The sequence below is a fragment of the Hakea prostrata genome, chromosome 3 (genome assembly GCF_041222555.1).
Source record: "Hakea prostrata isolate BN-2017 chromosome 3, UWA_Hpros_2, whole genome shotgun sequence".
Taxonomy (NCBI): Eukaryota; Viridiplantae; Streptophyta; class Magnoliopsida; order Proteales; family Proteaceae; genus Hakea; species Hakea prostrata.
Genome location: NC_142602.1, coordinates 26,771,471 through 26,893,366, shown reverse-complemented (window position 1 = coordinate 26,893,366; position 121,896 = coordinate 26,771,471). Strand labels below are relative to the sequence as shown.

Below are 121,896 nucleotides of genomic sequence, written 5' to 3'. Positions count from 1 at the left end.
ATTGTTGAAGAGTGAGCTAGAACACTAAAAATTTATTAGTGAGAAATGATGGTGACACGTGTCTCAACATCATATCAAATAGTTGAAATTTATTTATAAATTACATCAAAGAGTTGGTTGATGTGACATGTAATTGAATTTAATCATTTGATGTGACGTTAAAACACATCTTACACATTTACAAGAATTTACTGCTAAAAAAGGACCTGATATTGGTTTAAAAGTTAAAACTTAAAACCACTGAACTAGCTCCCTGTTGTGTTTCGCTTCTATTCGTAGAAGATTCTAAAGCGACTGGAGAGTGGAGATCATGGCGCCGTCTCTATCTTCCTATCCCGTACCATGCGACGCGATGGTAACCGTCATTTTAGTTTCCGCGTGGCCAAACAGCGGATTCCAACCAATTTTCTGATTTGACTTTCTGAAATCTTTCGTGTCCGTCGGACCCGGAAAGCTAAAAGCCTGAAAGCAACCTTCGTCCTTCGTTTTCCAGCTTCGCTTCACTCCATATAACTTACTAAGGGCTCCTTTGGTGCGTGCTTTATTTTCCCACTCGTTTCTTTCTCTCTCTCACTCTCTCACTCTCTCTCACAGTTGCTTACCTTTTGGCGGTTTTAGCTTTTTCGTTTTGGAACATTCGCTTAACATTCACTGACAACACGAGGTAAGATCTGCATTTCTTTTCAGAATTCTCTTATTCAATCTTTCTTCTTCGATATCTGCTCTCACTTCCCGATTCCGATTCTTTTTTCCCGCGATTTCTAGCTGTTTCCGATTTTCATGTTCTTCTTTTTATTTTTGAGTTCTTTTTGTTTTTCTCACGTTTAACTAGTTCTTGTAGCTTAGAATTTTCAGTGTGTCGCTGTCTGTTTTGATTTTGGTTTTCTAAGCATTTCGTTTAGTCTGATTGTTTTCTAGGATTTTTTAAACATGGAAGTTCAATATTCTTTTCCTCCTCCTGTCTTATATTTCTGAATTTATTTTGAGTTTGTATTGTCGATGCTGTTGCATTTCTTTGATAGCATGGACATGCAAGGATGAGTGGAATAGGAACTAATATACGGATTGATGTTACTTGAGGTATGAGAGAGATTTCGCGGTTGCATCATAAAGTGGGCAGCGGCGTATACACTAAAATAATCGCAAAAAAGTAAAGGTAACTGCCGAAAATTTACTTACTTTTGTGCTTATAATGGATGAACTCAATTGTGGTGGTTACAGGTACTTAAATGGAATTAGCTTGCATTCCTCCTTATTCTGTTATTGGTTTACAGTTTTAACTGTAGTAGATTACTAGGTATCATAATAACCAGTGCCATTTGAACTTACTGATGTATATATTGCATTGTCACCATTTGCCTTTGTATATTAATTTTTAAAATTATTAGTTACGAAATTGTGCTTCTATTTTCTTTGTGGTTCTTCAGAGTGCCGACAATTTAATGAAATGTACGGAAATTGGGAACGAAGCTTTGTGTCAGATATGATGCTAAATTCTGGGGAAGAGATTTCCATGATTCCAACTGAAAAAGCAAACACGTTGATGCACGAACCTGTTCAGGTATGAGGTGCCGTAAATAAACTGAGGCTAGAATATGTTTGTCTTCCTGTTTCTTGAGTTCATTTACTCCCAAAATGTGAAGGCATCATGCAGGCTATTTTTGGTTTTAGTCTTAGACTGACACTAATGCGGGGGAAACCCTAGGTTAGGGAACCTACAAAGTTGGCTACTAGACTCATAGGGGAGGCACCTATTCTTGGCAAGTAGTCTGAAAAAGGAAAAAGAAGAAGAAGACGAATAAGTACGGGCAGCAACTGTAATCTGATTAAGCATGCAAATAAAAGACAATTAATGCAGCGGAAGATCAATAAGTCCTATCTAATGAACATAACTAAACAAGAATAAACATGGAAACAAGGGAATGGGGATCTTGGCACCGTAACCCTAAATTGAATGCAAGAATATCAATAGCAATTGAGTGTTGTCTTGGTCAATATCAGATTTTTAACAATAAGCTCAGCAATTAACAATGCAAAGTAAACCTTGGAGTTTTTGTTTTAGAGAAACTACTGCAAAAGGAAGAAATATAGAACGAGAAATACTTAATGGGAGACTCAATAAAGTTACCTGTTGGCTCTGGCTGCAAAACAGGGGTTAGAAAATACCAAGGAACAAAAATAAAAGAAATAATATTTTTTTGGGGTAATGATAAGGAGATTCCTTGGAATGAATGTTTTAGGTACCTAGGTTCAATCATAAGTAAAAGAGGTGATTTAGAGGATGATGTTTCCCAAAGAATTAAAATAGGGTGGATGAAGTGGAGAGGTGCGTCCGGGGTCTTGTGTGATCGGTGTATTCCATTAAAGCTTAAAGGAAAATTTTATAGGATCGTAGTTCGACCAGCTATGATGTACGGTATAGAGTGTTGGGCTGTTAAAAAGAATCTTATAGATAAATTGAGTGTGGCAGAAATGAGGATGCTAAAATGGATGAGTGACAAAAATAGGATGGATAAGATAAGGAATGATCATATTAGAGTTGATTTGGGAGTAGCTCCCATAAGTGATAAGCTTCAAGAAAGTCGTTTGAGGTGGCATGACCATGTTCAACGAAGACCTATAAATGCCCTTGTACAGAAAAGTGATATAATCTAGATTGAAGGAACTAGAAGAGCTAGGGGTAGACCTAAGATAACCTTAAGAGAAGTGGCGAGAAAGGATATGCATAGCATAAGCGTAGTATCTAGCATGGCCTCGAACAGAACTGATTGGAAGGCAAGAATCCATGTAGCCGACCCCATTTAGTTGGGACAAGGCTTATTGTTGTTGTTGTTGTTGATTAAATACAAGAATTGACAGCAGGACTAAGAGAGGGAAGTAGAAGAAGGCTGTCATACATGGAAGTGTGAAGAGAGAAGAAGAAGAAAAAAGAGAATAAATAAAAAAAGAACAAGAAAAAAAGAAAATAAATAAAGAAAGAACATAGCAGAAATATTTGCCGGATAGAATAGAAGAAGAGGAAAAGGAAAAAAATCGAATTGAGAAGAAGATGGAAAGGAGAAAGAAGCAGTAAAGAAAATGGACAGCATAAAGGAGAAGGAACTTGTTCCGCAAGAGAGAGAGAGAAGAGAAGAGAAGAGAAGAAGAAACTTACCAGGTGAAAGAGATACTGAGTTCACCCCACAAGAAGGTTTTGCGCAAGAGAGAGAAATCATTTTTCATTCATTCATTCATTCAATACCTCAATTAATTCTCATACAAGGCTTTAAATAAAAAAGAATTAGTCCCTGCCAACCCTACAACTGAATGCCCAAGAAAACCCCAAGATAACTCTGTACCCAACTTTAACATTTAAGGACAAAATTGGAAACCCTAAATAAATTTGAAAACTTTAACTCAAACCTGCAATCCAAAATTGGGCAAAAAATAATGTAGGCCCAGCCCACAAGGACTCAAAGCATAACAAAATTAAAAAAAAATAAAAAATCAATAGCTAACTAATACCCAACTCACTAGTACTCAAGAAAATAAAATAACAAGCTGCCTATGAGCAATGCTCTTCATTGAACCATAGGACCCTAGCAATTTTGAATAGCCTCCGAACTTGTTGTCCATCTACATAGACGCTGTCGTGGGGATGATCTCTACGCCGGCATTGCTAGTAGACTCGGAATTGTTGATTGATGTCCTCATCAACTCTCGCCGACTTTGAAGAATTAATCTCAGGTGGATTAGCGCTCTGGTGGTATTCAAGCATGTCTGGGTCAAGTCGTTGTAGGTCCTCCATGGTGATCCAAGTGCTATCAATCTCAGGCTGTCCACGCCACTTAACTAATAATTCTTTATAACCTCCCTCTTCTGTAGCTGTAACTCTCTCATTAAGGATCTCCTTAACTACTTCAGCTCTATTGTGAAACTTAGGTATAGGTGGTACTGAAGGGGTCTTACCAGCAAGGTCACCAAGGATGAAGGGGAGGGTGTCAAGGTCATCTGGATAAAAAGATGGAGTGGTAGGATTGCCATGGAAGGGGACAAGGTTCTCCACATTGAAAATATTACTGATCCCCATGTTAGCGGGCACATCAAGGACATAGGCATTAGATCATATCCTCTTAAGAATCTAGAATGGTCCTGCACTACGAGCATGTAGCTTGCTCACTTTTCCTTTAGTGAAACGTTATGGTCTTGATCCTAACCATCACCACACCTTCTTCTTCAAATTCTTGTAGTCGTTGATGCACATCAGCTTTGGACTTATATTGATTATTACTCAGTGTTATTTGTTGTCTTATACTTGCATGTAAATTATATATGTGCTGCACAAAAGACTCTACTGATGGGGGAAGTCCTTGATCTGGACATAGCTGGAATAAGGTATATAAGAGCCTTGGGCTGGTATCGTAGACAAACCTCAAAAGTTGATAGAGCAATGGTTTGGTTCTTGGAACTATTATAGGCAAAATCGGCTTGGATAAGGACCTTGTCCCAACTAGTAAAGTACTCCCCTACTAGACAACGAAACAAATTCCCTAGACTTTTATTAACAACCTCGGTTTGACCATCGGTCTAGGGGTGAAATGCAGAAGAGAAACGGAGTTTGGTTCCCATCATTCTCCATAGAGTTTGCCAAAGTGATTGGTGAACTTAACATCCTTGTCGGACACTATTGCATTAGGTAACCCATGGTACTTGACAACCTCGTGGAAGAAGAGTTTTGCAACAACTAACACATCGTAGGTTTTAGAACAAGGAATGAAATGAGCCATCTTCAAGAAGCAATCTACTACCACAAATATAGAATCATGTTGTCTCGAAGTCCTAGGAAGGCCAAGCACAAAGTCCATACTAAGGTCTTGCCACGGAGCATGTGGCATAGGCAAGGGAGTGTACAACCCTGTTTTCTGTCTCTGTTGCTTAGCGGTCTGACTTGTCTTACACTGACTCACTACTCTAGCAACATCTCTTTGGAGTCGTGGCTAGTAAAATCAGTCCTCTACTAGGCTAATAGTCCTATTTGGACCAAAATGACCAGCAACTCCCCAAACATGCAATTCCTAGGTTAGGAAATCTCTAAGTGAGATCCTGAGAATGCAAAATTTGGTTCCTTTAAAAAGGAAACCAACTCTTAGTAGGTAATTTAAGCTGCTAATAGGAGGATCTTCACTTAGGGAAGAGAATACCTCACTAGAATTACGATAAGTGGGTATTGGCCCTTGATTTGCTTAAATTCTATAACCTCAATGCTTATTGTTTGAAGTAGTGTGTTGACCCGACTTGTAGCATTTGTGCGGCGGAGGTACGTATTGACTGGGCTCAGTGCGTTGGCAGCAGTATTTTCAACGCCAGGTTGATGTTTGAGAACAAAAGGTGTACTATTGTAGAAATTCAACCCACTTGGCATGCCTTTGATTTAACTTCTTTTGTGCACTTAAGTATTTCAGCGCTTGGTGAGTAGAGTATAACACAAATTCTTGCTATAATAGATAATGGCGCCAATAGCGCAAGGCCTGGACAACTTTATAGATTTCCTTGTCATAAGTGGAATAGCGTTGCTTGGCTTCATAAAGCTTCTCGCTAAAGTATGCAATATGATGTCTTTCTTGACTAAGGACACCACCTATCCCAATGCCAAATGCCTCACAATTGACTTTGAGGACCTTAGAGAAATCTAGGAGGTGTAGGACTGGAGCCTCCATCATCAACTTCTTAATCTCTTTAAGAGTCTTCTCATCACTTTTAGTCTATTGAAACTCTATTTTTTATGCAATTCGTGATAGGAGACATAGTTGTACTAATCTAGTAGATGAACCTACTATAAAAGGTAGCTAAGCCATGGAAGCTTCGCACCTCATAGATGTTAGTCGGTTCTGGCCACTCAACATGGCTCACACTTTCTCAGGGTCAGTAGATACTCCCTGTGCTGACATGATAAATCCTAAGAAAATGACTTGACCACTCATGAGTGTGCACTTTTTGAGATTTGGCGTACAACTTTTCTCATTGAAGCATTTGGAAAACTTGACACAAGTGATCTAAGTGGGAAGTCGGGGTTTACTGTAGATGAGGATGTCATCAAAGTAAACCACTAAAAATTTGCTATTGAATGGTTGTAGCACTTGATTCATTACTTTTATAAGCGTGCTAGGTGCGTTGGTTAAGCCAAAAGGCATAATTAAGCATTCATAGAGGCCATCCTTTGTCTTAAAGGCCGTCTTCCATTCATCCCCAGGTTTAATCCTAATCTGGTGGTATCCGCTCTTAAGATCAATCTTAGAAAAGATTGATGAACCAACCATCGTATAGCATGTCATGAAGCCGAGGTATGGGAATACTATACTTAATGGTAATCTTATTAATGGCTCCACTATCTACACACATACGCCAAGTACCATCCTTCTTGAGTAGTCTTGAGTAGGGCAGATACTGCACAAGGGCTAAGACTCTCCCTAATGATTCCTTTTAAAGCAATTCATCTACTTGCCGCTTCAATTCAGCATGTTCTTTGTGATTCATGCAATATTGGGTAAGGTTAACAATTAGGAATTGGGGACTAAGTCAATTACGTGCTGGACATCATGTATAGGTGGTAATTCATCTAGTATTTCCTCGGGAAACAACTGCCTAAACTCCTCTACGAAGGGTTGCACCACTCTTAGAACCTCAACAAATTTATCGGATGTGTGATACGTATCTGGGTTACTTTGTAAGGCAACTAGCGCATAAACAACTCCTGATTCTTTGCACTCAACTTCAAATTGTTGCTGATTTAGTATGCCAAGTGTTTTATAGCAAGTTTTTTTGTGGTACTACCCTTGTACTCTACAAGCTTAATCTTTTTTGGGGCGCTAGGGTGTTAATTGGATATTTTTCCCTTTATATTCAAAGATACAAATGTTAGAACTCTCATAGGTGGTGACATCCCTATCATATAACCATGGTCTCCCTAGAATGATGTGCGCAACATCCATCTCTAAGATGTCACACAACACTCTATCCTTATAACCATGGAACATTTTATCGCCGAAAATTCGGTGATATCGGTAAGGGGCGAACCGAAAAGGGCCCCGAAACCGATATTTGCGATATTTAGCGATATATCCCGAAATATCGCGATATATAAAAAATATCGATATTTTATTATTATTATTATTTTTTTAATTTTTATGCTATTCTTGCAATTTTTAGGCGATTTCTCTTGCGATTCTACACCAAAATACTTAGAATCAATGGACAATCTTACCAATTCTATCCCAATGATTCAAGACTCAAAAGGTAATGTGCTAAATGTAATTAGGAGGATAATCTACATAGAATAATTCAAATTAGGAAGACATTTTATATAAGATCTTTAAAATTAATGAGCAATCTTACTAATTATATTCTAGTGATTTAGTCCTCAAAAGTCAACATACCAAATGTGATCAGGGAAGAGTATATACGTGAATAATTTATGGAAACAATTTGAATTATGAAGGGATTTTGTAATAGAATCTTCAGAGTGAACGGATAATCATTCCAATTATGTCCGAATGATTCAGGCCTTAGAAGGTAACATGTTAAATGTGGATAAGCAGGAGAATTTAAATGGAAGAATTTATAGGAAATAATTCAAATTTACTATATATCAGCACCAAATTAGGATAGGCATCAAATTTGTGTTTAAAATGACCAAAAATACATTCAAAATCGAGGTCAAAATTTGGCAAATCTTAGGGGCCATTTCGCCCGGTTTGCTGCCTAGCGAACCGGGCGAGATGAACAAAATTTCATTCCTTGCTTATAACCAGCAAAATTTAGGGGAACTAAGCATCTAAGAGTAACAAGGGTAGTAGATTGATCTACCCAAGCAACCTTGTATGGTTTGGGGTGAGCCTTTGGTTTGAGCCCCATTTTTTGTTAACAACACTCTGGGCTACTACATTTATGTGGCTTCCATTATCTATGGCAACCCGACAATTCTTACCTTGGTGGTAGGTATAGGTAATAAAAATATTGGTTCATCGCTAGTCATCAGTATCTATGGGTTGTGATACCATACAATGCACAACTCCAAGCCTAGACCCATCTATAATTCTATATTATCAAGCTTCTAATCAGATATGTTCTCATCTGGTCTATGGTTCTCATACTTAGACTCCTGATCATCATCTTGGGCTGAGTCCTTATGGTCTTGCCCTCCAATATAAAGGTTTCTAGTGGTGCATTCCCTAGCAACATATCTAAATCCTTGGCATTTGAAACATTGGAGCTGACTTGTATTCATGGAGAGAGCTCCCAAAATGCCACCCTTGTCAATTGTATGCTATAGGTTAATAGGGGGACTTTGGAAATTGGTAGTGTTAGTGTTAGGGGTAGACCTTCGGAAACTAGATTTCTCGGGCTGAAAGCTCTTCTTTTGAGGAAAAGTTACATCTCAAGTTCTAGAGCAATCTTAGAGGCTTGAGGGACATCTCACACTAAGTGGGGTGCAAGTCGTGACCGTTTTTCTGAGTTAAGTCTAGTAATAAACCTAGAAAGTGTTTGCTCTAACATCCTCACGGACGACTTCTAATCTTAAGCTCATTGAATTTGGCCATGTACTTGGTCACAATTAATTTCCCTTGCGTTAGGGTGTTCATTTCATTCAACAAGTTCAGCGTCTTAGCCCAAGTGGTCATTGGTTTAAGTCCTAGATTGTTCTCTTGGTACTCTAATTCTGTCCAAAAGTCTTGAGCAGCTCCAGTAAGCTTAATCTTAGCAAACCTAAAGTGAATCTCTTCAGATATATCATAAAAATCAAAGTACTTGTCCCCTTGCCTAATTTGGTGTAGTAAGACTTTGGCATTTATTTTACCATCATAAGATGGGGCCTCTACTTTGACTACTGTCCTAATGTTGAACACTCTATCATCGGTGTAAAGACCATCATTATACTCATAAGTTGCATGGAGCATAGGTCCAAGGTGTCCACGTGCTCCACAACCTCTACCTCTACCTCTACTTCGCCATGACCCCGGAAATTATCCCCAATTCTATCAAGATCCTTGAAACGGTGGTCAAAGTTTTGGAGGTCCACTTGGTAGTTTTTAGTCCTAGGTCCGTTGGCTTGAGCATTGTGTCCTTGTTGCTCTTGCTGTCCTTCTAAAGCTGTAAGTCTTGTTGCTAGGGACTGGACATTACGCTCTATGGCCTAAATGGTGGTGGACTGGTGGATTGGACTACCTATTTTGCCCTTTGGTTATTTAACTCCTCGTGGGTTGCTTTAATGACCTTCAAAATCTCTCAATTTTGATGGAGCAGTTGGGTCAATTGGGCACTCGATGAACCAGTCATATTGGAATACTCTTTTCCACTTCGAGTTACCATGCATGGACTGACCTAAAGACACCTAACCTAAAAACTAGGGGTGTAAATGGATAACCGAAATCTGCTTCCGAATTTGCATCCGCATTCGTCTAGGGGTATCTGAATCCGTCCGATTACTAATAGGATGCGGATATGGTATACCCCTTTCTTACCGATTATTATCCGTCCGAGAAAATTAACCGATTAAGTTACTTATTTAGATTTATTTTTCTTATTTTATAATTTTTTTACCTGTGATATGTGACTATTTTTCTAGATTTTCTACCAAAATAGCTACCGAAGTCGCTGAATTTTAAATTTCAAACCTAGTCCTCAAAGATAAAATGGTAAATATGTAAACAGATAGTCGAAAACTTGTATTCAATCAATATTCATTCTCATTTAGAAAAATCTACTTAAGAAAATAAATATCCGATTATCATCCGAATCCGACTGAATCCGTCCGAAAATCGATAGGATATTATCCGAATCTATCTGAATATAATAGGATGTGGATATGGTATTATCACTATCCGATCCGAATCTGGTCCGTTTACCCCCTACTAAAAACCAGCAATACTACAACTGAAACCTAAAGTCCAACAATGTTGACACTCTAAACCATGCTTTGATACCAAATTTGATGCAGCAGAAACCCTTGGCTAGCAAACCTGCAAAGTTGGCTACTAGACTTATAGGGAGGCACCTATTCTTGGCAGGAAGTCAAAAAGAAGAAGAAGAAGAAGAAGAAGAAGAAGAAGAATTGGCAGCAACTGTAATCCGATTAAGCATGCAGATAAAAGACAATTAATGTAGAGGAAGAACAATAAGTCCTAACCAATGAAACAACTAAGAAAAATAAACTGGGAAACAAGGGATGGGGATCTTGGCACCGTAACCCTAAATTGGATGCAAGAATATCAAGACTCAAGAGACCTAAAGAAAAGAGCGCTCTTCTAGTCAATATCAGATTTCTAACAGTAAGTTCAGCAATTAACAAGGCAAAGCAAACCTTGGAATTTTTGTTTTAGAGAAACTACTGCAAAAGGAATAAATATAAAATGAGAAATACTTAATGAGAGACTTAATAAAGTTACCTGTTGGCTCTGGCTGCAAAACAGGGTTAGATAATACCAAGGAACAAAAATAAAAGAAAGAAAGAATTTCTGGGTGATGATTAAACACAAGAATGAACAGCAGGACTAAGAGAGGGGAAGTACAACAAGGCTGCCGTACAGGGAAGTGTGAAGAGAGAAGAAGAAGAAAAAGAAAAGAAAAGAAAGAAAAGAACACAGCAGAAATATCTGCCTGACAGAATAGAAGAAGAGGGAAAGGTAATAAAAAAAATAAAAAATAAAAAATAAAAAAGAAGAAGAAGAAGAAGAACTGAGAAGAAGATGGAAAGGAGAAAGAAGCATTAAAGAAACTGGACAGAATAAAGGAGAAGAAACTTGTTCCTCAAGAGAGAGAGAGAGAAGAGAAGAGAAGAAGAAACTTACTAGGTGAGAGAGATATTGAGTTCACTCCACAAGAAGGTTTTGTGCAAGAGAGAGAGATTGTTTTTCATTCATTCATTCAATTCCTCTATCGATTCTCATACAAGGCTTTAAATAAAAAATAATTAATCCCTCCCAACCCTACAACTGAATTCCCAAGAAAAACTCTGAATGACTCTCTACCCAACTCTAACATTTAAGGGCAAAATTGGACACCCCAATTAAAATAGAAAATTTTAATCCAAAACCACAATAACCCAAATTGGGCCAAAAATAATCCAGGCCCATCCCACAAGGAGTCAAAGCATAACAAAATAATAAAAAAAATTTGATAGCAAACTAATACCCAGCCCACTAGGACTCACGAAAATAAAATAACAAACTGCCTATGAGCAGTGCTCCTCTTCAAACCATAGGACCCTAGCAATCCGATAGCCTCCGAACTCGTCGTCCATCCACATAGATGCTGTTGGGGGATGATCTCTACACCGGCATCATTGGTAGACTTGGAACTACCAACTGATGTCCTCATTAGACGCTTTCTGTAATCATTTTAATGTGTATTTGGAAGCTACCTCATTTGCTTTGCAGCATTACCAAAAGCCTCATGTAATTGGATTTTTTTTTCATTTTTATTGTCTGTACTAACAGATATTTTTCTTGATTCCCTAATAGCATTATTGTTGGTGTTCTATTGTTAAGTGTTCCTGTTAAGTTCTGGCCATTATGCTGGGCCACAGTAACATATCTTCATTTCTTCATAGAAAAGTGCTTTTACAGTTGGCAAAAATGAGGCCGGTGTGCATCACTGACACAACAAGATCATAAAATACTTTGGCAATAGCCCCATGGACCAAATAGTCCTATAATATCAGAAAAGAGCCCAATCACTGTTTATTATCTCCCAAACAATATTCTTGGTATCACAACACCTTGTTTTTCCTAATCATCTCCTCATTACCTAACTAGTGCTGTGCAAGTAATCTTTTAAAAAAATAAGAATAAGCATCAGGCTTGTGCTGTGCAATAGGACCTGAAAAACATCAAAAGAAACATCTGGGCGAGAAAAGAGGCAGTCATTGACTCGTCGTCCAGCAGCCTGTATCTTTACTAAGTGATAAACTGCTCACTAGAAAGTTAGAATACAGACTAACCGACATAATGCCTCTTCCCAAGAGCTTTGCTGGGACTCTAGTGGGATTTAAGAATCAATCAATGTTTTTTTTCCTTTTTTCTGCTCTTTGATTTCTTTTACATTGCAAAAATGGAGAGCTGCTTCATAGATTTAACCACTAGACCAGGATTAATCTAATTGGATTTAACTAGAGCTGACTACTTAACTCTAAATTACATTGCCATCAAGGGGTTGTTATCCCCAGAAAATACTAGTGGTCTCACAACCCCTTGTTTGCCAATAATCTGCCACATGAATGGTGGTATTTTGATTCCATTTGGCTGAAATCACTGTTTTCTATTTTTCTGCTTTGCAGAACCCCTCAAAAAGGAGATGAGCTGCCCCATACTTTAACAACCATAGTTGGTTCATCAAACCTCACTATGGCCTGTATAGGACCTGGGAAAGTATCCATTTGAGATCTTCCTGATAGTCCAAACACATCATTTGCTTTCTCAAGGCACATCAATTATATATGACTTCAAACATTGGCTTTGGAACTTAAAGTGCAGTTTTGTGGGGCTGATGGCAATTCAAGAGGAGGGTGGATTAGGTAGTGCTGAATAAGAAAACCCAACCAACCGACAAATGCAAAGGAGTAAACAAAGATAGACAGATACAAAACTATATTGTGTGCTTGTGCTGATTTAGAACGTTTTGGAAGCTGTTCATTGGCATTTCTTGTTTGTGTGGTGCTTTGGCTTATGAAGAGTTTTTGAAGCTTTGTCTTCCAATTGGTGCTTTGAGTTATAGCTACTTGATACCCATTATCTTCACTTGCCTCCTTACTTTGTGTGGGACATAGTTGTCAAAGCTAAAAGGCGACCAAAGCAATTGGGGCTCTGCCTAGGTAACAAGGCGGCAAAGCGGCGTTTAGGTGGCAATAAGGCGACCAAAGCAGTTGGGTCAAAAATTTTCAATATAACTACTTTTCAATACAACTACTTTCTATAATAAGCTAAACAAATATTCAATAGTTACATTCATCCAAAAAAAATAAGCATTCAAGAATCATAATTATGAAAAATTATTGAAAAAGAACACAAATATAAGTTCATCTCATCGAACCATGGTTGTCAAAGCGTTTGCCTAGGCATTTACTGATTCATTGATTCTTGATGTTGAGTATGGCTTATGCTTCACATTCTATTGCCGATGGGCACAGAGGTTCCTTTGCAGATTGGTCGTCAATTAAGCGGTTTAAAAAAAAAAGCGGCTGAAAAACTGCTTTGCCGCCTAGGCAAACACTTTGACAACTATGGTGTGAAAAGTCTCATGGTGAGGTTTTTGTAATTGCATTTAACATGCCAAAGGTAAGCCCCCTTAAGTATAGGGTAATTCTAATTATAGCTATGAATTGTCTGCCATTGTATGACCACATGTAGTCAAAAGGATTAATATAAAGTCAGTATCTAATTGATGACTGCTGTAGCAGACTCTTCCTGATCCCTGTCAATTAATTGTACACAAAAAACTCCAAGGTCTCAAGAAAATTTGTTATAAAGGTAAATATATGTAATGAGAACGTATTTTAAAAATGTTTTATTTTCTGAACAGAATGTTTTTCTTATTTGTGTATCATGTACTGAATTATGAATCCATACTGAATTGGTTGTCTTCCCATGATTCTCTTTAAGATCAAGCATGCTTCTTCAATTTTTCTTGAAGTGGTAAGCTTGCTTTTGGATGTTGTTGATTGTGGCTTTATGCCACGTTGTTGATAACATGGTTGAGGTGCTAATGGCTACTCCCCTTGCTAATGATGGATGTATATATTGTACACGAACTTTGTACACGAACTTTCATTTCTATACTTACATCTTGCTTTGTCTAGGTTGAGGGAGATGGATCCTTTCTTCCCGTGTCGGAAGATGATGTAATAGAAGTTGAGCATTTATTTGGAGAGCCAAAGAACGAAAAGGTTCTGGCAGATAATATTTTAAGCTTCAATTCAGATGGTCCAGATGTTGGCCATGATCATATGCAAACTGAAAATGGTAATAACCTCATTGTTGTCATTTCGGCATAGAACTGCACAGTCAATTTTGAGAATGGTTCTTGCCATAGTTATTTGTGTTAGAGAATCACATCTAAACTTCTTTTTATTGTGATCCTTGTAAATGCTAAAAAATATAGCTCCAGGAAGAAAAATCTAGGGAGTTTGAGTTCACAAAGTACGCTTCCCAATTGGTAAGCACCCCATGGGGCTCCTTTTGGCTTTTGCCTTATATATTGGCTCATGAATATGACAAAAGTAATAGTTTGCATGCCTCTGTAATGAGTTGCTTTCCTGTCAAATTTATCTCCTATTAAAATATTTCCAAACAAAGGTTTCCAAATTTGTGGCAGTGGGTTTTACTGATTCTTTTCTCCGTCTAGCATCTGGAGAGAATCATATCATATTCACATAAAGAAAAAAATATATGTAGAAAGGCAAATGAGGCTATTGACTCGAGGATCACTGACTGGGAGCTTATATTTTGTTATATGTGTCAAAAGCAAAGAGAGGGATGTAGGACAGCCGATGAATGCATATATCCTAGTAGTGGATCAATAATTCAGGAATTTCTCTGTGGAGGCTTGGAGCCAGCAAATAGATTGTAGGTTGAGCTGCCATGACAAGAAAAGAAAATTTGCAAAATTGGTGACCAGACTGTTTGATGCCATTTAAAAGTGGGCAGATGACTAGGGCATGACATGTCTAAATCTGTTCTTAGTCTGAAGGTTTTCTTCCTCTGATTATTTGCTGGATCCCAGGTGCACATGCTGGCTGCCAACCTCTAGTTGAAGCCTTGACCGGTAAGCTTACTCTGTCGGCTTTCAGTTGGCACCTCGTGTGTTATTAAAATAGAAAATCTTAAAAAAGTTTCTCTTTGTCCTTGTTTTCTCTGCTTTTCCCCTTCTTGTTGTTTGGTAGTTGTTTTACTAGATTGCCATCCTTATGATGGCCTTGGCACTGTTCCAGGATGTTGGGACATTAGATGATAGCCCCAACCATTTAAGGCACTTCTCCTTTCTTAAAATCACTTGACTTCAGTTTTTTCTGCCCTTTTACTTCGTGTGGTTGGACTCGTATCTCAAGGAGTCGTGGCCTTTGCCTTGTGGTATGCTAGTTCTCTCATGGTTAGGGCTCCACAAATGGTAAATGACTAAAAGTGTATTAGGGTCATGGCAAGGGTAATTTGGAAAGTGATGTTTGATAAAACCGGTGCCTTCAGTCATATTTAAAAATTAGTATTCATGTATTAAATGCCTGTAGGATGCTGGTTTGAGAAGAAAAAACCAGAACTTCCTTCTATTTCTCCCTCAGACAGCCATAGAATCTTTTGATGCTGGTGGTGGACATGGTGTTCACCTGGGCAGCTTGATGGAATGGTGCTGGTGCAGAGAGGAGACCCCTTTTGGCAGGGGAGTTTAATAATCTCTATGATGGTTATCATGGTTTTCTTCTTGATTTGAGGGGCTTTTACCTTCTTGGCAATGGGAGAGTCTGTGTGTTCACAAAGCACACACAGACACACACATACATATACATATACGTGTACGTATATGTATATTTACAAGAAGGTAATTAAGGAAATATTAAAGAATATACAAATGCTAATCTACATGCATGCAATGTAAAAAGGCATAGAGAGGCCTAGGAGATGATAGAGGCACGATTGTAGGCATGCCATCTCAAATCCTTCCTTTATGAAATTAAGTTAAAAAGGAGAAAAATAGATCATTTGATCTCACATTTTTACTTTGCTTGGGTTCTATTTCGGGTTCCCGAAAAGATTAAAAGAACTTAAGAAGAAAGAAATAAGGCACTTATCATTAAAGAAACTTGCTTTATTATATCAAAGAGAAGTACAAAGAGAACACTAGTACAATAAAAGAGCACCATTGAAGAGACTTCTTTAAGAGAGCAAAGATGAGAGAAGAGTTCACGTAAGGGTGCCTTCTTTACAATAGTCATGCTTATTTATAGGCAAATGGTAACACTAATGCCTTATTACACTTGTCATTTTTACAACCAAAGTAAAGACAAAGGACTAAAGGACATTTTTTAGGGGACTATAATGTTCTTAGCTTTTAATAATATTTACATTCTTGTTCTTTGAGGTGTCACTTCAATTATTTAAGGAGATGATTCCATGCAACACCCTCTACACATGTAGTTGTATGATTTGCTAAGGATCGTAGATTTGGTATTTCTTCAAGAACCGCCCTGTGGCATTCCACGTACTAGTGTTCTCTTTGTAACTTCTCTTTGATATAATAAAGCAAGTTTTATAACCGATGTTCAGGCTTAGCTGGTTTTATACTAGTCTGGCCTAGTTTACCCAATATTTTACATGCTTGGCATTAGCATGGATCCTGTTGTAACCCAGATCAATGGTTAAGGACAAGTATGAGATTTTACATGGTTGTCCTATGAACCATGTGGTCCTTTATGGATTGGGCCAAAATCCTTGTGGTTTTGTTAAGGTTCACAAAAACCATTCCCTAAGTTTAACGTCATTTGGGTGTGAGACGGATGGTAAGGGAATCACCCTATGATGAGAATCTACATATCAAGGAGACTTTTCTCTTTGTTCCAATATATAAAATATTGGGTAAATTAGATCAGGCTAGTATAAAATCGGCTAACCTTGAACACGGGTTATAAAACATAGTGTTTATCACACTTGAGCATGCTAAGGATAAAAATATGCCAGGCAAAAACCCTGCTTGTAAAATATAGGTTAATCTCTTAAACCAAACCAATGTGGAAAACAATAGTTTCATACTACGTGGAATGCCACGGGGCGGTTCTTGAAAAAATATCAAATCTAAGGTCCTCAGCATATCATACAACTACACATGTAGAGGGTGTTGCATGAAATCATCTTCTTAAATAATTGAAGTGACACCTAAAAGGACAAGAATGTAAATATTATTAAAGGCTAAGGACATTATAGTCCCCTAAAAAAATGTCCTTTAGTCCTTTGTCTTTACTTTGATTGTAAAAATGCCATGTGTAATTAGGCATAGTGTTACCATTTGCTTATAAATAGGTATATGATTATTGTAAAGAAGGCACCCCTACGTGAACTCTTCTCTTATCTTTGCTCTCTTAAAGAAGTCTCTCCAATGGTGCTCTTCTATTGTACTAGTGTTCTCTTTGTAACTTCTCTTTGATATAATAAAGCAAGTTTTTTCTTTAATGGTAAGTGCCTTATTTCTTTCTTCTTAAGTTCTTTTAATCTTTTGGGGAATCCAAAAGGGAACCCAAGCAAAGTAAAGATGTGAGATCAAATGGCCTGTTTTTCTCTTTTTTATCTCAATTTCATAGAGGAATGATTTGAGATGGCATGCCTACAGTCATGCCTCTACCATCTCCTAGGCTCCTCTATACTTTTTTGCATTGCATGCATGTAGATTAACATTTGTATATTTTTTAATCTTTCCTTAATTACCTTATTATAAATTTCTTGTATATATATAGGGTGGGGGATGGGGGTTGGTTCTTTTCTTATCAATGTTGGGGGCATGATGCTGGTCTGTTTTGGCCACTTTTGATTATCAATCTGCTTTCTGAGTGGTTCATCCATTTTTCTTTGGAATTGGGGCAGGGAAGGGTGATGAAGAATTACGAGAGCTGAATATTGTGTCTGATGGTTTTCCTTTTACAAGGAGAGACAGTTATAAGATGGTCTTTCACATCCATAGCAATTGGAATGTCTGTCATTCCGATGTTCATTAGTGGATGTCTTGCAGATAGGCTGATACTGCTGTTTTCAGTTCGTCTGCTGAATTTATCAGCATTGAAGGATGACAGTGCTTGGGTCACATCAACCATTTTCTGTTTTAAAATCACCTGAAACATCACAGAGAGTAGGTGTCATGAAGAAAGTAGATCTCTGAAATCAAGATTTGGGGCAGAAGCCTTGAAAGTGCTTAGTCTTGAGGTGTTTTGTTTGATGGACATTGCAATGTTGCTAGAAACTACTCAACGTATTGGTAGGAAAAGATAATAATTGCACTGCCTAATTATGTGCTCTGATTTTGGTCTCAAGGAGTGGTCTCTGTTACAAGTTACCCTCTTAAGGATGTTACCCCATGTATAGAGCTTGATTTATCAGTTGCCTTAATTACTGCTCTCTACTGCAAAAACCTCAGTCTGTGCAAGTCTGAGGTGTTGCAACCAATGTTGCCTGCCCAGGAAAGGTTTGCATGTGGTGGCTTTGTTGGCAGGAATAAGGGGATTCATCCCTCTTACTGCATCATACATCTGCAGGTAGCAACAAAGGAAAGCTGTTTCATGTTCTTCCTATTCCCCCCCCCCCCCCCATCCCAACCCCTCAAAAGAAAAAAAAAAAAAAACCTAAGGGGGAAAAAATTCTCCTCCTGGTTAGTTGTCAAATATTTGAGAGCTTATGTTTTTGACAACTAGATAACTGCCCAAGGCATGGAAATATTTTTGACCATAATGCCTTGTTCAAACTAAGATTCCTCTGTCCAATGGATGTTCCATAAGCACCATAATTATGATATACATATACAAGACAAGATGTTACAAAGAAAATGTGCTGCTTGATTGTTCACTTTTAGGAACTAGGATTGTACATGTAGGCACGGTGTCATGGTAGAAGATCTAGCTCTCGAGCGAGATCTTGCCACCTTGAAAAACTGAAATCTCGACCATCTCAGTGAGATCTCGGTCGATATATGTGATTTTTTGGTGTCGACTCGGTGGCCCATCTTGGTGGGTTTTAGGGTCCCAATTGGGTTGAAATTTGGTATGTAGCCTATTTAAGGCCTTTTGGACACATTGGTGGCTTTGGATTTGTCAGAAAACAACTCTAAGTATGATTTCTAAGTCATTAAATCATAAATTCATAAGGCAAGTAGAGAATGATTGGTCTTCCTTCGATGTTGTAGATGTGTTAAGAGTAGTTGCAAGTGAAAATCCAGCTGAAATCTGCAAAAAAAGGCGAAAATTGAGATTTCAGCCAGATATGGCGAGATCTCGAGCAAGATATCCCGATTCTCTGCTCTCGATCTCCATCTCGTCTCACTTTTTTGAAAAAGCGAGATATCTCGTGAGATCTCCCACCATGCGCAATGTTGCATATCAAGATTTAGGGGTTCCAATCAGCTGGTTGATCCCCATGTATCCTACCCATGTATCTTTTGAAACCCTTGGAGACCTTGCCCTTGAAGAAGAGAATAGTTAGAAGTGTTCATGTATATTGAATTATGATTGTGTTATTATTGTTTCTTCCTGTCACTTGCTTTGCATGTGTTGTCGCTTTACACTGACATGGCTACCTAGGTTATTTCCTGTTTGAAAGAAATAGGCAAAAAGTGGTTCATTTGTTTGAAGACTAATCTTTTGATTCTTTTCACATCTGGGACTTTTTTTTAGCTTTCTTTCTGTCTTTGTACTTGATCACTTTAATGTATCTTCTTTTCCATGGGTTTACTTGGTTAGGTACACTGGATTCTAATACTACTCGAGAAGTAAAGGAGGAATCAAATTTTGAAGTATGTAGTTTTGTATGCTATTAATGAATTGAACCCGTCATTTTTTTCAGTGATTATTCAGTTAGTCATTTTTGTGTTTATTTCCAGTGTCTAATTTATTTTCTGTACTTGTCTATGAAAAATGTGTTCATATTAAAAGAAGTGGTTAAATTATTAAGCACAGGAATTATTCTTATGGGAGAGGGGTGGGTGTGGTAGTGCCCCATGTCCCCCCCCCCCCCCCCCTTCTTCTTCTCTCCTTATTGAAACGACTCCCTGCCCCCTCAACAGGAGGAAGAGGAAGCCACATGAGGTGCTACCATATCTTATACCACTAGAATATCCAGTCTCCCATTTACTCCTTTTCTTTTTTTTCTTTTTTTTTCTGATTTCTTCAGTTTAATTGGACCAATACATCTCATACCAACCTGAGCAAACTCTAACTCAACTATTGGAGGTTGGAACTATGTTCCAGTTGATTTTTTCTACTAATGTTTTTCCCTTGCCAGTTAATCCAAGTTACATTCTGGGTTGTCCTTTGATTCATGCCCATTGATCATGGCCAAATGCCATTATCAACTTTCTTTTTGTCTTGTCTCTATTGGTTGCTATTCGTAGGTATGGCAACTGAATATCTTTGTCTTCCTAATTCGCTCCAAGTAATAGATGAAATCATGTTATCTTTTTTGGTTTTATCAATTTATGTTTTCTAATAATATCCGAATCCCCAAAATAATTCATTAAAAAATGTTAGGTTTCTGCCAACAAAATGTTCATAACAAACATCAACGTGGGGTTTGTCTGGTGTTAATGCTTGACTTTGAGGGGTTCTGTGCACATTCAGGTGTTACATATTATCTTGAAGATCTTGTTTCATGATTAATTTACTTATCTGTTACTATTCTCTGTTTTCATCTTCCATTATTTGGGATGCCAGAGGACTTAATTCCTGTTGAAACTAGATTTCTCATCTAGATTTTTTTTTTTTATAATAATTTGTTTGCTAGTTTAAAATAATGATATAATTGCATAAGGTTACTGTGTGTATGGATGGGTCGGTGCAAGAGTTTCCCAAACCATTCTTGTGTGTTGCTGGCTTTTCTTCGATTACTGACATCATGACAAGATTATCTTTGTAGTTTCTTGAAGGAGTGCTGAATGGAGCTGATGGAGAAGGGGATCTTTATATAGGAGATGGTTTGTCTACCATTTGTGGTGATTATATATTGAGTAAGCTTTCTTCTGGTTACTTTGTGAAGTTGGAAAACAGTTCTTATCAAATTTCATCTAAAAACCTTGTCTTTACTATGTTTTTTGGTGTCCAGATGCTGATTTTGCTGAAGAAGTTTCTGAATTGGATATCGGTTCATGGGGAGAATCTTGTCTAGTAGACGCTGGGTTGCAAAGGCACTCCTCTGGGTTAAGAGGAAGAAGTACCCAAATTCATGAGTTATCAGAATTGTCGACACCAACCTTCTCAGTTCCTGAACCTTCGTCTGATCCAAATTCTATGTCAATTGGCAAGATGAACATTTATAAACTCCACAAAACATTTAGTAGTACATTTGGATGTGAGACATCTGTTTCAGACAAGGAGTGGCTTAAGCATCGTTTCTCACGAGGTTTAAAGAAGATTGTTGAGTTTGAGAATGGTTCAAACTTACTGGAACGTGGAGTTGGAAAAAATCAGGATGAAGGTGATATGTTCAGTTTGTGTAACAATTCTTCTGGACGAATTCAACAGTGCTCCATGATTGCTCAGGGAACTAAGGTCAGGTCACTAGGCAGAGGTGTGGAAAGGGAAAAATTTTATACTGGGGTTGAATTGGTGACGAATTCTCACCAGTCTGGCAAGGTTGGAGCTGATCTGTTGGATTTGGGAGATAGAGAAGGCTTGCATCTAAGACGGAAGAGATTGCGCAAGCCTACACGTAGGTATATTGAAGAGTCATCAGCCTTGAAAGCCAGATATTACACAGGAAAACTGGAAACTCCAACAATTAGTTCAAAGAATAAGGTTTTGCATAAGTCTCATGGTCAGCATCATCGGACAGGATTTGGTGCAACGTCTTTGCTTTGTAGGCAGGACTGTCTTAATGGATCTGCTATTCAGGGGCCATTTGGTCTTCATGTCCACAAAGGGCGCTTGAAGAGAAGTAAATCCATTGCGGTGAGAACAACTTCATTTTTGCCCATTAACAACATTGAACCTTCGAACTGCACCATTCCTCCCAACACCCCCCCCCCCCCCCCCAAAAAAAAAAAAAAAAAAAAAAAAAAAAAAAAAAAGAAAAGAAAAGAAAAGAAAAGAAAAAAAGAAAGAATGAAAAATAGAGTGGCTTCATAGTTCCGTTGCATTGGAGCACTTTGTAAGCCCTTAAACTACTTGATGGGCTTGTTAGTTACCTGAAACATTCTGAAATGCATTTGAACTCTGGGATTTAATCCTGCCGGAGTTCTAGTGCAGTTAATTTACCTGCTTGTAACTTGTTTATTTTGATATTGGTGTTTGTGGCCTTAAAATTTCTTGCTCAAAGGAGCTTATATTATCTTTTAACCCTCCCATAGCTTATATTATTGTTTAACCCTCCCATTTTGTTTGAACTATCAAATTTTATTCTGCTGTTTCATTAATCATAAATATATAAATAATAGTATTCTTCTTAGGGTTATGACTCTGAAAATAACAAGGAAGACAAAGATCCTGATAGAAATTCTCATACTGAACTGTCGGCTGAATCGCAAGATGAGATGTCAGACGAGTGTGTCACAACAAATAAAACCGGGAAAAGCGGGTTCAGGCGAAAACATCACAGGTTGTGGACTCTTTCTGAAGTAATGAAGTTGATTGATGGTGTTTCTCAATATGGAGTTGGAAGGTGGACTGAAATAAAGAGGCTTTTGTTCTCAGCATCTGCTTATCGAACATCTGTTGATCTGAAGGTAAACCAATATGCTTCATTTGAAAACTGCTCTGTTTCCTGAAGGAAAATTGTTCACTCTTTACACACTTCCAGGACAAATGGCGAAATCTGTTAAGGGCTAGCGGTGCGCAGTTGCATGGCAATAGAGAGGTTAGCCTTTTGATTGGTTTTTTGTCCCTCTGTAAATTTCCTTCCAAGTCTATGGTAACTAGCTTTCATGTTAATTATGAATGGAGCTTGCTGGTTATAATTATCTTTTGAGGTTCCACTTGCTTGTTTTTGATTCTTTGTTTGGAAAATGATAACATAGCAGTTATTAATGGGTGTTATTGGGCTTTCTGATGATGCTTATTAGTTTTAGAGGGATTATATGCGTTTAAGTAAATGTATTCTGGGCAAGAGTGGTTAAGATATATACTATCATGTGTATAGTTAATAATATAATCACAAGAACAACCCCAAGCCACTACTGGCTTGCTCAGTTATGGTGAATTTCATTCCTACCAGACACCACTTTTGACCTTGATACTTTTATTGCTTGAAGTCTGGCTTAGACATTAAAGGTTTTCATGCACGTGTACCATTTTTTGGTGGGCCTTGCTCTTAGCTATTCATTTGAGTAGGAATTTGCTTAGCTGATGGTTTGTATGATATCCCAGTGATAGTGTGACATGTGGAAGAGATTAGCACAATCCTCTCAGTTAAGCTGAAAATGGAAGGCATATGCAAGTTCTAAGTGATCATGGTCAACACCAAAACAAGCGTAGTGTCAAAAAAATCATTCAGGTGGATGAGTTAACCAGATTTTGGTGATTTGAATGGCATTTTAAGTAGACTGTCTTATCAACGAGACACCTGTTTAACAATCCAAATACTGCTTAAAGCTGCTAAGACAGTCCTGAAATCACCTCTGAATGAAATTTTAGGCTGCTGGCACCAAGAACTTGAACAACCCAAGCCTGAGCAAGAGCAAGCTAATGATGATGAATTCTATCCCCTCTCTCTCTCTCTCTCTCTCTCCCTCTCTCTCTCTCCCTACCTCCCTCCTTGGGAAATGGCACCTTTATATTAGGGTGTGGGACTATTACATATAGCACTTGGGAGAGTTGAACCCATGATTTCTTCACTAAGAGATGTTGGTCATTGCCTTTGCTGGTAAAATGGTGACATTGATGATTCTGTGGCACTGGCTGGGAACATCTAAAAAATAAAATAAGTCAAGTTACTCTGCTTTAGTGGTTTCTATTGAATTCTATAATTTACTTTGTGTTAAGACCACTGGGAGTTTCGGTCAGCCTAGGAAGGCTAACACATGAGGACCAATTCTTGTAGAGAATACTTCCAAATCTAAAATAAAATACATGTGATGGTGTTGAAAATGAATAATGGGTAGTTGAATAGGTTGAGCCTAAAGTCGCAGTGGTTGCCAATCATTGAAGTCCTCACTTTGCATAGACAATAAGATGCTCAAAGTAGCATGCAAGTAGCAGGTCAACCAGTTAAAAATCTTTGAAGTGGTAAACATTCGGTTTGCAAGCTGAGTGACTAATTGAATTTTTTCCTCATTTGAGTTGTACACTTGCACCATGAACAGTGAGCACTTGGAAGTGTCATTGTTGTGATTTATATAAAATTTAAGAAGCTTAATGGTCGGTCGTTAGATGTATCACAGTTGCATACTCAATGTTTTGTTAGGTTTGAATATTAGTGTTGCATGCCATCTACCTCGGTAGGTAATGTCCTGTTTTTTTTTTAATTTTACCATAAAAGGAAAAACATTACTTAAAAGCATTGACGTATGGGAGTTTGTGGTTCCATACATATAAGACTATTGTAGATCTACCTGAGCTAGACTATCATAATTCTCCTGGAGCATGGTGGACTGAAATATAGAGTAGTTAACATGTTTTGTTGCCTCCCGCAACCACAACGAAAATATTAAGGAGGCTAATAGGCCAAGGTTTCTTTGGTTTAAGAAAAAAGGTCAAAATATTAGGCTTATTACACCAATTCTCCTTGATTTTTAATACCAGATATCTCGAATTGTCCAGTCCTTTTTGAATTGCCACCAGATTTGCCTCAGCTTCATCTGTAGTCGGTTGTCTTCCATAATTAAGATACTAGATATGTCCCATGCTTCATCTTGTATTGCCTAACCGTTTGTTATATATCCCTACACAAAGCAATATTGGATAATTAGTTAATATACCTGGGATTAGAAATCAAGGAAGTATCTTGTACACTGAAGCAAATACTATATATGCACTTCGGGTTTTCAATAAAGCTAAGATAAGACATAACATGATATGTTTACCCCGTCTGATTCTTTCATGAAATGACAATGCTTGTTAGGGTTTTCAGTCACATATTTATCTTTTTATTTAGCGTTCCTCGATATAGAAAGTGCTTTAGAAAATTGGTATGCAGGTTGAACAGGGACGGAAAAATGCATCGCAGCCCATACCACAATCTGTATTACAACGGGTAAGCGAACTGGCTATCATCTATCCATACCCGAGGCAGCGCAAGTCAAAGCTCTTATGTTCAACTCCCATTACAGCTAAGCCTGAGAGCTGCACCCCTGTTTGTCGCAGTGGAAGAAATGTACTCAGGAAAGGTCTTAATTGAAATTAGATGGGCAAAGAGACCACCTTTGAAGAGCCTCAAAGGTCCAATTTGTACAATACTTTCACAACATAATGGAATAGAGGTTGTTAATCTGCTTGGGCCTTCACTTACCTCTGTACATACTTCTCCCCTAACCTCAGAAAACCATTCATACTGTACTGTGGTATGTAGGAGAGTCGGCCAAAAAACAAAAAAAAAGGTATGTATGAGAACTGATGGTATTTTTCTTCACTAGATATTGTAGATATTGAAGCACTTATTTGGGCACTTATCAGGATTATCTTATTGTGTTCATTTTCCTTTTTTTGCGGAAAATATTGCTGAATTGAATCAAATGCGTCAGAACAGCAGGATCCCTTATTTTGAAAACCATCGTTGCAGAAGATTTCACAACTTTTGGATTGATAGCAAATCAGTTGGGTTGGCCATTCATACTCAGACCCGAGCTATTTGGTCTTTAGATCAAATATATCCTCTTCTTTTTTGTGTGTGATATAGGTACATTTTCCTGACAATCAAAACAGAGAAGATCACAGGCCACCATGGTTCTACAATTGGATGCTCAAACCGGCTCACAGAAGCAGTACTGAAGTAAAACTCATGTAGAATAAAAAAAACAGTTAAGACTCTTGTTGCAGATAGAAGTTTGTCATTGTCTATTCGGCAGATCCCTTTCCAGCCAAATCTTCAAGAGTTAGATTCAGGGTATCCACATTTCCTTTCTTGACTTCTTCACCCCGAGCAGCCAACAGGTCCTCGATGCTTCCTGGTTCTCCAAACCATCCAAGCCGGTCAGCAATCAGGTGTAGATTGTTACACCCTCCGCAACGCGCCACCACCACACCCTTCTCATATGATTCTCGACAAACCGTTTTCACAGACCTGGTTTCGCAGACCTTGCAGGTAAATATCATGGCTAGGTCGTGTCTCGTCGATGATTTCAAGTCGGACAAAGCTGTGTACTTCACAGAAGAAGCATCACTGTTACAATTGTTTGAACGGGGTTCGCCATTGTCTTCCTCGTCGTTTGCTCTAATAGTAAGCTCCGTCTCTGTGTGAACTCTTCTTCCCAACATCACCTGTGTATGTGTCCCATCGTTCAGCACAGCAGTCGATGAGGGAAGACGCTGCAATGAGGGTCCTGCAAGTAACAATGGGAAAATTGATTCAGAGAATGGAAGGAATAAAAAGGACTTCAACATCTCGAAAATTATTTTGGACCCCAGACGGAGATTTTTCTTCATCGTTTAATCGATTTGAAATCTTTTGCATATTTGTTCTGAATTAGGGTTTGTTATTACATCGGGTAGTTACAAATTAAGAACTGAAATTCGACGTGCACAGAACGAAAGGAAGAGAGAGAGAGAGAATTACCTTTAGCGAGAGGTATGTGCGATTGTTTTGGGTTAAAGACGGAGAAGATTCGCCTCTGTAACAGCCGAGTGGCCATGGAAGTCGATGTTTCTCTTTTCCAGCAGTTGCACAGAAGAAATGATGAACGAGTTTCTATTTCTCATTTCGTTTAAAATTCGTGAGGGTCATTGGTTTTTGTTCTACCGTACATTCCTCCGGTGGCTAGGGCAAACGTAAGTACGAGTGCTTTGGTCATTTTTCATTTTAGCGCTTTTTTTTTTTTTTTTTTTGTTGGTATAATCATTTTATCCTTTTTGGAAACATTCCTTTGGTCATTTTTCATTTTAGTCTTTGTTTTTGTTTTTTATTTTTTGTTTTTGGGTGGTATAATCATTTTATCCTTTGTGGAAACATAAACATCAAATGTTTACCCTGAATTATGCTCTTGATTTTTTTTTTCTTGGGTAAACAATTATGCTCCGATTTTATGCTCCTAGTTGTGGGATCTTAAATTGAGTAATTCAGGGGCTGCATTAATTTGAGTGGGCAACTAAAAGTTAAGTTGTTTACTCATAAAAAAAAGAAAAATTCAAACTTAACTACTGATATAAACAAGTTAAACTTTAAAAAGATAAGAATACCCTTAAACAAAAAATTTTATGCCAATTTCTCTTCATCTTCCTGCGTTGTTATAGCTTCATGATTTCTATTGTAGCATGAACATACTTTTTTGTTTTCTTGTCTTTTGATCTTCCCTTCATGATTTCTATTGTAGCATGAACATGTTGTTCCTAAGTTCCTAACACAAGTGATGTTTTTTTCTCTTTCACTTAAATAAAAATTAGAGTAAATTATAGATTGTATGCTTTAATATGGCTTAAATTCTAAATTGCACTATTTAGTGTCATAAATTACGGATTGCATACTCTCAAAATGATAAGTCACATACTTCTAACATTCCACTCAAAATTCTGTTAAGTCGTTAATAAAATGACTATATTATTCTCATTAGAGTCAAATGACATAATTATCCCCATTTAAACCCTCCTAAACCCTAACTCTTGGGTGGGCACAGATTTTTACCTCATCTCACCGATAATTGTCCCAACTCTGAACCTTTTCCCTTCTACCTTTGTTCATGTCTAAAAACATTTGTTTTAACCTCAGCATATTTAAAAATTGTAAAAGAGTCAATTTATTTCATTCGCTCCTTGTATATTATATCTTAACTATAATACAATTAATTTCATTTATAATAAAAAATAGATACTTGAGAGAGAAAACTAGGAATAATGTGAAAAAAGTTCTAGCTAATGAGGTAACCTATGATGTCCTCATTCTATAGAAGGTTTGACTCTTGGCGCGTGGAATAGTTCGCCTTCCATTATTTAGTACATTCTTCTTTCTTTTCTTTGATGGCGTTTTCACGCCAGCCTAACTATTAAAAGACATCAGCTGAACACTTCTTTAATATACCCAGTCCTCTAATTTATCATTTCAATTATTACAAATTTTTATTAATTAAGCTTTGTTTCTACTTTAAAATATGAAGAAAAAAATCAGAAAGTTCACAAAGATAATTCAAAATGTCAACCTCAGCGTTGCTGTAAGCCTGTAACCACACCTACTATTTACAAAACTATCGTAATTTGTAGTACCTACTTGCAATTTTGCAAATCTGCAATCTGTATGAAGGTAATCAATGACGTAGAAAAAAAAAAAAAAATCAACAGAAGTAGAGAATTTTATCCACCGGGGGCATTTATGTAACTTCAATACAAGATTGGGATCTAGGTTCGGATCTGGATCTAATCTATCACCGAGGCCCCAGCGAGACGGTGATGCCGGCCGGTAAACCAGTCATGGAGTTAGACCACCGCTCCGATTTCAGATAGAGCTTCGAAATCTTCCCTGCCACCTCACGCATGTTAGGTCTCCTACCTGGATCCACGTCAACACAATCTAGAGCTACACGTGTCATCTTCTCGGCTATCTCGACCGGAAAAGAATCCTTCAACCTCCGGTCCACCCATTTCCTCAACCACCCGGTCCGACCACATGCGTCTTCTTCATCTTTACCAGTAGTAGTAGTTTTCTTCTCCCCCATCGCTTCTCTCGCCGTTTCGATCAGCGAGATTCTTCTGTAATCCTTCCTTTCCGAATCCAAGCTGTACTTGTAGGGTTCTTCGCCGGATAATAGTTCCAAGAGCACAACTCCGAAAGCAAATACGTCGGATTTCTTAGTTCCGACACCGGTAGCCAGAAATTCCGGCGACATGTAACCTCTTGTCCCTTCGAATCTGATGCTCCGGTTGTCTGCTATCTCGATTTTTCCGAAATTTTCTTCCTGTTCCTGTATTTGATGAAGATAATCAGGGATCTCTCCGCAGAGTTCTGCTGTGCCGTAGTGACATATCTTCGCATGGATCGAGGGTTGATCCGTGATGATTATGCCGGAACTCCTGACGTGGTTGTGGACGAAATTTTGGTTACATCCGAACGAGTTGTGGATGTAATCGAGCCCCTGAGCGATGTCTATCGCAACCTGCATTCGCGACATCCAATTGGAGAGAACCGTGAAGTTTGGATTTTTAGAGTTTCGCAAGCAATCCTCGAGGCTGGCCCCGGTTACGTATTCGTAGACGAGGTAGATGTGATCGCCGGAGATGGAGGCGCCGAGCAATTTGATCAAGCTAGCGTGGTGGCTCCTGCAGATCAAGGAGAGCCGTTCCCGGAGCATGGAAGCTTCCATGGAGCGTCGCAACCTGCGCTGGAAGACGATGGCGTCCTTGCCATGGAGGGAGCAACGCCAAGCAGCCGTCGAAGAGGAGAAGCGCTTGGCCAGGAGGTTGTTCGTAGCAGCACAGATTTCAGAGAAATTATAGATGTTGGGGTTATCAGGCAAGGATTCACGGATGCTGGAAAGAGATGTTTTGCTGGAAAGTGAAGATCTGGATGAAGCCCTGTTGATGGAATCGGTGCTGCCTAAATTGCTGCTTTTGCTCTTGCTCCTGCCGATAGATTGGTCGGCGCTTGAAGTTGAAGGAGATATGGGATAATCCTGTAACCGTGACATGGAGGAGGAACATTTGGAAAGTCGTGTACTTCTAGAACTGCGAGGGGTCGTGGGCTCTGCTGGTGCTGCTGCATCAGTCGTCTTTGAACATCTACCCATACAGAAAACAGAGGAACAGAGAGAATTCAATTTGAATTTGAAGGAGGTGGAATTGGGTTTTGGGTTTGGAGAAACGTTGCTAGCGGAGTTTGTTGGTGAATTTGGCATAGGAGTGCAGTTGCTTTGCTAAACCCAGATTGAGATTGAACAAACGGAGCAAAATGGCTTGTGCCAGAGTGATTATTCCGGCGATGGGCAATAGCAGAGATGGGTTAGCTCGCATGGATCGATTGCTCTGGCGATGAGCTATATGCCTAAATAGCAGAGTTGAGTCCGATTACGAATACTGATTTGCTCTGCTCGCTGAGGGAGATGAAGAAAGGCATTTGGGTTTGGGTTTGACATCGCTGGCTCGAATTAAATAATCAAGTTTGGCGCGTTTCACAATCCTAACCGTACCAGCGTGGCCATTAACCCTTTCGGTCTTGTTCTGATCGGTTCAGCGAGATTCACAGCCGTCGGATCATGCATTGTCGACTGCTATGTTTTTGAAATGTCAACTTCAAAATTTCGACTAAGATTTGGATCCAACGGTCCATTTCTTCTTGCTGAACAGTTCAGCACAATTAGTCTTTAGTGCAAGTACATTATTTACCTTTATTTTATTTATGAGATTTTATGTATTTATTTATTTATTTTTGGATAAAAATATGGGTTTCATTTAATGGGGCAGGTTGTCTTCACAAGGACACAATCTTATCAAAAGAAGAAGGTAAAAAAAAATTTCAGAGAAGTTTGACTTAATTGGCAAAAGATTGATGTTTTATAGTATAAAATCTAAGAGTGGAGTGGTCAAATTTCCTTAAAGTTTAGGTGCTCTTAACCTCCTGTAATATGATTGTTTCCAAAATCATGTAGCTTTTGCATCAGAAAAGAAGAATACTGAAATAACTACTTGACCTTCGACCCAATAAAATAAAATAAAATAACCACTTGACTCTTTGAAATACAATTATTTTAAGTTTTATACGTATGAGAATTTATTATTATTATTATTATTATTATTCTTTATTATTCTTGAATAACTACTTTTTACGTATAAGGACCATTAGAGGAGACAAACACAAAGGAATGATACATCATACATGTGAGATTTTTGTCTTTCACAATGTTATGTGGTCACTCATAGCTCTATGATGTATGGGTGTAGTTGGCGTAGTCTTTAAAATTTTAAAAAAATGTTCTCTAAAAATTGTTATTATTATTATTGGTGGGAAGAAGTTCATGGAGTTTTATCTTAGGGTTTTAGTAAATTAAGCAATAAAAAACAAAGGGGGCAATAGTCAAGGTCCGACGTGGGACTTCTAAGACCCGTGTCGGTGCTCAACGACACACCCCGGCGATAGTACAGTCGATATATCGATCGACTTTTGACCAACAATTATCGAGAGAGAGAGAGGGGGAGGCTTATGGTGAAAATCACCGTTTTTCAGTTTTCTCCTCCTCTGTTCTTGTACTTCTTTTCTTCCACTCTTCTCTGTTCTTCTCTTCTCTTTGCTCTCTAATGGGCTTTTCTTCAAATGAATATGAAGGAATAAGCCATTTAAGTTCTTGATCTATGGCCGCACCGGCTGGATTTGAGGTTTGCTAGGTAATATGTGATGCTCAAGGTATCAGGTTCTGCTGAAAGATTTGAAATCGGGAATCATTTTCAGGTGTGAGGGTGAATCCCGTGAAGGAGAAGGAGAAGCCCAAGCTAGCACTTGACGCCCTACTGAGAGCGGTGCCGCTGCTGACGACTCCACCTTCAGCTGTGCACTCCTCTTCTTCGGTTCTTCTTCCTCAAGTGTGCCTGCTTGTGGTGGTGGTGGTGGTTGTTTCTGCTACCACCACTACTGTTCTTCGGTGATACAGCTGAGAATCAGCTTGACAGTACATTGTACACCCTGCTCCACGGCATGAGTCACACATGCGAGTCCAGCCACCGTTGCTGCCGCTGCCTCTACCGGTGATTCCACCTTCTTCCTTTAACATTTGGATTTGCTCTTCTCTCTCTCTCTCTGCACTACTGATGCTTGGGATTTTAAGAGTGGAAGCGAGGAGAGAGGGGGTAACTGTAAGCATATGAAGAGAGGAAGCTTGCCGATGCTGCTACCGGCGACATTATCAGAAAAAATCGATAGTCGGCGATATTTCGCCGAGAAATCAGCGATATTTCGCCGACTTAGTGTATAAGTCGTGTCGCTGGAGGGTGTTGTGTCGCCCCCCAGCGACACCTCGACATATCGCCGACACGAGGAACCATGGCAATAGTTACTTCATAAAAAACAACGTTCAATTAATAATTATGTTATAGTACAAGGGGGCATCACATCACTACTTATCCCTAAATAGTAACAAATCTCAAGGTTATTCTAGGTTATTGAAAGAAAAATAGAAAAATGCCATAACTGAGCTTAACAAGGGAAAGGGAATTAGTAATTTTAAACAAAATTTAAAGTTAGATTAATAATTTTAAAAATACAAGAGGATAAAGTAATAATTAAGCTATATTACTGAAATCATCAATAATTATCTCTTACCATTATTATTATTGCTTTTTGTAACTTGAGGTGTTCGGATTTGCTTACATACACCTCCACTAATACTTAGGAGGGTGTTTATACATAAGAGACAAACCCAACCGCTACTTGAGAGATTTAACCTTATGAGGTTGGCCAACTAAACCCATTCCTGAGGATTCAATAGCAAGGGATGCTACACCTTAGGGGTGTCAATGGTGCGGTTTGGGGCGGTTTCGGGTTGAAAAACACTAGTCCAAACACGGCCCATTAGCAAAATAACGGTTCCAGACTGGTTTCGATTTGTGTGGTCTGGGTTTGGGCTAACTAACGGTTTAGATTCGGGTTGACTATGGTTTATGGTGTGTAAAAAAAAGAAAAAAAACAAGAAGAAAAAATTGAGCATCCTACAACAAAAGCGAAAATTATGGAAAACAAAGTTGCTATTGGTCGATTTCCATTAAAAAAAACCCACCCATTCTATAGAAATCAAGAACCTAGATATTAAGTAGTAAAATGACTATTTGATATTTGAATTCATGCTTAATTTTTTTAATTGTCTATACCAACTACCTAATGGTAATATAATGATTCAAATACTATTTAATGTAAAATTACAAAACGGGTTATAATTGTATAGTATGCTACATTACTAAAGTAATATACTACATTATTATTATTATTATTATTATTGTATAGTATGCTACATTACTAAAGTCGATAACTACCTGCACCCCCGAAAATCCAGGGGAGAACCCTACAATCAGATGGTCATTCGCAAAGATCACAAACTCATCTCACGGTTGAGAGTTGGAGGTAAAGTCTATATAAACAAGTGACTCACTCACACCAGAGATATCTAAATCTTTTCCTTAATACTCGTATTCATTTTTACGTTCTGCATCTAGCCAGAGCTTTGTGATCAATTCAATGACTGACTTAAGTTTCGGAGGTGGCCTCTCGACCCCCACGGTCGGACCACGCCTAACCATCTTTTGCAAGTTATCTTCATAGATCCGGAGGCTTGACAATTTCTGGACGCATCACATATTCAATACATTTTGAATTTGGACGAATACCAACTTCCCATTACTGAATATGTATAGAAAATGATGCCATTCAAACTTGTTAATGCATGTTATTTCTATTTTTCATTTGACAAAAATTGGAGTCTAAGACACTCCATGACTTTATGGGATTCTTGGAAACTCCATTAGTTGCTCTTTATCCTCCTTGATTGTATTTTGAATCCAATAATAGCCTGGTAAGTTCATTTTTTTTTAACATAAAGAAATCACCATTTGATTACCACCACCACCCCCCCCCCCCCCCCCCCCAAAAAAAAAAATATATTACTATTTAATTTTTTTTCATCCATAATTATATGGTTCTTACAATGGCATTATACATCCTCTCTAACTTTTGTTTTATTTTATAAAGTTGAGATTCATCCGAATCAGCTTACGTATATCTTGATTATATTCTTAAGATCATATTTTATATATACCATCAAGAAAATTGAATCCATTATCTTTTTATTAAGAGGTATTAATCATTACCAATTGAGTAAATCTTTGATGAACATTCTCCTTCATCTTTTGTCATCTTGAATTTAATACGTATACATGGTTACGTAATTAGTGAATATAGGCCATGTATGGTGTTGCATTCTCATAATAGATTATGAGACAAGAATTCATCCTAAATTGGTAAGTTCATTTTTTTAACATAAAGAAATTAATCACCATTTGCTTGCCGCCTCCACCGACTCCAAAAAAAAATATCACTATTTAATTATATGGTCCTTGCAATGGCATTATACATTTTCTCTAATTTTTGTTTTGTTGTTTTGGAGTTGAGATTCATCCGAATGAGCTTACGTGTATCTTGAATATATTCTTAAGATCGTTTTTATATATTTTGTATATACTATCAAGAAAATTGAACCCATAATCTATTTACTAAGAGGTTATTAGTCATTACCAATTGAGTAACTCTTTGATGAACATTCTTCTTGATCTTGTGTCGTCTTGAATTTAGTATGCATGCATGCTTACATAATTAGTGAGTATAGATTATGGGTCGATAATTCATCTTGATCTTCTAAGTTTTCTTGTTTTAAAAATCTATTCTGAAAACCTAAACAAAATGCAAGCCTAAATTACAAAATAAGTGAATTTCAAAATACAATTCTTCAATAATCAAAACCTAAACAAAATGCAAGAGGGAATCATTTAGAATTCAATTCTTCATTAATCAAAACCTAAACAACATCCATTGATCAAAATTCAATTCTTCATTAAATTACATGAACACGAGGGAATCATTTAGAATAAAATAAAACTTTAGAAGATCTTTCATATTCATGGTGTGTCATTTGGTTGAAATTATGCACCAAGTATAGGTTTTCAATATCTCCAACCGTTAGAATGGTCATTTCATCCACATAGTGGGCATATGTAAAATGATTCCTATAACCATCAAGTTTGTCAAATATTTGATTAAAAATATGTAATCTACTAACTTGAATAATATATTACAACTTGAAGTTAGGCGATGCTTGCAGTCGAAGCATTCATTATTTCAAGCAATTTAGAATCACTAATGGAGGATGACAAAGTAGATGATCTCATTGAAAAATAAAATGCAAGCTAAATAGGGATATGGTGTATTAGTTTAATATCCATAAATATTAAAAATATGTAATCTACTAACTTGCACCGTCAAGTATAATCTCTCTTTAATTTTCCAGGAGTTCGGATTGTCTCCTTTGACGGCTGTTGACATGAATTATAGAAAGACCCACAAAGTTAAGGTGATAAAATTTTATTATTTTTTATCTGTGAATCTAGGGGTGTCAATTGATACCCCAAACCGCACCGGCGCGTTATAGCCCGAACCGAACCTTAATGGGCCGTAATTGGGTTGAGGGTTGTGGAGCCCGCACCAACCCGAAACTGAATCACAACCCGTTTTATAATTTTACATTAAATAGTATTTGAATCATGGTAAATAGTTGGTATAGACAATTAAAAAAATTTAACATTAATTCAAAGATCAAATACTCATTTAATTACTACTTAATATTTAGGTTGTTAGATTTCTACAATAGCAACTTTGCTTGCCATATAATTTTCGGTGTTGTTGTAAGATGCTTAATTGTTTCTTCTTGTTCTTTTTCTTATATACCATAAACCGTTAGTCAACCCAAATTTAAACCGTTAGTTAGTCCGAACCCAAACCGCACCAAACCGAAAATGGCCCGAAACAGTTATTTTTCTAATGGCCGGTGTTTGTGCTAGGTGTTTTTTAACTCGAAACCTTTAGGCCCAGCTCGAAACCATCTCAAACTGCACAGTTGACACCTCTATCAGTGAATCTTATATAATTTGTGATTGTAATACCGTGAATGCTATGCTCTCCATCTCCATCGGGGGAGGGAGATTATGCAGACGATCAAAAGCAAAGTCGACCCATTTTAAATTCGAAAATTGAGTTGGTCTAAAGAATACTAGCCCCACCCGACAAATTAAAAGTCCACCTAGACGAAAGATTGAAATAGTTATTCTGGATTCTGGTCAAAGTTGGGATGTAATCACTGTAAAGGTGAGCGTTGAAAACTTTAAATCTGATTTGACAAGCGAGACCAATTTGTTTCAGAAAACAAAACAAGAGTGCTTTGCTTTGACTTGGTCTGGGGTTGATAAAGATAAACAACCATAGAGCGGCTGGTGCTTTGCTTTGCTTTGTCGTTCACATTAAAAGAATTGGAAATCAGTGAGAGTTGACTCGATCGCAATGTCGGCAACCAACCACCCACATCATTTAAGCAAGTTGTCAAATTGACGTATCTTCACTGTCAGGCACGAGCACAGTATTATCTCTAACAGATACGAGTGTATAGTCCAAGTTGGCTAATTCCATAGAATAGTTCACTAGTTTAGACGATTATACCAGATCGAGTTGTTCAGTGCTATAGGGAAGGTATCTGAACCTAGAACTACATGATTAAGTAGACGATTTTGCATTGGGCTAAGTATCTCCTTGCCATGTGTCAATTCTCATATCAATGATCGTAGTGAGAAAGTGTGGCCCTAATACCCAGTCATGGTCGATGAATGGACTGATATTCCTATACTTCAGTTATGATGCCCGTTTTGGTCGGAACCATTGGGGTCTGTGTGAGACTTTCCCAGAGGAGGCTGGTGGTATCCTATAATGTGAGTTTACCTAGTTAAGAGTCCGACATGGTTAGAGTTATAGGTGCATCATTGCATAGCTTTGCATTACATTTTCATTCATCTTTCATGGTTAAGTATGTGGCATATGTTGTTGATGATTTTGCTGAGTTTCGTGGAACTCATCTCTTGTAAAAAAAATTTGTTTTTAGTTTGTGTTACAGGTTAAGATGCCTAGGCACTTCAAGCTTACGAGACGCTGGTGACCGATGCAAACAAGATACCCAAATTACTTTGGTGACAATGTACAAAATATCGTCTGTACATGTCTTGACTATTTATATGACACTCAACCCTCCGCTTACAAAGATAAAAATCTTTAGAGAAACTAAAACATTCAAATTGATTATTTATTAATTGATTTAAGAACTTTTAGATGATATAAAAATCCTCAATTTTGACATACTTTTCTAATTTTAATGCTTGTTGGAAGATTCCTTTGTGAATGATTGATATCATAGAGTAAATCTAATCTTATAATTGTGGATCACTCCTTTGGATAATTCAGCGGGTCCAATACTGGCCAGGTGAATGTGACATCTCGAGTGGTAGGTTAGAAAGGGCTAATAATTAAAACCTAAATCACCGAGAGTATACAAAACCAAATCACAATCTTTTTTTCTTTTTCTTTTTTTTTTTGTAAAAAAAAAGGGGATGCAGTGGCAGGGACGTCCTAGCGCCCCCCCACTACGCAACGTTCGGACTTTTTAGTGCGACCTATGCAAGCATTAGCCATGTGCATTACCAACGCAAGCACTGGCCCTGTTAGCGGAGCCCCACCGGAGGCCTAATATAGTCTACAGGAGCCGGTATGACTCATGCCCAGGCCAAAGAGCACATAGTTGTTCAATGCAAAAAACAGAGGAGTAGAGGGGATTCGAACCTGGAACATAAGGTTTACCAAACCACTTGGGAGTGAGCTTGTGACCACTAGACCACCATCCCGGTGGTCAAATCACAATCTTAAAGAGGCTGAGAGGCAAGAGTTAAAGCATCAGAGATCTTCTTGATCTTCAAGAAATAGTGAGACATTGGATCTGAGCCCTTCTTGATGGTGTGCAATTGCATTGGTAGTTGCATGATTTGAGCATGGGAAGAAGAAGCATAGGTTAAAGCCAAAGTCTTCCAAACCTCTACCGAGGTCTGCATACCGACGACCTGTGTGAACGGCGATCAAAGAGGAGAGCAACCAACTCAGAACAACCTGATCTTGCCTCTGCCATTTGAGATAGGCTGGATTTGCAACAGGCGAAGAGGATGTTGAATCCAAAAATGGCTCAGGACTCAGATTAGAGAGAGCCATCAACAAAACACATGTAGCCAGTGCGTCCAAGGGCGGACCTACTAAGGGGCCGGGGGGCCATCCCCCCCCCCCGGATTTTTAGAATTTCTTCATAATTGCCTGTATTTTCTCATTTTTTATGTTAATTTTCTTTATTTTTTCTGTTTTTTCTCTTCTTACATGTGAAATTTCACTATTCCCCCCCCCCCCCAATATTGAGAATAAATTTTAAAGGTAAAATAATGGGTATAAATGTCATCTCTATCTAAAAACTAACCTCAATCCCTATTTATTCTCTCCTCTTATCTCTCTCACATTTTTTCTTCCTATTTAATTCCCCCCCCCCCATATTGAGAATAAATTTTAAAAGTAAAATAATGGGTATAAATGTCATCTCTATCTAAAAAGTAAAATAATGGGTATAAATGTCATCTCTATCTAAAAACTAACCTCAATCCCTATTTATTCTCCCCTCTTATTTCTCTCACATTTTTTCTTCCTATTTATTCTCTCATCTTTCTATAACGTGGGTTAAAGGAAATTTTTGAAAAAAAACCTTATTAGATATTTAAAATGTCATTTTTAATTAGAAACTCCTCAATCTCTATTTATTCTCTCATATTTCATATCTCTTCTCTCCTCTTTTTTTTTCCTATTTATTATCTTCAGTTTATTTTTGCATATTTATTCTTATCTTTCTATAAACGTGTGTTAAGGAAATTTTGGAAAAAAATCTTCTCCACAATTGGATACTCTTTCTCTTTTTCAATTTATTTATTGTTTATATTTTTCTCATTTTTTAAATATTTTTTGATTTTATATTCTTTATTTCTTTTGCAATTTTGTTATTTGATTTTATATTATGAATAAAATGTCTATAATTAGTAAATTAACTAACTAGTATTAGTTTGCATCTCTTACCTTAAAAAAAAAATGGTTTGCATTTGACTTTTTAGGGTTGAAATCATGTGTAATTTTTTTTTGTGCTGATGCTTTAATTTACCTATTTTTTTGTCAAATATGTGTGGGCCCCACAAAATATATGTGGATCTATTCTTTAATATAGTAATATAATTCATAAGTGATACCCCAATGGGTCTTATAAGGGCCCACACAACATATGTGGCGACAAAATATTGGTGCTTCCCTAATCCGAACTTCTATTCTTCGGCTCCCCATATTGAATCCTGGTTCCGCCACTGATTGCGTCGAAGAATTGGAAGAAACTAGGATCGCCAAATGAGGTAGTTCTTATAAAAAAGTTTTAACATCAAGAAACGATGAATTGTTAGAAAGAGGAAGGAGATGATTCAGTTGCAGAGGGCGATGGATGCGCAAATGAGGTTGAATTAGACGCCATGACGAGTCACAAGAGCAGAGGTTGCAGAGAACAGAGAACAGAGATTTGGGAAAAATCAAGATCTGGGGTTCAAGAATCGTGAAAAGCAAGATTTCTCAAGAAAACCGGAATAGAAAATAACCAACTAGAGAAAGTACCACAGGGACTGATTGAAGGCTAGTGATTCCATGTTATGAGTTAATGAATCTGTAGCCATTATGAAAAAGGTTGTAGAACATGATCTTCCACGCCTTCCCATTCTTCTTATTCTCTTCTAACCACTGATCAAAATCCTTCTTGTTGTCCCTCTCTCTTGCGTTGGTGCTCAACAGTATCCCCCATCCAAGGGTTAAAGTATCCCACAATACTATAACGATACTAGCCGATATGTATCGGTGAAGAAAAACCCTAAAAACATCAATGGAGATTTTAGTAAATCTAGCCATGAACTAAAAAAGTCATGGAAGAAGAGGATGTAGAAGTAAAAGAAAAAATAAAGAGAGAGAAAATACTCAAATGATCAAAGAAGAAAGAAAAAAAGAAAAAGAATTTGAAGTCCATTAATTAAAAGAGAAAATAATCAACTTTATAAATTGAGAGAAGAAATAAATACTTACAATTATATTTTTGAAATGTTTAAAAGAGAAAATAGTCAACTCCCATAAATTAAGTGAGAGAAGAAATAAATATTTACAATTATATTTGATAAAATCATCAATGTTTAAATTTCTAAGTCTCCTAGAGTCTCTTCATGAGACAACCGTATCTATAAATGCAGGAAAGAAAGGCATTTATTTTTTGCATAATAAGGTATGTTGAAATAATATATATATATTTTATTCATATACCTTTGATCATGATAAATACTTCCAAGGCATGAATTAGAATTCATTTCTTATTTGAAGTAGTTTCCTTCATTGGTATGACAGCCTTCAAACTTGTGTTCTTGTAAATTAATTATTCATGATCTTAAAATGGTTCAAAACCAAGACTAAGACACGTATTAAATGGATCTTACAATTGCACAATTCTGGTCAGTAGGAAATTGTAGTCTACATTTCTCTGTCAAACACGAATAAATGTAGAAAGGCCACGTGAATTGGCATGTCTTACTTGATTATGTTTGTTTGACCCAAAATGCTAAATTGTTTTCTATCCTTCCATATCTATCAAACCAGCCATTGCACAATAGGTTGAGCTACAGAACTAGCATCCGAATATATAACGAATTCCATATTCTCAATAAAACTAAAAACAAGAAATTGTGGTCATTCCAACCCAAAATAGGAACAAAAAGAAAGGTATTATGTTGAATTCCATCGAGAAGTTGAGACCATTAAACACGTATGTTTGGAAGCCAAAAGGTAAGTTGGCCCACTATGAAAAAGACAAACCAATTGAATTCAAATAAAGGAACGGAAAATTGGGATTTCAAAGACATCAATGGAGAAGGAGACCACGTCACTGTAATGTAACATTACATTTAATAAAACCGTAGCAACAATCACCCCAATCTTATAATGTGCTAACTAAGCAGATTCCAATAACGCAAATTAAAAGACGGTGAGCTTCAGATGGTATACAAACATTACAACCCAAAAAATAAGGCAACGAACCACGTGCATATGAACGTTTTATTTTCCTAGTAGTGATAAATGAGAGATTATATACATAATATATGGTCTCTAATCCCTAATAAGGTCGACCAAGAATTAAACTCAGTTGGTTCCAAACTTTTCTTTGACTTTAAAATTATCATTTTCCCCATGGGATGTAGAGGACTAGAGGCGAAGGAAAATATAAAAAAAAGTTTTTTTTTTCCTTTTCATTTTGCCCCCTGAAGTTGGGCCCAAACTCTTCCCTTCACCCATTCTTTCATTTGAACGAATCATGTGATTCTTGACCTGTAATTTCTGTTCTTTTAGGCTTTATCTCTTGTGAGTTAATCTGTATTTCAATGTTGATCTATTGAATTGAAGATGCTTTTCTGCTAATCTTGAAAAGAACTACTAAATTTTTGTCTCTGGATGGGTTGATACGGGGAGATTTCTACTCGACTAGCTTAAGCCTGGTCTGGGGCTGATTGTGACTATCAGTCGGGACTGTTGCCGACTGGTAGAATCAAGGCTCTACATACGCAGGACTTATTTGGCAACAACACTCAAAATGGAAGGTCAACTCAGGTATGATTGTGTGGGACCAACAACTGGGGAGCACAATCTCAGGAGATGACAATAGCCCTCATCGGGAAAACTTACCAAATACAAAAAAGGTAGTACACACAATATAAATGCAAGGACTCACCCTTCCGGTAAGCATCCAATACATTCTGAACATAGTCTTGTATAGCTCTTGCACGAGATCTTAACATGTTCACTGTCTAACTTAGTCATCGGTTCTGCCCGGCACACGAGCTGGTCTGCGTCTAACTTTTCTTACAGGACTCATCGTCTCGAGATCCAGAGGAGGCTTAGTTGGAATCAGAAATATAACTGTGACGCATCATGGGTATTTCAGTATCTCGTTTGAAATATTGCTATGACTTACTCGCTTGTCTTTTGCTGTTCCTTGTGGTTTAGGCCACTGAGAGGAGGAGGTCTCGTCCTACAGATCCTGAAAACGTTCAACTCCAAAGCCCTCTACCTGTTTCACGCGACCAGAATACATTTTTCAGAACTCCCAAACCAAGAACTGCAATAAAGCCCACTACACCTTTCAGCAGTCGTTTATCAAAGGTTGTACAAGACTTGGTTAAGAACAATCCTACAAAGTCTGGTTTTATTACTTTACAGAAGAAGCTTCTCAATTCCATCGAACAGGTTGAGAAGGTTGTGTTGGAGGAGTTCAGGAAAATCGACAAGTTGTGCACTAAGAATTGATAAATTGTTGGTTCTTGTCTCTTCATTGATATACATGCAACATTTTAAGAGTTTCTCTTTTCCTCTTTAAGAATTTGTGTTTCCTTTTCTTCTTCGTCCTAACCTGAAAGTCTTCATATACACAAAAACATAATGGCCGGTAGTAAACGTGTTCGGAAAAAAAAGAAAGTAAATGTGTCTGAAAGAACAATTCAGGTGAATGGTTTGCTTCCGGGGGAAGTAGAAGCTAATGATAGTGGTTTTGAACACGATGAGCTTTGCGATAATCTAATATTACAAATTTTGGTCCAGATGGTTTCCTCATCCCCCAGCTCTTTGCAGGTCTTGCAACCATCAGATTAACATACGTAAACCATCCAATTTTTTTCTTCTCTGTTCTCCCAGCTCTCTACTTTCTCAATGAATGAACAAAATGATTAAATATTCTCCATTGATGTTTCATGTTTCAGGAACAACAGGTTCAGGTCAGCAGCTAATGATGAATGGGTTCTTGTCACATTTACCTCACTTATCCAAATAGTTGGAGGTTCCCTCTTGAATATTCAAATTTTCTCCAAACTTGCTTGAGAGCTCAAAACCTTCATGCCTATTATCTTCAAGGCTTGGTACGTAATCCATCTTTTTTCCTTCAAAATTTAGAGTAACACTTCTTTTTTTCCCGGATTTTTTGGTATTAATGTCATATAATTTTATTTATAGGTTCAATATTTCAACACCAATAATATGGAATTGGGTCATGAGCTGTTAAAGAAAGCCGTGGACGAAGGTCACCAAGATGCAACTTACGCATTTGGCCTGATTCAATTCAATGACAACTCTACTGAGGTCCAAGGCATAAAGCTTCTTAATAAATTGAACGACACTGATGTGTGCTGGGAAAGGGTGAATGAAGGATGTTCTTCCACAGATGTTTCTAAACACGATTCTGCACTGTAAAGCATCTCCTTGCCCAGACCTTAATTGTAGAAATGATGGACACCTGGGAGGGAGGAACAACCCACGAGGTGGTCGTTATGGAATGATAAATGTGATAAAAGCAACTTCTATTCTCCAACTTGTGAGTGGATTGTTTCCTCAACGTTACTGAGTTGAGATAGATAAAGAAAAAGCCTGAAATAAGCAAAAGCCAAACTAAATGAGGAGGCCATTATCCCTTAACAGTAAATAAAAATTTATCCCAGAAGGTTATGTCCGATAATTAGAGCTTGCTGTGTCGATGTGAAACATTTTTTTTGCTGTTTGTTGTCCCAAAATGGTTGTCAATAATGAGATTCCTTCTCATAGGAGTTAAAAACTATTAGTCCGGTCTATAAATTTTCGGGGGTTACAGCACCAATTGAGTCACACTTGCCCCCTTCAGCAGAAAGAATGGCCTTAATCCAGAGTCTAAGATATCATTGTTTTTCTCTATTTAACCCTCAACAACCCCCATGTAGGCCCTGGAACTGAGGTATACATCAATCCCCCAGTCACTTGTTTAAATTTCTTTCTTTTTCCCCTCCCCAATTGCAACCACTGGATGGTGCCAATCTACTCCCTTAACCTTAAACTCCAAACAATCAAACAGCACAGGAACCCCCCTTATCTCACCCAGTACTCAAAATTAACCCACAAAGTCATGCGTCATCCGAGGCCGAAAATGACTGATTAGCTGGTGTTCCTGTATGTGCTGTACATGTTGCTCGTTCTCGGCACTATGTCTGAGACCTAAAGTGAGTGATGCAGCTCCCATTCCCCCAATATCTAGCCTGTTCTGGTTGTAAGGCATAAAACCCATTAAGCCACCACCAACATCAACTGGGAACTGATTCTCCATTCTCAAACGCTTTCCCTGACTACATTCTCGGGAGCCATTATTATCCTCATTAATCATGGATACCACTCCTGAGCACTTGTATCCCTTCTCAGAAATTGCATCCTTTACCATAAACTTGTCAAGAGAATGATCTCTCATCGGCTCACAGTTATCTCTTTTGGCAGGCTCAGCATCTTTATTGCTGGATTTTGTATCAGTTTCAACAGAACCTTTGGTTTCAAGCATGTGTATCTCCTCAACCATAGGTTTCCACACACGTACCCGAGCATTGATGAACCAGTTTGATACCTGCAGAATACAATTAATTTGCTGGTATCAGTTATCACTAATGATTGAACATCAAAGATCAATTGATTCACTACGGTGTAAAAATATTTTAACATATAAGATAGACTATTAACAGTCAATCTCATGCATAGCATAGCAATGGGGCTCACAGATTTATTTCTAAATGCAAAGTCTGCAACTGACAAATCCTGAAGTTCTGGCTCATGTTTACAACTAAAAACTATGACTCAATGCATTAATTAAGACTTGCCACATCATGTTAATGTCAGGTCTGTCTAGTACACAGAAGTTTCTAACTAATAGAACAATAACAATATAATGGCTGATGCCATTCCTAACCATGTCTAGCTATTGCAATATCAAAATGCAACAGCTAACAATAATTTTCAAGGTTCTGCATAAAAGATTTGGGATATAGCATACTAACGTAAATTGTAACATTATCCACCAAAAAAGAGAAGTAAATTATAGCATCCATGGACAACACCGAATAATTCCAGATACATTTTTATTTTTCAAATTCAGTACGAATTGTAATTTAAGAAAAATAAATAAATTTGTCAAAAAGTGGATTTTCAGGTACTAACCATAATGTTTTATGATCCATTGTCTTTTTGCTTTTTATTGAAGTTTTAACACCCCCCCCCCCCCAAAAAAAAAAATCATTTTGGATGAAACATTCATGAAAGTAAAGAAACAATGAAATTTATATCCAATTTGAATAAAACAAATTTAATTTTTTTGGGGGTGTGTGTGTTGGTAGAACCAATTTGAATTCATGCCAACTTTTTTTAGAACTTCACTGACTATTATAACAACTGTTACTTGCTATCGAAAGGCCCCACCTGGTTTCGAGTAAGACCAGTTTGAGAGGCTAGCATGTCCTTGTCTGTGTCTGTTGGATACCTAAAAAAAATTAAAAACTCATTACATTCAATAGGGAAGCCTGAAACAATCAAAGAGGGAAGAAGAATGCACACACAAAGACGAGCGAGAACTCACGGATGAAGAAAATGTTCAAAAAGCCATGCTCTAAGAACAGCAACTGAATGTTCCGGGAGGCCCCTCTGCGGTCTCCAGATGTGCTGTTGGGGTTCAAGGATGCCTAGACTGTCCCCACCTGACTTGTGCTTAAGGATGCTCCTGTAGCTGAACCTTAGGTTTGGCACCATTGTTTCACCTTTACTACTGCCAGTGGTAAGTGATGACGAATCCTCCCCGATGGGCCTATTTATATGTTGAAGATGTTCGGAGATCATATTCTTCATGTTACGGAAGTGCTTTGAAACAGTTTTCAAAGCCAAGGAGGTGTATGGGGTGGCACCACTGAGACCAGCTACTGATTCAAATGATGACACCACCATTTGGATCTGTTGGTGGCACTGCTTAAACCTTCTCCAAACCTTTAAAAACAGTAAGATAAAACCATCATTGAGTCAATAGTTTATGATCTGTGTACATAACCCAAGTTGAAGATCAGAGAACATGATATAAATGCAAGTTCTAAAGAATAATCCCAAATAAGTAATTGCCTTTTTGGTCTCTCATCATTCCAGGTATCAAATGGATGTGGACTAGAATCTAGGGACTAATTTTCCAAGACAATAATAAAAGGAAGGTTTCTCCCTAGTATGCCACAAATCCTTTGGCCTATTCATTCTAGGTAATCAAATGGATCTGGACTTAGAAACAAAGATGGGAATGACTTTCCCAGATAATAATGCAGAAGAGGTATCTCCTAGCAATCCAAACAACCAATTATCTTTTTGGCTTCTTTGGAGGTCAGGGGGATACTTTCACTAGCTTGTTAGTGATTTTCAGGGGACGTTAGCAAATTCATATGCAAATGTATTATTTCAATTTCAAGTTTTCAACCTCTACCAATCATCTAATAAGTATAACACCTATAAAAATAAAACAGAATTTGTGGAATTTACTTCAACCAGTCAGTTGGAAAATAGTGAATATTTATTAGAAAATCTTAATATGACACTAAACAAAAACACAATGACAACCACCAGGTAACTACCAAAAGAAATACTCTGACATTTGGGCCACCAAAGCAGACAAGCATGGCAGCAAAAAAAACTCAAGATGATGGACATATTTTTACTCAGAATTGATCTTGTGATGCATCAGGTTGGTTGTGATCTATCAGTTCTTATGCATAGCATCTATCAGCTCTTAAAGCCTATGCATATTTGTGCTACACCTTACCTTTTGAGGGACTCCTTTATGTAGTGCACAGAGACACACACATACACATGAAGGGATGAATGCATTTACGCCTATGACAAGCATCTAAGAGGAAGTAATTGACTACTCCCTTTGCTCCCTATGGTGGCACAGCATTATGCACAAATCTGTGCTTTGAAGTCTTAAGTCAGTTGGAAAAATTTCTAGCATGTAGCTACATTACGAGTCTGCCACAACCCTTCAAAATAAAGCACTAAACCTGTAAAGCATGATCTTGTAGACTAGAAGACACCTCAAATAGAGCAACAACGGCTGCCAATAACAGATTAACATATAGACTTCCCAAGCTACAGAAAAGATGCTGCATAAAGCTTTTATCAGTAATTCAGTATGCGAACTTTGGAAATAAAATGTCACAGTCAAACCATCAAACAGAGGATTAGTGAGCTTTTGTGTTTCCAAATGCAAGGAGTAAATATTGTGGTTGTCAATATCTGGTCCATCCTTCAGAACCATATAACATGCCAGATCTGATGAAATAAGATGAACTGAGAAAGTACTTACTGAAAACATAATTATCTTGAATAAATATATTTTTTTCTGTATTTGCTGATCACCTGTAGAGGACAAAGAAGACATCTGAATTCCTTCTTAAAACAATTTCTGACCTCTAGTGGACCTTTCAGTTGGATTCAAACTTAGATGAAGTTCCGACCATCTTTCAGAGGGAAGAAAAAGAAAAAAGGAACTGATCTCTTAGGATCCCCCCCCCCCAAAATAAAAAAATGAATGAATAAATAAATAATCTGCTTCCCATGTTAGCATCCGGACATCGAGGAACCTGCCTGACTGCCATCATATTATGCTTGTGGCATGATATCAACGGTTTCTCGTAGTGTCATTATCCATTATTGTGCAGTGGCAATGACCATGGTTGTTGTAGAGGATAAGATCACGAGCAATTCAAATTTCGAATTGCTCAACCATACTTCCAAAATAATAGGAAGTGGTTACTCAGCTGTAGAGTATAAGATACCGAGCACACTTCTTGAAAGAAAAGAAAAAATTGGGTTACGCGGCTGCCATTCCAAGACAATATGAATCGCGAACTCTAAGATCACATGCATCTGATCAGGGAACGAAATGGCGAAAGTTCGCCTGAAATGGACGGTGGAGTTCGTGGATTTCAAGTTTTCAACCCATCTTTGCAACTCCCTCTCCTCATTCCTCTTCCCTTCTTGGTTTACAGGAACTCTCATGAACCTCTTGTTTCCTATTTTTTCTTATTTCTTGGTCGACTTGTGACGTTGATTTTCATCCGAACAGAAACCGAAAGGTTAGATATCACCGGAGGGTTTAGTGTTGCAATGAGGAGTGGAAATGGCCTACAGGCGTGCCTGGTCCAACGAGGAGGACGAAGGAGAGGAGAAATCTTCAACAAGCAGCTTCAAATCTTGCTCAATTCGTAAAAAATTCTTAGCGAACGTTGCCGGAGAGATCTCCAATCCAAATTAGATTCCGGGATTCTCGATCACTGCAACTCTTTTGGTCGGAGTTCCGATTGTTCAGGTTTGCCTCTGTTGTGTTCTTTGACTTAGTAGGTCACTAGGTCGAGCTTTGTGGAGGACGGTGGTTCCCAAATACAGAGAAGAGCAGCGGAATATCGTCGATATTGTCCTGTATTTTGCCGAATCGCCGGAATATTGTTGATTTTCCAGCGATATTCCGGCGACATATTGTAAAGTCCACTTCGGTGGTGGGTTTCAGTTCGCCCACCACTGAGATGGGCGAAATTGGGCAAATTTCACGAACTGTTGTTCCATGCATTTGATATCTGTTGGACCCTTTTAAATTTTGAAATACTATTGTAACCATCAACAATAAATAAACAAACCATCGTTTGAAACGGTGTGGTAGATTTCTCTCTCTCAAATGAATTTTAACTTGGCATCAGTTTCTAAGCCTTTGACCACGTCCACGATCCTTAGGGCCTCCCCTTGTCACAAAGATGAGTTTGCCTGCTTCCTCCAGCTCCTACACTGCCGAAATCTCCTCATTGATCTTTCCCAACAACATTGTCTCCGTCCTACCTATGAAGCTAGATCGAAGCAACTGCCTCCTTTGGAAATTTCAATTTCTCCCACTGCTACATGCTCATGAACTTTACGGATATGTTGATGGAACCAATCCACCTCCTCCTCCTATGACCATCACTGCTTCCCCAACAACAACATCCACACCAACCCTAGTTCCTAATCCTGCATATTATACATGGCGCAAGCAAGACCAGCCGATCCTATCGTGGTCATCTCCTCCCTCTCTAAAAGTGTCCTCTCTCAAAGTGTTGGACTCTCCACATCACAAGCAGCTTGGAGCTCTCCTGAGCGCATATATGCATCCCAATCTCAAGCCCGAATTATGCAATTGAAATATTAGTTACTGCAAATACTAAAAGGCCATTCTACTATGGCCGAATATATCTAGAAAATCAAAAGCATTGTTGATAATCTAGTTGTTGCCGCTCAACCGGACCCGATGCTTATATCATCCTCATGGTATTGACCAACTTCACATTGGAAACAGAGCACATTTGACTATAAAAAATCTTGGGAATGCATTTTGATGAGCACATTTATGTGTGAAATCTTAGGGCATAAAGCATGCATTTTATACACTTAGAGTGGAGTTACCTTGGGTTTTATGTTGTTTTTGCAGATTTTAAGACTTTTCAAGATTTAAGCAAATATTTGGAGTTTTGGGCTTGAATCATGCTATTTTACACGTCAAGAAGTTCATCCAAATTCTCAAATGCAAAAATGGGTCCGATCTGAAGCATGATGGGCTAGAGATGTGTGATTATGGGCCAACTCCGAAATATTGAAGAGATAAAGAATGCAAATCTGATCTACGGCTGAGATTTTAAATCATATCTACAGAGATATTATTGAGAGAGTCCAAATGGAAAAGAGTCCTTGCATACCTCAATATCTTATTTCCTATCTTGGATTTAATTAAAGAAAGAAAAAGAGGAAAAAGAATTACATTCAAAAAGTAAAAGAGGAAAAATCCCGTTTTTGAATGCCTCTGTCCAGTTTCGATCAAACCCTTCATCGAACGGTCATCCGATGTCCGATCGTGCTGATTTTTGGAGGAGAGCTTCACGACTACTTAAACCTCAAATCCAACGGTGGAATTATGCATCTGATCTCTCTAAGTCGGCGCGATTACTACGTCAAAACCCTGAGTTTTATTCAAATTCAGCCGTGCTTCATATCTCATGTAAACTCTATAAAAGGAGATCATATTCCATCAAAGGAGAACATGTTCTAGAGCTTAGTAGAAGCATTCTTTCTTCTCTCTTCAGTTTATTTAGATTTTCTCTAGTTTCTTTGCTTGCATTAGTGAGATTTAAATTTCTAGATTCAATGTTTAGGTTTAATCTTTTTATGTAATGCAATTCAAGTTCAAGCTTCTTTAAGTTCAAGTTTCAGTTTTTTTTAGATTCGTTTTTCTCTGGGTCTAGCAATTACAGATTTAGATCATTCTAGATCTAGATCTGGTTGTTAGGGGTTGTTGAGATTCGAATCGTTTGTTCAATTCGCAAGTAAGTAACCTTCTTTATTAATCTTCTCTCCTCCCTCCATTCCCGCTTCTATCTACCCCTCCATATTCTTAATTTAGGATTTACTTTCAGCATTATTTATTGTTCTCCCTTCCCCTGGATCCTTGATCGAGAGATGCCTCCTTGGTTAGCCCCATGCTTGTGCCTCATTCATCATGCCTCGAACCACAAACGGGGGAAGCCGGGGCCGGGGGGGGGGGGTCTTTGGTTAAGACTTACTTTTCCTTTATTGCTTTGTTATTTACTTTCTGCCTATTCATTCATCATCTCGAACCACATAACCGGAGCAAGCCTACAGTCGTGCCTCTGCTTCTGGTGACGGGTGGTGTTGCATCTGCATTTTAGCTATTTCCTTTTCTTTTTATTGCTTTGTTTATTGCTTGCATTTTTGTTCGCATTTTTTTTGCTGTCTTTTATTTATGCATTGATTGTGTTTAATTTATTTTTCGATTCAATTCGATTGCATTAGACATATAGATTAGGATCGTTTAGTTTAGTTAATTAGTTAACAAAAATTGAATCATTCCACTCTCGCATTACTATTAAGAAGTTCAATTCTAAGTGGCATATCTCCCTGAGATTGACCCGTTAGCTACACGATACCGTGCGCTTGCGGTTACTTTTAAAATTCAAAAACAGAATGCATTTCTGTTAACTCACTTAAAGTTTCTTACTTAATCAAAAGCTCTACATGTTCCTACCATTACAAAAAAAATATGCTCTCTGTGAGTAAATCTACACATGATAATAATGTTTATATGAAATTTCATCCACATTCTTGTTTTGTGAAGGATCTCAAAACGGTAACTGTTCAACTTCTCCCACTTCCATCCATCATCTGCATCTACCTTTGTTCATCACGACGAACATATCTCAAGAAGTCTAACATGACTAATTACGGCATCCGTCGAAGAGACTTGTGGACTTTGTCCTTCGCACTTCTGGCTTGCCACATCATTCATCGTTAACACCATTTTTTTGTGTCCCATGCCAGATGGGAAAATCGCATAAGTTACCTTTCGAGTTGAATAAATCTAAGGCTGCATTTCCATTCCAATTACCAAACTTTGATATTTAGGGTCCCTCCACATCACTATCCAAACAGGGTTGTAATTACTATATTTCATTCTTTGACGATTACAACAAATTAACCCTACTTTTTCCACTTTTACGCTGTTCAGATGAATTTTCTACTTTCAAGCAATTTTATTATTATGTTGACAATGTCCTTAGTTGCAAGATTCCAAATTTTCAATCTGATGGTGTTAAGGAACATGAATATATTGATCATTTTTTTCAAAAAGAAAGGTATACCGCATCAATACTCATGCCCACACACATCTGAACATAATGGGAGAGCGGTAAGAAAGCATAGGCATATAGTGGAAACAGGATATCCCCAATGGCTCGAGCTTCAGCCCCTTTAATTTTCTGGCCACCAAATTTTTGATCAATCAAATGCTCAACACTGGTGCTTGATAAATCTCCATTTCTGGTATTATTCGACATGGATCCAGCTCTATCATTCCTCAGAATCTTTGGATGTGTATTCTTTCCTTGGCTACGACTTTATAACAAAAACAGGCTCTAGTATCGCTCCAAGCAATCTATTTTCTTAGGGTATAGGCGTATATCAACTTCCACAAGGGGTATGTATGCTATGATCCTACTCTTAGTCGATCATATATTTCTAAGCATGTTAGTAATGTAGTACTGTATTTGAATGATTAAAACAATAACCAAATAGGACCTTTCATAGGGAATCAACTTCAAATTTGATAGACTTAAGATAGATAAAATTCAGATATAATGGAAGGCTGAAAACCGAAGTGGTAGAACAAGGATATTGGTTGAAGAACAAGGACTAACTAGGTCTTCAAAACATCAATATGCTATAAAGAAGAATGGATGGAACAATAGAAGAGAATTAAGAGAACAATAAGGACAACAATGTAACATGTAACACCCGGGCTTCTCACCGCAAGGTGGATCGATTGGATCAAACACCAACCTTCCTTGATCAAACACAAGGGTTCTCCAAAGAGAGGAATGCTAGCAAGCAATTTGATTTCATTTCACAAGTTGTTTCTTCACCTCTTACATAAGTCTCTTTATATAGCATTCTAAAGAGACATAAACACTAATGGTAACATCCAACCACTAGCTTAACACCACCTACCTATTAATAACTCAACTACACAACACCACTAGTCAAAACAATAATGTAAACATCCACCTACTACACCCCACCACCTACTAGCTCCTTTTGTTGACTTTTCAAAGCTAGACTTGGGCTTAGTTCAAAATATGTGAGTTGATCTTTTCCCACTAAAGTAATCCAAGCCCATGAAACCATGGGCTCATTTTAACCCACTACAATAGTCCTAGCCCATGCAAGCGATGGTCTGTTTTGGATCATATCCTTAGGCTTTGATGGGCTTGACCATTGGGCTTTTCTCTTCCTTGTATATGCTGCCAATTCTACATCAGTTAGCTTTGACGAAACCAAGTTCCTTTTTGAAACCCCAACTCCCAACCACCCCACCCTCACTAAATCCACTTGCAATTCAAATCCAACCTGGATATAGCCAATAATCTCATTCCTTTTTCAAATTCAAATTTCAAAACCCAAATTTCCCCTCAACCTAGCCCACCCACAATTTCCCCTCAACTAAGCCCACCCGAAAATTTCTAGGCCCATACTCCTACCCATGGTGGGAGATCTCGGCGAGATCTCGCGAGATATCTCGCCTTTTAAGAGAGGCGAGACAAGATCTCTGGCGAGATCTCGCTAACAGTCCCATTTTCCACACTTTACGGGCTTTTTAAAGCCCCTGTCTCGCTCGAGAGAGGCATATCTCGCCTCTCTCGAGCCTCTCTCTCTCCTCTATCTCGCTGGAAGCCCATATTTGGCCGGAAAACTTCATTTTTGGCCGGAATTTGGCCGGAATTTGTTGGGGATTCAACATAGCAACATCATCAACTCATCTACAATAACAAATTGAAACATATTTGTAGTGATTCAAGCATATTTCAAGGGATCTTCAAGAAATGTAAGATTTTCCCCCAAATTTGATTTTTTTCAAATACAAGGTTCTACAATGATTGTATGAGTGTGACATAAATATATGTTGATGTTCAAGCTTAGACCTACACTTTCATGGAAAAGATTTTAATTTTCTGTTATTAATTTTTTTTTGAATTTTCGTATTTAAAAAATATATTATCTAAAAAATTAAAATTAAAGATTATAAATAAATACTTATGATATGAATGTGATTATTATTTATGTTAAACTAAATTTAGAGGGCTACAATCTCATGTACTAATATTTTGATTATCATGCTTGCTGTATTTTTTTTATTTAAAATATTATGAAAAATAATATTTTATTAAAAAATTATCTGTTTTTTTTAAATGATGCTTATATTATGTAGTTTATTTTAAAAATACAAACATGTCTTATTGAGCATTATATATATGTTATCTTAGAACAAAGTGTGTGTTTTGTTGTTTTATAAATTATTTTTACATAAAATAATTATAAAAATAATATGTTATTAAAAATTTATCTTTTTTTTTTTTTAAATGATGCTCATATTATGTAGTTTATTTTAAAAATACTAACATGTTTGTTTGAGCAGTGTATATATGTTATCTTAGAACAAAGTGTGTGTTTTGTTGTTTTATAAATTGTTTTTATATGTTTTTATGTATCTAAAAATTATTCTAATGGTTATTTGGAAATATTCATGATTCATGTATGTATTTCAGACTTTCAGTGCTGTACATTTGAATCTTGAATGGCAACTAGTGGGAGTGGCGGCACTGATAGTGGGACTCAAGACATTGCTTGGCAACATGGGGATCCACTGACTGCTGACAAGAAGAAATCCCGATGCAAGTATTGCCTCAAGACTTTGAATTCTGGTGGTTCAACCAAATTAAAGCAACATTTGGCTGGTGGTTATAAAGATGTTGCCAAGTGTCCCAGGGTTCCTTGGAAGTCCAAAAAACAATTGCAGCAACTTTAAGGGGAGGGAAACAAAAAAAGGAAGAGAAGGCACAAAAGCAAAGGGAATTTGAGGATACAGTGCTATCTAGACCTACTCTTGATGTTGATGAGGAGTCAAGCGATGATGAAGAGAGGAGGCTTATGGGTGTTGAGTCACGAGCCGAATGGAGACAGATGAAGGCTGTAATGGAAGCTAGCAGACAGTCCTTACATGTTGATAGTGTGAGGCAATATGAACAAACAAGGGGAGCAGGTGGTTCGGGGTCAGGGGCATCCATGCCACCTAGACATAGTTTTCAAGGAACTGAGACTGAGAGGACCGAAAGGAGGAGGAGGAAGACTACACATTATGATTCCACATTTGACCAAGACCCCTCCCTCTTCAACCAACAAGACATCTATCAAAGAAGCATTCCCTATATGTTTGCTGGAGGTAGAGAAGGCAGTAGGGAGGAGGAAGCTAGGTTATCAATCAGCAAATTCATGCTCTATAACAACATTGCACCCAATGTAGCCAAAACACCATACTATCAGGGGATGATCAATGCAGTTGCTAGGGCAGGTGTAGGGGTTAAAGGCCCAACAGCTTGGGAAGTAATGAATAAATATTTACCCAAGGTAAAGCAGAAGGTGGATGAATACATTGAATCATTAAAAGAAAAATGGAGTACATATAGTGTTACTGTGATGGACTGGTCCTACTAGACAATCCATCATTAATTTCATGGTGAGCTGCAATGGAAAGACATCCTTCCTCAAGTCAGTGGATACCTCAGATAAGATCAAAGATGCTGACTACCTTTACAAGCTTCTTAGGGAGGTGGTCCTCGAGGTAGGGCCAAAGAATGTTGTCCAAATTGTCACAGATAATGGTGCAAACTTAAAAAAAGCTGGTAAAATGTTGATGAGGAAGAAGAGCAGCAGGATCCACCTCTTTTGGACACCATGTGCTGCTCATTCAATTGATCTTATGTTGAAGGACTTAGGGAAAAGAAAGTCAATCAGTACTGTGGTTGAGAGGGCTAAAGGGTAAGTAATTTTATTTATAACCATGGTTATGTGCTGAAGATGATGAGGAACCACTGTAAGGGTGATCTAGTCAAACCTGGATTGACTAGATTCGCCACCAACTATGTAGCTCTGAAAAGCTTCCAGAAGAAAGTGGTGGGTCTTCGACACATGTTTGCAAGTGAGGAGTGGTTTGGTTGGCATGGATCTAGCCATCCTGATGCAGTACTAGCCCAACAAACCATTGCTGATGATTCCTTTTGGAGGCAGCTGAATAGGACACTAGGCATTATAGAGCCTATTGTGTTTGTTTTAAGGATGGTGGATTCGGAGAAGAAGCCCACAATGCCCCACATATATGCTGCCCTCCAGCAAATGAAAGAGTTGGTTAGAGCTGCTGCCCCTAGCACCTTCAAATCCTACAAGAGGATCATCGATAATAGATGGGAGATGCACTTGATGCATCCTTTGCACTTGGCTGGTGAGTCACTTTTAAGTCTTTAAGTTTTGGTTGTATACTTTAATTTAAATTCTTTATTTGTTATAACTTATAATTTATAAACAAGTAAGTTAGTAAACAACCAAATCACTAAGTCACTAACCAAATTTTTTATTTCCACAATGCAAGCTTACTACCTCAACCCAAAGTACCATTACAAGAATGATCTGGGGCTTGATGTAAAGTTGATGACTGCGGTGCAAGAGGTGGTGGAGAAGCTTGTGTCAAATCCCGTCATGCAAGGGACAATTAATGGAGAGGTGAGAACTTATTCAATTGTTTCTTCAACTTCTTGCATTAGTGCATTAAGCATATACATAATACAATAATTGAAGAATTGATGTACAGATCAAGGAGTTCAGGGATGCCTCTGGGAGTTTTGGAAAGCCTTCTGCAGTTGCAACTAGGAAAAAAACTAATCCTGGTAAATAGTTCACTACTCTATAAGTCTATAGACTATAACTCTATAAATGATAACTGATAAGTTATATAAATATAAAGATTTGCTTGCCTAATGCATTCTTATTTTTGGTTATGTAGCTGACTGGTGGTTTCTATATGGAACTAGTGCGCCAAATCTCAGGGACATAGCAATTAAAGTACTCTCACAGACTTGCTCATCCTCTGGTTGCGAGAGGAACTGGAGCACCTTCTCGCTCATCCATAGTAAGGTACGGAACAGGATTGGGGAGTAAGAGGCTCGAGAACTTGGTGTATGTGCATTACAACATGAGATTGAGAGTAGGGCACATACAAGATAATATAGATGACGACAATTGTGAACCGATTGAGTTGACTGATATATTCCACGAGCCCCCCGCAGAAGATGATGTCATATATCAGTGGGTTAGGGATCGAGGTGGCCCAGTGCTGGATGGGCCAGAAGGGCAGCCTGATCCTACCATTGTTGCTGCTATGGGCCCAGATGCTATGGCTGAGCACCCATCTTCTGATGAGGGTCAGGCTGTTGTAGCGGCATCAGAAGGATCAGCTGTACCATTTGTGGAGCCACCTGGTCGACTTCAAACAACTGAGGTGACAACTAGTAGTGGGGATTCAGATGACGATGCCGATGATATCAGACGGCCAAGTGGCCCAAATCAGACATCAAGTTCGAGTCATGGAGGCAGTCAGGCTGGTCGTGTTTCTGGTGGAAGTCAGGGTCAACAAAGGGAGTCACCTGACTCACCTCCACCAGGTCCGAGTCATCCGAGACATGTGAGCCACAGTTCCCCTATCTCTCAGACTTATAATAGGAGTAGGAAGAGCAGATCAAAGCAGGGGCAAAGGCAACCGAATGATGATGCGAGCATGCATGATCTTGAATTGAACATAGGAAGCATGAGCCTAGATCAGAGCCTATCATCGGGGTACCAATACAGGGATCACAGCACAGGGTCAGATTACAGTGGGTATTCTTCTTATGGAGGTCATACTATTCCTCAAGACCCTTCACCTGGAGAGTATGCATATGGGAGTGAAGGTGGGTTGTTAAATGAGTGGTTTAGAAACCCGTACCCAAATACTCAACAACTATATGAACAACAACAACAATGGCTCTTTCACCCACCCACGATTGACGGTTATCCCAAACTACTATTCCTCCAGTATTCTGACATGCAAACATACAATGATCATATAAACCGATATGTGACATATTTCAGTGATCAATTGACTTGGGAGTCATATGTGGCCACCGTTCATAATCAATTGATGCGGAATGTTGAGTGATACTCTTAGTCTTGTAACTTGTAAGTTGTAAGTTGTAATCTTCTTAATTCTTATGGAGTTATGGTTGTAAAATTTTGAAGACATTTAAGTGTTTAACAATTTATTACTTTGAATCTTTGATAGTTTGTGTTGGAAAATGCCAAGTCAGCATTTGCCACATCAGTCTCCAATCAGTTTTGATGATGACAAACACTCTACTAATGTTTCCATGTAGATATGTTTTTGTCCAGCTCATCACTGAAGAGAATCTCGATGTAAATATCCGGTTCAAAGAAATTTCCGGAGAGTAAAGCTCAAGATCAAACCATCTTAGACAAAGAACCAAAATCAAGAGGAGAGCATCAAGATCACTGATCAAGTCAAAGACCAAGTCAAAGATCAAGACTTAGGCTAAATCAGGGCATAGGACACCTTTGCATACACACATGTAAATGCATCTATGATATGTAATCCATATTACTAGAGTGACCTAAGACATGTTAATAAGGTGTACAACGCTTAGGATTGTCAAAAAAATCCGAAAATCCAAGCCATATCCCAGACCAAAGTTGTTTAGAAAAACAGAGCCCAGATGGATGTCCGTCTGTTTTCATAATTCTGTTTCTCGAAACAACAGAAGGCCAAACGGAATTTCCGTCTGGCAGACGGATGTCCGTCTGAGCCAGTCCAGGCCAGACGGACGTCCGTCTGGCCCAGATTTGACTATAACGGCTAGTTTAAAAACAATATCTTCAACAGCTGTTTTGTAACGGATACCTTTGAGACGAATGACCGTCTGGGCAGACGGACGTCCGTTCCAGTTCGTCTGGAACAAAATCTCTAGCAAAGATTTTATATCCGTTGGGGAAATGGGGAAAGCAGTAACTTGGGGTCTATAAAAGCCCAACCATCCCCATTTGAGAATCATCCTTCTCCCCCCATCAAGCACATATTCACTCACAAGTAAAAAAGCAAAGTTTTGGTGTTTTCTTTATCATTATTGTTGTCCTCCTAACTCCGGTTAACTTTGAGGGATATTCCAAAGTTGAAGCTTTCACTGAAGCAAAGCCTGGAGTTATTGAAAGCCGTTGAAGTATATTGATGCATGTTATTCTTGATTTATTCATTGCATCACTTGCACTCAAAGGGTAAAGGGTTACTCTCCTTTGATAGGTAATATCTAATACTTTTCGTATTGTGAATTGGTTATTTTAATTCTAGTCTAGTTTGATTAAAATTCATTGTATTGGATACTCTTGTCCGTGAACGAAGATTGTATTGGATACTCTTGTCCGTGAACGAAGATTGTAAAGGGTACTCTTGCCCCGAAACGAAGATTGTAAGGGTTTGATTCTCTACCCACTGTATTGAAATAGATTCATTAGTGGAAACACTCTCTTGAGGCTAAGAGAGGAGTGGACGTAGACTCGTAGAGTCAAACCACTATAAATTTTGTGTTTGTGATTGCTGTTTTTCATTAGATTTTATCTTGAACTGTCAATCCATTTTGAAATTGCAACTAAACCGGAAAATTGTTATAAACCACTAGGTACAACCTAATCATCCCCCCTCTAGGTTGCACCAACAGTTTGAAGTTTGAACTTTGAACTTTGATCACTTGTTGACTTGAATACTTGATGTGTAATCTAATTGTATATTTGTATTTGATACTTGATGGTTGATAAATGATAACTCATTAACTTGAAGTCTTGAATTACTTGATATCTTTACATAATTACATTACATGTTGTCTCTAACTCTCTAGGACTCTAACTCTATATCTATAATCTCTATTCTCTAAGACTCTAACTTTGCATTTCACAGAATTTCGGTTTTACACATAGGGTCGACGTAGGAGACATAGTTAGGGTTATTTTCTCACAAATCTAAGGCCACCAATGTGTTCAAAAGGCCTTAAACAAGCTAAATACCAAGTTTCAGCCCAACCAGAGCCCTAAAACTCATCGAGATGGGCTACCGAGACTACCGCCAATTTTTTGGCATATCTTGACCGAGATCTCGGTATTTCGAGGGCGAGATCTCGCTCGAGGGTGAGATCTCGCTCCACCATGCTCCTACCACCACCTAACCACATACTAATGTACCATCCAATCCCAACCCAACACCCCCACCCAAAATCCTAGCACCCACACGACCTCCACCTTCCCAACCCACTCAAACTAAGCCATATCATGTGCTAAATCGGTCCAAAATGGGTCACCTAAAACCAATTTCAAAATTAAACCATTTAGCCACATCTTTTGAAGCCAATCCTAAAACCAAACCCACTTCCTATATTAGTGACAGTAAAAACCCTAAATGGAGAATTGCTATAAACAAAGAATTTTGACACTCTCTTATGCAATGGTATATGGAGTCTTGTTCCCTACCAACCAAATATGAATTTGGTTGGCAAATAAATGGGTTTACATAATCAAATGAAACAATGATGGATCTGTTTCACGTTATAAGGCTTGTCTGGTCACCAAGGGATTCCATCAGTGTGAAGGAATCGATTATTTTGACACTTCCAGTGCACTTGTAAAACCTACTACCATCCGATTGATTTTCTCTCTAGCAATTGCACAAGGATGAACTCTTTGCCAATTAGATGTTCAAAATGCATTTCTAAATGGCAAATTAACTGAAGAAGTTTATATAGTCCAACCACACCAATTATGTATGCCACCTAAAGAAAGCCTTAAATGGTTTAAAATAAGCCCCTGGAGCCTTGTCTCGCCGCCTTGGTACTTCTCATTAAAGTTCTCACAGTCCTCATCTAACACAGACCTAAATTTTTGTCATTCAACACATCAAACTGTCGATCTCCTAATATATGTGGATGGCATTGTACTCACTAGATTAAGTTCTTTTGAGATTCTATCTGTGATTACAACTATAGGCAATGAAATAGCCATCAAAGATCTAGGTCACTTGAGCTACTTTTTAGGAGTGGAAGTTAGACAGTCAAGCCAAGGCTTACATCTATGATCTTCTACAGAAGACGAATATGCATTAGACCAAAGCAATGGCCATACCTGCCTCCATCACTAAGGCAACATTAGACGACCATAAAATCTATGATGATCGTCACAGTACCACAATACAGTAGGTGCTCTTCAGTATCTAACTTTCACACGCACTAATATAACCTTTGTTGTCAACAAGGTGTGTCAGTATATGCATCGACCTCCTGCAGTCAAATGAATCTTATATTATCTCAAAGAAACCCCATCTCATGGAATTCCATTTTGGCCAACAACCATTCTCTCTCTCATTGCTTATAGTGACGCGGATTGGGCCATTTAGAATATTGATCGACAATCCACAAATGGTTTGTTTCTACTTAGGGCCTACCCTAATCTCTTGGGGTTCAAAGGAACAACCAACTGTGGCATGCTCCTCTACAAAGTCCAAGTACAAAGGGGTTGCTAATGCTACTATTGAGTTGATATGGTTAAGTCAGGTTCTACACAAACTTGGAGTGGTTACTTCTGCACAAATTCTAAACAGTGATAATACTGGTGCCACTTATCTCACTGCCACTCCGGTTTTCCATGTACGAACCAAAAACAAAAATTGACTATCATTTTGTTCGTGAATAGGTAGTGGCTAAGAACCTCTCAATCCGGTTCATTCCCACGAGAGATCAAATCACAGACATTCTCATCAAAGGATTAGCAACTCTGAGATTCAAATTGTTGCGATCCAAGCTCACTGTCTATCCCCTACCAATGAACTTGCGGGGAAGCGTAGTGGATAAGATACAAGCATTTCCAATTTCAAATTACTCAACCATACTTACAAAATAATAGGAAGTAGTTACTCAACTATAGAAGATAAGATAACCAGCAATTAAAATTTTGAATTGTTCCACCATACTTATGAGAAAATAGGAAGTGGTGACTCAGCAGCCATTCCAAGATAATAGAAATCAGTTGTGACCAAAGCTCTAAGATCTCATGTATCTCATATTTGTTGGACTCTCTTGAATTTGAAATATTGTGGCAACCACCTCAACAATAAATAAACAATCTCATCACTTGAAATGGTGTGGTAGATTTCTCTCACTCAAACGAATTCTAATTGTGGTCGAGGCACAAAGGCAATCCTAGGTGGTGTGCCCAAGTGCTTTGGCAACAAAACACCCGCCTAGGCGACCAAGGTTCTTTTTTCATTTCTACTTTTTTTTTACATTATTTAGTATGATATTTTTTGGGGGGGGTCTGTTTCATAAGAATTATCTAGTCCTAGCTTGTAGGTTGCTATGACCAAGGAACTATCAGCATTGGAGGAAAATTAAACATGGGGTCTTGCTCTGTTAACCTCGAGTAAATCTGATAATTGTTTGTCGATGGGTTTTTGTGGTGACGTGAATTTCGATGATTATTTGGCTCACTTAAAGGCCTGCATTGTGTATGGTGCTGATTACTTTGACACATTTTCTCCTATGGGTAAAATTACCCTGCAAGGATGAAGATAATCTCATAATCTAGTGGGCTATGCTAGATGCAAAAAGTATGTGACCAACCTCCTTGTGAACCGCTGGAACCAGCCATTGTTGAAGAACCTGAGAATAATCTAAACATCTGTTTGACTCAATCTTCTTACTTTTTTTCTTTTTACTTTTTTCTATCTCTCAGACTTGTATTTTCAGTGAGACAAAGAGGGGGGGGGTCTAAATAGAAAAAGGGACTTAGTTGGCTTTTATTGTAACTTAACACTCCTCCCATCAAGGAAATAAATGGTTGCATATCTTCATTACAAGTTTAATCCAACTTTCATTAAATAAAGGCTTAGATAACTTCAATGCAACTTAGTTGGTTTTAACTGTAACTTAATCAGTCCTCCCATCAAGGAAATAAATGGTCACATATTTTCATCACAAATTTAATCAAATTTTAATTAAATACAGGTTCAGATAACTTCAACACAGTTACACAAGTTTAATTATCACATTAAGATTACAAGTTATATGGGATATGACAAACGTATGCCACATCAGCTAATGTACTTTTGTTTGATATTGATTTCACTTGCTGCTACTCATCATTGGCTGCTCTATCACATGGAAGTTAAAAATACTTTCTTGCATGGTGATCTCCATGAGGGGTTTATATGGATGAAAATCCTAGGTTCCCCACACCAGAATGGTTTATATGGTTGGACTTAGTTTACATAACGAAGTATGAAATCCCACAAAATGACTATTTCAGATGTTTGGGCTCAATTGTACATGAGAAAGGTGATGTAGAGGAACAAAGGAAGATGTTGTCTAGAGGATGAAAATAGGATGTACCAAGTGAGAGATGCCTCCTATGTTCTATGTGATCCGCATATCCTATAAAGCTTAAAAGAAAATTTTTAGAAAGTTGGGTTGTGAACGGCCATGTTGTATGGTGGCAGTTAAAAGCACCAAATATATATGAATGTTATGGAGATGAGCATATTAAAATGGATGTGTGGCAAAACTAAAAAGGATAAAACTCATCCTCATAATAAACTTGATTTGGAAGTGGCTGAATTCAAGAGAAGCTTCTAGCATGTCATCTGAGAAGCATGGTGATGTTCAACAAAAGCAATTAAATGCCACAATAAGAGGCGTGACTTGATTAAGATTTAAGGTACTGAACAGCTTGAGACAGCCTAAAATGACCCTAGGAGAAGTGGTAAGGGAAGACACGTATGGCTCAGATCTGCTCTCATATATGACCCTGAATAGAGCATGCAGCTGATCTCATTTAGTTAAGGTAATGCTGAGTTGTGTCATTACCGCTGTTATGTTCTTTTCTTTCTTGTTTTATCGATATCATATTGTTACAAGGTTTCATGCAACTTACTCCATTAAGTTGGGATAAGGCTGCATTTGTTGTAGTAGTTTGATTCTCATTTTAAAAAATAATAAATAAAGAAGAAGGAAGACGAAGACAAGAAAAAATAAAATTTAGTTGGTTATACTTTCTATTTTTGTCCAAGTGTCTTTTTCCTAATTACCAACCATCATTCTGCTTTGATATTTTTACTGCATACCCATAACTCATCACACTAGGACCTCCATTATATCACTTTCAGCCACATCAGGTTTTAGTATGCAAGGTCTAATCATATTTAGTTTCTGTCTTATTCCTCACTCCTTGGGTTTACAGAGATTCTGGTTCCTATTAGGTTTCCAGGTGTTTGATTCAACCTACTTAGTCTCAGCAGGACCTAATCGCATGGGCCAGCTTTTGACACCTTACGATTCAATGCAATTTATTTAATTGGTGATTTGGCCTATTGTTGATTGCTCCTAAGCTTTACAAGAGCTGAGGCTGTCATACCGAAATACCACTTAGCTAGTGAGGTTCTTCACCTGGTATGAAACCATTTTACTACTGGTTATGAAAAGTCACAAGATTGATGGTATGCCAGGTTTCCTGATATTTTTAATGGTTTTCTTTACTGACTGATATATTATTTTCCCCCGGTCTGAAACTAAATTCCAGTTTAGTCATTCCCTTCAAATCTCAATTACCCACTTTGGTCACAATTCCAGTTTACTAACCCAAAAGGACACTAAACCATTCTGACTATTTAAGAAATTTCCACTGTGATGTAAGACCAATTATCAAATAGACAACTAAGAACTAATCTTGCAATAGGATCACTCTTTACCATCAACAGTAGATTGTGGCTATAATTAGCAGCAGGAAAAGTAGTGCAGACCTGTCAACAAGCTAACAATAGGATCTTTGATGCTCAGGTTGTCTACTACCAATAATAACCACCCGCAGGGAACACAACAGCTGGGTATACTAATAGCCAACAGAACTAGGTAGCCTCAAAACTCAAAAGGATACGTTGAACATCAAAAAGAAAGCAGATAAATTAGACGGCAAAATCTTCTCACTAGAGTGTAGGAAATTAAGTACAGAATGACAGTCCCAAGTGGTAGTTAAATCAGGTTGTCAGATTATGAAATATACATGATTTTCAAAATATTAATATTTAACACAAATTAGTAACCAACTCCTTTGTTGGCGAAGACATCCAGTCAAGGAAAGAGTACTCGGGAATGGATGAACTCCTCACAATTACGGCCAAGTTTAAAGGTTGAATTAGCAGCCATCTATGGAACTCAGAACTAGGAGGTATGAACCAAACCATCAATTCACTGCTACTGCCAATCTGACCATTGTATCAGTCTTACACTACTTGTGAAGTAAGGTTTTATGGAAAGACAGTAAAGTGCCAAAGTATGACCACGAGCTGACAATCTGACATCAAAACCCAAGGGGTTGAGGATCACTGAAATGGCGCATCAACCGAAGCACCGCAGGTTATTCTTCAAACTCTAATCCGAACTCAATATGGAAACAACAGAGCAAAAACTCTTCTGAATCCACAGCTTCAATAGAGGGGAAAATAGAACTTTGACTTCTTCTCAGATGTGGAGGAACCTAAAAACAAGGTAAATAGACTGGGAGGAGAGATATTACGAAAGCACCCCCCCCCCCCAAAAAAAAATTGCCTTGATTTTGTCTCAAAGATCTAGGAACCTGCCCTACAGTCACTGCAGTCGTAGTAGTAACTATCCTTGATCAGTCTCTTTTGGGGTAAGCATCACTTTTTCTTCTACTGAATTTTCTGGAGTTGTTCATAATACTATACATATACATAATTCCTGACCTTCAGTTCTCCTATATATCCATTATGACAAGAAATAAAGGAATCCAAAGAAGCTGAAGAAAACAAACCATGCTACTTTTGTTGGATAACATCTAGAGCAAATTACACACGGCACCCTCTATTTTTGGGTGAAACTGGCTATCACCCACTATTTTCTCCAAAATTACATGGCACCCACATGCATAATTACAAGTCACCCACAGTTAAATTCTGTTGTTGAATGGTTAGTAAAATTACTTAAATACCCTTACCAGCCATTTAAAATTATATAAAAGCCCTTTGGGCAGGGAAATGACAATAATGCCCCTAGTTTAATACCCTCCCTTCACCCATCTTCTAACTATACCTCAGCAGAAACCAACCACTACCGCTGTCACCGGAAACCACCCCACCCCCTCCCATTGTTGGTAATCAACTACCCCCACCTTTCCTTGCCGGCGACCACCCCACCCCCATTGATGCCAGCAATGAAATTAAAACCACTAATTCATGCAGATAATGCTTGAAGGCGTTGTTGTCTCTGATGATTTCCTTCTATTCGATTCAGAGGAGTCTCACAATGTTTCCATGGATGGCGACTTTAGCATCCAGGTTTGCTTTTGTTTAGAACTCCATATGTCTCATTTGTTTGGAATTTTAGGGATTGAGTAAGTAATGTTAGTTCGTCCTCACTATAAATTTTCTCTTCCAACTTGTTTTAGGGTTACGAAAAGATTTTCTATAAATTTAGTAGTTGATTATGATGATGAATGGTGAAAATTGCACTGGAAATTCATTCTCAAGGAATTTTTCTATGTAGCAAGCTATCAAACTTGAGTTTGGGCCATTGGGATGCTAAAATTGCTCATCCTCCAAAATATAGAGAGGATCTTTGTCTTTTACATGCCAGCCAGAGATAGATGTGTTTACAATGAAGTATCGAACTTGTTCAAATTTATTTTATTTGATCTACAGATTTCAAAATCCCTTCAAGGAAAGATGGTGATTAGTTACCACAGAAAGAGCCTCTCATCCCACCGGTGGAGGCCTATATCACCAAAAACTGCTTTGGCACCCCCTGCTACCTAGATTTGCAAAATCGCTTTTCTTCCCTACGGTCATCCTCTGTCGAGCCTTCTGATCTCAATCTCTAAGAACCCTACTTGTTGCACCGCCTACAAGCCCTACTCAGGATTCCTTTGTCATTTTTTGGCATCAATGGGGGTGGGCTCGGTGGGGCGGTCGCTGACAGGGAAAGGTGGAGGCAGTTGGTCACCAGTAGGGGGAGGGGGTGGGGAGGTTTCAAGCAGACGCGGTGGTGGTTGATTTTCGGTGAGGTGTACGTAGAAGATGGGTCCCTTCACACACCTAAGGGTTGGGTATGGGTGGGTATTAAACTAGGACATTATTGTCATTTCCCTGCCCAAAGGGCATTTGGGTAATTTCAAATTCAAACTTTAAATGACTTAAACAAAGTAAGGGCATTTAAGTAATTTTACAAGCCATTTAACAACATAATTTAACTGTGGGTAACTTGTAGTTATGCATGTGAGTGCCAAATAATTTTGGAGATAATAATGGATGGTCACTAGTTTCACCCCCAAAATAGTGGGTGCCGTGTAATTTTGTTTGACATCTAACTTGAAACTTCCAAGTATAAAATATGAGGGGAAAAAAGGGTTTCTAATTGACAACATGACACCATGGTGGTTGAACAAAAGCTCAAGTAGATTTGGTTACCAAGCCACTTTCCCCCTCCCCACCCCAAAAAAAAAAAGAAGAAAACAAAAGTTTAAAGATCATCCTTCTCTTCCCCAAACCTATTTTTGGAAAATCCAAGGAACACATTTATTGTTGTTGCCTAGAACTTAGATACTTCTTTGTTGCCCTTTCGTAGGCTTTGCTAAATCTAGTTAGTCAAACCCCGCCCCCACCCCCAAAAAAAATCCCTTTCGGGTTTGTATATAAATTGATTGACCCAAAAATAGAAGTTCCATTGCCCATGATTAAATATAAACATAATTCACTAAGCTGTAAGGCAATTAATAGCATGAGAGTAGGCACGACTGACCTCTTCTTGCATATACAAAAGCTTTGCTTTCCTTTTTTGGAACTCAAGGTGACCAGACTGGTAATGTCCACTTACACTTCCACCTTTACCACTAGGTTCATTAGAACCATAAGCTGAAGAAGAGGAGAACCCAGAACTACAATCCATAGTATCATTTACAGCCTCAGTTCTATCACATGAACTAATTATGCACCTTGAAACCTCCTCAGTTGCTTCACATATCCTCACAAATCTTGGGTCCATAACATTACAAACTTCTTCCAGAAGCTGTTGGGTAGGTTTCAAGAATTTCGAACACTCCAAAACTGTTGCATACCCAGTAAAGGGGCCAAGAGGACCTATATTTCGTCTACTATACGCAGAAGAGCACATGATTCCTTCAGTGAAACCTCCATAGCCCCAACCAAGAGGTGGTTGTGAACTTGAACACAAGTAACCAGCAGTCTTTGACTCTTGAGAACCAGTAAAGGCATCGGGTTGCGATTGAAAGTTTTCTGCCACAAAATTTCCTCCAAACTGAAACCCAAGCATGTCAGAAGGTCGATGCGAAGAGAGTGACAAGGACAGACTCTGAGCTGCAGAATTAACTGCAGCAGTTCCCACACCCCCTACCCTCTTGTTCACAAAGGAACCCAATTCAGTTTTCAACTGATGGTTACCATCCACTGGCTTACACATCAATACCGCAGCAGCACTTATCCGAGGACCGTCAATTGTATTTCCATTGGAAGGAAGAAGAACCAACTCATTTGCACCATCGACACATGAACCATCATCCCTAACTTTTTGCTGCGAGAAAGAAGCCATTTCCAAACCTTGTCGGACAATGCTAGTAGAAGTCACAACTTCCTGAAAAGCATTTTGATAGAAAGGAGAACTGTACTGCGGTTCTCCAAACTGCTTGACACTCACCTCATTTGATGGGTTAGTCAAAGGTGATCTCAAATCATAATACCCAATGGAGGCAGGCACAGAATAAAGAGTAGAGGAAGCAATATTGTTTTCAGTCACACTGCCAGATGAAATTCCCCCAACAACTGAAGGTCTCTGAATGCACCCATTTGTAGCAGGAATCCCACTCGTGAAATTTACATTCCAATCAGAGTTTTGTTGAGACATAAAGCCTTTCAAGTAGCTGGGATTGTGCTCATCACTGCCCTTCGTCAAAGGGCTGAAGTCCGAAAGAACTATGTGGGTATCAAATGGAGCATCCGTAGTCCTCAAAGGCCTGCAATTTCCATCGGCATTTGAATCTTGATGCAGCATTGCACTCGTTAGACCCAACAAACCATGAACCTCTGTTGAAAAATTTAGCATTTCACTAGAGGAAAGACAGTCGGGATCATACAACAAATCATAAAACTCCTAACATTTGAAACTTAAAACGTCTACTCAACTCAACTCAACTCAAAATCGATACTGTAATCTCATCACTTCAGTCATCTTTTTTGGGGAGTCACAGACTCGAATATCAACAACCAAATCTCAAGTCGTACAGCTGCAACCTCATAGAATATAGAATAGCTTAATATCAAGTAGCCAGGAAAAAACTCCCTACCTAAGCACAAAGACCAAACAAGTGATCAGAAAATAAATTTATTTTCTCGTTAATGATTTACTTCTAGTATTATATTGTTCTCCCTTAGCATCGAACACAACGGCAAACCCAACGAGAGGGGCAAAATCCAAACATACAACAGGTAACTCAGATGAAATAAAAGTAAATGTTTACACAGAAGAAAGTAAAACAAAGGAAAAGATGCAAGGCATCACATGAACTTGCTGAGGTTGAAAAGACCAGGACTCTCCCTTTCTTCCTCTCTCTTCACTTTTATTGCTTTTATTGCTTTGTCTATCCAAGAATCTTTATCACTTACAAACTCCGTAACTCTAAGTCTACAATTTTGCTTCTATAGTAAACTCAAACTTGAAGCAGGAAAAGGTTTTACCGGGAAAAGAAAAAAAGGCAAGAAGAGCTCAGATAGCAAGAAATCTGAAACTAAATATTAGAAAGCACGAAAAATGAGGACTGCGAACAGTAAAAAGACTCGTTCAGTAAACGGAATCCTAACCTCCGAAGAAGATAACAGTAATCAAACTTTGCTTGAAAAAGTCGATCGAAACATTTCCAGTCTACTAGACATGCGGGAAACACAACTCATACGACCCGATCCTGTTGAAAAACACCATGAATGAACTTTAGAGCTACGAAAACAACAATCAATAATTCCATAAGACGAATTATATTCGTCACTACAGTAGCCAACGGTTTCAACAGTGCTGGTGACTTAAGTGATCAGCAAAGTAGCAGAACTCAAAACTATGATGATTTCAACAACAGTTGCTCAGAATCGATTACTTGGTGAACGGAAAACAAAACCAGATCTACAAAAACTGCGAAATCTCGCAATAAATAGTAACTAAGAAGATGATTCGGCATTACCTCTCGTATAACCGTTCTTCGATCTTCCACGACAACTTTGCATCGAGTGGAACCTTCATTTAAGGCGTAAACCAAGCTTTTTCCGGAACGAAATTCCGTTGACCAGATTATCCAACGAGTTGTCAAAGCTAAGCCATCCAACAACTTCACAGCGAACTTGAAAACGATAATGGCGGAAAAATAACGCCGTTACTGTTTATCGATGCTAGCTTCTATATATATATACTCAGCATGTAATACTACAATAAACTCCGCAGCCGTTAAATTTAACGTCGAAAAGACACGCTTTCGGAGTCTCTTTCTCCTCAACCGCCTGAAAGCTATAGAATCAGAGAGACTGCTATATAACGTCTCGAGGCTCAGCCGGGATAAGTAAGAAAGAAAGAAAAAAGAGGAAGCACGAGACAGCGATGATAGTAAATGCGAAAACCAAACTCCTTTATTGACTCTTAAATTACTAAAGTACCACCGGATTTAAAAGGTTGGCGAGGGAAGTACGTTTTAGTGAACAGGAAAGTTGTCACTGGAAAGGCAAGGCAATTAATTAAATGACAAGGAAGCCCTAGAGAGAGTCTTGAATTTACGATATTGCCATTGTCGTGGCTAAGCTAGGTGATCGAGGGTAGGCAGGGTGTGGTGGTGATGTCATGACTCATGAGTAGTGGTGGTTTGGTTTCCGGTGCGTGAGTCAGTGACCATCGGTCACCCACGAGGGCCGAGCCGCTTTTATGAAGGTGGTCTGGAGACTCTGGACTCTATGGAGTCTGAAACGGTCAAGGTGTAGCAGCGCAGCGAGATCTTTTGCTTGCTGGAGTAGGGTTAATTTCCGAGTATCGATAAAGGTCGTTTTGTTCAGAGATGCAGGAACTGTACGGTCTCTGTATCGAGCTTCTTTAAGCTCTCAGAGTCAGAAACTCACACTCTCAGTTACGAAATTAAGACAAGGCCGGGAGGGCCGGGATCCCACATGCGCATTCCCCATTTCATTTCCCCACTCGTTCTTGTCTTTTTCGCAACTCCACCATCATCACTCTTGTAATTACTATCTACTAATTGATTGCTTCCTCCCTGGTAGGTGTTATTTATTTATTTATTTATTTACCTTACCTAATTTTGTAGCTGGAGAGTGTAACTGTGTAAGCATAGCACAAAGTGTTCTTGCCACGAAGATGATCCGGACTCGAGAAAGAAGGCAAGGGGGTGGGATGGAATTGGAGGATTTGTCTCCTTCGAAAAATATCTTAATAAGTGCTCAGTAAGTAAGTGACAGGATTTTAGTCATTTATAAACGTTATAATTCAATGATGCTCATTGAATTTTGCCTTAATTTTTAAATTAAAATATTTACATTATCGAATTTAACATTTGAACCAACTCCTTATTTATTTATTTATGTAATTAGTAATTTATGTAGAAAAATTAGTAGAATATCTGAAACAAATTTAAAATCCCGAAAGAAAAATACAAAAGGAACAAAGTTAGAAAAAATTGAAAGCCCGCACCTGACGACAACTCTTATCAGCTTACATCATTCTTTGCCGTCACTACAGAAGCCTACCATACCTAGGCGACCCCTATAAAGCCAGATTTTCTTTTACTTTTTCTTCGGATTCATTTCCTCTTCCAGGAGGTGAGCGGGGTCAGGGTCAGATATTTTCATCACTAGACGAAAATACCCTTGATGTAGAGTACAATATCATTTTTTTTTGGTAAGTTGTATAATACGTACACCCATCATATACAGAGAGGGTTTCACCAAAAAGGTTTTAAAAACAAAGATAAAAATGCATGGTAAAGGGAATCTCGAGACACTATACGTGTATGTATCTTGTTTGGTAGTGTGTCTGACAAGAAGTGGTACACGTGTTGTCCATTTTAAATTTCATCAAATTTCAACAACTCAAACTCAAAGCATCATGTCCATGTATAATCAAACTTAATTGGAAAAAACGAAAGTCGATTTGTTTGTTTTTTATAAGGAATCAAATATAAGCTGTTTTTTTTTTTTTAAATGAACCAAATCATGTTTTGAATCACTGAATTTTAGTAGAATTTTTTTTTTGATAAGAAGTTAAAGACTTCATTCATAAACTAAGAAAATATACACATAAAATAAAAGGAAAAATACAAAAGATTGATGCATGAAAACACAAGGTTCGATCTCAACTAAGGAACGGAAATTGACCAAACTGTTGTACATGCAATAAACAGGATCATCCAAACTAAAGAATGGGTCAAGTTCAATAAACCCTTAAAATGAGAACTGTAGCAATCATAGGAACAATTAAGCACAGTGGATATGATATACGTATCATCTATTACCAACGCCCATAGAGGGGTAGACGCGCCACAAAGGCAGAGAATTACAAGCCATAAGGGCGAAGATAAAACATGCCACAAGTGCAAAGACAAATAATGTCACAAGGGCAAAAATTCAATTGTTGCAGTGGTAGCATCAGCATTGCGGAAAAGATTATGAACTGCCATTTGTTGTTGTCGTAGATGTGAAGACTAGCAACAATAGGGGACTACTTGCAGAGCTCGCCGTAGCAGAACTTGCACTTTCAAATCTAGAGTTTTTTCGCGGGATGCACCAAGGCTCGCTTCAATCTGATTTTTTTTCCTTCTAACAAAAGATATATAAAAACAGAGAGAGAATGATGGAGAAGAAATAAATGGGAGACGAAGAGAGAAACAAAGAGATAAGGGTGGAGGAATGGAAAAGATCGAAGAAAAACGATAGAGGGAAACAAGAAGAGAGGCGGTGAGAGAGACTAAAAGGATGCAAGGGAGAAACAGATCAAGGCGGAGAAAGAACCAGGGAGAAGACATGATAGAAGAGAGAGAGAGAAAAATCGAACAGATGAGGGAGATGAAGAATATGGAGAACTAGAAGAGAGGAGGAGAGGAGGATGAAGAAGAAGCAGAGGCGAGTCTCACTGCCTCAAAGGATAGCATGATTTAGGGTTTTGGGAGCCTTTGTGGTTTGGGGTTTTTTTCATCCGCAACAGTTTTTTTTAATAGAATTCATATGCATGTTCTGTCTATGTGTACCACAGACACCACCAAGTCAAACGCATTACCCAAATAAGATCCTACTAGGTTCTTCCTCGTAGACTTTTAAATCATAAATCAATCTCTATTTAGATTGGGTCACCAATTAGTTTCAACGCGTGTTGGTATTGACAGTTTACCTCGCTTTGTACTAACTTTAAAGTCTATTGATGTAGCTTGGGACGGCTCTTCAAAACATGCAGGTCACAACTGTGTTATCTGGAGTCCTAAAGGATGATTTGTGATGGCAAACTCTTGTTTTGGTTTTGGCTTTTCAGCTGTTATGATGGAGCTTCATGCTATTAGGAATAGTTTGCTGACTCTTTTAAACTCTGTATAACTCAAGCTATTTTCTTTTCTTTATTCATCTCTTCTCTCGAGGATTTAAATGGCTAGGCCGTCAATCTAGATTATTCAAGTCATGGCTTAGTTCAAGATATATTGACGTTTTCTCGTTCATTTTTTTATGTATATTAATTTTCATTATGTTAATAGAGGTTGTAATAGTCAGAAACAAGTTATTTTTTATGACACTAACTTAATTATCAACCTCCTCTCTAACAAAACATGTCCCTTTTCTTGGATGATGTATCTTTATCTCTCTATGTCTGTAGCATAAGAAAATTCTCTACCTTAATGGCATATTCTTCTATCTTAGTGACATGGTTTTTTTCTTTCGCCCCCTTTTTACATGTTAGTTTGATCTTAGTTACTTGTATAACCTATGATTCACATCTTTGGATATGTAATGGAGAGGTTTTTTTTTTAGATGCTTATGCTTCACCACCACCACCTTCTTGATCATCAATTGTGTTGCATGTATTTGAACTGTAGCTAGTAAAAACAGGAATTCATTTTATCCATCTTGAACCAATCTTATTCCATTAGATCATTGACTCTACATACAACTCTTTATTCATCATTAGTTGATACTTTCCAACAAAAATTGGGTGATATGAGGGAGACTGTGCAGATGGTGTTGGATGAAATGACTAAGAGTAATGTAATTGTGTGGTTTTTGGTACTTTCCCATTTTCCATCATGTAGAGACTGCATAGAAGGTTTTAGATGATGCATGCCTGAGAATAATGTAGTTGTGTGGTGTTTGTTTGGTGCTTTTGCTTTTTTGCCATTTTCCATGATGTGGAGAGATTGCATAGAATGTTTTTAATGACATGACTGAGAGAAAGGTTATTCTGCAGGGTTGGGTGCATTGTGTTTTTATCATAAGAAATTGTATTTACACCTCTTTGCTTGATATGAAATATTGTCTTCATAGCAACATTTAAAGGACTGTTGGCTTCAATCATCCCCTACCTCAAATCAAGAACATGCTGTGGAGAGCGTGTGCAAGAGCTTTACCTGCGGCAGAGGAACTTTCCAAGAGGATCGATAATTTTGACCCTAGATGTGGTAGATGTGGCAACCTGGAGTCGATTGATCACATTTTGCTGGATTGTGAATTCGCCAGAAGAGCTTGGTTTGCCTCTCCCCTGTCTTTCTCTCCTCCCTCGAATCCATCAGTCTGTGCAGCGATCAAGTGTTGGAAGCAGAGCTTGCCTCCCGATAAAGGCCGATTCAAGGAGCTTACTTCTCTCATCGCGTATATGTCTTGGAGAATTTGGAAAGCTCGGAATGATCCGATCTTCAAAGGGTTGCAGTGGTCACCGGAGGATTGCAAGCAAGGCGGTGAAAGAGGCTGAAGAATTTTCCAGGGTTTCCGGTGGTTGTTTTCGGTCAGAGGAGAATGCTCAAGCAGATGCGGGCTCTAAGTCTTCAACTCACTGGACTTGTCCTGAGGTGGGATTTGTCAAAATTAATGTGGATGCTGCTTTAAATGATGCGGGTTGTGGATTGGGTATCATCTGTAGAGATTATCTGGGCAGGCCCATTAAGGGAGTAATGAATCCGGCCCAATTTGAATCTGTACTGGAAGGTGAGATTCTGGCGTTAAGGGAGGGCATCTTACTTGCAGTTGAGGAGGGGTTTCGTAATGTCCTGTTGGAATCAGATTCTCCGGAAGCTATTAAATGCTTATCCACATCGGAACTGATTCCAGTGGACATCCAAAACCTTGTTTGGGATGTTTTGTCCTTGGCTTCTCGGCTACAAAGTGTGTCTTTTCTCCATGTTAATAGGGAGTGTAATGCTGTAGCAGACTCCCTTGCTGGTGAGGCTGTGTCCGTAGCGTGCCGGACTCTTTGGCCTATTGTTGATCATTGGTTTCTTGATTTTTGTAATATGGATGCCTTGCGTGGGTCACGCGTTAATATATAGACCCTTTTCTACCAAAAAAAAAAAAAGACACTGTTCTTATTGACATGTAAGACAATTTCACTATATTCCATAATGTGGTTTTTTGATATGCTATGTCAAATCTATGTGCAATCTATATTATCTATTATTATCTATCTGAATGAATTTTCAATTACAAAAATATATACATTACAAAGATGGACGTGCATCAAATAATGCAAAGCAACGTTCTTCACCTTCTTCTCATCTCATGATTGATTTCAGAAGCTAAACTTGTTTCACATCATGAGGAAAGAGGAAAGAGGAAAGAAGGGGAGAAAGAAATTGTGGAAGATAATCTAACTAACACTTAGATATTATACAATGCTGCCTAATTGCATGTAATTACAGGAAAACATGATCAAAATCCAAGAAACCCTAGTATTGGTATTTGAAGGGTACATAACAGGCCAATCATAATCAATGGGCTAAGGCCTAAGAGTCGTAAGACATGGTACTTACTGTTCTGGATAGAGGTTTCTTGTTCTGAGTTGCCATCAATCAGATTTTTAAGTCTGCTTCCAGCATATTTTCACGTGAATAAATCTGACAAGGCTAACATCAGCAGGGGATCTAGAGAGTCTCTCTCTATTCTCTACCCATTGCGATGCGACAACAAGCATCAGTAGTCAAAGAACACATAATTTCCCTAGTCCAACATATATACCTAGAATTTCTCTAGACTGGCACTGAAGTCTACCACTTTACAAACAAACTGGACAGAACTGAAGGCCCATGGAGTTGTGTCTTGAAAGATCTCCAAACAACACAGTAACCCAGTTGAATTTCTAGCAATAAGCTTCGAGTTTGTCCCTTGTCTCATCTTGAGGAAAAGGCAAGCAAGGATCTAAACTGTGGCTCTTCTTAGCAGCAAGAAGCAAGATCGTGTTGTTCGATTAAATGCCTCAAAGAGAATATCGTGGTTGTGGTTTTCATCCGGAGGCCATTAGGTCATTCATGGAGATCTTCAACGACGCATTGTACTTCTAATGTCTGGGACCTGTGGGGTATCAGGAACCTGTTCGTGATATTTAATGGTGAATGAATCACTACATAAGAAAAGCGTCAGAGTTTTTGTGGGGGCAACGAATAGCTGGGGTGGGTGGATGAATGTCGGGTTACGCCATTAGGGTTTCAGGAAAGGTGGGCGAGGGAAACAAAGCCTGCTGGAATGGTGTGTGAGATGCAGTGAAGGGTTGGCGAGATTGTTGGATTTAAAGGCCAAATGCTTTGTCCAGATATGTAATCTAAATTTTTTTTTTCTAATTTTCACTTGTTAAATCTCCTTTCAAGTCAATGATGGGTTAGTAAAGTAGTTAAAGCCCGGAATCCTTCGGTGGTATTAATTAATTATATTAAAAACTCCCTCAAGCTGAAAAAAAAAAAAAAACCTCTCACAACCCACCTGACCCATCCCACTTTAAATTGCAGATTTGAACATCCGTCCATTAGACTATTAATTATTGGAAATCAATACTGCAAACCAGCTTTTAGCAATTGCATGCATTAATATAAATTTGGGTGATTAGCTTTTAAGATCTTATTATTGATGGAAATACGTTGGGACTCCAATATAAGTGAAAAAGGATATTTGGCTTCATATCAGGAATGTTTATGTTTTAGCAACATGAATTGAAGAACCGTCACGCACCCAAACAACAATATATGTAAGAACACAAATACAAAAAAGGTGAAGGTTGAAAGGTGCTAGCCATTAGCTTGACAATAAAGATCAAGACATGCTTTGAGATGACCAACTTGATGCAACTTCATCTCTGAGAAAGATGCAATTGTCAGCAAAGAGTAAGTGAGTGACTAGAGGAGCTCTATTCTTGACGGAAATACGCTTGAGCAATCCAATTTCCTTAGCCTTTTGATGATAGAGAACAACACCTAAGAGCACAAGATGAAAATAAAGGGAGATAGTGGGTCTCGCTTTCTAATACCCCTAGAGGGGACAGAGTCACTAGATTCTACACCATTTACAAGCAAGGGATAAGAAACATAATTGAAACATTTCATTACCAACTCCACCCATTGGAGGGAAGACCCTAACCGATTTAAATTAAAAACATTTCAAGCTTTCGTGATAACCTCTCCACATCTAGAATCCTTCACCCACATCGCTTTGAACCAGAAGGGCCTAACTTCCTTAACTTTCCCACCCTCACAGTCAATGAGTAGGGGATTATGACATGAACACATTATAGGACAAACAAAAACAACTGCATTATCAAACATCACTCTCCACCTCGAATTTACCACAGCCTCGTCCAAATTTAATTATGATATTAGCATCACCAATTCTACAATTGTTCCAAGTGAAGCAAGGGCCATGAGAGCCCAGATCAATCAAACCGTACTGAGAGACCATGCCTCTAAATTACTGGATGTCCCTCTCACCCCTACGATTAGCTCCTGTTTTCCATGCCACCGCAAATAACTGTTAAATCCCCAACACAAGCCCATGCATCCTCCTCCTTATCAATAAGTCGATTCCACACATTGGTGTATTAGTTTTGATAGGATCCCCGTAAATGCACAAGAGAAATAATCTTTTACTATCAACCAAGACTTCTAAATCCACAATTCTATCATCAGCCGAAAAAACCTGAACTTGTGAAGTGTTGTTCCACAAAATAGCCAAATTGCCTGCTAACCCCATTGCATCCACAGTGAACACTACATCAAAATTAAGTCTCCTTCTAACGTGTTCCATTCTACTCTAGTGGCTCTTCGTTTCAACAAGGAACAAAAGACTAGATCTATTTACATGGGAGAGGTTTTGAAGGGCGCGAACTGCCTTGAGACTCCCCACCACCCCTTGTTGGAGTCCGGATCAGCTCCCCCGACCATTTCTGACCACACAAAGCAGTGGGGTCCCACGGTGAAAACACTTTTTGGAAGGAAAAAAAAAAATAAATTTTACCTGTGGGCCCCACGTTTTGTGTGGTCAGGAACCCGTTGGGGAGCACTCTGTGCTACCCCGACGGGGTGAGGATCCAGATTCATTCCCCTTGTTGTTCTAGCCGAATAATCTCATGATGACCTAGGGGACTGATAAAACCCAATCCCCATGGGTCTAGATAAAAAAAAAAAAAAAAAAAAAAAAACTCTCACATGAGTTCTTTAGAACTATCCTTCAACTTAGAACCACGCTTCCCTTGTCTCAGCTTCTTAGACTTTGACACAGTTCTTGAAGGTTTAGAGATCTTTAAGGCTTTATGGGTTCTTCATACGGGTTGGCAATGAGGGTTACAATTATTATGGGTGGTAATGGGTTTAGGGTTTGGGTTTAGCTATATTGTATGAGGGTAGTGTAGCAGGTTGAGGAACGATAGCTAGGATTATAGGGTGCTGGGTAAGGGAAGGAACTGTACTAGTAGAGATGATCTCAGAAGTTGGTGTACGTGTGGAGGCTAACAGGATGATTATTAGAGACCGGCCTTAGAAAGGAGGGGAAAAGGGGTATAATAGGTGGGACAAAGTTTCGGTTAGGCAATATGTTATCAATACTGTGGGAAATCAACAATGTGTTGAAGCAACAAGAAAATGGCTAGAGAATGCTCAGGGCATTTCCTAAGATACTCATGTACTGGAGTGAGAAGGTGCATGTTTTCAAAGGGTGTAGGGTTGTATGAGAATGTGGGATGGCTTTGATTGGTGGGGTTTTAAAAAATGGGAGGGCTTTGGTGTGCATTGTATAAGGAATTAATGAGATGAGGCTGATGTGTGATGTCTGAATTATATGATCCAAAGAAGCCATTGATACTTGTCTTGATAAGAAAGATTCTCTCTCTTTCTTTCTCTGCTCTGTGAAACCCTAAGAACCAAGCTGCGTTTTGAGGCAGAGAGGATATCTCTGCCACTTCTTCTTCTTCTTCATGTCCTCCTCTCTTCGCCTTTTCTTCTTCTTCTTCATCTTCCTCATTTCTCCTATCTCCTTTTCACTTGTCTGAACTCTTTCTCCTTTCCCCTTCTTCCTCTTTCTACTTTTTCCACCATTTTCGTTTTCTTTTTCCCTATCTCTTGTAGATGCCTGGTTTGAAAGCAATTCCCTTGGATCTAGAAGTTCTGATGTTGCGCGCGTGCCCCTACTTTATTATTTGTATTGTTACTTGTTGCCACCATCGCAGCGCTGCGACTTTCTTAGCCAAAACCTCTACCACAATATCATTTGGCCATAGATCTGGCAAATGCAAAGTCACCATTGCTAAAGCACGAAGTCAAGAGGTGGAACTTCCTTGCATGTCCAACTTCCCACTCGATCTAGTAGTTGCTCAAGCTATAGTTGCTCCGCCCTTGTGGCGTGTTTCTCTCCACCTCTATGACATGTTTTCTATTCGCCCATATGGTGTCTTAGTCTATGCCTTAGTGGCATGTTTTTTCCTATTTGGGCGTTTGTGATGGAGGATGTGTTTTTCACATCTTTTGAGCTTATTAGTTGCAATTGTATTTACAACTTTATTTCTAAAGTTTTATTGGACTTGACCATTGACCCATACCCTAACTTGGATGGCCCTATCTATAGTATGTATGACAGTTTAGTTGAATTTTGCTCATTGGTTTTCGATGTTTCTGTTCGAACCTTGTGTTTCCATGTTTCTATCTTTATGTTTTTCCTTTTTTGGTGTGTTTCTGTATTTCTTTTCAGTTTAATGAATGAAGTTTGTCTTCTTACAAAAAAAATAAATAAATAAAAAAATAAAATTGAGTTTGGAACTATATTAACCAATGTGGCTATAAATATAGATATGATTGCTCAGTTGAGCCAGGAATTGATAAATTGAATTTTGAGTTTTGTTTACTGAGTAAAGCAACACGACATCTTCCCCATCCCCCTTTCTTTTATTATTTCTCATCTTTGTTTTTCTCTTTTTTTCTTGAAGCAGATCGTTTCTCTTTCAATTTGATGTTCAAGAATACCTTCAACAAAAGTAAGTTGTCTCATCTTTAATTTATCTTGTAACTCTCTAAAATCCTTAACCCAAATCTTTTTTTTGTCTTCTTATTCCCGAATTGCCCAAAAAACCCAAATTTCCAACCTAGATTAATACCTATGTAACCTTTAGAATGGTCTCAAACTTTCGGGATCATCCATATAAACCACTGCTTAAAAGTTTTCTCCAAATTTCACTCCATTCCCATAACTTTTAAAATTTTAATCACATACCTCGAGAACCTAACCCATTACTCTTAAATCTCTCTAAAACCACCCTTAAGTCCTGAATCCCCTCAAACCCTTATCTTTTGAATTAAGGTCCTAGAAGACCAGCCCCTAGTTGATCCTTAGTCAACTCTTTGATGTTGTGGGCCCAAGTAGTCCTAGCCAAGCTCCCTTTAGTTCTAGTTAAAGAACCACCCCCTTCCTGGGAGGTTCTACTCAACCCTTTCAATTCAAGTTGAAAAAGCAACCTCCCTCAAGGTTCTACTCAACCCATTCTTTGTTTTTGTTCTTGGAAGTGTTATGAACCGAAATAGACGGTCGAGATCTAAATCTGACATTTGATCTCGACCGTCGACAGCACATTTAATGCATAACACTGAAGCTCAACCGGAGTTTCCACCTAGGGCTAGCAGCTAGCAGATCTGGATTCCATTTCTTCTGTTGCACCATTGATGCATGCAAGACTTATTAGTTAAGTGTGAAACTTGTCAAATTTGAACCTACAATCGAGGACTTCCTTCCATTAGACTCTTAATCCATTGAAAATCAAATACTGCAAAGCAGCATCTTGCTAGCAAAATGCATTATTGGAGACTGAAAATCTGAAATCAGGTGGTACTCAAAATTGCTGTTAAATGTATAATCAATTGATAAGTGTTTACAGAAGATACATCAATTTGGATGACAGCGTCTGAGATCTTATTGATGGAAATACGGAGGGACTCCAATATAAGCAAATAAATAAATAAAAAGGATATTTGGCTTCATATTAGAAATGCATATGTTCTAGCCACATGAAGAACCAAAACCCACCCAAACAACAATATATGTAAGAATACAAACACAAAAAGAGAAAAAGGTTGAAGGGTGATGACAAGGATATTTTGCAAGAAATTTTATTAGGCAAGAATAACATTGAATTTTGCTTTGACAGCGGCAATATCTTCCTTAGCTTCCTCGCAGATCTTCTCTACGCTGTTCTCACAGACGCCAAGGGTGGTGCCCTCCATCTTCATGCAAAGTGGTAAAGCAGCCTTTCCACAGTCAGAGAGGGACTCGCCCATTTCAACACTAGCCATCACAACAAATGCAGAGATGAGGAGCATGGCAATCACCTTGTTGCAGGCCATCTTTCTTCTTCTTTCTTTGTGGGATATAGAGATCTTCTGCGAAAGAAGAAGAAACGAGATGATTATTATTGAATGGAATGTAGTCGAAGAGGGAGTGAGGAGCTTTGAGAGATTAGAAATCTTATTTATAGGAAGTGCAAGTGGTTTTTCAAATCTTATTTGGGAAAATGACCCAGCGGTTATTTCTCAATGCTAGTGTTGGAGAAGAAATGTCGCGTAATAATATTTATTTATTTGGGATAAGCAATAAATAGAAAAAATCAGTTTTTTTTTCATTGCTTTTTTAGTGGTGCAAATAGTTAGGAATGCGTCTTTGTGCACTGGCATCATGGTCATCAAAGGATGAGGTACACCTGGATCGTGGCGTGTACCGGAAGGTCAAGGCGCACCGCAAAACAATCAAAACAAAAAAAAAACAAAAACAAAAAAAAAAAAAAAAAAAAAAAAAAAAAAAAAAAAAAAAAAAAAAACAGATGCTCATTGGGCCACTTCTTCTATTGTACCCATTTTCAATAATCAACCTTATGTCACATTGAGCATGGAGAATGACACATGGGTGTGTTATTGACTCTCGAATGTAATTTTACTTGTTCCGGATAGATTATCTATAATTACCTAATAAGATTAATTTTTTCATTAACTTAATTAGTTTTTGTATATTGGCCACGCCGTGTAGGACATTTTGTCCTCATTCTAGTCCTTGGCCGTAGAATCTTCCCTCAGCTGGGTGTTTAACACGGTTTCTTAATTGATTACTCAAAAAAAAAGTTAGTTTCTATACATGAAATCAACAGTAGGGTCACGTTCCCAACATTAGGGTGCAAACACAGCAGCACCCCCTTGCCCCGGCTTGTCCCATTTATTATTTGTAGATAGATGATTCTATGCAAAAAAAAATAAAAATTGGGGTCATGATTAATGAGATCTATTACATGAAGGATTTGTTGGCCACTTATTGTTTTGCATCAAGCAATTAGCTATTAATTTTCAGGAGGCCTCTTTGACATTCTCCCAAATACAAGTACAAGAAAAGGGGTCAATGACGGTAATTAGGATGGTGCTATAGCGGCATTTGAGAAAAACGCATTATAGATAAATCCGACAGAAAATGTGGCCATTTTGGAATTACTCATGTACCCATGGTTGAGAGAGATGGTTCTCATGGGTGTTACATGTTCCCTACAACTCAGGTCCCTCGAAATATCTTGGATTACCAATAGATTTTGGCATTTCAAAATTAGACTTGTTAAGGCATCTTGCAGGGAAGGTAAATGAAAGGATTAGTAGTGGAATAACGGATCAAGCTACAAGCTATTGTCTCATGCAAGGAGGGGAATATTATTGAAGTTGGTGGTGTCATCAATGTCCAACTATGTGTCCATGCATTTTTAATTGCCTAGATCTCATCATAAATATGTTTGAGAGGCTTCTTCGAATTTTTTCTAGGGTGACAAGGATGGGCATTGAAATATTCACTTGTTTCATGGGAGAAGCCATGCATGTCTAAAGGGAAGGGAGGGCTTGGATTTCGCCACTCATCCATTCACAACCAAACTCTATTGTGAAGTCCATTTATTTTCCAAATAGAGATTTATAATGGTTGCAGGTTTGGGATGGAGGCCCAGCTGGGGCTGGAGAAGTATATTGTGGGGCCTTGAGGCACTCAAAGAGGGAGTTGGGTGGGCTGTTGGTAGGAGTCCAGATCCTCTTCACCCATCCACCCACACTTACAGGGTCTGCCCATGTCAAGGCAGGACAATGTGGGTGGATGGGTGGAGGGGGAAAACTAGGTGGAAAAGATCTCCACTATGTTGGTAGAGGCTAGCACAGTATAAACCCCTATGTTGATAAGTGGATTCCCATGTCACAAGGTTTTGTAGTAACTCAAACTCTTGGAGAACCACTGGGGAAGTGGTCACAGGCTTACTCCCATGCGGTTTGGTAGTCCCCATGTCCCACATTTGAATCCCATCTGCTCTCTTGTTTCTCGCATTGGGTAGTAGAGTGATTTTTGACATGGGCATGGAACCTCTACCGGCTTCTGGCTTGTTTCCCGCATGGGTTGTAGGTGATTTTCGACACGAGCATGGGATCTCTACCGGCTTCTGTAGACTATACTAGGCCTTTGGTGGGGCCAGTGCTTGTGCTGATAGTTCACAAGCTAATGCTTGCATAGGTTGAACCCAAAAAATTCGAACCTTGTGCAGCAGGGGTGAGGGGATGCAAGTTTGCCACTTCTACAACCCCTTTCTTTGCTACAAAGAGAAAAAAACTCTTGGAGAACCGGTTATGCACTTGGTGGCCGAGTTTATAAACCAAGATCAGATAACTTGGAATATTGGTTTAATAGCTCAACATAATTGAAATCCTTCATATTCAATTATGTGTTTTCCCAGAATGGCAATTTTACAGTAAAAAGATGCTAAATGCTTTGAAACATTAAGAATACCCAAGCAGCAACTACAGCATTGACCTCTAGGGGTAATTGATCAACCTAGAGTCCCTGATGAAGTATGGAAGCAAGTCTAAAAGGTGCAAGACACCATGCCCAAAAAAAAAAGGTTCTTGTGGAGGAGTTGCATGATATCGCTTAGCAATGGAGGTGTCGTTGCAGCGATATCGTGTGGTTGTGGATCCTTCATGTGTTCCGAGTGGGGAACCAAAGACCATTAATATGTGCTTCTAGGGTGTCCTTTTGCCCAGGCACTATAACATCGATACACTATGGGATTTCAGCCACCGGAAGGATCATCGCCCTCTCTCACAGTGTTTATGCTAAGACGATGGAGATAGTTTGCACAGTAGGGAAAGGAGAAAGTTGCGAATTATACCTGTTACCTTCTTTCCTATTGTGGCATGTTTGAATTTCTTGTTGCAACCTTGTGATTAGACAGGCTGCATTGTCTTCGGAGGTGGTGATCTATTGAGCACAAGAGGGAGCGATGGAATATGTGATGGTGCGAGTCTTGGATAATCACCACGAGAACCAGGAGAGTTCAAATTAGACCACTGAAGGAAGGGGGTAATGATGTTATCTTGGCCTGAAGATGGGCTTCTTAGAGCTACCGAAATGGTGTTGGTGCACTGTGATGCGAGCTACATGGCATTGGATAATAGAGGTGGGCTGGGGTATGTCTTCATCGATACCACAGGTACTGTGCCGACTGCCGAGAGGTGTCTCTGAGCCTACTCTTATGGATGGTGCTTTAATGGGTGAATCTTCGGCTGTGGGCCGAGCGTTAAAGTGTGGGTATGGCATTTTAATGTTCAACTGGATAATAAACAGGTGGCTTCTTATTTAAGTGGTCGTAAGTGTTTACTACCTCTTGATATTTGAGATGCTTTAGATGATGTAACCTAGCTTAGCGCAGTATTTCTGACTTGTAGTTTAAAACATATTTCGAGGGAAGACAATAATGTTGTTGGCAAGGAAGACTGTCGGTTCTGCATGCGACGGTTGATCACTTTCCAATCCATCTAGGAGTTCTACGCATTAGAGTTCTTTTGCCATGTACCAATAAAGAAACGAAACAAATAGTTTCTATCCCAGAATGTTCATTCCTCTAATCCTTGTAAGCTTGATTCGCTCTCAAACTTTGTGGACATTGTCCACTTTGTCTCTTATCCACATGTTGTAAATTAGTTTTCTGGTCGATTGTCTTCTAACTGAGGATTGAGATTTCTTGCCCACCATTCAAACTCACATGAGTGTGGGGTTTACACCATGTCAGATTTGCACGTATTAGTCGGGCAATATAAACCCCACACTCACATTAGTATAGTGACATGAGAACATAGTCAGTTGGGGATAGAAAATCTCTGGATGCCTCACCTGATGCATTAGTTGTCCCAGATTATTTGACATAAATCAGTGTTCTACTCAAGGAATTTAACATCATACTTGAGTCTTTAGCAAGAAAGCCTTGCAATTGATACGTACGTAGATTGTTCGACGTATATCAATCTAGTCCATAAATTCTACCACAATATTGACATTCACATGAACTCTTCATATCTATCTCAATAAATTTGCATTCACCAACAAATTCATTGGTCTTGAATTGATTCATAGGCAATCATGGGGGCATTTAGAGTTTCCAATAAAATCTTTTTGTCTTGCCTCTTGATGCATGTCCTCCCCAGTAAAATATAAACCAAACAAATCAGCGTGGATGGCTTGTGAGAATGATGGAATTTCAGATTTGGTATTGTATTGGAAGCATCTCATTTTAGCTACTAATCTTTGAAACCACATTATTACAATTTTTTTTAATGGATCTTTTAACCATGATTACGTTGCTATAATTCCTCAGTGCTTGCACGAATATAGATATAGAAAAACTGTTATTAGGGTTAAGCCTGCCAACCATAGTAACATTTCTAAATATAATTATACTTATTTTTAATGGCAAGGAACATATAAGGATGAACATCCAACGCGAAAACACATTTATCCGTCATGGTGTTTTACTAACATGTAGGGGTGCCAATACCTCATATGTTTCATCATTGCATCATTAACATCATCCCCTCGTCATCCTCAATCCTCTGCCTTGCATACGAATTTGGGCAGGTATTCAAACTCCGGCTGCTCTTTTGTGCAAAGAATACCAGAAAGCTCAAAGATACATAAAATTAAACATAAATATGTCTGAATTTCTCAATATTTAGCTTAAAAATTAAGAACCGTTTTATTGTTCAAGAATAATTTGAATTGATGTTCGCCCACACTTAGGGGCAATTGAAATTCATTTGAGAAAGTTTGCAGTTGAGACTATAAAAATCCTACAAATATATAAATGGTTACAATACTTTTTTCTCTCCATATTTATGGCCCCATATGGATAAATCTAAGAGTACGTCGGTGATAGATTTATTGCTTCGCTTTTGTTCAGGCATGCATTAGCGAAGAGTTTACTTCATAATATGATAAAGATTGTTTTATTCTTGGTGTACGTTCACAACATATGAGTCCTCACAGAACAGAAAACATAAGCCCACTCGCGATACTTAAGAAGCTATACACACAAGATATGTAAGGCAGTCCCTACTATAGGGTACGCAAACTTCTAGCTTAGAATAACATTCCCAAACTAGGCCTAATTACTATTACCCGCCGCCATCATTTCCACTGTTGAAGTCTTGTCGTGGGATGTTATGGTGGTTCTCAGTGCTGCTTTCAGTACGGTTCCTACCTGTATTGCCTTCCTTCGTATCATCTTCTGTTTCCAAAGCTTTCTCGTAAAGCTTCCGGCCTGATTGGGCTTCTCCATGTATTTCATTAATCAGCAAAGCCTTTCTTTGGATTGCTAAACCAGAGCTCACCATCATCAGCAACAGCAGAACAGCCACTATCTTCATTCTTAAATATTTGCTTGGAGTAGAGAAGAAGAAGAAAAAGAAGAAGAAGAGAGGTCTGAGATAGTATTGATGGGAGAGCAAAGGGGGGAAATGGGGCTCTTATATAGAAAAAGAAATAACGTGAGAAGATTAATAGGGATGGGTTTATGGAGTCTCCACCAAAAGGAGACATCATTGAGTGGGATTCTGATATTTTTGGATTAAATTGTTTTTAATACAAAATTCAGATGATGGGTTTGAAAATGGAGGTATTGCTTCTTAGAGGAATTGATGATCCAAAGTCCAGATCAATTAATCAAGCATATTAATGGGTTTTCACTGTTTCATTGCTTAACAATTATGCTAATTAAGCACAATTAGAGCACTCCTTCAGGTTTCTCTTGGGATTTTGATGTTGTGGTGTTTCAAGCCCTTTAGTCATTTGTTGCTGACCGTTGAGATTGTGCCACATGTATCCTTAATTCCTTATACACGATGTGTTCTTGGGTTACATGTTTCCAAAGCAATTAGGTCATCGAAGAATATATCTAGTAGGACGCATGATACACTCCATTAATTTTGCTTTTAGCATCATTCAAATGATGGGGTTAGGAAATTAAGTACTCTCAGGAAGTCTAATGGGGATTAATTACACAACTTAAGTTGATTTTTGACTAATCCAAAAAAGGTAAATGAAGCAAAGTCATTTATCTGTTGCATCGCAGAATGATGGCAACTTGGCATAATTAATTATGAGAAATTCTCTTGGATTTCTTTTTCACGGCCATTCATTCATCTCAGTTCATAAATGGAGTGAGTTTCTCTTCAACCATGGTGATGATCATTCATGGATTCCCTTTCTTTACACAGTTGAACGTGAATCCAGAGGTAAGGTGGTTGTCTTTTTGCAATAACATGATATATTCATTCTGTGAAACAATAGAAAACTCCTTATTTTTAACCATTAATGTTTATGCAAGTAGAAGTAGGTATCTTTTTTCGATGGATATAAGAAAAACCAAGGCAAAGCCTAGGCAAAATAACAGAAACAAAGCCTCAACAAGAGATGCCTAGCCAGAGATAGAGTTAGAACGACAAAAAGAAAAGAAAGGAGCGTGGTAGTTCTTAATTCATTATTTTTCTTTTTCTTCCTAGATAATCTGAAATTAACAACAAAATCATGGTTTCACGAAGCCGGGTAATTGAAACAATGGTACATACAAACACGGTTACAAATTTGTGTTAATATAAAGTAAAAAAAATTACATATGTATGCTTGTACCCTCACTTCAAATGAGGAACTAAACCACTCAATCCCTGCAACATTAGTTGTCCTGAATACACCTGAACTCATTGATTACTCAAAGATTACAATACTTAGTCGGACCACCCTGAAGCATCCCACTCTAATTCTTACAAAATCAAGGAGACCACCACTGAGGGTCATTGAAGATGATTCCCACCTTGTTGCCATCTTTGCCAAGTTAGAAACAGTACTATCTCTTAAGCCGGGATAATTATAACCATATAAATATGTACATGGTTACAAGTTAGAAACAGTTTCTTCATGAAGCTGCTAGGACAAATGTAACTATGTACATACATATACTCTTCATGAAGTTGGAATAATTATAACTGTGTAAATACGTACATGGTTACAAGTTAGAAACAATTTCTTCACGAAGCCAAGACAAATGTAACCATGTACATGCATACATGGTTACAAGTTACAAACAATCTCTTCATAAAGGCTAAATAATTGCAACCATGTAAATAGATACATGGTCACAAGTTAGAAATAGCCCCTTCACAAAGTATACATAGATAGTTACAAGTTAGCAACTGCAGCCTCTTCATTAAGTCCAGATAATTGTAACCATGGACATACATATATGGTTACAAGTTAGAAACAACCTTTTCATGAAGCTGAGTTTATTGCCACCATTCTCATACATACATGGTTACAAGTTAGAAACAACCTCTTCACGAAGCCGGATAATCGTAACCATATGTACATACATACATGGTTTCAAGTTAGAAACAACCTCTTCAGGGAGCTGGGATAATGACACTTGGGATAAATGCCCATTACAAAGTATAGATACTACTAAATGTTGAGGTTACTTTAAAATAACAGAAAGAACGGGAAAGAAAAAGAAAAAAAAAGAGATTAAACATAAGGCAAACACAAACATGCTTATATGAAGTTGAATAAGGATTCAGTTACATGACGTATAGTTGCATATATTGCTCAAAAAATAACAAACCCTAAATACATAGCAAGCTTATTTTTATCAGTTTCTTCAACCATTAAACATACACCCTTGATCGAGGTTATTTCATATATTATAGAGAAACGTCACACCATAGATAAGAGTAATTAATGGCAGCCACTTATTACTATTACCCTTTACCATCACCCTCCTGTGGGTGAATTCACCTTGTTAAAGTCTCCAATGGTCATGCCATGGTGGTCATTGGCAACCTTTGTAGAGTAGCCAGATGTGCTGCTAGCCTTGTTACCTTGCCCTTCTTCTTTCTCCTCCTCCTCAATCAGCCGTGGTTGGACTCTCTCATATGTCTTATACACCAGATCTTTATTCCTTTGTGCCCTAAGGCAAGGACTTGCCATCATCAGGACCAGAAGAAGAGCTACCAACTTCATTGTCATCAATGTGAAGATAGAAAGGTATCTTTGAGGGATGAAATGTTTATGGCTTAGAAGGAGAAGGTGAGGTCCTTATATAGAAAATGTCTTAGCTAGGGTTAGGGCGATGGGATATGTGGCGTTCCTTGTTAACTTCTCAAGGAATTTGGTCATGGAACCTCCACCCAAAATGAGAAGAAAATCTAGTGGGACACACAATATAGTCCATTAATTTTGGTTTTAGCATTATTAATTGATGTGATTAGAAAACTTAATCTCAGGCAGTCTAATGGGAATTGAGCAACTTAAGTTGGTTTTTGACTAAATAAAAAGAAGGTGAACAAAAACAGTCACTTATCTGTTGCATTGGCTAGTGATGTCAAGCATAATTTTTAGAAATTCTCTTGGATTTTTTTTCATGGCCGTTCATTCATTTAGAGGCAGAACTCTGTGTATATTGCATATTTAATGATGGATTATAAAACTTAATCTCAGGCAGTCTGATGGGGATTAAGCAAATTAAGTTGGTTTTTGACTAAATAAAAAGAAGGTGAACAAAAAAACAGTCATTTATCTATTGCATTGGCTAGTGATGTCAAGCATAATTTTTAGAATGAAATTCTCTTGGATTTTTTTCATGGCCGTTCATTCATTTAGAGGCAGAGTTCTGTGTATATCGCATATTTAATGATGGATTGAGCTTCTCCACAACCATGGTACAGACACGAGGACAGGGCAAGTGGTTGATGGAAGTCATTTTATTTCATTGTAGATGAAGAGAAATGTCTTTTTTTTAATGATTACTCAATTGTTCTATCATTTAGATTTACAATTTCAAAAGAGAGCACTCGACTTGGCAAGGGACCTTAACTAAGCTTCATTAGGAATGTTTAGCGCTTTTCATCATTTTCTCATTCTAATCCTAATGAGATTTTGTTCATGTCTGCAGAGTTGGTATGCATTAATGGGACTAGTCAGGCTAAATAAATTTTTTTTTTTTTGAGTAAATCACCAAAGAAATTTATGATATGGATCCGCATGTCTAAAATACATAAATGGAATCATTGATGAAGATGGTTTGGAACTCCACAAATGCATGTCCTTGAGTCCTTCATTGCCTTGCGAGATTGGTCATGCAAAACTTTCCTAATATTATCTCCGACCTCTCATATCTCCATGCATCAATCTTTAAGAACTATTTATGTAATTTTAATTTTTGTAGTAAATTATATTTGCGTCTCTTAAGTTTGCGCTCACTTTGTAATTGCAGCCATTACATCCTAAGAGATGCATATGCCACCTTCCAAGAGAATCTCAAGCTGTACAGGAAACAAAGACTCTTACAAGAGCGCCAAGCATTATCTTATACAGCACTACATATATTATAACATTTAACATTTTTAGGGTAAAATTGTTATGTCCATTTTTATTATTAATAGAAGTTAAGGTTGTAACGCTAGATATATTATATACTAGACAACTTTTTTTTTTTTTTTTTTTTTTTCTGTTTGCTAGTTTATAAACCGGTGGTTCGACCCGCGTCGCACACCTGGCTGTGGTGGGTGAGTCTCCCAGCAGGGATTTTTTGCATCCACAAGGATTCGATACTGGAACCTTGCTTAAGCAAACCAAGCTGCTTATCACTTGGACCAACCCCCGTTAGTACTAGACACACCTTTCATATGCTATAAAAACAGTATATAATTATTCGAAAGAAATATATATATATATATATATATATATATATATATATATATATATATATATATATATATATATATATATATATCATACTACTATAATAAAAGCATGTACTCTTCTTTTTTCGCAAATCTTTTTCTGTCATTTTCTGTCCTTATTATTTTTCCAAATACCAATAATGCTGTACTATTTGCTATTCCTTTTTTTTTTTTTTGCAAGGATAATTTGGACATTTTAGTCATAAATTATTATTAATTTATCATTAATTTTAATTCCTCTCTTAATTTTTCATTCGATTTAATTCCTAGAGTTACTTTCCTAACACAACTCTTCTTAGAATTATATTCGAAATCTAACTCTGATATCTAAAGCCATATAAGCACTTCAGGCAGGCTTTATGTAATAAGTATTCAATATTCATATTCTATGTGATCAATTACTTAAATTATCTATTGAGTAGTTATGATCATATTTCATTGATACTGACTTGCTGACGTATCTCGACCCCCAAGTCGAGCACGTGTTTTGCAGGAATGTTACAGGGAAGGGGTCGAACATGGATTTCGTATCAACAATTGGCGCTGTCTGTGGGAATCTTGATTAAAAAGCCCGTGCAAATCAGATCAAGAATGCTAAATCAACCGAATAATAATAAGGTGATCAAATTCTCTTGTGAGGTAATACTACCTTCAAATTCTCTTTTGAGTAATTCAATCATAAGGTATGTCGTCCGTTCCCTCTTCTCTTAAAAATAATAATTATTCTTCATGGAGTTTGATGAATTATTTATCGAAATTTTTTTATTGCTACGCTATTCCCATTGCGAAACCAATCAATCAAAATCTGATGGGAATTCGCTTAGATTTTTGAGAATTGGTAAGAGAACATTGAGATTTATGATGGATTACTATTCTATAGTTTTGTGTTTTTGCCAACGCATGTTACAGATCTGCACGGGATTTTGCTTGGGAGCAGTGCCACAAGCAGCCAACGGTTAGATTTAAATTTTTATGCTTAAATTAAATCTTCACCGTCCATTATAGGCATGTGTAATAAATACCAATTTAAGTATTAGTAAACTGGTTTTCTCACCTAACTCAAATGGTTCAAGCGATTCAAACCCATGCTAATAGACCAAAGGAATCATTCTAAACGTGGATTCCGTCTTCAACCTTTGGGAAGGTTCGACGAACAGGGAAGAAACGAGAAAAATTTTCCAAGTGATTCTGGGAAAAATGCCTCCCTTTCCCGGCTCTGGAGCAGTTCCACCATCGCTGGCATTAATTTCAGGTTCAACGATACTTGCAGATATTGTTGCTACCAAGAACCAATCAACACGACTGGTAACAGCGCATCACTGCAGCAGAATTATTTTCTTGGTTGTTCACTGGCTCTTCAACTACCGGTTGCTCGTATCAATCAAGGGATGTTCAGTTTAATCGACACTTGCATCCATTGCAAAGCCTTATATTACATCATGTAGACCTGTTCTTGCCGCCGATCTAAATCTTCTTGCGGCTCAAACAACCAAGAAGCAAGCTTGGAAACAGAAATGATGGAACTGCTCCAGAGCAGTTCTTGGGATTATAAACTATTTCCATCTTCTCCTTGCAGCATTCAAGATCTATAGAGGCTTCATACCATGATCTTTATACAAAAAGAAAAAGCACAATTGTACTTAGTTACCCTTTTCCCCAATAAGGCTGCTACTGAGTTTTACGATCTTCTGTTTTTTATTTTTTATTTTATTTTGTATGAACAGTTAGACATCTTGTTTGTCATCCAGAATCCATCAAATTATACAAAAATGTCAAAGATGCTACTCGGATTTTGTGTTCAAGTGTTTCTTTTAGTGCTTGATTGATCAGATTTTGTTAATCTTTCCAAGAATTTAGTCCCACTCCTATTTAAATGCCCATTGAGAGTTGTGTTTGTTTATTGATGCTCTGTTAGTGACTTGATTATATCTTCCAGAGAATCCTACAATTTCTTGGTGCATAAGTTTCTGTTTCACATTCTGTAATTTAGTCTATATTTAAGCCAGCGATGGTGGAACTGCTCCAGAGCCGGGAAAGGGAGGCATTTCTCCCGGAATCACTTGGAAAAAATTTCTCGTTTTCTTCCTATTCGTCAAACCTTTCCAAAGGTTGAAGACAGAATCCACCTCTCAAATGATTCCTTTGGTCCATTAGCATGGGTTTGAGTCGCTTGAACCATTTGAGTTAGGTGAAAAATTCCGTTTAGTATCACTTAAGTTGGTATTTATTACACATGCCTATAATGGACGGTGAAGATTTAATTTAAGCATAAAAATTTAAATCTAACCGTTGGCTGCTTGGAGCAGTGTCTATGTGGCAAAATCCTTTTCACAGTATGATTGCATCTAAATTTTTATAATCCCAGTGGTGGGTCTTCTTAGATACAATGCTTTTAATTTTTCTGCAACCAAGCCCGTTTATATCATGTTATCTCAACTGTAAGACTCCCTTGTGAGGCATTTCAACTGCAAGATGCACGACCTTAAATCTACAGCGCGCAGCTTTTCTAATGTCTCTTCAAGGACCCAAGAGCCAGGCGACGGTATGGAGGGCTTGCTAGCATTCGAACTTCACTACAGAGCAGATCTGATTTAGATACCGCCGGAACTACTACAATAGCAGCCTCTAAGAAATAATTTCAAGATAAATCTCTGCAGAAGAAGAAATATAATGAAACTTTATGGTTGTTGTTCGTCAAAAATTCATTGAGGCAAAACGTCTGGCCACACATGAAAAACTTCGCCAGTCTAAGAAATACCAAGATGCATTGGAGGCACTGGATTCCAACAAAGATATATTCATGAAGTTTCTGCAAACTTGCCTTCAACGTCAAACCTGGTTATCTCAACGGCGACGCCACCACCGAGGTGTTCGAAGAAGCAGCGATGCTCAATGAGGGGCAGTTCATGTACATTTTTCCTCGTGTGGAAATTGAAGAGTGCTCTCAAAAAGTCAGGGTGTTTATCGATCCGCCATTACATTCATATCATTGGATTCATTCAGTCTCTTTGAGTAAAAAAAGAAAGAAAGCATGTTGTACCGAGCATGGAAAAGGGCATTAAGCTTCGTAGCAATAATTCGGCCGTGACGCCATTAGCGGATTTGTGAGCGTTCTTGAATCGCGGACAAAGAAAAACTGCTACTATAATGCGCAGAGCTAATCCTTCCCTGGCTTTCACTGCCCGATCTTGCTTTTGTCTCATCAACCTGCAAAACCCTCCACCGAATATCCCGAATAATCAACGCTAGGAGAATTTCAGATGCAGCGAGAAGCATCAAAGTGAATCACATCCCATTCCTCAACTCTAAGCCAAGACAGTTTGAGGATTCGGATATGTTGACGTTAAATTCTTTTACAAATATTCGCCCATGGAAAAGAGGAACTGCATCCCCGCCGCTATATTAACAAGAACAGCAAATCTTAAGTGATTCAGTCATGCTTTACTCAGTCTCCTTAGTGACGAGTCATTCGGATAGAATTTGTAGAAAGATTCATGCATCTTCAGAATGGAGTATTCTCCAACCAAAGCCACCTCACACGTGTTGTTGAAGCATCATAACTGTGATGCTCCCAAAGTTCACATAAACCACCGAACTGGGTCCTATGGAATCAAGCCATTCAACACCACACAAGTTCTTATTTTCATAAATTGGACCCAATGGACTTGAAGCTCTCATATTTAATCTAATCCAAATCAATGGATCAATGGAAGAGGGCCAATGCTATAAGCTCAAGGCAACATTGTTGACAATGAATCTGTGGCGTACTTCTCAAGGTCATCAAAGAATGCCACATCGAAGTTACATACTTCCACATCAAATTATAACCATATGATTCTTGAAGTCGACCGTATTGAAAAGAAGCAAGATCTTCATATTCAAGCAGTGAGAAAGAGCACAGAGAGTACCGTTCTCTCCCATCTCATCAAGCCATTTACCTGCACGAACCAATCTACCCTGGATATCTATGATGTGCTATTTTTCACTCAAAACAAGTGACGAGCATTCGGAAATTCAATTATTGTTTCTTCAATGCAAGCAACAATTTTCAAAGTGGAGTTCTCGTTCTAACAGCAAAGATTCTTCAAGAGATGTTATCACCTTCTTCAGAGAAGATGACTCTATATCAGAGCAGTGAGAAAGAGCACAGAGAGTACTGTTCTCTCCCATCTCATCAAGCCATTTGCATGCACGAACCAATCTACCCTAGATATCTATGATGTGCTATTTTTCACTCAAAACAAGTGACGAGCATTCGGAAATTCAATTATTGTTTCTACAATGCAAGCAACAATTTTCAAAGCGGAGTTCTCGTTCTAACAGCAAAGATTCTTCAAGAGATGTTATCACCTTCTTCATAGAAGATGACTCTATATCAGAGATTTCTTATCATTATTTCTTTTGCTGATCTTCAATTTGCAGAAATTCTTTTTACATTTGATGCATGATCGGGATTATTTGCCATATACAACCTAGAGTTGAATGTGGAATATCAAGCAATATTACTCTTAAGTCAGCTAACACTAGAATTCAGCAGCAACAATATATTTAGCTTCAACAACAAAAGTCTTATATACAAAGACTTGACCTATCATGCTCGGGGGGAGTAGAGTGAGATATAAACATCTCACATCTCGACCTCCTCGTACACAAAGCATAAAAGATTTAAAAAATGACAAGTAGCCATGCTCAACGAAAGAGGTCTAGATATACAAGTCTAAAAGACTACTATACTAGAAACCTATGAGTCAACCACAATCAATCTGCTCGACCGACATTGGAAGGACGCTGCTCGACCAGATCAATAACTCTACTCGACTAGCATTGGGAAGAAAATGGGCTTCACAAATGACTAAGACCCATTAAAGTTTTCGGACTTCTTGAATAAGACCTATAAAATCAAGCATAAAAAAGAAAAGACCTAAAATTATATATACAACACAATAAGTGACGTGCATTTGCACGTGCACATTTTTACTAGTATATATATATATATATATATATATATCTTGCATCAATGGTCGTTACGGGCAAGGGTGTAAATTTGATTTTTTTTTCCCCTTCTTCTTCGTTGGAGGTGTAAATTTGATCCAGAGGCTTGAATTCTCTAAGCCCTAATTGGGTTTAGGTTAGGTTTTCCAACTCAGAGGGTGAGTTATGACTGGAAATTACAGGTCTTACATCACCCTTTCTCGTCACTGCCTTTTATTTTTTTTATTAATAACAAAAGTATTTTACAAGTACTCCTGTGTTTATAAACAATTATGTTTACATCTTCTGAAATCCATTTTATTACCAACTTCTTCCAATAAAATTTCTTCCTATGCCTAACACTGTTAATTTTGAGTATAAAAATACATGAATACCATTTGTGAATCTTAATATAGTTTTAGAAAATAAAAACATGCTTAAATTCTGTTAATTTTTAAGGTGAATCAACTTTTTTTTACGAGACTTTATAGGAAGCTGCATAGAAAAGGAATTTTTTTTTGGGTGCAATCATGATTGTAATAAATTTAATAAAATAATAATTTTTTTTTTAAGTGTTTGAAATAAATAAGGGTAATATTGAGAATTTGAAAATATTATACATGTTGACTCATCAATCAACTCTATTACTCTAACAATAAGGATAAAGTTATATAATTCAAAACACAAGAGATGTAAATGTAATATAATAAATTACAAAGGGTGTAAATGTAATTTGTTCATTTATGAATAATGAAGAAATTATCTAAATACTGAAAATAGATTTCTCATCCTCTGTGATGCATGGGAGCGCAAAGACATGAACACAGACGAGAGAGAGGAGAGATGCCTATCTTCTCAAAAATTTACAAAGCCTAAGTACATAACAAGGCTTACTTATATGAAAGGTTTTAAGTGTTCCACGATACAATATGATGCTGGCCGATACGTACCCATATTGGATACAAGCCATTCGATATGTATTGGTATGTCTATTTGTTGGATTGCATTAAAATATATTGACTAGTATGATACGATACTTGATACGTGACGACATGTCTCTAAAATCATCTGACCATTATAATATTTTATACTGATACTTTAAACCTAGTTCTATCTTTTCTTGCAACAAGTAAGCTGCAAGCATAAAAGGCCAGGGTTAGTTCATATATAACCATTGACAAATCACACCATTTGTTTAGCATTGCTTGGCAGCCACTTCCTACTATTACCCTAGTTTACATCAGCCTCCTGGGGGTGCATTCATCTTGTAAAAATCATGCCCATGGTGGTCATTAACTTCCTTTGTAGGGCACCCAAATGTCTGCTAGCCTTGTCAACTTACCCGCCCACCCTTCTTGCTCTTCCTCAAGCGGCCGGGGTTGGGCTCCTTCATATGTTTCATATACCAGAGCTTTTCTTTTGTGCACAGGCAAGGACTTACCATCATCAGGACCAGAAGAAGAGCTACCATGCCAGCTTCATTGTTATCGATAAGAAGATAGAAATTTAAGTTGTTTTTAAAGAGGAATGAAATGTTTGTGGCTTAGAAAGCTAAGGTGATGAGGTCATTGTAAGGGACATGTCTTAAGGCTTTTTGGGTATCAATTCTCATTCTCAATTTCTGAATTTTTTTTTTCCTTCTTTTTTCTTTAGGCTTTTTTCCTTCATGCAAGGTTTGGAATGGGCAAAAAGGATGGAAGTGTGGAGGCTATGGGTTGAATATGATTCAATGGTTGTGGTGATATTGATACAGCAAAGAAAAATCCCCTGGATCATCCTATAACGATGGAGAGGCCTAGCACATTCTTAGCCAGCATTGTTTGGAAGATTTCCCATTGGTATACGGAAAATACGGAAAATAATAAGACACTCATTTCTTGGCAAATAAGGCTGCCAGATTGGGACATTCAGTGGTTAATTCGCCCGAGACAACATCTATAAAATGTGAACTGGATCTCAAGGCATCTAGACGCTCTCGGTTCAGATTCTAGTTTTTTTTTTTCTCTTGTTTATCTGTGAGTGGGAACAAAGCCAAGTTTATTGCAACCATTTACATACATACATGGTTGCAAGTTAGAAACAACCTCTTCAAGGAGCTGGAATAATGATACATGTGAGATAAATGCTGATTACAAATTAATATAGATATTACTAGATGTTGAGGTTACTTTGAGGGAAAGAAAAAAAAAAAAAAGAAAAAAAAAGAAAAGAGGTTCAACATAAGGCAAACACAAACTTGCTTATATGGATTTGAATAAGGATTTAATTACATGTACATATAGTTAATTTCCTATACTGCTCAAAAATTAACAAACCCTAAATACACAGTAGCCTGATTTATATCAGTTTCTTCAACCATTATGCATACACACTTGATCAGGTTTTTTTCATATATTTTGTGGCATAAAATAGAGAAACATCACACCATAGATAAAGAGTAATTTATGGCAGCCACTTATTACTATTACCCTTTACCATCACCCTCCTGTGGGTGAATTCATTTGGTTAAAGTCTCCAATGGTCATGCCACGGTGGTCATTGGCAACCATGGTAAAGTAGCCTGATGTGCTGCTAGCCTTGTCACCTTGCCCTTCTTCTTTCTCCTCCTCAATCACCGTGGTTGGACTCTCTCATATGTTTTATACATCAGAGCTTTATTCCTTTGTGCCCTTGGAGCTACCAACTTCATTGTCAATGTGAAGATAGAAAGGTATCGTTGGGGGATGAAATGTTAATGGCTTAGAAGGAGAAGATAAGGTGAGGTCCCAGCTAGGGTTAAGGGATAGGATTTGTGTCGTCCCTTGTTAATTTCTCAAGGAATTCATGGAACCTCCACCAAAATGAGGAGAAAATCTAGTGGGATGCACAATATAGTCCATTAATTTTGTTTTTAGCATCATTAATTGATGGGATTAGAAAACTTAATCTCAGGCAGTCAGGGATTGAGCAACTTAAGTTGGTTTTTGACCAAGTAAAAAGAAGGTGAATGAAAAACAGTCATTTATCTGTTGCATTGGCTAATGATGTCAAGTATAACTTTTAAAAATTCTCTTGAAAATTTTTTTTATGGTCCTTTATTTTATTTAGAGGCCAAGTTGTGTATATTGCATTTTTTAATGATGGATTGAGCTTCTCCTCAACCAGGTAATAACTTGAGGACAGGGCAAGTGGTTGATGGTAGTCAATTTTATTTCATTGTAGATGAAGTGAAATTTCTTTTTAAATGATTACTCAATTGTTCTACCATTTAGATTCACAATTTTAAAGGTGGCACTTGAATTGACAAGGGATCTTATCTAAACTGCACACGGAGTGTTTAGTGCTTTTCATCATTTTCTCATTCTGAACCTAATAAGATTTGGTCCATGTCTATGGAGCTGGTATGTATTCATGGGACTAGTGTGGCTAAATTTTTTTTTTTTTTTTTTTTTTTTTTTGAGTAAATCGCTGAAGAAATTTATGGTATGGGTCTGCATGTCTAAATACATAAATGGAACCATTGATGAAGATGGATGGTTTGGAAATCTACCAACTTCATGTCTGTAACTGAGTCCTTTATAGTCTCGTTCCTAACATTATCTTCGGTCTCTCATATCTCCATGTATTTCACCCAAAAAAAAAAACAAAAAAATCTTCATGTATCAATCCTTAAGAATTATATATGTAATTTTAATTTTTGTTGTAAACTATTTACACATCTTAAGTTTGCAAACTGTTGCATTTACACCCTTTAGAATTTACTCTATTGAGTCTACAGCCCAATGTTTATATGAAAAGAACCTCTATTATTTGAATGAGGTTTAGCATTACTTGGAAGCCACTTACTACTTTTACCCTAATTTACATCAGCCTCCTGGGGTTGTATTCAATCGTTTTGTCAAAGTAATGCCAATGGTGGTCATTATCTTCCTTTGTAGAGTACCAGATGTCTGCTAACCTTGTCACCTGCCTGCCCACCCTTCTTTTTCTTCCTCAAGCAGCCGCGTGGTTGGGCTCCCTCATATGTACACCACAGCCTTCCTTTTGTGCACTTAAGGCAAGGGCTTACCATCATCAGTACCAGAAGAAGAGTACCAGCTTCAGTGTTACTGATGAGAAGATAGAAATTTAAGTTGTTTTTTAAAGAGGAATGAAATGTTTGTGGCTTAGAAAGCTAAGGTGATGAGCACATTATGAGGGACACGTCTTTAAGGCTTCTTTGGTATCAATTCTCATTCTTATTTTTTGATTTATTTTATTTTATTTTTTACGTGTTTGGTATCTATTTTAAATCTTATTTTTTCTTCAGAGAAGTAGAAAATCCTTCAAAATCCAAAATAGACTTTCTACTTAGATCATAATAGACTTTATGGTACGGATTTTGGGTCAAACTCATTCTATTCAACTTTGTGCAAGTCACTGAAAATCCCAATGCAAATTGACGATATAATAATTTACATACATTCTTTTGATGAAAGCGATATTATTACTCATTTTCTCACTTCCAAACCCTAATAATCTGTTCTCAACTTTCATTATTTTTTTTCTTCTAGGGTCATATCAAGTATTTAGAGTTTGTTTGGATTTGGTATCGTTCTCGCAGCCCACACCAAAACAGTGATTTACTCTTAGATGTCCAATCAGCTATTGTGCCTCAATAAATTTAGGAGAAAACCAACTAGCTCTGTGTTCGAATAATATTTCACCTCTAACCACAACTCATACTGATTCTTCAACATCATTCGGTTAGGACATCCCCTTTTTTCATTCTATAATTTATTTTAGACAAAAGTTACCAACTATTTTTTTATTTTTATAATAAATGAATTCTTATATTCATTTCTTTTAAATAGGTAAAATAAAGAATGAGAATTGATACAAAAAGAAGCCCTCAGCTAGGATTAAAAGAATATATAAAATGTAGATACCTTGTTTGCAAAGGAATTTTGCTCATGGAACCTCCACTAAAATGAGGGGGAAAAAAATGGTAGGACACAAAAATTTCATTAATTTTATTTTAAATTTTTACAAACACTGCCCCCTCCCCCTCCCCAAACCCACCACACACATTTTTCATAAAAAAACGTGGAATCCCCCTTGCAAATCTTACAAAAAGATCCCTATGTTGGGTACTGTTTATACAAAATGATTGAAATTCAAAATAATTTTAAAATGACTTAGATGCCCCTTAAACCTTAATTTCAAAGTAGAACTTTACGTAGCCTTGCTATATCTGCACAATATTTATAAATCCTAATTAAACAGCCTCTTCATGAAGTCGGGATAATTGTAACCGTGCACATACATATATGGTTACAAGTTAAAAACAGCCGTTTCACGAAGCCAGAGGTTCAACATAAGGCAAAACACAAACTTGCTTATATGGATTTGAATAAGGATTTAGTTACATGTACGTATAGTTGCCTGTATTGCTCAAAAATTAACAAACCCTAAATACATTACTTCTTGCGAGGTGGTCTCTTCCAGTCGTTGGCGTTCTGCATCGCAACAAGTAGGGTTCTGGGTGGTAGTCTCTTGCTAGGCAAGGACTTGAGAACAAGCTTCCATCGAATGACCAAAAAGCTTGCAGTTAGAACAATGGGAGAGTGCCCATTCGTAGACGAGGGATTGTTTGTACTTCGTTCCATCTCATAAGCAAATGGTAACACACTAACACTTCCTACAAGACCTCTTACTGACTGAAAAGCAAAATCTTACGAAACATAGTCATTCCTTTTTCATGGTCAACTGATCAGCACATATTGGCCAGGTTTCCTAGAGTACTCGCAATTCTTCCCAGGGTTTTGGGGCCCTGGAGGTGCAGGTTGAGGCCGTAAATACAAATCCATATCGGCAGTTCTATTGCCTCTTTCTTCTCCATCGAGTCGTTGTCTCGTTGAGCCCCAAACATCCAAGGTGCCTCAGCCATTATTTGATTGCAGGTGCTTTTCTCCTTGAATTCAAACACAAACATATCGTTATCTAGTCTAAAGATTGCCACCCACTTACGTGTGCCCAGCTATGCTCCACATAATTCTTCTTACTTTCGTAAGATGGTTTAGCCCCGAAGGCATAGCCGATTAGGGCCGAAGACCATCGATCTTCCTCTTGAATCACTACTTCATCAATGAAGTCTGCTATAATCTCGTCGTCTTCTATCGTGGGTTCAGTGAACGGTAATTCAGTCAATCCATTCATTACCTACCCTCCTTTAAACAGATTTGCCTATGACTGATGTTGAGGTGGCTGAGAATCACCACTTCCAATGGGTTCCTTGTTGTGAGTGTTGGGGTTGCCCGTGGATGGGCTTGTAGGCTACTTTCAAACGACACTTTTTGAATCATCACATGCAAAAACACTGATGGTTGTGATCGATACAATCAAAATGATGCTATAAGGCATGATTGATGGCCTTGAGAGGACCAAGGAAGCTCAAATCAAAGTTAATCAGATCTGGTGCAATCAACGGCACCTCCTTAACCTGCTACCCAGTGGCGGACCCAGGATGCAATAGTGGGGGGCCGAAGAATGAAAGCCAGATAACCTTCCCATTTGGGATCCCACCTCTGAACTATTTTATTAGATTAAAGAATAGACCCACATATATTTTGTGGGGCCCACACATATTTGAAAAAATGATAAATTATTGATAATGATATTTTCTTCTAACAAAATATAGGTAAAATTAAAACAACAATATAAAAAAAAATATACACATTACTTCAACCCTAAAAAGTTGGATGCAAACTAAAATTTTCTTTGATAGGAGATGTAAACCAAATTTTTTTTTTTAGGTAAGAGATGTAAATCAATGGTAGCTAGTTACTTACTAACTATAGACATTTTATTCACAATACAAAATCAAATAACAAAAATTGCAGAAGAAATAAAGAAACATAAAATATAAAATAAAATAAAAAAGAATAACAAAAAAAGAAAAGAGAAAAAGATAAACAATAAATAAATTGAGCAAGAGAAAGAGACCTAATTGTGGAGTAGATTTGAAATCTTTGGATTCACAAAAGGGAGATTTTTACCTGTTTGGTTGTACGAATCTCTAAATTCATGAAATCTAGAGATTCACATTTTTACACTAAAAACGTGAATCTGTAGATTTATGGGTATGAGGTGAAATCCAGGGATTTCACCCATACCATCAAAACGTTAAGGATTTGAACCATAATTCAATAAATATTTTTTTGGGATAAATCTAGAAATTTCATTCCAAAAATTCAAACTAACCAAACAGTTAATTTTATGAACCATGACTCTAGAGATTTGAAGTCTGTAGATTTGAAATCTCTAAATTTTTGAAATCTACAGACTCAAGTAACCAAACAGGCCCTTAAGCCACGCTTATAGAAAGGGAAGAGAATAAATAGGAAGAAGAAAAAAAAAGGAGAGAGGAGAGAGGAGATAGGAGAATAAATAAGGATTGAAGAGTTAGTTTTTAATTAGAAATAACATTTTGATTTTTGAATACCTCATAAGATTTTTTTTCTTTCAAAAATTTCATTTAACCCACGTTTATAGAAACACAAGATAATAAATAGGAAGAAAATATGAGAGAGAAGAGAGGGGAGAATAAATAGGGATTGATGAATTAATTTTTTATTAAGAATGACATTTATACCCATTATTTTACCTTTAAAATTTGTTCACAATATTGGGGGGGGGGGACAAATAGTGACATTTCACATGTAGGAAGAAAAAAAACTGAAAAAATTAAAGGAATTAAGGGAATATGCATAAAATTTTTAAAAATCCGGGGGACCATGGCCCCCTCCGGCCCCTTCATAGGCTGCTACCGGTGCCAAAGCATAGTACTACATGACCAATAGACCTAGTCCTTGCGTTTGTCAACTTCTTGGGGTGTATGGGGGATGTGAAACTAGAAATGTTTAGGGACAAGATAATAGTGAAATGGTTTGAGAATCTAGCATCACAGGCCAAAGATACCAACCATGAGGCCTGGAAGAGTTGTTCCTACACTTTCTATGAACCTGTTCTTAAATAGGTATCTTTTTTATCAACCAAAAAAAAAATATATGGAGGAGAGCAACACCTTCTATATGCACAGGTGTAAATTTGATCTGAAGGTTTGAATTCTCTAAGCCCGGATTGGGTTTATGTTTGGTTTTTCGACTCAGAGGTTGGGCTATGACTTATGACTGGAAATTACAGGTCTTAGGTTAGGAGTGGGCTGGGCTGGGTTTGAAGCTGCTGGCCCAATCTAACTCTAATTTTAATCTGATTTTCCTTCTATTATGTGCTTGTTCCACTCTTCCTCCTCGCTCCTTTTTTATTGATGAGTACATTTACATCCACTCTGTTGCAAGCAATGAATGACCTTTATACCTCTTAAAATTTATCTTATTACAATTTTTTTCCCATGCTTAACACCGTTAAGTTTAAATATAAAAAACATTTATCCTTTATAAATTTTAATTTAAGTTTCAAAAATAAAAAATATATATATGCACAAAATTCAGTTAATTTCTAGGGTGCTCAACCTTTTATAGGAGACTTTTGCATGAAATTTTTTTTTGGGTAAACTCAAGAATATGATAAATTCAACAAAAAAAAATTAAAATTTTTTTTTTCTTCAAGGGTTTAAAATAAAGAAGGGTAAATTTGGGAATTTTGAAAATGTAATACATGTTGACGCATCAGTTAACCCTATTATTCAAAACACAAGGGATGTGAATGTGATAGAATGATAGTGTTATGAAGGGTGTAAATGTAATTTGCTCATTAATGAATAATGAGGAAATTATCTGAATATTGAAAATAAATTTCTCATTTTCTATGATGCCTGCGAGCAAAAAGAGACACACACATGAGAGAGAGAGAGAGAGAGGGAGAGATGCATGTTTGCTCAGAAATTTCACAAATCCTAAATACATAAGAGGGCTTACTTATATGAAAGGTTTGAAGTATTCCACTATACGATATGATACTAGCCGATACATACCCATGTTGGATACAACTAATATGATATATATTGGTACATCTCTATATTGGATTGCACTAAAATACATTGATCAGTATGATACAATACTCGATACGCGATGACATGTCTCTTAAATTCACCTCACCGGTACGATACTCGATACCAATGCTTTGAACTTAGTTTTAAACTTATATATTTCCTTGCAACAAGTAAGTAAAAAGGCCAGGGTTATTTTGTGGCATAAACAATGGACAAATCACACCGTTGGTCTAAAATTACTTGGTAGGCACTTACTACTATTATCCTAATTTACATCAGCCTCCTAGGGGTCTATTCGTCTTGTCAAAGTCTTGCCGACTGTGTTCATTAACTTCCTTCGTAGGGTACCCAAATGTCTACTAGGCTTGTTAGTTTGCCTTCTTTTTCTTCCTAGCTCGGCTGCTTGGGCTTCCTCGTATGTTTCATACATGAGAGCTTTCTTTTTGTGCACTTTGGCAAGGGCTTACCATCAATAGGACCAGAAGAACAGCTACCAACTTCATTTTTACCGATGAGAAAGATAAACATATAAGATATTTTTAAAGAGGGATGCAATGTTTGCGGCTTAGAAATGGAAGGTGATGAGGTAACTTCTAACATGTCTTATGGCTTTTTGGTTATCAATTCTCATTCTCATTTTCTGATTTTTTTTTCATTTTTTTATATGTTTGGTATTTATTTTAAATTTTATTTTTATTTAGAAGAATAGAAAATTCATAATATTTTTTTTGTCTATTTTGAATTTTAGGTTAAAGACATATTTTATTCAATTTTGCGCAAGTTACTTAAAATTGCAATGCAAGTTGAGGATCTAATAGTAATCTATACTCTTTTTATCAATTTTTATTGTGACGTACTTAACTTATTTTTTTATGCCATAATTTATTCTAGACAAAAGTTACCAAACTATTTTTCATTTTTAATAATAAAAAAATTCTTGTATTCTTTTTATTTTATAAATAAATAAAATAATGAATGAGAATTGATATCAGAAGGCCCTTAGCTAGGTTAAAAGAATAAGATATAGATTCCCTATTTCCAAAGAAATTTGCTCATGAACCTCAACTAAAATGAGGGGAAAATATTGCGTGACACACAATAGACAACATTTTGCATCAAAACCGTGGAATCTCCCATTGCAAATCTTACAAAAAGATCCCTACGTCAGGTATTGTTTATACATAATGGTTGAAATTCAAAATACTTCTAAAATAACCTAAATGCCCCTTAAACCTTATTTTCAAAATAGAACTTTACATGGAGGTAGCCTAGCTATATCTGCACAATATTTACAAATGCTAATTAAACAGACTTACTTGTATCTCTTACACTAACAAGGGTTTAATTTGTTTTTTATATTTTATGGCATAAACCAGGGCCACATCAACCATAGCTTACAGTAATTGGTGGCCATTGATTACCATTATACCCTTGACATCAGCCACCGGAGGATTTACTCCTGTTGTTGAAGTCTCCTATGGGCATGTCATGGTGGTCGTTGTAAACCTCCTTAGAGTACCCAGATGTGCTGCTATCCTTGTAATTGCCTTCCCCTCCTTTTTCTTCCTCTAGTTGTTGTTTTTGGGCTTGGCCGAACGTTTCATCTGCCAGAGCTTTCCTTCCTGCCCTTAGGCAAGTAGGGGTTACGATCATCAATACCAGAAGAAGAGCTACCAACTTCATTGTTACCCTTTTGGAGATAGAAAGATAACTTCTGAAGACGAAATTTTTTGTGGCTTAGAAGGAGAAGTTGAGGTCCTTATATAGAAAATATCTAGCCAGGGTTAAAGGATAGGATAGAGAAGAATCCTTTGCTAATATCCAAAGGAATTATTAGGTCATGGAACCTCCACCAAAAACAGGGGGAAAAAATCTAGTGGGTTGCACTATATACTCCATTAATTTTGATTTTAGCACCATTTAATGATGGACTTAAGGAATTTAATCTCAGGCAGTTCAATGGGGATTAAGAAACTCAAGTTGGTTTTGACTAATCCAGAAGATGGTAAATGAAGTAGATTGTTTAATTACTAGTTGCAATGTCTAATGACCTCAAGCAATGTATCTTTCTAAAATTCAGGTTTAAAGTATCGAAATCGAGTATCATATCAGTCAGGTAATTTTAAGAGACGTATTATCTCGTATCGAATATTGTATCTTTCTATCTAATATATCTTTCTATGATCCAACAAATGTCTTTTATTAAAAAGAGAGAAAAAATGTATCAATATGAAATGTATGGTTATAGCCAATATGAATACGTATCTAGTAGTATTACCGTTGGATATTTTTTACCATGCATGCCTAAAAACCATGCTTACCATGAAATGTAAGTTCCACCATCTGACTTCATTCTCCCTGACAACCGTGGCCGTGTGGGCCTGAATTCATGTGCGCTTGTTGGGCCATTGCTGGTTGATTTCTCTCCTCTGAACCATATGATGATCCCCTTTCCATCAATCATATGGCAGCTATACACCACCATTCATGTAAATCATTCATCAGAAGAGGCATAGACGAAATGTTGAGGTATTTGAATTATGACTTAACAGTGTAATGAGTCTTATGAGAGAGTACATTAATGTGTGAAATCTAGTATTGTCTATAAGTACTAACTGAAAGCAATGGTTTAGATAGTTCAAACTAGATTGAGATAATAGTTTTAAGCAAACACTCCTAATCCTAGTATAAAATTCATCATCTTTATGCCATGCATGGCATCACCTTTCTCCACTTGATCATAAGTTCATCCATGTATGCATTCTTATGCTAGGGGCCAAGAGACCTGAATATATGGACCCATTGCCAGCTCCAGTGCTGCATTTAATAAGAGAGAAGTGAAGCAAAAGTTGACGAAAGGGAAAGGCAGAAGAGGCCCAGGTGATGGTTGATAGCTAGAAAGAGAGACCAGAGACATTAAAGCCAGCTGAGCTTTTGATTTGGCAATTTCTCTGGTTCGGCCTGGGAGGAACAGGTGCAATCAAATCAGAAATTAATCCAAATGGAAAGTTGTGGGCCAGAAGAAGAAGAAGAAGAAATTTGCGTGCCAGCATTTGGATCCAATAATTCCCGGGAAAGACGAAGTGGACCAGAGCGGAAACTGGAAAGCCAAACTGCCAAAAGCTTTAGGGAACATATAGTTAATGGCTTAGCTGTCTGTCTCAGCTCCCATTGATCTCGTGAGTTCAGGTGTGGGTGTACCTCTGAGGTGCTCGTGGCTACATGGGACCTTACTCTTTTGTTTCTCAGTTCGCGTGGAGCAATCAATACACACTAAGTGAACAGGAAATTATTATTGTTATGTTGTGGCTCAATTCCTGGTATTTAAGTTCGAAGATAAACTTGTATCCATATAGTTGCTGGGTGATTCGAATAACCTAATTCGTGAAATCTATGATGGAAGCAGAAGGCTTGGGGCGATGGGGAATGATGCGGTGGATCAATCCATTTATCCGATCATAATCTATAATGATGTGTCTCAATTATTATTCAAATGCCGGCTAAGCCCTTCGAATTCCAGAAACGATGAGTCATGCAAGAAAGGTTAGACGCGGGCCGGCTCGTATGTCGGGCAACCGCCTCCGATGGCTAAGTCAAACAGTGAACAGATTAAAATCCCGTGCAAAAGCTATACAAGATTATGTTCAAAATATATTGGATGCTTACCGGAGGGGTGAGTCCTTGTTTAAATAGTGTATTTGTTACCTTTTCCGGATTGGGCAGGTTTCCTCGACGAGAGCCTTTATTTCTCCCTGGACTACGCTCTCTTGTCGTTCGTCCCGCTCAATCATCCTTGTAGTTGACCTTCTATCTATGGCGTTGTTGCCATATAGGTTGAGCATGAGTGATGCTCTTCCTTGGTTAATCGGTAAAGATCCTGACTGATCATCTGGTTTAGCCCCACCTGGGTCCAAAGCCGGATCGGGTACAAAACCTCCCGTATCATATAAATATGTATCATATGCTTTCCTAATAGGTCATTGTGAGATTTAAGATTCACTTTAGGGCTTTTGGGCTAGTGATAGTTTTTTGTAATGCTTTTTTAGAGATTGGTTGAGAAATCTCCATTACAATTTTTTCCTACATGATAAAAATTCTTCTCTTTCTTCTTTGTGTTACAGATTGTAGTTAATTACTATTCATGATTCCTTAATGGTTTTTAACCAATTATTCTTATTATGTCAATTCCTATTCATGATTCTTTGATGCAATCCTAGGATCGCTAGGATCAGTATGAAGGATAAAAAAAATTGAAAAGAAAGGATAAAAATAGGTACGTCATTCAATAGCTTTCCAAGGCTACAGAAAAAAGATTCTTCAAGGCCCAAATCCAAATCAACTTGATAAATGGCCGCAAGGACTTGTATATAAAAGCAAAGAAACATCACAGTTGAGTAACAAAATAAAGCAATGTTCTCATTTATGTAAAAAGAATATACTAATGACTTGGAGAGGGGGGGGGTGTTCTAGAATTTTTTTAAACAAAGTGTCAAAACATATTCAAAATGGAAGGTGGGTTTTCCGCCTAGTTGGTTGCATACGCTGTCTTCCATTGCGGTGGCTTTTTTTTTTTTTTTTATGTTTTTTTTGGTAGAGATTACATAGGCTATTCAAATGATAGACTTGGATGACTCCAACTTGCAAGATTGCTACCATTGGAGGTTGGAAATGGATGGTAGGTTTTGCTTAAAACCAGTTTGGAATTACTTGGGAATAAAGTTTACCAAGGTGTCTTGGCATCGGACAATTTGAGGTATGCATTTGAGGAAAAACATCATTTGTTGTGCACATCAATGCACTTTTATACCAAATCATAGGCTAGGAAAGCAAAGAAATTATAAGGCTTTTTTGAACTTTTCAAATTTGAAATCAAGCTTTAAATCTCAGCATATGATTTGGTATAAAAATGCGTTGATGTGCATAGCAGCAAACTGTGCACAACAGGGGATTTTTTTCCGCAACCAAGGCAGAGTGTTTTTGGGTGGCATTTGATGTTGGGCAGGGCTCCAACGGATAGCAATGTGCAGCAATGTGGTTTCTCATTAGCTTCAAAGCTTTGACCACTTGTTTGTGCAATGTGAGTTTGTTGGGGAGCTATGGAGGTAGTTTTGTGCTCTTTTTGAAGTTAGGTGGTCTCCCTTAATGCCCCTAGTTGAGTTTTGGGATTTTTTGGATAGTAAGGGCCATCTCACTGCCCTTGTGAATGTGTGGTTGAAGGACTTTGTGCACATTCCTTATTTGACTTGACAAGAGTGCAATTGAAGGAGGTTTGAGAATAAGGTGTGTGGGGTGGAGTGGGTTTTTCATGTTTATTCTATTGGAGCTACATGAGGAGACCTATTTGACGGATGGCCAGCTGAGTAGGGTGGATCTCTTGGTGATGCAGTGTGCTAACTTCAAGATCAAGGATAAGGTTAGTATAGAACCCAGAGAGGTGACTTGGCAGAGGCTTACTCTTGGGTGGGTTAAGTTAAATGTGGATGGGTCAGCTCTTGGGTCTCCTAGTAGAGCTAGAGTGGGTGGTGTGATTAGAGACACAAGTGCCAGGGTTATCTCGTCTTTCTCCTGATTCATGGAAGTGAAAACCAGTCTAGAGGCTGAATTTATTGGATTCATGAAAGGCTTGGTAGCAGCCCATTCCTTGCAGATGAGAAAATTGTGGATTGAGATGGACTTAATGGTAGTGGTCATGGTCATGGAATCCTCTTCTTTCCCTTCGTATGTGTTACAAAAGTGGTGGGATTTGAAGGGCTTTATGGATAGTATTGAATGGAGGATCTCGCATAGTTAGTATAAATGAATCCAGTGGCAGACTTTCCTGCGAAATCTATAGTAAGGGATCAAACTTCTCCTCTTTTAGGGGAGTGGCATGAACATATCCATCATGAGTTGTAGTGGGATGCTTCAGAGCTCTCAAAGTTCATATTTTAGTGGCAATTTCTTTGTTTTATCATTGATATGAGAACTGGCCAGGTTGCGGGCAACCATTGTTATAGGGTTGAGTGTATGTTGGTTCCTTTAAATGTATACTTTCTTCCATAATTTCAATAAAAGTCTGATCTTTTTAGTTAAAAAAAATACTTAATTAGATACATAGCTAATATGCTAGTTATTTTAATAGAGAGATAGCAAACATGCTAATTATTTGATTAGAAAGGTAGTAAATGTGCTAATCACTTAAATGGAATAATAGTAAACATACTAATAATTTAAATAGGTAAAAATCTTCTTTTTTTTTTTTTTTCCAAGCCTTTCAAATCAGCTCTCTTTACCTTCTAAGCTTGGATGATGTCAATGCAAGATTACATCAGGTTGAGAGACCTCCATTACAATTTCTTCCTGTATAATAAAAGTTATTCTTCTTTGTATTTCAGATTGTTTTCAATCTCTATTCATGATTGCTTAGTATTTTTTTTTTTAACAACAACTACTAACTACTATTATTTTGCTTAGGGTGGGGGGAAAAAAACAACTACTAACTACTATTATTTTGCTTAGGGTGGGGGAAGAAGACCTCGGTAAGGGTTGGAAATTTTGGTTTCAATTAAGTTTTTTTTTTTTGTTATTATCCGTTTCAATTAAGTCAAGTAAAAATTAGAAAAATTAGAAAACTTGGTCAAGAATCATGTAGATTATGTTAAATGAACTATATGACGGTATTGGGTTGTAAGTTATCCAAGTAAAAAATATTTCCTAGTCTTTATTTGAGTCGCTACAAATTTAGTCGTCTTCAAAAATCCATAAGCTAAGGGGCGAAACAGGATCAAATAGACTCAAGATTCTTCAAACCCTGGTCTAACCCTTGAAGGAGGTTGGGAGAAGTGTTGGCCTCTTCTTTTTTCCTTTCCTTTTTATTTTTCTTTGGAGGGAAAGCAAACATTACATTATAGAAAAAGGAACCGTTACAACTAAGCATTTGCATTGCTCTGGGAGTACAACAGAAATATAAGGAGTTCTATTGTATATCCTAGAGAACACAAGACTGAAGACATCACAACAACGCAGGCAAAGGGACTGTATAAAACCGGACATGAACAAGCCTTTGGAATGGTTCTAACAAAACCAGTGCTAAATAATTAGGCCAAAACGCTTCATGATGTGGTATGGGCAGTAGGGTAGGTACCACAGAACTGTTAGACCACACTTCTTGAAGCGAAAGTTGATGGGTTCCTACCTTCAAAACGCCTTGCAGCACCCCATCTAATATAGCTTCAAGCAACGTTTCAAAAACATCCTTGCCTACTTGAATATATACACAACGACCTGACTAACCAAAATAGTCTTCAAAGCATTACCTGGCTTCACTATCTTACCGTTTTTTCACCCACTCATTTTTGGATTTCCAAATATACTAACAGGAAACAGCAAAGACAGAAATAAATCAATTGAGAAAGCTTTTTTGTCATCTCAACTGAGAACTCCAGTGACTGACAACAGAGAGATCATGTAACGAATCAGCTTTACAGAATTCTGTCTTTAAGCCCAACGGCCCCGCAAAATGGATGTGTTTAGCAACATGACAACTCAAAAATAGATGCCAGATAGTCTCAACTGATTGTGAACATAAAGGGCAATACGGTCCAGTAAAGCTTTCCATTTAGAAATTCTTCCCTTTACTGCTGCTAGTCCATTGTGAAGTAGTCTCCAAGAGATAATCTTACCAGGAAAGATAATCTTATACCGAGGGTGCCACCATTTGATGGTAACTTAATCCCACCCAAATTAAGATAAAAAAAAAGATGTAATGCAGCCATCCTAGTGAATAGTAATGTATTTTTAGTTCTGAGATAATATACATTGCCAACGGTATTGGGATACGGATGCACAATCACAAACAGAGAATAAACACAAGCAAAATACACAAGAAGAATTTAACGTGGTTTGGCAAAATCTTGCTTACGTCCACCAGAGAGAAAAGAGATTCCACTATCTCCAGGAAACCTCACACCATTCTCACACCCACAAGTGTAACCATTTGATTTTGTTCTCTTTCTAGATTATTCCACATAGATTATTTATAGGAAAACCTAAAACCCTAATCCCTATATAATTACAACTTTAACCCAATACTAATAATTTACCCAAATCATGTTTCAATTACAAATACAACTAAAACTATATTTACATGGACCCACAGAATATAAGACACTCGCCCGCTCACCGAGGAGCGGGACCCATGTCCGTTAGCAACACAATGTGAAGCACGAGCCATACTCAACAATCTCCCACTTGGTGAATGCTTCACATGCTTCATCAAATTCAAAGCAGTTGTACACCCTTCAAACTTTTCAGAACTCACTGCCTTAGTAAGAAAATCAGCATTATTTACTTTTGTGTCAATTTTCTCTAGCATCACAACCTTTTGTTCTATCTTTTCTATGATAAAATGGTATTGTATGTTGATAAGATTGGTCCTTGGATGAAAACCTGGGTTTTTTACTAAGAATATTGCACTCTAACTATCACACCCAACTGTCACTTCACCTTGTGTAAAACCAAGCTCTTTACACAACCTATGCAGCCAAATTATTTCCTTGACAGCATGTGTCAATGCCATGTATTATGCCTTTGTAGTAGATAAGACAACTGTGCTTTGCCTCTTGCTCATCCAACTAACAACTCCGCCAAATAAGCATACAACATATCCACTGGTAGATCTTCTACTATCAATGTCACCTCCTCAGTCAGCATCCACCAAGCACTGTAGCTCTAATGGTGGTTGTCCTTTTGAGCTCTTCATGCCTTCATAGCATAACTCAAAATCAGATGTACCACGAAGATAGTGAAACACATGCTTCACTGCCATCCAATGCTCTTTTCCTGGCTTGGACATATATCTGCTCAATATTCTCACTGCTTGGGCATTATTTGAACGAGTACAAATCATTGCGTACATCAAACTCCCAACAGCACTTGCATAGGGAATTGATGTCATCTCTTCTTCCTCCTTTTCAGTCTTGGGGCACTGGAGAGCTGATAATTTACAACTTGTAGGCATGGGAGTTAAAATCAAGATATCAATAATTTGGGTTTAAAATCCTAATTTATGACTCCACTCACCTTTGAACGCATTTTTAATGCTTAAGTGGGGCTAAGGCTTGGAGAGGAGGATAAACCAAGAAGGATTTTGGATTTCATCCACGTGGCAACACTTCGAGGCTCGGTTTAATGGTTTTATTCATCAATGAATGCTAGGTTTTGGTAGTTGGGGTATATTGAATGCATTGAATGCCTTCCATTAGTTTTTTTTTTTTTCCCTTTCGTTTTGAGAGTGTTTTATGCGATTCATTGCGAACAATATTGCATTAAACCTCTCAAAGATGTCTGCGGGCACTCGAGAGAGCCGAATTTGGGGTTTTTCATTTGAGGTCTAATTGGGACAATTTTTTTATACTTTTAGGACCTTGTTACTGTTAATTAGAAGTCCCCAAAGTCTCACTTCAATCCAATTTCGAGTCGGAGGTGAAATAAGGATTTTTGCCTAAACTAGGTTGAGAACGGCAGGTTTGAAGCTGTTCAACCGGTTGTGTCCGAGAAGTGTAATTTTAGACCTCTTTTGAATCCCAATTGATCCCCAATTAATACTTACTCTTTCTCTTATGTAATTAGGATTATTTTGAGCATAATTACCTACTATTGAGTGTGATTTTTGGGACTCTGGAGAACGAAACCAAATTGAAATGTGAGGAATATGCTAACCATGTCTTGTATGTTTAATATTGTTATTTCAATTTCATTATTGACATCTTGCTTTAGTTCGATATCTATTATCATGTGATTGTGCGTGACTTTGCGCGAATAAAAGGTAAGAATATATGGGTGATTCTTTTATTTTCTTTTCAAATCTTATGTTGATGATGTGAGAATGAATGAGATTGATTTAAGACTTGATTTTCTTATTAAAATTTACCAACTAGGATTGTGGGTTCGCCCATTACCTTAGTGACATTATATAAATGTGCATTTAGACTAGGTACATGAATGCCAGGTGTTTAGAAATCAAGCAGGTCCACTATCGTCATTGAATGGTAGAGTTATATATAATAGATAAGGCTCATAGGCGTTCAAGACCGGTAACCACCCCTTGAGAGGACATGGAGAGCATCATGTCCATTATATGTGGATGATTATTGGGTTAAGGAATGAGAACCAACAGAAGCCTTCCTTTGAAGATATCATTCATAGGTGGGAAGGTTATCGAACCAAAATGGCACTAGGCATGAGGGGAGATGTCCGGACCATATGTAGTACGAGACCATATGACTTTGCATTGGGCCTAGAGTTGTCTTTGACAAGCGCCAAATCTTATGTCAAACGCTGATGTAAGAGAGTGGTGACTTATAGCTCAACCATGGATTAACATGACTTTACCCAACAACCACGAAGAACCCAATAGACGTTTCTTTTTTAGGGAGAGCAACTGAGACCGCCCAAAGGAGCTTGGTGTTTAACTTAATGCGTATCCACCATAAAGACTTCATAATAGAGTTAGGAGCATAACATTATAACCATTCATTTATCATATTATTGTTATTAATTACATTATTAATCTTATATGTGTAATGTGTAATTTGTGAACGAATGCATGACATGATTGTTGAGTTGACCTCACCGAGTTTTGTGAAACTCATTCATTTGTATATGTATATTTCTTTATACTATTCTATAGGTTATGAGAACTCTATTCAAATGGAAGATCCGTCGCCAAGAGATTATCTTGAGGGAGCCATTGGAAAGGAAGTGAACGCGCATGAAGCTTCGTGCCCGTACCAAGATTGCTCCTATGGAGCTAGGTTCTAGTAGAGACCTCGCCATGCTTAGGGATTTTGTAGTGTCATTTATGGCACTATTTTATATTTATACTCTGATATCTTTTGAGAGAGGCAAGGGTATCTTCTATCAGGATACTTAATCATTTTTCGCTGCAAACAATTATTCTCTTCTTCCAAACTTTAATATTTATTTGGATTAATTTTAGTCATGGATGATTGTAAACATTGATTATTTTAGATTTATAACTTTGGCTTTAAAAACTTGATTTATTATTTTCCTTGGATTATGTTATATCATATATATGTTTGTATGGATTTGTCACCGAACTTGGGTCCTGTAGTGTACCACCCCACGGGTATTCGGGTATGATCGGGTCCAGCTAAGTGAGGTGTGACAGCCATCTTATAATTATCTAACTTTGATCTACATGCAGTTAACCAACATACATGCTTTAACATGAAATTATCTTTACTGAAAAATAGTAGCTAAAATTTGGACCCTAGCTTCCTTCAATGGAATACTGTCCATTCCCTAAATTAAAGAAGTCATAGGCACCGCCATGTCAGACATATTACCCAAGCTAGATCCAAAAAATATATATATGGGTTCGCCTTGATCTCAAAGAAATTCAAACTTTGGATCTTACCAAAGATTCAAAATATATAATTATGGTTAACTATCACTTGCCTCCCCTCTTAGTTGACCAAACGGTACTTGGACCCCATCGTAGTTGGACAATATCATTCACTTCCCCTCTTACATGGTAAAAGTATCATACACCTCCCTTCTCTTAGCTTTTTCAGTTTAATTCTATTTTACTATTAAATATTTTTCTAAAATCTCGAACTACATTTAATTGAAAAGATGTTTTATCTTAAACCCAAATTACCCTCAATTACCCTAATAATTAAAAGAGTTATTTACATGTAGGTTCTCTTAGTACAATAAGCTACGTCTGGGTCCCAAAGCAACTAACATCATCCAAGAGGTGATAAATTTGTTCATGCCATCCACCCACACCCAGCCCTCCACACCCATCCACCCAGCTAGAAATCACCCGTACCGATTCAACCCTAAATAAACAGATTTCTAAAATAAAATTTTAAATTTAAAAAAAAATGATTTTTTTTTAAAGTGGTAGATGATTTCTGACAGGGTGAATGGGTGTGGATGGAAAGGGTATTTTAATCATTTCACGAACAAATTTAACACCTTCTAATAAGGACCTAAACGTAATCTATTGTACTTAGGAGATCTAACATTAATTTATATTATACTAAAAGGACCCATACATAAAAAATTCTAATTAAAACCCTAGAGGAGTCCAAATCCTGTGCTCCCAGCTGCCCATACACCCCTGCTCTCACCCGCACAAGAGTGTGGGTCCCTCGTTACCCGACTTGAGGCGGCAGGCCTGACACAGTGCAGGCCTTGAGGGTGGGAGCAGGTGTGTATGTGGCAGCAAAGAGCAGAGGGTCTAAATTAACCCTAGATTACCCCCTCCATTAATATTATTATTAAGACCCCTAAATACCCTCAATTACCTTAATAATTAAAATCCTAAATTAACTTCAATTAGTTTTATTCTTTAAACCCCAAAATATCCCGATGTTTTTTAATCTAGATGTCTCTTTAATTAGCTCAACGGAAAAAAAAAGCATAAGAAAGACATCTAGATTTTTAATTAATTTCCTTTTCTTCGTTTTTTCCCCTAATAACATAATGACGTGTAAATTAAAAAACATAGGGGTGTTTTGGGGGTTTAAAAATAAAATTAATTGAAGGTCATTTATGGTTTTAGCTATTAAGATAATTGAGTGTAGTTTGGATTTCAATAATAATATTACTTGAGGGTAATTTATGGTTTTAACTACTAGCCCGTAGAGAGCTACTAAGGAGCTGAGGGGGCAATTCCCCTGCTCCATTTTCTCCTAAAATTTCAATTCTTACTAATAGTAATTTAAATCTCATTTAAAATTCTAGCCATTCATTTTATCAGATCTAATCATAATTATTATTTTTTTATTTTATTTATTTATTTATTTTTACTTAACTTATGAAAATTGACTATTTTCTCCATATTTAATTATGGACTTCAAGTCTATCTTTCTCCTACAATTTCTTCTCCACCTTCTTTGTTTCTTAATTTTTTAAAGTTTAAATATTAACAAATCTAATCAATACAATTTTAGCTCCTATGTTTTATTTTAATATTTTTCTTTAATTTATTTATAACTGCATTATCTATATTTTAGTCCTTCTGTTAATTTACCAAATTTTTTAATATGAGCTCTACATCAGGAATATGATAAAATAATTCAAATGTGGGATCTACGGTAGGTCTTGCATGACCCACAATATATATGGTAAAAAGACGTTAGTGTTCGCCCGACGAAGAGGTGGTACAGACTTATTATTCAACCTCCCTCCAATATTCAATTCAGACTCCACCCCTGCTATTAGTATAATTTAAAATTTAAATTAAAACATCTTTCAACTATATAAAAATAGAATTTAAGTGAAAAAGTTAATAAAATAATGTGTTTGATACTTTTCAGCTAAACAAGAGAGAAATAATATTATAGCAGGAGTCTAAATACCATTTGGTCAACTAGATAGGAAGGTATATATGGAGAGATTAATAAAAAAAAAAAAAAACTAAAGATATATAAAACCCATCACAAAACCTGCAACAGGGTGGATTCCACTATGCTTCACACTCAAAAGGGGGGAAGAAATCAATGACGTAGTGGTTTTGTATGGATTGGCAACATTAATTAAGTAGGAAAAAATACTCACAACTCAACTGGAATACCTTCCAGCCTTAACAGCAGCTCACCTTTGTACCCCTTGCTTCTCTTTGTTGCTGCAACTTCGCACCACTTTCGGCTCCTGAACATGCTTTGACATTTTGACGACAACGCGGCTTCCCTCATAAGAAAATATTAAGTTACACATCTCCATTAATGCTTTCCCATTTGCTCATCTAACAAGTCACGCACAGTACTGATCATCTTCTTACCTACTTCCTGCACTTCTTTCCGTACTAATAATGGAATTCAAACATATTCACAGGGGCTCAACTAAGAAATCTCACCGACATGTATTAAGCTAATGAACTGCCTAACAAGGTTTAAACTTTGAAGTATCCCATGATACAGTATCGATATGTTTTTCCATTGAATTGTAATAAAATATATTTGCAGAGTACGATATAAGATAATTAGTCTCTTTAAATTATTGAATATTGATATAATATATCATTACTTATAAATTTTGGGGTATATATAATATTTCCTCCCTTATACATATAAAGAAAAGAAGCTTCCTCCTACCAAAAAAAAAGGAAAAAAGAAATACAATGAAGATTTCTTAGTAATTGCCAAAGAGGTGTTGCAGAATCATCCAAAACTCTAGGCAGAAATCTATCGTAAGTTTCACGATGGCTTCTATAAGAGAACATAAGTTCTATATTTATAAAATTCTATTAGAGTAATGAGTTGATCTATTAGGTTCCCGCACCTTGTTTAGGATGGAGATCAATGGTGGTCTCTCAAACCTACTATTTCCCTCACTAATCTCACAAAATGAGTTATTAAAATTGCCCACCAAATTTGGTGGAGATCAATCTTTCATTGATATGACATTTTTCATAAGTTGAGTTTTACTTCTTTTAGAAATTACTATATATCAAATGTTTTTTCTTTCTTGAAATAATAAAATAACATCAATTTCTTGAATGAAAATCTACTCGTTGATTAGAACATGAACCCATTCTAGCTAGAACTGTGAATACAAATCATACCAAATTTGACTTTAGAAGCAAAAAGATAGAGCATGGAATCCTCCTTTTTTTCTCTCTTTCCAATCATTCTTCTGCAAGTGAAGGTGATACGATAATCCAGAGTATGCATTAGCATGGTAGTGCGTTGGAGCCGCGGTTCCAATTAAAATATCTTTCAGTGGAATCTGAAACTCTTAATCTCTCAGTATAATCTTAGACTCTTGATCTAACTATACGATGCTCGTTCACACTTCTGTACACGTTTTGAATCTTTCTCTCTCTCTCTCTCTCTTCTGTACACGTTTTGATAACCTCCCTCTCTCTTAATCATCATGATCATCAGAAGGAAGCAATGATAATTAGAAATTAAATTAGAGAGAGAATAATATTCCAATGTATAGAAGTAGGAATTGAATAACAGATCGAGCTGTTCCTCCATCCCATATTCCCATACCTCTATTATTATATATCTCTTATCCTTTCAATCTTCAAGAGCTGTGACTCTGGAATGGTGGGGTCTTCTTTACTTTACTTTGAAAATTTCCAAAACCAATCTCTCTCTCTATCTTGCTACGGTTCGTACACTTTCATAACACAAAGTGCAATGTCATATATTTTATAAACCACAGCACCTGCAAACTCTGAAGAGCATCAAATATTTCCCATTCATAGAATGACAAAACAGTAGTCCTTCTCAGATCATACTACCCTTTTCATTCTTATATAAGCCCATTTCCCTTTCCAGTAGCTACCCATCTCTCACTTTCTCTCTCTCTCTCTCTCTCTCTCTCTCTCTCTCTCTCTCTCTCTCTCTCTCTCTCTCTCTCTCTCTCTCGTTCTCTGACTACCCACTATAACAAGCAAGATGAATAGTAAGTTAATGTCTCTCAGGAAATGGAGAAGGGTGGATATCAGAAGAACTCATCCAGGAAGTTATGATCAACAATGCTGTTCAGCATGGGCTCAATTGCCTAGAATCGTGGAGGAAGAAGAAAAAGAAGAAGAGGAATTCATCCCGAAAGATGTACCAAAGGGACACTTGGTAGTGTACGTTGGAGAAGCTTACAAGAGGTTTGTGATCAAAGTGAGCTTATTGAAGCATCCACTCTTCAAAGCATTACTAGATCAAGCTCAAGATGGGTGTGACTTCACCCCACACTGCAAGCTCTGGATTCCCAGTCATGAGAATATTTTCCATGAAGTTGTTCGCTGCATCACCAATACTCGGTCGGATCGAAGGATTTCCAACTTCTTGCGTCTTTGATCTTCATATGGAGAGCTCCAATATTTTTTCTATTTTTGGATCTCTTAATTAATTTAACCTCTCTCTCTCTCTAATGTGAAATTCACTTGTTCGATCTCTCAAAATAGCTAGGCATATATGAAATAATGTTAGCTTTTCCAAATTTTTTTTCTTCTTGTTTTTCTTCTTTCTGTTGTCTCTCATTCATCTCTGTAGATCGTTTCTAGATCCAAATCCTCAAGCCATTGGATCTCCAACATCCCTCTCTCTTCCTTCTGCAGATGATGTCCAAAGGAATCATCTCACTGGAAAAATCTCACCATTGTAATTTTTGTAAGCTCTGATGGCATCTATCCGTAAAAGTCACTTCAAAATTTTAATTTTACATTTTTTTTGTAATGTCTTTTTGTGGGAGGCAAGATATACTAAAAATGCTAATATACTAGGTGTGTTTATTTGTTACTTTCTTTGGGTAGAACTATTTGAATCAAGGTCATTCTTATTAGTGAAATCACAGAATTTTTTATTTTATTTTGTGTTATTCTCTTAAAGGACAATAAAAAGAGAGAAAAAAAGTAATAACCGTAAACATCATGAAGTTAGATTCAACTTCAGTACTCGAGATTTCAATCTCGACCGTTGGCAGCAAGTGTTGCGCATTAAATGTGTAGCATTCAAGTTTGTTGAAGTTTAATAGGTATTATGGCACGGCAATTGGCAAGCTTGATAAACAAGAACAAACCAAATGAAGTAAACTTTCTAAAAGAAAATTATTTTAACTGCTCAAAGAGGTAAAAGGAGTTCCAAGTCTTTGTCATAGTCGCTCAAGTCTGTGTTTGCAACTTTAAAGATTTGTTAGTACTTCAAATAACAAAAAGGACTCCTAGCTTTATTAATAAAGACAGTTCCTTAATTAATTGAGGGAGTTAGGGCATAGGGGTGTAGCATCATTGACAGAAAAAAGGGTCGTGAAGATATTTTCGAAGAAGAAGGCCACAAATAATACATTGTTAAGCATCTATGAAATTACTAAATTGGGGAGTGCCTTAAGACCCAAGAAAGCCAACCCCTTGAAATTTCTAGGTTGGTTTTTATAATATACAAGAAATGATAACATTGACATTTTTTCTTGAATAGTGAATTTAACTTTCAAAGATAGTAGAGAATTTTTATTTAAAAAACATGAATAACTGACATTTTATATATATAGTAGGGACCTCTTCACTAAGAGGTTGATCATTCCTAATGGGCCAACACTTTGATGGTATTTGCTCCTTTTTATTTTGTTATTATTATGAAATCTCCTGCAAATCCAAGACATTAGAGAAACATTTGATTTATTGTTTTCTTTATTGTTGATTGGCCCTCAAGTTTGAAAAAAAAAATCTCTCTTGTGGGACTGCTATGCAATCTACATTACTAAAAGCCATGTGATACAATCCGAGGTTCCGGATAAACCGGCTCTGCTAGTTCATGGTTTTATTTAAACAATTAAAATCATGTGAAATTAAAACCAACGACGATGACAGCAAAGGAATCTTGAAACCAAAAACAGAAAACTGAAAAAGGATTTAGAGATTGATGAAATCTCCAACTGGCTTACTTGATTCTCAAGGCATCTGTTAGTTTCAGATTACACTGAGGTTTTTAAGGGATTTGC

The 121,896-nt window shown here is 37.6% G+C and overlaps 5 protein-coding genes across 8 annotated transcripts; 2 read left to right on the top strand and 3 right to left on the bottom strand.

The window, feature by feature from the left end:
* Window positions 1–281: 281 nt before the first annotated feature.
* On the top strand, window positions 282–25,337 carry LOC149021930 (uncharacterized). 4 transcript variants are annotated; one of them, XM_089150132.1, is made up of 11 exons: window positions 282–532; window positions 619–664; window positions 1,081–1,156; window positions 1,428–1,561; window positions 13,829–13,991; window positions 19,457–19,509; window positions 20,628–20,718; window positions 20,814–21,658; window positions 22,156–22,431; window positions 22,506–22,562; window positions 24,840–25,337. In XM_089150132.1, the coding sequence occupies exons 4-11, from the start codon at window positions 1,448–1,450 to the stop codon at window positions 25,038–25,040; spliced, it is 1,800 nt and encodes a 599-aa protein (XP_089006258.1). In that variant the 5' UTR covers window positions 282–532; window positions 619–664; window positions 1,081–1,156; window positions 1,428–1,447; the 3' UTR covers window positions 25,041–25,337. The 4 variants fall into 4 exon arrangements, with proteins under 4 accessions (XP_089006258.1, XP_089006257.1, XP_089006255.1 ...); XM_089150131.1 differs by having other exon boundaries at window positions 1,023–1,156; XM_089150129.1 differs by having other exon boundaries at window positions 282–664.
* An 87-nt stretch (window positions 25,338–25,424) lies between these two features.
* Window positions 25,425–26,670, bottom strand: ZR3 (Zim17-type zinc finger protein). The gene is made up of 2 exons (XM_089150133.1): window positions 26,415–26,670; window positions 25,425–26,181 (listed from the first exon to the last, which is right to left on the bottom strand). The coding sequence occupies exons 1-2, from the start codon at window positions 26,488–26,490 to the stop codon at window positions 25,697–25,699; spliced, it is 561 nt and encodes a 186-aa protein (XP_089006259.1). The 5' UTR covers window positions 26,491–26,670; the 3' UTR covers window positions 25,425–25,696.
* A 1,230-nt stretch (window positions 26,671–27,900) lies between these two features.
* On the bottom strand, window positions 27,901–30,221 carry LOC149021928 (lysM domain receptor-like kinase 3). Its single transcript, XM_089147220.1, has one exon. The coding sequence runs from the start codon at window positions 29,674–29,676 to the stop codon at window positions 28,210–28,212; it is 1,467 nt and encodes a 488-aa protein (XP_089003346.1). The 5' UTR covers window positions 29,677–30,221; the 3' UTR covers window positions 27,901–28,209.
* Window positions 30,222–43,025: 12,804 nt separating this feature from the next.
* Window positions 43,026–69,450, bottom strand: LOC149021927 (uncharacterized). Its single transcript, XM_089147219.1, has 6 exons — window positions 69,123–69,450; window positions 68,752–68,852; window positions 66,680–68,237; window positions 44,914–45,314; window positions 44,757–44,817; window positions 43,026–43,911 (listed from the first exon to the last, which is right to left on the bottom strand). Exons 3-6 carry the CDS (start codon window positions 67,994–67,996, stop codon window positions 43,411–43,413), a joined length of 2,280 nt encoding a protein of 759 aa, XP_089003345.1. The 5' UTR covers window positions 67,997–68,237; window positions 68,752–68,852; window positions 69,123–69,450; the 3' UTR covers window positions 43,026–43,410.
* A 50,338-nt stretch (window positions 69,451–119,788) lies between these two features.
* LOC149021926 (indole-3-acetic acid-induced protein ARG7-like) lies at window positions 119,789–120,676 on the top strand. Its single transcript, XM_089147218.1, has one exon. It carries the CDS (start codon window positions 119,859–119,861, stop codon window positions 120,255–120,257), a length of 399 nt encoding a protein of 132 aa, XP_089003344.1. The 5' UTR covers window positions 119,789–119,858; the 3' UTR covers window positions 120,258–120,676.
* Window positions 120,677–121,896: the final 1,220 nt, after the last annotated feature.

Bases quoted from the DNA above. Each gene is read 5' to 3' on its own strand.
- LOC149021930 (XM_089150132.1), top strand. From the start codon at position 1,448: ATGTACGGAAATTGGGAACGAAGCTTTGTGTCAGATATGATGCTAAAT. The intron at 13,992-19,456 runs GTAATAACCTCA...TTACTTGGTTAG, and splicing joins TCATATGCAAACTGAAAATG to GTACACTGGATTCTAATACT. The intron at 22,432-22,505 runs GTAAACCAATAT...ACACACTTCCAG, and splicing joins GAACATCTGTTGATCTGAAG to GACAAATGGCGAAATCTGTT.
- ZR3 (XM_089150133.1), bottom strand. From the start codon at position 26,490: ATGGCCACTCGGCTGTTACAGAGGCGAATCTTCTCCGTCTTTAACCCA. The intron at 26,182-26,414 runs GTAATTCTCTCT...TGTTACTTGCAG, and splicing joins GCACATACCTCTCGCTAAAG to GACCCTCATTGCAGCGTCTT.
- LOC149021928 (XM_089147220.1), bottom strand. From the start codon at position 29,676: ATGCCAAATTCACCAACAAACTCCGCTAGCAACGTTTCTCCAAACCCA.
- LOC149021927 (XM_089147219.1), bottom strand. From the start codon at position 67,996: ATGCTAAATTTTTCAACAGAGGTTCATGGTTTGTTGGGTCTAACGAGT. The intron at 45,315-66,679 runs GTCAGTCGTGCC...CTGTTTTTAAAG, and splicing joins TTTTGTATATGCAAGAAGAG to GTTTGGAGAAGGTTTAAGCA. The intron at 43,912-44,756 runs GTGGGGCCTTTC...TGTATTCTGCAG, and splicing joins CTGGTCTTACTCGAAACCAG to GTATCAAACTGGTTCATCAA.
- LOC149021926 (XM_089147218.1), top strand. From the start codon at position 119,859: ATGAATAGTAAGTTAATGTCTCTCAGGAAATGGAGAAGGGTGGATATC.